The sequence below is a fragment of the Aythya fuligula genome, chromosome Z (genome assembly GCF_009819795.1).
Source record: "Aythya fuligula isolate bAytFul2 chromosome Z, bAytFul2.pri, whole genome shotgun sequence".
Classification (NCBI taxonomy): Eukaryota; Metazoa; Chordata; class Aves; order Anseriformes; family Anatidae; genus Aythya; species Aythya fuligula.
In genome coordinates, this window is record NC_045593.1 from 85,115,144 (window position 1) to 85,246,264 (window position 131,121).

At 46.4% G+C, this 131,121-nt stretch overlaps 7 protein-coding genes across 10 annotated transcripts; 4 read left to right on the forward strand and 3 right to left on the reverse strand.

The window, feature by feature from the left end:
- The first annotated feature begins 4,852 nt into the window (after positions 1 to 4,852).
- On the forward strand, positions 4,853 to 12,221 carry GRHPR (glyoxylate and hydroxypyruvate reductase). The gene is made up of 9 exons (XM_032206720.1): positions 4,853 to 4,929; positions 5,022 to 5,152; positions 5,225 to 5,297; positions 5,673 to 5,789; positions 6,369 to 6,457; positions 7,121 to 7,225; positions 8,408 to 8,543; positions 8,891 to 9,021; positions 11,923 to 12,221. The coding sequence occupies exons 1-9, from the start codon at positions 4,853 to 4,855 to the stop codon at positions 12,042 to 12,044; spliced, it is 981 nt and encodes a 326-aa protein (XP_032062611.1). The 3' UTR covers positions 12,045 to 12,221.
- A 9,952-nt stretch (positions 12,222 to 22,173) lies between these two features.
- Positions 22,174 to 32,012, reverse strand: ZBTB5 (zinc finger and BTB domain containing 5). The gene is made up of 2 exons (XM_032205816.1): positions 31,961 to 32,012; positions 22,174 to 24,642 (listed from the first exon to the last, which is right to left on the reverse strand). Exon 2 carries the CDS (start codon positions 24,636 to 24,638, stop codon positions 22,614 to 22,616), a length of 2,025 nt encoding a protein of 674 aa, XP_032061707.1. The 5' UTR covers positions 24,639 to 24,642; positions 31,961 to 32,012; the 3' UTR covers positions 22,174 to 22,613.
- Positions 32,013 to 32,248: 236 nt separating this feature from the next.
- On the forward strand, positions 32,249 to 52,769 carry POLR1E (RNA polymerase I subunit E). Its single transcript, XM_032205817.1, has 12 exons — positions 32,249 to 32,316; positions 32,418 to 32,521; positions 32,602 to 32,678; positions 39,242 to 39,327; positions 40,068 to 40,123; positions 40,514 to 40,658; positions 41,898 to 42,005; positions 45,150 to 45,246; positions 46,054 to 46,187; positions 47,370 to 47,451; positions 49,022 to 49,153; positions 52,414 to 52,769. The coding sequence occupies exons 1-12, from the start codon at positions 32,256 to 32,258 to the stop codon at positions 52,571 to 52,573; spliced, it is 1,242 nt and encodes a 413-aa protein (XP_032061708.1). The 5' UTR covers positions 32,249 to 32,255; the 3' UTR covers positions 52,574 to 52,769.
- Positions 52,770 to 53,828: 1,059 nt separating this feature from the next.
- SLC25A51 (solute carrier family 25 member 51) lies at positions 53,829 to 59,701 on the forward strand. The gene is made up of 3 exons (XM_032206350.1): positions 53,829 to 53,952; positions 55,265 to 55,449; positions 57,990 to 59,701. Exons 1-3 carry the CDS (start codon positions 53,829 to 53,831, stop codon positions 58,902 to 58,904), a joined length of 1,224 nt encoding a protein of 407 aa, XP_032062241.1. The 3' UTR covers positions 58,905 to 59,701.
- A 5,806-nt stretch (positions 59,702 to 65,507) lies between these two features.
- Positions 65,508 to 85,271, reverse strand: DCAF10 (DDB1 and CUL4 associated factor 10). 3 transcript variants are annotated; one of them, XM_032205912.1, is made up of 8 exons: positions 85,212 to 85,271; positions 81,193 to 81,323; positions 78,095 to 78,208; positions 72,779 to 72,976; positions 72,194 to 72,396; positions 71,379 to 71,489; positions 70,154 to 70,299; positions 65,508 to 67,825 (listed from the first exon to the last, which is right to left on the reverse strand). In XM_032205912.1, the coding sequence occupies exons 2-8, from the start codon at positions 81,240 to 81,242 to the stop codon at positions 67,457 to 67,459; spliced, it is 1,191 nt and encodes a 396-aa protein (XP_032061803.1). In that variant the 5' UTR covers positions 81,243 to 81,323; positions 85,212 to 85,271; the 3' UTR covers positions 65,508 to 67,456. The 3 variants fall into 3 exon arrangements, with proteins under 3 accessions (XP_032061803.1, XP_032061804.1, XP_032061802.1); XM_032205913.1 differs by lacking the exons at positions 81,193 to 81,323; positions 85,212 to 85,271 and adding an exon at positions 80,371 to 80,527; XM_032205911.1 differs by lacking the exons at positions 81,193 to 81,323; positions 85,212 to 85,271 and adding an exon at positions 80,371 to 80,512 and having other exon boundaries at positions 65,508 to 67,801.
- Positions 85,272 to 87,956: 2,685 nt separating this feature from the next.
- Positions 87,957 to 92,315, forward strand: TRMT10B (tRNA methyltransferase 10B). The gene is made up of 8 exons (XM_032206352.1): positions 87,957 to 88,085; positions 88,163 to 88,271; positions 88,359 to 88,471; positions 88,882 to 89,034; positions 89,605 to 89,683; positions 90,508 to 90,575; positions 90,880 to 91,003; positions 91,572 to 92,315. The coding sequence occupies exons 1-8, from the start codon at positions 87,957 to 87,959 to the stop codon at positions 91,676 to 91,678; spliced, it is 882 nt and encodes a 293-aa protein (XP_032062243.1). The 3' UTR covers positions 91,679 to 92,315.
- A 2,618-nt stretch (positions 92,316 to 94,933) lies between these two features.
- FRMPD1 (FERM and PDZ domain containing 1) lies at positions 94,934 to 121,534 on the reverse strand. Of its 2 annotated transcripts, none has more exons than XM_032206386.1 (16): positions 121,397 to 121,534; positions 116,557 to 116,661; positions 115,619 to 115,776; positions 113,928 to 114,030; positions 113,748 to 113,793; positions 110,864 to 110,971; positions 107,245 to 107,340; positions 104,712 to 104,837; positions 103,479 to 103,598; positions 103,026 to 103,162; positions 101,846 to 101,972; positions 101,343 to 101,438; positions 100,068 to 100,250; positions 99,482 to 99,629; positions 97,986 to 98,801; positions 94,934 to 96,713 (listed from the first exon to the last, which is right to left on the reverse strand). In XM_032206386.1, the coding sequence occupies exons 2-16, from the start codon at positions 116,655 to 116,657 to the stop codon at positions 95,032 to 95,034; spliced, it is 4,047 nt and encodes a 1,348-aa protein (XP_032062277.1). In that variant the 5' UTR covers positions 116,658 to 116,661; positions 121,397 to 121,534; the 3' UTR covers positions 94,934 to 95,031. The 2 variants fall into 2 exon arrangements, with proteins under 2 accessions (XP_032062277.1, XP_032062276.1); XM_032206385.1 differs by having other exon boundaries at positions 94,934 to 96,716.
- Between the last annotated feature and the right edge of the window lie 9,587 nt (positions 121,535 to 131,121).

The window sequence follows — 131,121 nt, forward strand, 5'->3', positions numbered from 1 at the left end:
TATCCCTGGTTTATATCAAGATTAAACCCAAGCTATGGGTGCAAATGACCTCCACCACCACCGTCTGACTTGCAGTGGCAGGACCCAGTCTGAGAGTGGTCAGCAGTCAGCAGCATCTCAGTGCAACATGGCTATGCTTCCCTTGTGCAGCCACAGAAGAGTTGGAGAAAGCACAGAGCCATGGCCACAGGCCCGAAGGTCACCTTGCGAAGGTTACCTCTCCACCAAGCCAGCCCTTCCCAGCACCACAGCCTCAGTAAGCCGGGCTCAGCAGTGTGCACCCCAGCAGCTCCACACAGCTTGCACAGCTCACCCCCAGCCCCTCTCCTGTGGAGCTGACCTCCACACCTCCATGTGCCCAGACCCCATTGCTCCTGGGGACAGTTTTTTGTTGTTGTTGTTGTTACTGCCATTGTTTTTTGCTGTTGTTCATTTCTTTGTTTTTGTTTTCCATTTTTTGTCCCTGGTAACATACAGCATGTCCTGAAAAAGCAATGCAGCCAAGCCCCACAGATCAGTTGTTAATTAGCCCGCCAGGCCCAAATAAATAATGTCTGCTTTTGGAACTGACTGATGTCTGGTTTGGTCCCAGCAGCAGTCCTCTGGGAGGTGCTTTTCTAGTTTGGGTTCATGTAAAACCCCAAGAAATCATTTCTCACTCCAGGCACCTCCTGGAGAGCCACAGCTTCTCCCTCAAGCCCCCAGCTTGTTGCTGGGCCAGGACAGTGACCCAGCCATTCTGCTGACATCTTGCAAGGAGCTGTCAGATCTCTGCATGCCTGTATTCTCTGGAGAGATGTAAGCTCTGTCAGGGGTGACCTGTATCTCGAAGGACATCACCTTTCCATCCTGAAAGCCTGTGATTGTTTTTGCCCTGCACTGACATGCCCTCCTAAGACCCCATCAATCTCCTGGTGTACTCAGGTGGATGACATTTCCACCTCTTTAGGTGGACCAACAAACTGCAGAGGTAGAGGCAGAAAAGTACAAACAGTGCTCTGAGAAGGTATTGCAGTGGCAGGGTTTCTACTGATGAGGTAGGATAGATGTGCTAGCTGCTGAGGCAAATCCCTGTGTGCCTGCACAGGAGGAAAGGAAAGCTGGCCCCAGAGCTGGCTGGGAGGTACTGGTGCCCTGGCTGCCCCAGCAGCAGCCCTGCCATCCACCAGCAAAGCAGAGGAGGATGTGGCTGTGCTCTCTCTCATTTCAACTCTCAGAAAGGTTTTGCAGAGCTCTTCAGAGCTTCCCTGAGGTACATTCTTCTGCAGGTCTGGCTGACACAGAGCAGATGGTAAAAACAGGATTTACAGATCAGGTGCTCAGGTAACAGGAAAGACGCCAGGTCAGGCATGTGTATTTTTATACACACACACACACACACACAGATGTGATATGTCTATGAAAAACAGAAACTGGGAATTTCTGTCCAGTTTGTCTGATGGGATAAGAAGAAGAAGAAAATCTTAGGTTGAATGGAATCCCATGTAAAACTGAGGAGGGGAGCCTCTGCCTACGGCTGTGGCTCATCCTTGGGCCAGGCAACAATAGGATCTCAAGGATTGCTGAGCTGCGTGGTATGGCCTGAGGGTCAGCACTGGTAAATAAGTGGCTTTGGGATTCACAGTGGGGCTGCAACAGCCCATGGGGAGTTGTTTCTCCTACAGGTCTGTATACAGAACTGCCCAAAATTTCTGCACTGTGAGACCTGGATCAGCCATACCAAGAGGACATAGATATTTCAGTAGAACCAAGGCTGGTCCAAAACCTATGATTTTTGGAATTAAGACAGGCAAAATGCCATTTTCAAAACTCTTCAACTCTAACACCTTTATATTTTTGTACATATATATATATATGTATGTATCTTTTTCATTCTCTGTGTATTTGTTCATTGATATATATTCATGCCACTTCTGGTTAAAAAAGATCTGGCCAAAATGTTCTTATTTTCAGATTTCAGTGTTATCCTGAGTTCCTCCAGGAAAAAAAAAAAAAAAAATGCCCTTGTGACACAAAAGGATTTTGTCACCAAATTGTGCAATGACTTTATCCAAAGGAGCACAGATCAATCTGCAAGTGAAATACATCCTGCTGAAGCTGACCTGCAAGCAGGGAAGCACATGCTGCCTTGTTCTTGCCTGGAGCTTGTCACCACAAGCTTCTGGCATCAAGCAGTGAGCTTCTGAGACATCCTATACTGTGTCCTGGGAGCATTTGATGGCCAAGTCCCACAAGCCATTCTACCTGTGGTGGAACTGGTGGCCCAGGATGGTGGTGTCAATCCAGGGCACTTCAGAAAAGTGTTTTTGCCACCCTAGAACAATTCCAAGCCACACAGGCAAGCAACTGGTTTATACTCACTCTGTGGATTTTAGTGTAACAAGGAACACACCTTTGTTCCAGCATTATTATTATTATTATTTTTAATAAGTCCTTTCAGGGAGTGTCTTGCTCATGAGGCTGCCACTGGAGGCACTGCAGGCATTCAGATGTCTCCACTGTGCACTGAGAAGTGACTCTGGCAAGACTTGGCACCCGCACCTTTCAAAGAAACCACTCCGCTGCATCCAACTGCATGAGCAGGAAAGGACAGAAGGGATCGTAAAGGTAAAAAAAAACCTTGCCACCACTGCACCGCATGATTAGAACAGAGATGTCATGCTGGAGAGCATATAGTCCTGACACAAATCCTTAGGCAATGAGAAAGGGAGATAAGATGTCAGCACTAATGATAACCCAGCTCAATATAAAAAAATGAAATTTCAAGCAATTATGAAAAAAATAAAATGGCCTCTGCTGGCATAATCTGACAGCATCCTGATGGTGGGAGAAGACGTGCATCATGATAAAGGAAAATCCCACAGGTAGAGTACAGTCTTATTAGATAAGCTGATACCTCATACAACACAGATGATTTGTGCCAGAGAAAAGTACTGTAAGTCCTTGCCCTCTGAGTTTACTATAAAACTCCCATTAAGATCAGGTGGTTACACACTATGGCTTTCTTTAGGCCTCTTGTTAAAGCTTTCATCAGCACATATCTCCTAGGGCAGTGATGTAGGGGAGAAGCCCAGAGGCTGATAGATCCTTTGTTTTCCTGTCATGGGCGATGCAGTGAAGCACAGTGACCAAGTCCAGGCTTTGCCCAGTGGTCAGACCACAGCTGTCAGTCAGGATGTCCCAGTGCCTCAACCTCTGCATGTAGATTATCATCCCTTTAAACTTAAAAACTGTGGTGAGTGCATGCTGCAAATCATTCACATTTGCTAGTACACACCTGCGGAGCACCTACTGTGTAGCTGCAGAAAGCAACCCAGTTACACATTCTGGGATGTTAATCCCACTTGCCCTCTGTCCATTGATGCGTTATCTTCACTGTTTTGACACCATGTTCATTCCCAAAGGTAGTACACCTGTATTACTCGACCTTTTTATACAAGAAAGTGTCTTATTTTCTTTCCCTACCCCCTGCCCTGCACAAACCTGCTGTTTACATACCTGTGTTCATTTTATTGTCATCAAGCAGATTCAGATCAGATCTCCAACAAATTTAAATCCCACAAGATAAGGGTCTGGCTACTGCAGTTTAAAGAGCAAAGTCTGTCTTTAGCACTGGGAGAGGACTTAGTACCAATCTCTAGACGTTGGAGACCTCCCAAAGTAGTCACTGGAGACTCTGAGGTTGAAACTCCTATCCTAAACCACTACCCAATTTATCTAGCACCAAGTCTCTGCTAGTTGTGGCAATACTTTTCAATCAGTGAAACTTGGGCAGCCATCTCAGCCTATACTGTTGCTGTGTGGGTGATGTGTCAGAACTGGGGTGCTCTACAGCGGTTCTTTAAGCAAGTTAGCAGAAGCACTTACAGGGGATAAATGCTGTTCCTAGAGCTGCAAGCAGCACTGTTTGTTCCCCTCAGCCCTGTTTTGAGTTAGATGCACTCTGCTTAGACATACAGACTGGGACCCAGCTGGATCTATCACCACGGTCCTACATGCCTCCAGGGCCAGCAGAGAAAGAAGTGATGTCTGACAAGCTACATGTGAAAGAGCATAGCTTGGAAGACAGTTTTGATCAGGGAGCTTGTTGGGTGACCACAGCAAAACATAATGTGGGAGGATCCGGCACACTGTAAGCAAGAACAGAAGTCCACCAACATCTCCCATGAAAAGCATCATCACCCTAAAACGAATGGCACTGGCATAAAGCCGTGCCTCAAATCCATGCTGGGTGATGCAGTTTCCACCCCAACTTACTTCCTTAGTTTACCAGGCCCTTGGCTGATGGGTGCCAGTATTATATAGCAACACACATTATGTAACATGATGAAGACATGAAATTGTCAACATCATCACTAAATGGTGGACAGAGTTTGATGTTGTAGCTTGCTGGCCGTGGCCTCTCTCAGTGGTGCTCTGCGCTTGCAGTGCGTTGGATCCGCGTGCCCACAAGAGCATGGGGGCACAGCTCCGGCTCGGTGCCTGCCACCCGGCAACAGCATGCAGCCAGCCACCCTTCCAGGAGTGACCTTTCTTAAGGCGTTCTTGCTCTGGCGGGGGGGGGGCAGAGGGCTCATTAAAAATTATCTCTATTCTTCCTCGCGGGCTACACAATCAGGAGCAGGGATCTCCCCTGGATTTGCATCCGTACAATGCGCGCCGCACAGCAACACAGCCTCTGACATTTCCACCACCCCGGCAGCTCTTCCAGCGCCCGCTTCTCTTCAGAAAATCCCGCCCGCGCTCCTCTCAGCACCGCGCCCCCCCCGGCACGGCTCTGCGGGGGCCGGGCCCGAACCGCGGGCAGGGTCCGGGCCGCCGGGGGGCGCTGCGGGCGGCCATGAGCCGGGCCATGAGCCGGGCCATGGCGGTGTTCGTCACGCGGCGGATCCCGGCCGAGGGGCTGCGGGTGCTGGCGGAGGCCGGCGGGTGAGGGCGGCGGGCAGGGCCGGGCAGGGCAGCCCCATGGCGGGCAGCCCCATGCCCGTGGGCTCGGCGGCTGACGGCCGTGTCCCCCGCAGGTGCCGCGTCCAGCAGTGGGACTCGGAGGAGCCCGTCCCGCGGGCGCAGCTGCTGGCGGGGGTGTCGGGCAAGCAGGGGCTGCTCTGCCTGCTCTCCGACCGCATCGACCGCGAGGTGCTGGACGCCGCGGGTGGGTGCGGGGACGGGGGGCGAGGGGCAGCGAGGGGGGGCGAGGGGCGGCTCTGACCCTGGTGTCCCGCAGGGCCCAGCCTGAAAGTCATCAGCACCATGTCCGTGGGCTTCGACCACCTCGCCTTGGACGAGATTAAGAAGCGGTAACCTGCGCCCCGCTGCTAACGGGGGGGGGTCAATGGGTGGCTGCGAAGGGTGGCGTGGAAGGGGGGAGCGAGGCAGGGAAGGGCCTCGGGGCTCAGCCCCCACCCGGAGTGGCGATCTGCATGGTACCTCGGCCTCGGGGGCGGGTTTTTGCAGGGGTCGGTGCTGGAGGGGGTTTGTGGAGCACGCTGCCCCTGTACCAGGGAAGGGCCCGGTCGGAGGGGTCTGCAGTGAAGGGGTGAGGAGTCCAAAGGGACGTCCGTCCCTGCATGGAGCCATAAATACCTGGGCAGGAGTTACTTCAGCAGCTGTCCCAGCAATTTGTAGGTAGCACTGCTGCTCCTGGAGACCTGAGTCCTGTGCTTTCCTTTCAGAGGGATCCGCGTTGGATACACCCCTGATGTCCTGACTGATGCCACCGCAGAGCTCTCCGTGGCTTTGCTTCTGGCTACGTGCCGCCGGCTGCCGGAGGCCATAGAGCAGGTGAAGAAGTGAGTATTTGCAGCCCTGTGCTGGAGCAAGGGCTGGCTTTTGCAGGAGCTGGATCAAAGTGGAAAAAAAATCCCAGCACTGGACAAATGAAATGGGGCTGAAGCCAGAGCGTCACCAAGCTAGTGGAAAATCTCGCTGGCTAGTGTGGAGTCCACTGCAGTCCTGTGATTTTTTGCAGGCATGTTATTCAAGGGCTGCAAAAGGGACACAAGTCTCTTCTGAACACCCTTATGCATGCTGTAGATAGAGGAACAGGGGTGAGAACCACTGAATCAGCTCTGAACCCCATGAGATCTGGACAGATTTCACTGCCTGGCACTTGGTCCAAGGCTCTGCTTGGTAGCATGCTAAGTTCAACCAGTTCTGAGGCATCTGCTGCATACCCAAGGCTTGAGCAGATTCGTGCAGGAGACCCCAGAGCGAGCTTGAAGCAGGAACCTCTGGCTATAAGATCATCCAGAGGGGCTAGCCTGCTGCAGTGCTTATGGTTTGTGGTGTACTTGCCACAGTGCTGGGCCAGGCTGTGTAGGCTCTCTGCTGCTGTTTTCTTAACGTTTCCACCTGACTCTCTCTGCTAGTGGTGGCTGGACAACATGGAAGCCTTTGTGGATGTGTGGCTATGGTCTGTCTAATAGTACGGTGGGCATCATAGGTCTGGGAAGAATAGGTAAGTGCATGTCATGTGCAAGATTTGTGTGCCTCTGCTGGTGGGAGGGTGCTTTTGGTTTTGTCCCGTGCTCAGTTATTTAAAATCTATTAGAACAACCAAGAGGGCCCAGTAGAGCTTCTCTGAGCAGTGATCTTGACCCATCAGGCTTAGACCTTAAAGTTTTAATTATTCACATGCATCCACTGTACCTGAATGCCACAGCAAACTGGACATTGTCCTCCTGGTTTTCACTTAAACAAATACCCTTGACAAAGTCCAGGACAATGTGCTTTTCATCTGATCAGTTGTTGACTTTGTCAGCTGCTGGCTATTTCTTTCCTCGCTTTTTGGTTTGCTCTCTAGGGTAGCTTCAGGTTTATTATCCCGTGGCTAAGAGTTCATTCCTGCTCCCTTGAGGAGCAGCAGAAGACATCTGCCACTCACCCTGCTGGGAAATGAGCCTCACAGGAGCAATCCCAACCAGGAATGTCACAGCAGCCCTTTAGCAAGACATATATTCTTTCCTTCCAGCTAAACCACATGCATGCTTGCTAACAGGTGCATAGGATGGAGCAGCAGCGAGGCTTGTGTGACCCCTGTAGCTAGGTGCTAGTCACCGTGCTGTGTGCCCCTCTGCAGGAATCAGCACAGCAGGTAAAAGATTTTCTCTCTCATTTTTAGGACAGGCGGTTGCCCGCCGTCTAAAGCCATTTGGGGTCAAGAACTTTTTGTACACTGGAAGTCGCCCAAAACCAGAGAGTGCTGCAGAGTTTCAAGCCGAGTTTGGTAAGAAATACAAATGAGATGAGAGAAACAGTGAGTCTTCAGTTGTGGGGTAGAAAGCAGCAAAGCTGGGCTGGCCTTGGGAGATGCCACCTGGAGTGGGTGAGTCATTAGGGAGCAGAGGTGTTGAGTAGGGTATTCAGTACAGCTGGGCTGAACAGGTACGAAGGCAGCAAAAGGAGCTGGCGCTGAATGTTTCTTGCATGGTAGCAATGGATGAAAGAGAGGGGAAAAAAAAGGAAGGAGTCTTCCTTTGACCCAGATGGTTTCAGATAGTAGGTTCGCTTGACGCATTTAGGCTTTAACTGACAAACCAAGATAATAGTGGGCTATGGGTTTTTTTCATTGTTTTGTCTTTATATCTGTCTGCTTATAATTGCCAGTTGGTTTCACTCTTAAAATCAAGTGAAAGGTAGCGGTGCCATGGAAGGGTACAGTGGCAGCTGATCCTGTCAGGAGCAGTGGGAAGGGTCTTGTTAACCCAGTGAGATACCTTAAAGTCCCACAATGGGGCAGAAGCGGAGGGGAGGGGAGGGGACTGACTGGAGATTATTGCTGATAGTAGATGTTGGGTGCCGGAAACAAACATGGGCTTTAACCTTCTGCTTTAAAATGAATGTCATAGTCCAACAAAGCCTAGTAGTATTTCTTAGTTAGTAAACAGGACTTCTCTGCAGGCCTGTTGGAGTCCTGAGTCTTGCATCCAGTGCTAATTTTTCAGTCCAAAGACAATACATTTCCAGTTCGTGCTTTTTCTTGCAGTCACTGCTAGTCCCTTGCATTTTTCTCTACTCAGGTCCAGGAAACTGCATGAGTTACATCTGTAGGTAATGTAGGGAGAGATTTAATGTTGATATAAACAGTCACTGCAGTATTTTGCTATCTAAACATGAAATACATTGTAGAGCCTCTTTTTGGCCAGATAACCAAAACATTGCTAGATTTCCCTGTGGATTGATTATAATGTAAAAGTGAAGCCAAACACTACGATAGTATCTGTAGGAATATATCTCTGTGTAGTTTGTTTGATGTTTGCCCATCCTTGTGTCTCTCCTGTGGAGAAAGGTTGACAACGTTTTTCCAAAGATAAACTTGCTTGCTGGTGATTCTTGTGAATTAGGAGGGTGGCTGAGAGAGCCTGGTGAAGCCTCTGACAGGAGCTGTGACCTTTGTTTCTCCACTCAGTCCCACTCACAAGGCTAGCTGAAGAGTCAGACTTTGTTGTTGTGACATGCGCGTTGACTCCTGACACCCAGGGAATGTGCAACAAGGATTTCTTCAGCAGAATGAAGAAGACCTCTGTGTTCATCAACACAAGCAGGTAATGGTATCGCAGTCTCTGGCACAGGCAGCGTGACCCTGGCACCCTGCTGATAGCTCCGGCTGCAGAGGGATCCCGTCAGTGGTGAGATGTGCTTTGTCTGGGAGTCCATGCAGGATGTGAAATCATCATGACTGCAGCCACAGGAGTGGTTTGTCCACACTGTGGCCTGCTCCCTCCATCTCAAGGTTTCTTGGTTTCATCCAGAGTCAGGATAAGTTGCTTAGGGGGCTGCAGCCTCTCTCTCCTGACTGGGGCCCTGTGTCCAGCCCCAGAGGGGTGGATGACCCCAAGTTCTTGGTTGACCACTTGGGAGCGGTGTGAGCCCATCTCTCTGCTTTTCCCAGGGGGGCTGTGGTGAACCAGGAGGACCTGTATGATGCATTAGTCAGTGGCCAGATCGCAGCTGCAGGCCTGGATGTCACAACGCCAGAGCCGCTGCCCACTGACCACCCTCTGCTCTCCCTCAAGAACTGCGGTAAGTTGCTGTGTCTGCAGCAGGGGCTTCCCCTGTCACTCTCCTGGCCACCTGCTGCTTGGTGTGCCACCTCTGCTTAAGGCAAGGGACCTGCTAGTTGACTTCAGAAGGATTTTCCGTCTGTGCAAGCTTGAAAATGGTGAATGAGAACTGAAATGTCTTTCACAGGCAGGAAAATCATGTGTTTAATCAAATTGTAGGTAACCATTCTGTAGTGTGGGGAGCTGTTAAAGACCTTATTAATGTGATATAAAACAAGCATAAGTGGTATTTTAATACTCCAGAAAGCAGTTGAGATTGTCTTGTCTTACAATATCTTCCTGATAGATCTGCATTCAAAGAACTGAGGCGTGAGGTGAAATTCAGGAAGGGGGTTGATATGGGCAGGTGCTGGAATGTGAAACCTCTGACCATGCCCTGCGAAGTTCTGGTATTCTGTCAGCTCCTGGGCACAGAACTCTGTAAGAAAGGCTTCCTGTGCAGCTAAAAAGCTGGGTGCTGTGTCTGCCTAGAGGAGTCTGAGCCTTGGGAATGCTCCAGCAGGGCTGACCGTCTAGCCCATCTACTGTGAGTCTGGACAGAAAGGTGTTGGCTCAGCATTGTGCACAGGAGCACAGTTAATTAAGTGCCAGGTTGTTTGATGTATGTCAGGAAACCAGAGAGTCCCCAGCTGAAGAAGCCAGTAAGAGCTTGTGCTGTGGGGTGAGCAGAGGTTTCTTTGCAGGAACACCTGAAACCAGGGACAATCATTTATCACTTTTAACTTTACCAGTGCTTTCCTGAGAGCTGCCGTGCTGGGCAGGGTGATGTTTTAGTGCAGCAGCCCCCGGGCTACAGGATGTTAGTGGCCCTCAGCATTTTCCTAGGGTATCCTTGTCAGAGAAGGAGCTGACTATGCTGGGGGCTGTTTCCTGTGTCCTTTAAGCTCTTCCATGCAGCTCTGCCCCTGCAGGCACCACAGGCTAGCCAGTAGCCTGAGAGAAGTTACTGACAGCCCTTGGCATGGTCACTGGCTTCCCTTGTGCGGCCTTCAGTGGTTGCTCAGCCCTTCCCCTGTGCTTTCCTTTGGTAGCTTTCTTCTGTTTCTTCAGACAGGGAAGCACATGGATCAGATTGGTTACTGAGAGGGACTGCTCTCAGGTACAAGCAAGTTAGACTCGCTTGAAAACCAAGAGGCAGAGTTGGAACATAGAGGAAATGTTGGTTTCTGGTAACTATGGTTGTCCACAGCTTCATTGCTGTTAACTTGTCAGGGTTGTTCCTACCTGGCTGCCTCTGCTTCACCTGGGCAATTTGCCCTGCTCTGGAGCCAGCGGGCAACTCTGGAGCCAAGGTCCTCTGGCATACCTGAGTGCTTTGTTTGATCACGTTGCAACCCAAGGGTGAAACCCAGTGCCCTGCCCTCATCTGAAGGGGCAAAATCCAGTGTGATGGTGTGGGAGGCAGCAGAGTGTCCTCTGCCAAGGAGGGATGTTTTTTGGGTAAGGAAAAATCTGTTCTGTGGAGAGGAAAAAAAAAAAAAAAAGTAGGAAGGTCAGGGTGAAAATGTAGTCTTGCCCACAGAAACAGAATTTCATAGCTGTTGCTTTGACTGTCATTTTATTAAACACCATTTTTGCTGTGTTTTGTTTAGATCCCATAGTAGGTAATGTGAGAAATGATAAAAGCAGAGAAATATTTCTGGAAATATTTTTGGTACTTCAGAGACCTTAGAATCTTGGAATAACACCAACCAAGACAAAAATAAATACCTTTTGTTCTGTTTTGTTTTTTAAGTGGAAATGAGGCTTTGATTTTGAAACTATTGACAGATTTCACCCAAAACTGCCAAATAATTTCAGCAGTTGGAAAAACACAGGATGAGGAGAGGAGGAAGTGTTGGCCTTGTTTCCACAGCAAACAGAGAACTCACGTGTGGTTCTTGATTGTGAACCAAAGGACTTACATGTCCCCACAGTTTGCATTACAACCTTCTCCCCCACCCCCCACCCCACCGTCTCCCTCTGAAGTCAGCTCCATGTCAAGTATTTGGGCTTCTGCACTTCCCATAGGTGTTGTGTGTTATAAAGCCAACAGAGACTGCAGTGCAGGTGTTTCCCCATACCTTGAGCAAGTACTCATACATTACTGATGTAATGGTATACTGTTAAAGCAGCATTGGCTTATTTCTTTACATTGCATAAACGGAGTGGGTTGCACTTTGTGGGTGACGGAGCGGAGAAACAGGCTGCCCAGAGAGGCTGTGAGGTCTCCTTCTTGGAGATCTCCAAAAGCTGTGTGGATGTGGTGCTGGGCACCCTGCTCCGCGTGGCCCTGATAGAGCATGGTTTGGGCCAGATGGACTCGGGTCCCTGCCAACCTCAGCTACTCTGGGATTCTGTGAACTTGGTCACACAGGTGGATAAAAATCTCTGCCATAAGGCACTGGAACTCTGCAGATTCTGTAGGAGCTGTTTGTCTGCACTGAGGAGTCTGTAAAACAAATTTTTTTCTGAACAATATTTTTGGCTTTTGCTTCAGTATGCATTGGTGGTGAGTGGAACTTCATACGGGTGTGTGGTAATGAGACCACAGTGAGGGAATTTCACTGCGTATTTCTGTGTCAAAGGAATGTTTGTTTCACATCTACCACTGACTCTGTCCATGCAGGAAGTACCAAGCCTGAATGTAGAAAGGAGGACTCACTCTTGACTGCCTGTCTTCACAAATAGCTTAGTTAGTTAGTTATCAGATGTGCTTGGCAGCCGTGTGTTTTGTGTCAGCTCCTTGCAGAGAGGCAGCTGAGGGAGGACCGTGCTTGCCCACCCCACGGGAAGATCCCTGGGAGGGCTGGGCCAAAGGAAAGCAGTATGAGGCCAGTGAGCATAAGAAATCACTAAGTAACCCTTTCTGTCCATGCAGTGATTCTGCCACACGTTGGGAGTGCCACCTATGCCACGCGGACCACCATGTCGGTGCTGGCAGCTGACAACCTGCTGGCCGGTCTGCGGGGGGAGCGCATGCCCCATGAGCTGCTGCTGTGACAGTCCGCAGCCAGCCACCTCTGTGGGGTCACCGTGCAGGATGCCGCATCGCCCTCCAGCCTGGAGAAGCCTGAAAGATGGGTCTGGTGCCTCTGCTCTGCAGCTACCGTGCCAATGATGTCCACAGTGAGAGAATTGTACCCTAGCTATTAAAGAGAAGCAGTGACTGTGGTGTGTCTTTTTTACTCGGGAAGCAGATTCCTCCACACATGTTGTTGTCACGTTTGTAAAGTGGAGAAGACAACATTCTGGGTCTTTGGGTCAGTTTGAGAGGGCCAGGCAGCTCTGTGCTTGAGCTCCAAGCTCTCATCCAGAAACAGCAAAGAGAGGTTATTAGGCAATAGGCAGGGGACCACAGCTGCCATCAAGGGAGCTGCTTCCAGCTCACTGCCAAGCATGCATTAAAAGACCTAGCTAAATGAGTGCCAGTGCATGACTTTTCTGTTTTTCAGGTGTGTAAAGATGAACAAAGAAAGTCTTATATGGCTCCACTGGCACCTCCAGCTTTGCCTTTTGTATCCATCGTTAATTCTGGGCATAGCTGCAGTTCCTGATCTTTGAAGTGGGTTGTGAACCACCTTCAGCTGTCCTCCCCATTTTTTCTATTTTATTTTTTTTCAGACATGCAGTGATGCATGCTAATGCAAAGGAAAAAAGTCCAAAGTCTCAGGAAAGGCTTTGATGAGCACATTTCAGGGATTTGGATGGGGTTTGCTTTCTCCTGTAGTCTGTCCCGCTCACAGATGGGGAGTGGAATGCATCTCTACCGCTCTTCATCCTGGTAACTCTGCTCAAGCTGATGAAACAATCAGTGAGACATGCCACTTATCATGCCCTCTCTGAGGAGGGCATATCAAGATGACACTGTTCCCAAGAGAAAAAAGAAAGGTGGCTATGTCACTGTGTGACCATGGAAGGAGGAGTTTAACTTGTATTTAAACATTTTTCAAAAATGCCACTTCAAGCACGTGTGCATATTGGGTATTCACAGGGGTGTTTGTTCCTTCATTGCCAGCTGCCACCCTGGTACAGTGCCCGATCTTTGGGCAGGAATGGGATGCAGCATGGTGCATGTAGTGTTAGGCTGCTTAGTGCAGTGCATGCTTGCCAGGGGATGGATGTTGAGCTGCTCTGCAGAGCCTCTGGAGGCACAAGCAGGTGTGTTTGTGTGACCAGTCTGGGAAAACTGCTGCTGGCCTCCTCAAAATGAGTGGCTGAGCAGATCTGCAGACCATTGGTACGAGTACAGTTCCACAAAATCATTAAAGGAGTTCAGTTTGTTAATTAATGTGCTTGCTATGCAGCCTTAGTAGTCCTCAGGGATGCTTGCAGTTGCACAGCAAAATGTAAATAAAGCCAAGTTATTCTTAGCATTTTTTGAAGTCCCTAATTCTATGGAAATGTGAGCAGAGTCAATGTTACTTTAAATGCCAGTGTGACAAACTGAATTTCTAACAGAGCTAGGTACTAGTAAAATAATGTAAAGGAGCTGCTGTGAAAGAGCATGTGTTCTGGCTTCCTGACCTGCCCTGTGCAGCTTTGAATAAAGGGACCTTTGTCCCAGGGGGATTTTTTTGGTACTGAATTACGTACATCTTAATTTTCAGGTCATTGGGATAAGGGAGAGCCTGAACAGTATTAGGCTGTATCAAGTTCCCGCTGGCTGTTTTGGGAAGAGAGCCCCAAGGGGCTTGCACCTCAAGGAGGACACAGCGCTGTGGGCTCCCGCAGCATGAAGTGCACTGGCCCGTGACCTGCCAGACTGTCTGGGGGCCATCGTCACAGCTTGTCACACAGCACGTGACTGCCAACATCCAACCTTTCATGAGCACTTTGGGCCAGTGGAGTTTCCCCACCCTCCTGCACAGCCAGCACTTACGGAGTACTTCTGAAAAGGTCACTGCACAGCAAAGGACAAAAACGCTTCTAGCATTTTTAGAATAAATGGTGAGCATTGAATGTATAGAGATGCTGCATTTTGAAGCTGCCAGCAAAGAGTGTTAAACGAGCAGAGCAGCGTCAGCTACAAAGTACAAGGTCTCCAGGTTTCTGCTGGAGCCCTACCAAGGATTTACCCCATCCCTAGTCTTGCAGTGACAGCACTGGTCACATCTGTGAATTACAAATTTGTCTTCCCCATCTATGAATACCTGCGTGGTGATGAAGGCAGCTCCATTTAAATTATTTTCTGGCAATACCTTTACACACACACGTATATACATGTATGTATGTAAATGTCAGGGGATGGTGAAGCCTCTGCAAGTACAGCCTGTGCTGGGGCTGAGAGGAGCGATCAGGCTTGCCTTGCCCTGCCTGGCAGCAGCGTGGCTGTTTGAGGAGCACAGGCTGGCCCTGTGGTGGCCCCATCCCCTCCTGCTCTCCTGGCACCTGCGACCACCTGGTGATAGCCCTGCCAGCAGTGGTTTCCTCAGCACCAGCACCTAGGCTGCTCTGCAGTCATCTCCATTCTGCATTTCGTCAAAAGCTGAGATGGGAGCAGCTCTGTTGGCCTTTCTGGCACAGGAAACCCCCACTTGCTCCATGGTACTACCAGTAAGTGTAACCCAGGAGCTCATGGCACTGGATGGGCCATCTTCAGCCCACAGTAAGCATGGTAAGAACTGGTGGCTTGCAGCTTGAGACAAGGTTGAGAAACTGTCCTCATCCCAAGGTGAAGCACACAGGTGCCTGAGCAGTGTGTGGGGATGTGTGCATGTGCACACCCTGTTTCCAGCCATGCAGGCTCCCCAGGCCAGTTCGTGTTGGACTCCAATACTCTGACCAGGTTCTTTTAGATGACCTAAACAGTGAACCCTCCTTGTATAATGTGGATTTTATATATTTATTTCTTTATTTTTAGGTCTTTGGTGTTTTGGGTGGGGTCACAACACACACGCAACACCCATCCAGTCTCTGGATGCTTACCATCACCATACTGGGCCTCCCCAGCCACCAGGAGGGTTGGCATCAGCTCAGGCCTGTTGCTGTCATCAAAAGCTCTGTTTTCTCGTTGTTTGGTGTTCACACACTGCAACAGGCTGAGCCAGGTGTGTGTCCCCTCGTGCTGGCCAGGGTTGCTCAAGAGGAGGTCTGAGCTCCTTTGCTGTGGTCCAGGGTGAACAGTGACACAAACAGTTAATCTGCTCTGTGTTTCTGCAAGGGCTCCCCTGTCCCCTGGTGTGGAGATCAGCTCACTATCTCTGCAAACCACCATGGTCCATCAGCACGTTGCCCTTGCCCATCACCTTCGAGCCTTTGTCTTTGCAGGGGTGTGTTGGTGGGCCCCAGCACTGGCAGCAGGAGGTGGCATGGCCTGTGCATGGGCTAAGTGTGGGCCCTGGCTTGTGCCCCCATGCTCACCACTCACACAGTACTGTAGCCTGGTAAATGACCTTGGGCTCAGTGATAGAAAGGCCCTCTTCTTCTTCAGGGAGTCTTGTTTTATATAGTCCCACCTAATGCAACTCTTCAGCAACACAGCTGTGTGAAAACCCTTCCGTTCCAACCCTGCTGCTGGTCCCTGGCCCTGTGTTGTCCTCCAGCTGGATCAGCATTTGTCCCGTGTGCCTCATGGGCATCCTCTGGCCAGCTCTGTCCCTGCCTGCACCTCAGCTGTGCCGGTACAAAACCCTGCTCCCACACTGCCCACCACCTCTCCTGCTGTGGCATTGCATGGCTGCACAGAGCTGCCAGCAAGTGCCTCGCACCAGAGGAGGAAACAGCCTTCCTCCTACTGCCCAAAGGCACCAGCCATGCTGCAGGACCAGACAAGAGGAACTCCTGTCTGCAAGAAACATGCTGAAAAAGACTGTACATGTAGCAGAAAGCCTTGACTGCCAGAAGGAGGTGTTGCAAGTGCTTTTCTGAAATCACACGCCAGGGAGAGGGAGAAGGGGTGGCAATGTGGAAGAGGAACGCTGCATGCTTGCAGCTCAAGCACGCGTTTGCAAGGCTCCTGGATAGTGCTGCCAACAGCTGAGGTACAGTTTGGTGCTCCCAGTGCCTGCCAGTCTCAGGAGGGGGAAGAGCTGCATGCACCCCTGACAGGCGGTTGCCATCACAGCCCTGCCAGAGCCCCTTGCGCACTGTGATGAGCTGCCAGCTCCACTGCATGGGCTTTTCCCCAGGGCAAGAGAGGAGGGTAAAACATGAGGGGTGCAGCGAGGACATGCTGTAGGCACCAGCAAGAGCCTGGAGCCATGCTGGAACGGTGGTGCTCTGTCCAGTGGCGCTCTGTCTGGGTGTATAATGAGGCTTGGAGGAAAAGTCCAGGATGGGAACAAACCGTAATGTGCCCCAACTGCTCAATTTACTTTTTGTTATTGTTCAGCCCTGGAAGGATTCTGGCAAGGGTGAATAAAAGTTCTCAAGTCTGTATCTCTGAAAGCAGCAGTGTGCTGTTTTCTCCTACTTTCATCCTGTATAAAAGCAGAGCAGGGTGCTGTATAATAATGCAGAACATTTCTTGAGAATGAGAAAGGAGGTGAGAAAGGCAGCTGGCAGTGTGCTAAGCCTGTCTGTTGTGAGGTGCAAGCTAAAACAAAACAAAACAAAACAGAACAAAACAAAACCAAAAAAAAAAAAAAAAAAAAACCCACACACGAGAAAGAAAAGCCTGTGCTTGGAAATTCTTTTAAGTTCACCTCGTGTGTCCTGTACTGCTTGTTCTGTCCTACGGAAAGCATTCTCCATGCTGAATTCTGTGCTTAATTTTCCCTTGATGCTTAATGAACCATACTCTGATAGCAATAAAAGCTATAGGAAGGTATTCATTAATTAGTTATCAATGCTGGCTAAAGAAAGACCTGTACTTCATGCCTCAGAGGGTATCTGACATATTCATCAATACAGTTTGATTCACAAGCCTTATGTATTACTACATACCTGCCCACCTTAACCAGAAAGTATTTGGGAAGCTTCTAACAAGACCTCTGCTGTCCAAGGAAAGGTTTGTAGCTGTGGGGGTAAATAGAAGGGAAATGGGCTTCTAAGCATTTTAATTGGCTGGAAAGTTTCCAAATGACATAGCAGAAATCAACAGGATTTACTTTGGTGCTGAAAACCTCTGATTTATTAAACAGTCAAAAGTCAGATTAGTTTGTTGGTCTGTACGATTTCTGAGACCTTTATAAATATTCTGATATTGGTGCAGTTATTGTAACACTGAAGGATGCTGACTCAGAAGGTTATTGTGACCCCTCTAATGATATGAGAAATACTTAAGTGTAAAGTGAACTGCTATCCAAGCACTTCCATTAGATTCCCCATATGTATTCAGAAATACACATGAACTTGCAAATAAGACTACCTGAGTGATAGAAGCACATTTCAGGTCCCATGTCTTGGAATTTCTTCAAGAGTAGCACCTTCTGCAGTTGTGGATCAGTTTGTTGTGCCAGCCTTTGAAATTGTCAGTTTCTTGTTACATACATGCCTCATTCTTCCTGACTCCCTGTGATATCAGAAAGAAGACAGTGTTCCTTCGGAGAAATTCATTTTATGCAAGACTAACTGGTTTAGCAAACATCTTGTTCAAAAACAAGCTTGAAAGTGTTTTCACCAATCACTCCAACTGTGTTAAAAACCAAAACCCTTAAAGGTCATAACACTGCTTTAAAAAACAAACAAACAAGTAAGATTTACCTGAGTTTTTCTGAAGGGAAGTAGCACTTTCCAGGAAATGCTACTGCAGGTGTGCTGCCAGCATCTGTTTTTTTCTTTGATGGTATTATTGTTGTTTCAATAGCAACCATAATTACAAGCTATAATGAACAATATATTCTACCAGAAACAATTTTTAAAAAATAATTGTACAGGCTTTTACAATTATTTTTTTGCTAAGAAAAAGTATTTCTTGTTAAAGACTGGCATAAAGAATAGGCAATCACTTGAGATGCCTTTTAAGTGGCCTGTTTTGGTGGTTATTTGGCTGATGGTACTGATGTGAAACAAAGAGACTCCCACTAGCTCTGCTGAAGAGGAAACGGGATTTCACACTAGCAGTGATTTCCACATCCATCAGCCACGAGTCTGGAGGAACAGAGCCTGGACCACTGGAGCACAGCAAGGAACAGGCAGAGAAAAGCAGTCACCCTGGACAAGCAACTGGTGGCTGTGAAGCTGAGTGTCACACTTGTTATTTTCAGCAGTCTGCAAGGGTCAGGTGCAACCACCTAACACAAAAGCAGTGAAGGTGGTAAAACTGAGCACGTAACTGAGAGTAACTGCTGTACTAGAGAACCTCTGAAGTACATACTGATGTTTAAATGACCACTGCCAGGGACAGACCCTCGTCTTGTACTGCTTGAATTCGTTCTTTGGCATGACAATGATTTACAGGGTTGAAGTATGAGCAGGAGATACTGGCGGACAAATTCAGTGTGATCGAGGAACTCTGTGGAAGTCTTCTAGGTAAGACCCAGCCAATTGAGTGTGTGTCCTGCAGTGGCCACTGACAGAGACTAGCATACCATAGGAAGCTCCAGACTGAACTTATTTGCATGTATTATGAAGAAAAATTAAGAGAACCATATAGTATTTAAAGACTGCTTTTATGGTTTATTTAAATGCTTACACAACTGCCTATTCGAGACATGAATTGTGCTATTATACATAGTTTAGTCTCCTCAGCATTAATACATTTTTTGAAGCAAGCTACCAAACCAGCCTTCATTCCCTTACATTCAGATACCTTAGCTGTCTTCTGCTGTAAAATCGGGAAGGTTAAAGATGGGCATTCAAATGTTTTTATAAAAATTAATCCTGACATTACCCAGACACTTACTCATGGTCCCTTGCCAAGAGGGGATTCCAAGAGGGAGCTCATCCAGCTGAAAAATGTGAATAATCTCTGTACAAAAGCAGGAATGCTTCCAGAATCCAAAGGCCTTCCAGACATCCTTTGGCCAGCCTCCATTTGGGGAGGGAGATCCAGGCAATGGACCATTTCCCAGCAATGCTGTGGCAGAAGCAAGAATCCCTGCAAGTGGTTCAGCCAGCAGTAGGGCACTGAAAACGATTTGCAGGGGACATCCTAAAGTTTACCTCTGGAGCACACAGGTAGCCAGAAGGCAACGCACCAGGTAGCTACAGTGGCTCCATGCTCGACCACCCACAGTGTGATCAAAGCTTCTATGCTGAAGTGCAGTCACACTCTGCCAGCTCAGAATAGTTCAAAGTGTTGATCATAGATTCATAAAATTATTCAGGTTGGAAAAGACTGGTAGAATCATCATGTACAACTGTTTACCACGTCTACGTATCTTCTGACTACCTTCAGGGATGGTGACCCAACCACTTACTTGGGCAGCCTGTGGACCACATCTGACCCCAAAATAGGACAAAATCCTTCAAGGCTTTATTGGCTCAAATACTGCCCTGCTTGTTGTTGATTAGATGCTGTATGGCCTCTCAAAAGTGGTAAAACCCCAGCATAATGGAGGCCTGCCACGAGCAGTGCTATGCACTTTGCCTCACCTGACAGACATGCCTGTGTGCCCACATTTCCATTTTGCACTGCAAAGTGCAACACAGAGCTCAAACTGCAAACACATAAAAATTACCTGCTTAGTCAATTAATTATATTGCTGGCAAATACACCACAATAAAAAGTAAATCAAGTCAAACACCGCAGCACAAAAAATTATTTTCAGATGTTTCAAAACTCTAATTCACTGACATCTTCACATGAGATCTCACTGTAGGGTCTGTAGAGTTTAGTTTTGAACACAAGTCGGGGTGATAAAGCTCTTTGGCAATTTTATCAGGTTTTGAGATGAACTACTTCTTATTTTACAGTAAGGGACAGCTACGTGGACCTGTCGTTCTAAGATACTGTGTCATACTGGAAGACTAGGAAGGCAACAAGTCAGCCACAAGTTCCTGGATTTGCAGCTTGCTCCTCCAAAAACACTAGATATCAATGAAAATAGAAAATCAAAGTTTCTTCTTACAAGGACGCTGCTATTTTTTTTTTTTCTTTAAGAAAGGAGAGGAGTCCTCCCACACAAGGTCTGCTATTTCACAACAACATGAAAATTTATTATAAAAGAACAGATTAGAAAAAGTACAGTTTAATACGTTTACCTGATCACATTAGTTTTTAATTAATCTCTGTACTCACATAGCTGCTTTATTCCTACATGCTGTAGGATTTTCAGATGTGTTGTAGGAAACACACAGAAAATGTACATTAAAAAAAAAATCTAGTTTTTAACAGAGTGGTAGAAATGCAAGAAAGATGAAACAATCAGCCAGAATGCTACCGATAAGGCAAAACACCAACAAGAATATAATGAAGTACAAAATATTGTATTTTATTCATGTTTTAGTGAGATTATTTAGTATCCCTCAATGCCTTCAATCCCCCAATATCAAAATGGTTATTAAAAAAAAAAGTGGCATGTCCTAAAGCTTTTTAAAAATGTCATACTGTTTTAATTCTTCAAAAATCAAGAGCTACAAATATGACCATTAAATAAAGAACTTTTAACTTGTTAAAGGAATCAATCCAATGACTCATGTTTCCATGTTCCTGTTTACCTTGGATGCTCAAGTTGCAAGTGACACATTGACAGACATTTGGCAATTTTCTTTTCAGCACAGAGAGGTGTAACTAGACATTTCTTCATCAGCTGAGTACTGTTTCACATAAAGCCAGGTGCAGAAAGCTTTTTATGTTTCCTTTGGTCTGACAATGAATGTTTGGTTTGTAATCTTCAACCGTGTTCACAGTTCATCTTGATAAATGACCTATGGGACTGTGTATTAGGATTTTGTTTTCTGTTTAGCAAAACACAAGACTAAGATGTTTAAGAGTAACAACTAGGTACACAAACTCCTTAAAACTGCTGAGTATCATCACACAGGGTATCTTGGTTATACAGAACAAAACAAAACAAAAAACAAACAAACAAACAAAAAAACTTTGCAAATTGTTTTTGCATTAACAGAAAGCAGTTGCTCTGTGACTTAAATGCCAGGAAACATCAATCATCTGTCTCTCCAGAGTAGTATGGATGTGCTGAAGCCCTGACCCAGCTTCGATATGGTAGAACAACATTTATCAGCAGAAGTGCTCCAAAATGTAGAAACCCAGTGTTCTGAAAGCTGGTAGTTCACATGCATCTTTAACAAAGAAAACAAAAGACGCTGCAAATACTGTTAGTTAACAAATGGCATCAGAGAGGAAGAAATTAAACAAGATGTACGCTGTTCTCTCAAAGAACAAAGATCACTGAATTTCTGCTTTACAAAGTGTGCAGTGCTATTTTTTAATTAAATTTATGCTATTTTTTTTTTTTACTTTATGCAGAAAGGTACATTTATGACACTACTTTAAACAAAAGGATTGGATTTGTTTACTACACTTTACATACAAATGTAAATAAATATGGCAAACAAGGATCATTCCTGACTCCTCTGATGTAAGAAAAAATCCGTAATTGCAAGGGAAAGTAAGTGTACAGAGTAGAAAGTTAAAGCCTGAAGAGAAGAGTACCAGAAAAGAGCAACATGCTTATGCAGTAAAATGGATCAGACTGACTATTGGCATGTCTGGGAACAGCAAGAGACTACCTTAAACACTAAAAAAAAGCCATCACAAATTATCTCTCTCTCTCATTCAAAATAACAAAACAGACAAAGACAAGCTCTTTTCAGACTTTTGTGTATATGGAATTTTAAGATAGGAAATACAAATTGCTTAAGATACTGCTAAGAATAGCACAAACAAGAAACAGTACTTCACTTATCACTTAATACAAGTTTCTTCTACAGAAAAAAAAAATAAATCAGTGAAACACCCAGATCTTGCTGTATTCCAAGTATATATACAACTGGTAGTCCAAAAGTTAATTGCCTTGGATTTAATTTAAGCACCTTCATTACACAGTGTTCTTTACTACAAAACAGGCAAACATACATTCAGAACCCTAAAACTATTTTATAATTAGCATATTTTAAAGCATTTTATGTCAGACAGGTGCATCCAAAGTTGTTTTTCTTCTAAAGATATGCAATCTGCAGTAAACAGCTCTTTGCATTACTGTTCACACATAACGAGCAACTTAATTTTTGCAGGTTATTTAAATGCTTTCACTTTTACAAAATACTTCAGAGAAAAAAAAAAAAAAAAAAAAGGAAATTTGCACTTCAGTTTTTCAATCTTGAAACGTGTTAATTCATGAGATCACTCTCACTCAATCCTGACACCTCTGCCATGCAAAGGAACGTAGTTTTAGGGGCTGTATCCCCATAGGCCCCAGGCTTGCATGTACGTAACAGTAATGTTTCACACATCTACGGACTGTGTAGTGCAGACTTCTGCAGACCACAAAGTTTTTCACTAACACTTGTTTAAGCCTCACAACACCCCTGTGAGGTAGGTATGGTATTATCCCCAATTTAAAGAACCAAGACTTTTGCGTGCGGCACAACCACACACAAGTGTTCACGGATCTACGAGAGCAGCTTCTTTGCTTGAGCAAAATAGTGTTAATGTTCCTGCAGTGCTTCAGAGAGTTAAGAGTTTGTACTGGCACTCTCATTCAGGCGGGAGGGTGGAAACGGTTAAAGCAAAGTGCTAGGTAGGTTGCTGCTCTGCCACCTCAGGCAGGTTGTTTTGGAATGTTTGTACAGGTGGCTGGACTGGCTGAATCGTTTGCCACACTTCAGACAGGCGTAAGGCTTTTCTCCTGTGTGCACACGGATGTGTTTCTTACAGTCTGTTAAGGTCAAAAAAGTCTTGCAGCAGATCTTGCATGCATATTTGCGTGCACCTTCTACAACCAAGACATTGTGCTCGGATAAGGCTTTCTTACATTTTGAAAGAACATCTGCAGATGCCCTTGTCAGCTGCGGTGGACCAGGTTGTGACGGATGCCCATTATCGAAAGAAGTGGTCCCATTTATGATCAGCTGGGAACTGGATGAGTTATCCTGCAGCTGGGAGCTCCTGACAGAGGTCACAACAGGCATTTTGGGGGCTATGCGGCGGTAGCCAGGAAAGCTGCTGGCTCCCCCTCTTGCAGAGCCTATCATTGCTCTTGAAAGGGAATGGAGGCCCAAGCCCAACCGTGGAAAGTCCATGCCAAACTGCTCTGCAGCCCGATACCCCGAAGTCTGCACACAGGGAAGACCCATCACATCCTGCATTGGTCTAACAAAATGAGAGTCTGCAGGCTCACTGAAAGGATTTTCAACATGAGAGACCGTGGCAGATGAATGACCACTAGCAGGCCCTGATTCTGGACTCATCAGGTAAGAGGCTTCGCTGTCCATTCTGCAGTCACTTGTTGTATTTGGAATGTTGTCATCATTACTTTGACTAGCACCATAGCTGCCACCTCTGCTTTTATTCAGGAAATTTGAGATACTGAAAGATGACTTGTGTTCCAGGTTATTTGACACCTCCATGATATGGATATCTCCCACCCTATCAGTACTGGACTGAGGATCAGAAAAGCTACGGTCACTGCTCTCAGGACTTAGCTCTATCTTCTCTGCGCTGACAACTCCTCCTTCCACTTCAACAGACTCGCTGCCTTCTGCTTGGGACGTGACATCGCTCACTTCATCCTGAGGCTCTGGGGAGCTCAAGGGCTCAGATTTAACCACCACCCGCATGTGCTCCTTCTCGTTTAAAGTGACCTCTGGATTGTCACATGGGAAGTTGTTCTTCTCAGATGCAGCCTCCTGGTCGAAGCTGGTTTCCACTTGTGTTGCCTGGGATGCCATGGACATCTGTGGAATGTTTCCTCCACTGTTGTCAGACTGGCTGGGCACTTGAGTATCTTCCTGAGCACTGAAAGACTGATCAAACATAATAGTACTATCCTCCTGGTTATCAGTGATGGCATCAGCCTTTGAGTTGTCCACAATCTTCAGTGAATCTGCTGAGAAGAAATCCTCCCGTGGATGCACGACTAACTGCCCGCTCTCCGGAGTCACGTCAGAAACAGACTCATCTATGGCAGGCCTCATTCGCTGCCTGGCCCGATCTTCTGAAGACTGCTTACGCTTGTGGAGACGGCGAATCGGAAAACTAGTGCGCTGCTCCATGTTACTTCTCATCGTGGAGCTCATTGTGTTCGGTTGCTCCTCCGAGTTCTGACTGGAATTTAAGGCAGAGCTCACAATACTCAGCCCAAGCTGCTGAAGCATGAAAGACCTCTGCATACGCGCATTCTGCTCTTGAACTCTATCAGTCGGTGGAGACATTGGCAGTGTCCTGGTAGTAAGGTAGTGTTTGCATGCTTTAACAACGGAGTTCAAATGTAAGTGAGATGCAGCCAGCAAGACATCCATAACATTGCTCTCCCCAAGCATTAGTGTGGAAGTGTACATCATGTCTAGGAGAGCAGCAAAAGCTTCTGCTGTCACCACTTCACTATCCAGCTGAATCATATTCATGGTTTGATCTCCTTCTGCTACAGTAAAGAGAGCTCGGAAGTGCGTGCTACACGCTGCCAAAACAGAGCGATGGGCTTTGAAATGCCTGTTTCCCACCACAATGACACAGTCGCAAAGTTGGCCATGAAGCCTCTGGTAGTTGAGCTGCTGAAAGATTTGCTCAAAGTGTCCTGGAAAATCCATGATCCTATAAAACAAAGCAGAAGAAACTATAATATTAAAAATGGATGAGGTTCTACTTAGACCACAGTGAGACTGGGTTTAAAAAGGAAGGATGATGGCTAAAATACAGATGAACAATAACTTGATCTTAACTCACCAGTGCTGTACTTTTACTTTTACTGTATCAGAACTAGCAATCTTGCAAAGAGCACAAGGGAAAAAAAAAAAAAAAAAGAAAAGAAAAAAAAAAAAAAAACTGATTCTGTCACGGAGGTGGCCTAGTGCAACAGCTACCTAAGCATCAGACTTGTCACTGGCAGCTCCACTGCAAACTGAATAATGCAGGTCATTTTACCTCTGTTAATTTCTGTCTGAACTAAAACATACTCCATAGTAAAACATCAGATCCTAGTTACATTACAAAAATAAAAACAGAAACAACAAAAACTAATTGTGAAGAATCCACTGGAAGCTTTGTTAAATTGTCTATGGTATTAGATAAACTCCCACTGAAGTCTTAACTGTAATGCCAGTCTCATTTAATCCAGCTCTTGCCTTCTGCAAGGGACTTTCTGCAGTTTCTCAGCTAGTGCGCTGAACCCTCAATCACGTACCCGCTTTTAACACGGACACTTGGAAGAGGCAAGACACTCCTGCACTGGAACAAGTGGTCAGTTCCTATCTCAAACTGCAACCTTTATCTATCAGAGTTGTAATGCAATTTTCATATCCACTATAACACATAAACTGGGATGCACTCCTTTGTTCTTTCTAGGAAATACATGAAATGGTACTAAGATAGAAAAGTTTAGCAGACATTAAGAGCTGTCTCTATACTCGCTATTTCTTATGAACCTTCTTGGTCCACAAGGAAATTAGAGAGCTTTGTATAAAATGATGCACTACGCAAGACAACTAGACAAACCCAGGGGTGTTTTTTCAGAAATTTCCAGCAACCAAACATAAATAAAATCCTAGTACTCACCGTAAGACTAATAAGGTGTCACCTCTACTTTTTCTCATAAGAAATCAACAAAGTGCAGAATCTGGGGAAAGGAAAGGTTGCTTGGAGGGAAGGGATGTATGTCCATCTACATACAATACTTGTGCTAACATTTGTTTTTCAAAATCAATACCAAAGTGTCATGTGGCACAACTGTAAAGCAGATACAATAAAAGATCACACAGAATTATTCTTTTGAAAAAGGGTCACATATGAGTCTACTAGTACAGAAATCTTGTCCTCAAATTTACATGTTTACTTCACCTATCACACAAGTCGTGAACAAACCATGTGCTGCATTTGCATATGAGCAGTCATGAATAATGTGAATACTGTGCATAAACAGTTTCTGATAGACACAATTCTATCAGTAAAGAAAAGTAAAGTCTGCCTAGAAATAATGTCTGTATTTGAAACATCTCCACAGGTGGTTCACTTAACACAATGACTTTGCTCAGAAGCTATGTGGAGGCTGGAGACAGTACCTGTGAAATGCACACACTCATTCAGAGGAAAACTGGTAGCGTTTGGTAACATGGATGTTAATTACTTTGCAATTTTGTTCACCTGGATATATATTAACCATTTACCTCCGAATCAGCGCATTGTGCAGCATTCTACATTATATAGTGTACTGCATACCAGTAGCTTGGAAGGATCAGCAGAAAAAGCAGCATCTCAGAAACATGAAGCCCATCTCCAGGGATCCTAGGCATGAAGCAGCAGCACATGATCACAAAGGCTGTCTGAGGATGGAGAAGCACGTGGGCCCGGAGCAGCTTGAAGCTCTGTGTTCTCCTCTGCTGCTACGCAAAAATCAATGCAAGGCAGGGCAGACAGGGGACTACTACTCTTGAGACGCATACTACTGTAAAAAAAATGTTGGCAAAGGTCAAGAAGGTGTGCAAGATGCAAAAGGTCACAACCGATGGGCTTACATTTGTGTAACCAGGCAGCTACAGAATGAGAAAGACCTGCGGACTTCCTACAGCAGCTCAGATGCAACTTTGATGCAGATACTCTCCATCGTCAGTCAGCCTGTCAGGAGGCTTCTACAGATGTTAGCATGTGACAGCACGCATCATTTTCTGATTCAGATTTATGAAATCCCTTAGAGGCAATCCGGATAAAGAAAGGGCCTGCTCAAGTGTGCAGATTTTGCTGCACACAGGCTGGCACTGGGCTCTATCAAATGAGGGGAATCAGTGATGGAGTAGGCCAAGAGATCCAAATCCAAGGCAGAAGAGATGGCAAACTAATATAAAAGAACGAAGACTAAAACCATTGGCTGACACAAAATCTGACTACAAGCCCGCTGCCCAGCCTGGCAGCTGGGGAAGAGCAGCAAGAGGCAGCTCCCAAGGCAAGGTGCACAATGCACACTTTGCAGGCCGTAGCTTAAGAAACGTTTCACCATACAGTGCACTGGGCTCAGACCCCTCTCCTGGTCAAAAGCACCAAAAAAAACCAAAAACCAAAAAACACCAAAACAACAAAAAACACCAAAAAAAAACCAAAACCTCTGCTGACAAGAATCAGAGGCAGCTGAGAAGCATTTGCCTCAGCCTTTAATTGGGTCCTGTGTATTTTGAAAGTAGTAACAAATTGTACTCTTTGCCTTCCAGAAATGCTGAGGGTCCAGTTTTTAGCGCATCAAGAATCCTCTAATTTGGCAACACACAACCTATCATGCATGAATGCATGAAACATGCACTGTAATAAGATTCAATTAAGTAATGTTTCACAGTTCCAATCATCTCTACAGATGGAGATATAACAGAAAGGTATGAAATTAAACTTGTTTGTAAGGAACAGAAATACAGGTAATAGGTGATTTCATTTACCTTCCACTACAAATGCATGTTTGGGAGTAAAACTGGACATTTTTGGGTGAACAAAAAATAAATAAATAAATAAGGACAGGCGATCTTTGGAACTGCGCAGTTTTTATTTCTGCACACTTCCTCTAAGAGAAGTGTAACACAAAGGAGAGTGAAGAAATCCTTCCCGGTGGTTACAGAACGACCTGGAGCAATAGGACCAGCAGACCCTGAATCTCAGCAACCTCAGGCTGCAGGACAAAAGGATCCCAAGGAGACTGAAGAGCCACAAGTCCCAGCAGGAAGTATTTGTAATTTGGTAGAGATCCGAGCTGCTCTGTGACCAGTGCTGCTACACAGCTGCCTGCCTTTCCAGGTTTTGCATGTCTAGTTAAACAAATGCTTTCCTCTGTTTCACCAACCACAGCACATTTCCTCCTCTGTAAGGACAACTCCCCTCCAACCAGGCTTCTCTGGAAAGCTGAAAAGGCTCTGAGAAACAATTTCTCGTTTGTCTTTATTTGCTCGGCCCAGATGAGCCAGGTGTTATCTCCGGCATAACACTGTCCTTGGCTTTACAGGACTAAAAAATACGATTTAGGGAGAGGAGGAAAAGCAGACAGGGAGGCCTGGGAGTTGCCACAAGCAGCAAAGAAACTCTTTCCTTCTCTACCTTTGGACTACCATCACTGCAGTATGTTCACCCATGAGGGACCTTTACGCGGGCCAGCTTTGCTCTCAACTCACTCCCCACTCAAGAGCAGCAGCTTTAAGGCTATGAAGTTTCACAGACCAGGCTGATCTGCACTGTGAACAGTGCTGCAGTCTGCAGGCAGAGACACTGAGAACACCAGGCATCTACTGAAGGAGGACAAAGAAGGGATCTCTTTTTCCTGCAGCCTGAACAGTGGTATTAATCACAAGTATTTAAAAAAATACAGCAGTGCTGAACCGTAACTACCACCACCTACAGATGCAGCCAAGGCAGGAGAGCTTCACTGTGCCACATCTGCAACTGAGAACAGAGTCGTTCCACCTGCACACCTGGTCCAGAGGCACACAAAGTGCAAGGCCCAGCCAGCATCAGCTGCAAAGGAGCATCAGGAGCAAAGCCATACCAAGACAGCTCAGCACTGCCCATTCTCCGCACACTGCCTCAGGTCATTTTACAGTGCTTCAGGCACTATAAAGCAGATCCAATACTGAGAGCTTGTGTGTTGCCCAAAAGAAAGCAGCTCCAGGAGGTAGCATCCTTCAGCAGATTACGCAGTAAGGCAGTGTAACCCATGCAGTGTAGACAGGTTAGAAAAACAAACGCAGGACAGGAATCCACATCAGTAGAGAGATGGAGCTGGACGCCAGAAAGGAACATGTTCCCTTCTGCCCAGGCAGCAACATGTACTTGAGCACGAGGTAATAGGCAAGATCTTCTGGTTTTGATCAGTGGTCAAAAACTGGATTTCTAAACTCAGAAAGGGTTCTGGCTTAAAGGCACCAAGAAACGCCTGAAGCCTGCGTGTATCTGGGACAGGACAACCACCAGTTTTGCTTCACGTAATGCTAATTTGGCTCAGTATTTAACATTTACTGCACTGTAAAGACTTAAGTCCTCAAACCAAAATCAAGAAACAGAGCAGCTGATATCTTCTACGTGACTTGCTTGAAAACCAGGAAACTAGATTTGAGTTGTATACTAAACACAATCCACATATGTATTAGGTGAGATAGCAGTTACTTCAGGTCACTAAATACATGCAAAGCATCTAAGTCAATATCAAGAAAATTCCGAATGGCCTCTATCTAGACACAACCCCTCAGTCTTTCCTTTCCTGGCTCAGCGACAGCTCAACTTTCAGGAATAGCTGGCCAAAAAGACTCCCCTGAAAAAGTCCTGTGCTCATCTCTTCCTTTAGAACAAGCCGAAGTGTCAAAGACTCTACATGTCTCTATAACCGAGTCATGCACACCACCAAATGCTGTGCAAATGCCTGCTAGAAGGAAGAACACAGCTGCTTCCAGCTGTGTGGGGTGGGCACTGCCAGGAATGGGGCATCCAAAGCTTTTCTGGGCAACCTGTTCCTGTGCCTCACCCTCCTCTCAGTTAAAAACTTCCTCCTAGTCTCTAATCTAAATCTCCCCACTTTTAGTTTACACCTGTTCCCCCTTGTCTGCCCAAGCAGAAGTTGCTACCTATTTTATAAGGCCCCTTTAGATACTGAAAGGCTGCAAGAAGGTCACCCCAGAGCCTTCTCGTCTCCAGGCTGAACACCCCCAACCCCCTCAGCCTGTCTTTGTAGGAGAGATGCTCCAAATCAACCCTGTGGCCCTCCTCTGCACTTGTTCTTACACTTCCCTGTCCTCCCTGTGGAGGGGCCCCAGAGCTGAGTGCAGGGCTCCAGGTGGGGCCTCACGAGAGCAGAGCAGAGGGGGACAATCCCCTTCCCCGCCCTGCTGCCCACGCTGCTGTGGTGCAGCCCAGGGTACAGGTGGCTTTCTGGGCTGCCAGCACACATTGCTGGCTCCTGGTGAGCTCCTCATCAACCACCACCCCCAGGTCCTTCGCCTCAGGGCTGCTGTCTATCTACTCATTGCCCAGCCTGTGTTTGTGCTTGGGATTGCCCCTACGCAGATGAAGGACCTTGATATACATAGTTGAAAGATGCTACTGAAAGGTGCCCAGAAACTTGGGTTTTCCTCATAACATAAATAAATAAGCACCAAGACTGCAGCAATCTCTGGAAAACAGCAAACGCTTGAAAGTGGTATTATAGTATTAATACTGAATTAATTAATTTTAATAAGTATTATTAAGAAATATGGTATTAATAACTCTTGACCAATGAGCCACAATTATGTTTCACAAAACACTACAATAAACTCATACTGCATTTAACCATTGTACTAGAAATAATACACTTCTTAAAAAGCTTCCCTGAATGCTGAAATACACATTTTATAATATCCTTTCTACCATTTTTTTAAATATGCTATCTAGATGGGAGTAGGGTAGAGGCAGGCAGAAAGGAAGTCTTGACGTTCTTTCACATTTTGAGCAGGTTTTATGACTTTGCAAAATGCACCCTAACAACGTTTTCTGACTGAGTAAAAGTTGGATTTTTAGTTAACAGTAGCTTAAATGATTTCTGGTTGCCCCACACAAGTGAAACAGTAGCGCTAGACTGCCTTTACATACACTTCCATACGGTGAATGCCAGCCATGAAAGGTATTCTTCACGCGTCCATGAAACGTCACAGAAAACATCAGCAATGGGCAGCTCTGACAGACACTTGAGCTTAGAGCACCACATCTCAGGTGACTGCTTTGCCAGGTTTTACACGTAGTTCGACTCAGAGCATTTATCTCCCTGTTGTCAGGGAATGTGTCTTACAGCTTGCCTGTGAATTGGAAAGGATAAACTGCGCTGCAAAACCTGCTGCTGGCTGCAGCAGCCCTCCAGAGAAGAGTAAGAGGTTATCATATAACTCAGTACTCTTCCATCTTCTGAAAGGCACTGGAAATAGGTATTCCAAGCCATGGCAACACCAGCTCATTAATAAAGAGTAACAGCACAGTCTGTCCATGGCTAAGAGCATGTTTAGGAGGACCAACTGGAAGCTTCCTAAGAATGGATAAATATTTCTTGGACGCTCCTGGTTATCTGAAGAAACTATTGTCACCTCGATGGCAGCGCACGTGGCTATTCACCTGCTTCCTCAGGATTTTGCTCCCCACATGTCTGCCCCATGGTGCATCTCTTGGTCTCTAGATCCTGCAGCACAGTATCATACCTCACAGCGAGACACACAGTGAGAACCCAGAACGCAGCACTCCTGCTGGGCCATCTCACCCAGTCACCAGGTTGTTTTCCAGGAATCAATCAAGACCAGGAGAATAAGATTGTGGACTCTATTTGTCGTCTTAGGAAGCCAGAAAACCATCTAGGTATGAGACAACAACCATTGCCAAGAACACAAATCTTTTTTTGAGGCACGACAGTGACACAACTGAACAAATCTCTTTCAGTGACACCACTACTTGATTTAACCAGAAACAGAGCAGCAGGGAAGGCTGCTACACAGAACTGGCAATCAAGCCGTTTAAAGGCAGGGAAGGATAAACTGCATTCATTCAACAAGAACGCATCTAACCTTACGGCGAGGGTTCCCACATCCAGCTCCTCAGCCTCGCTACGCGCTGGGGGATCAGGTGCTTTACACCCACCCTGTCCCAGCACCTTCCTCAGCGAGCCAGAAGCTGCCTTTGTCTGAGGCTGTAAATAAACACTTGTAAGAAATCAGCGTCAATTGTCGGAAAAAAAAAACACTTTCTGAGCGGAAAGTTCGCATCAGACCGACCAACACTGGACAAACGCCCCCACAGCAGCCGCGCTGCTGAGACGGGCCTGGGCCTGCCCCCGCCCCCAGCCCCCCGCCCGCCATGGCCGCGCGCCGCGTGACGTCACCGCCCCGCTCCCGGCCTCGGCCCCCCCCCCACTCCCCCCCCCCCGCGGGCCGCTCACCTGCGGGCCCCGCCCCCAGCCGCGGGCCCCGGCGGAGAGAGGAGGAGGAGGAGGAGGAGGAGGAGGCGGCGGCGGCGGCCGGGCCAGGGGCAGCGCGGCTGCGGTGTCGGCCGCTCCTCGGCCCCGCGGCTCGGCTCGGCTCCGCCCCGCCTGCCCTACGCTGCGGCGGCCGCGCGGCCGGGCGGAAGTGACGCCTCGCCCCGCCTCACCTCCGCCTGGCCCAGCGGCCAATCGGCGGCGCCCTTACTCGGCAGCAAGGCGCGCGGCGGTTGGCGGGCGGCGGGCGGCGAGCGGCATGGCGGCCGCCACCTGGAGCTACCGCGGCGACCCCGAGGCGGAGCAGCCCGCGCTGCTGGGTGAGGGGCGGGGGAGGGAGGGGAGGGGGAGCGGGAGGGGGAGGGGGGGCGGGGGGGGGGGCGCCCGCCGCGCCCTGACGGCCTCTCCCCGCCGCCCGCAGTGACCTTCGCCAACGGGCAGCTGCGGCGCCCCGCCGCCCTCCGCTTCCGCCTCTACCGCAGCAGCGCCGCCGCCAGCCCACGCGGGAGGCGCCGCCGCATCGTGGTAAGCCCCGCCCCGCCCCGCCCCGCCCCGCCCCTTGGCGCTCAGCCCCGTGCTCGGGTAACGCTGCCTCCGCGCTTCAGGTCTCGCAGACGGAGCGGCTGGCGTACGTGGGAAGCAACTTCGGCAGCGGCGCTGCGAGGGGAAGCTCGCTGTGCAGGTACGGCTTACCCGGCGGGGCTGCGGCAGGTGGAAGGGGAGGAACGGCGCGGATGCTGCGTCTCTGGTCGCTTTCCTGAACCCTGTGTCAGAATTTCCCATTGAGGCCGCAGTGTGCACAGAGAGAATTTCGGCAGCTGGCTGGGCTGCACCGCACGGGGCTATAGGGAGCATTGGTGAAGTCACAGAGTCACAGACTTTCTAGGTTGGAAGAGACCTCAAGGTCATCGAGTCCAACCTCTGACCTAACGCTAACAGTCCCCACTAAACCATATCCCTAAGCTCTACATCTAAACGTCTTTTGAAGACTTCCAGGGATGGTGACTCCACCACTTCCCTGGGCAGCCTGTTCCAGTGCCTCACAACCCTTTCAGTAAAGAAGTTCTTCCTAACATCTAACCTAAAACTCCCCTGGCTCAACTTTAGCCCATTCCCCCTCGTCCTGTCACCAGGCACGTGGGAGAATAGACCAACCCCCACCTCACTACAGCCTCCTTTAAGGTATCTGTAAAGAGCAATAAAGTCACCCCTGAGCCTCCTCTTCTCCAGGCTGAACAAGCCCAGCTCCCTCAGCCGCTCCTCGTAGGACTTGTTCTCCAGGCCCCTCACCAGCTTCGTCGCCCTTCTCTGCACCCGCTCAAGCACCTCGATGTCCTTCTTGTAGCGAGGGGCCCAAAACTGAACACAGTGCTCGAGGTGCGGCCTCACCAGAGCTGAGTACAGGGGGACGATCACCTCCCTAGCCCTGCTGGCCACACTGTTCCTGATACAAGCCAGGATGCCGTTGGCCTTCTTGGCCACCTGAGCACACTGCTGGCTCATATTCAGCCAACTATCCACCATCACTCCCAGGTCCTTCACCAGCCTTTACATGTCCTGGCTTAGGAAGGTGACCTTTGTAGCCTTGAGACAGATCCCACTGGCCTCCTAAGAAGTATTTTGTGTATGAGACCTTTCTTATACTCTGCACAAAGATCCTCTTCAATGTGCAGAGTGACAAAATAATTCTGCCTTGTTATACCCAAAGGTATTTCTTTTTTCCTTTGATGCGTATTACTGCCCTACTAGCCTACAGAAGTCTGAAATGTACTTGATGTGTGTGTCAGGCTCTTGGTGCGATGCGCTCTGCTCTTTGAATGTGCTCGACTCGTCCTGCACTGGATGCTCTGTTAGCTTCAGGAGTCTCACTACTCTGACTCCTTAAATTATGGGTAGAGTGCGGCAGTGAAGAGCAGAGTTGTAAAAAACAGTAGGAAGAGGAGGTGCTTCCAGACATTAGTGTTCCAGTGCTCATGGTTTCTGAATAATTTCTTTACAATGAACTACTTGCATCCCTGGCAGACAGTACTTCAGAAGATGCTAAGCTTAGTCTATTCTGTCTGAGAACTGAAACTAGACTAGAGAGCTGGCCCTTCGAGTTCAGCAGTCTTAAGATGGCATAGCTGAAACAAGGCTTCAAGGAGCTTTTTCTTCTTGAGTTTGGAGAGAGGAGTTTACTGAATACAGATAATGCTCTATATGTTTTGTGACATGTGCACCAATGTAGCAGTATTTCTATACAGATTTGGCACTCCTACTTCTCAACACTTCACATCACTTGATAGTATTCAGAGAGAGTTTTAACTGTTTAAGTGGTACCTGCCTGTACCGCTGAAAATCCTGAGCTATGGAAACTAACAAGGCAAGCTAACTGAGATTATCTGTTGGTCATTAGGTTTGCATATGCCTCAGGATCACCAGACATGCAGGCAACAACTAATTACATTGTTTCTTGATTTCCCTTCTAATTTTTCCACCTTATCCGTATAACCTAGTTTGTTTCCTCCCACATCTGCCTCACCTGCATTCATGACAATTTCCTGCAGTGTACCCATTCTCATAGATCTCAGCAGCTGTCAGCCTAAGACTGAATTCACAGCTGCAGATGTTGGTGTGAAAGCAGGAACCACAGCTGAGCAAACAGTCTGATTTACTCTGAGTGGGAAAAATCAATGACTGCTGCCAGATCCTCAGCCAGCACTTGTTTCACCCATTTTCTAGAGCAGAAGGCACTGCTTATCACAGATTCATAGAATATCCTGAGTTAGAAGGGACCCACAAGGATCATCAAGTCCAACTCCTGGCACCACACAGGTCTACCCAAAAAGTCAGACCACGTGACTAAGTGCACAGTCCAATTGCTTCTTCAACTCCGACAGGCTTGGTGCAGTGACTACTTCCCTGGGGAAGTAGTGACTACTTACCTGCTCCAGTGTACAACCACCCTCTCAGTGACAAATTTCTTTGTGATGTCTAGGCTAAGCCTCTCCTGCCTCAGCTTGACACCATTCTCTAGGGTCCTGTCACTGGTGACTAAGGAGAATAGCTCAGTGCCTGCTTCTCCACTCCCCCTTGCGAGGAAGTTATAGGCTGCGATGAGGTCCCCCCTCAGCCTCCTCTTCTCCAGGCTGAACAGGCCCAGTGCCCTCAGCCGCTCCTCATACGTCTTCCCCTCTAGGCCCTTCACCATCTTCGTCTCCCTCCTCTGGACACTCTCCAACAGTTTAATGTCCTTCTTGTACTGCGGTGGCCAGAACTGCACACAGTACTCCAGGTGAGGCTGCACCAGCGCAGAGCAGGACAATCACCTCCCTCAACGGACTAGCGATGCCGTGCTTGATGCACCCCAGGATACGGTTGGCCTTCCTGGCTGCCAGGGCACACTTCTGGCTCATACTCAACTTGCTGTCAGCCACAACCCCCAGATCCCTCTGTGGGCCTGCTCTGTTAGCAGACAGCCTGCTAGCAGACTTGTAACCAATCCAATGATGACACAGCCAGTACCAAGAAATATCACAGTTCCTGTAGTGGCTCAACCTGTATCCAGGCCAGTGAGTACTGTAACAACACGGCCTGTAATAATCAAGATTCCATTATGGATAAAACATCTGGTATACTGTTTGGTGTGAGACAGAGCTCGGGAGTTCCACAGTACCACACTGGGCCACCGGTCCAGCATACATAAAAAAAAAATCATGTGAAGTATTGTTGTCCAGATACGGTAAATAATTTCTTTCTGCGAGTGGCCAAAACAGAATGTTTGAGTACAACACGCAAGATCAATGAATCTGAGAAAGGAAAATTGATCATGTTAGTTAACAACTTCTATTATGGGAAACGTGAAGGTGATACCCAGCAGGCACAACAGGAGCAGAAGATTCGTAAAACATTTAAGTGCTTCAACTGTCTGAAAGTTCTTAAAAATAACATAAGGTTTATGAACCATGTGAAGCATCACTTCGAGCCTGAGAAGCAGAGCTGTGAAATCTGGGAAAGCCACACCACCAGCCAGCACTGCTACCATCAGTTTCCCACCCCATTCCAGCTGCAGTGCCACACTGAAAGTACACACACACCTTACGAAACATCTAATATTTGTAAAAGCCGTGGATTATCCTTTGAAACAGAGCAAGTTCTTTTGCAACATGAAGGACAATCATAAGCCAGGTGAAATGCTGTATGTTTGCCAGGTATACAGCTACAGATCCTCAGATACATTTTCTGATGTAGAAACACATTTCAGGACAGTTCATGAGAATACAAAACGTTTGCTGTGCCCATTTTGCCTCAAAGTAATAAAAATCGGAGCACCATACATGCATCATTATATGAGGCATCAGAAAAAAGGAATATACTGTTGCACTAGTGCAGACTGCAGTTTTTGGCTTGCAAAGAAAAAATGGATCACAAGACTCAGCATCACCAAACATTTAGAAAACCTAAACAGTTAGGATTGCCTCCTGGAACAATGGTTACTATTCGAGCATCTGTTGGATCTCTTCAGTCAGGACCTTCTGTTAGTATAAGTGCATCCACATTTCAGCTATCACCTAAAGCTAAAAATACAACCACTAGAAATCATAACATTTAATACAAATAAAAGCAAAATGAAAACCGACAACTACATCGAAGAAGCAAAATGCATGGACCAACAGCAGCAGCAAAAAAAAAGTTATGAATACAGCACTGCACAATCTAAGGTATTGTTTGGGAGCTCACAAGTGCATTGAGCGTTACTCAGAAATAAAAGGTTTTGCAAGCCACTTTCCTACATATGTCCGTTGTAATTTATGCAGATATGATACTAGCTATAGCAAAGCCTGTGCGAATCACATGATGATTTTTCTCAGTGCCTGTCCAAGTAAAAGATTTCGGTTCTACAAGAAGCATTCAGGAGAGCTATGAGGTGTGACTGTACCATGTCTTAACTGTGATTTTCTGACTGATGGTTCTGGCTTAGATAGCATGGCCACACATGTGAGTGAAAGCCATACTCACACTTGTCAAGTTATTATAGAGGACGTTTCTGTAGATTTGCCAACTGCTGAACAAGTATCCGAGGGAGTTGAAAGTGAGCAGGTGTTCTGTACTGCCTTGGCTCACTAATATATCATTGTGGAGCTGCAAATTGAACCCAGTCTAGTTTGGGATTATTTTGCAAACAAGAGCATAAGTCTTCAGAGGAAACAAAAGAATGCAATAGAAATCAAACTAAAAAAGTTGCATCAGTTGAAAAGATTTAAGAAAACTCATCCTTCTCAGGTACAAAAAATGTTCCCAGTTTGGAACTCCGTGATTACATCTCCAAGATTTCTTTGCAAGAGAAAGGAGCACGTTGTGATTCAGATAGTAACACACAGTTAGTAGACAAAGAACAAAAATATATTCATGCTGAAAGTGAGTTGAAAACTTGCCAAAGTTCAGATGATGGTGTCTCGACTCACCAGACTAAAGTACAAAACTTGGGTGAAACTACAGTTTCAGCAATCAGTGCAAAGGAATTAAAACTAACATTGGATGAAGATGTTAGTTTTGAGCAGTTCCAGAGAAAAAGAAATGAACCTGAATCCGTTAGTTCAGACATTAGTGAACAAAGCAGTATTCATTTGGAGCCTTTGGTTCTATCAGAGGTGCTAGAGCATGAAGCGATTGAAACTCTTCAGAAAGGTAATGTTGCACCTTCATCAAAGAAAGCTGAACGACCCCTCTGGGCGAACAGACGAGGCTTCTAAAGAAAGTGGAATGGCAAAAAGCAGAATGGAAACAACTGTAAACAAGACAGATGAAAATGAAACAAGCTGAAATTGTGTTCATTTTATTGTTTATTATAAATAATGGTAGGAACACCATGGACCATTCCTGACAAGTGTGCTCATAGTTGCTCATAGGGCTTTTTGAGAGAGATAAAGAGGCACAGCAGGGAAACTTGGCATATGAAGGTAGCATGCACATGTATATACAACTGAATTAACTAAGTTTATGAAAGGTACCACATTTCAATTTGTCTGCCTGTCTCTTCTCTGTGGTATTTCTTAATAAACCAACATTTGAAAGGAGGAATAAATCCTATTTTTTAAATACCAAATAAAGTGATTTGCTAGTCAGGAACATTTTTAAGAATCCTTAAGTGAAACGGTGGAATTTAGTATGATTTCAGTTCTGATGCTGAAGTGGAGCATACTTTTAGCAATGGTTGTAGGTCTATTGATAAATTGGGTAAACAAACTTCTGAATTTGATGTCACATTCCTGTCTGCAAAAGCACGTAAACAAAATTACATAAATCCGTGAATCTCTGTACAGGTGTAATCCTGCCAGACAGTAAGCTTACCTTAATAAACTTTCAGTGAAAGCAGAAATACTATGACAACTTTGTGGGGTTTCCAACATACAGGCTGTGCAGAAATACTGAGCATAATTGTATAAAGTAGGACATACTGCTGAAAGTACTGTAGCTGTTAGGCTTTTATGATTGTTTTACATATTCTTAGTAGTAGACCCATAGGAATGGTCTGATAGTCAAACCAAAGTATGATTTAATGTAAAAATTGTTTTAAGCAGAAGGAAGGAAAACTCTGAACTGGAAATACCAGCTGGCATACATTCTGCCATTTTGCAGCTGCTACTTGCTAACTGCTACAAAAAGGATTGGACAGCATAGGAATGTACAGTTCAGTTTCAGGACTGTTGTAAATTGTTACTTTTTGAGTAAATACTTGCAACAAAATTTTGTCTTTGTGAATACTTTATTGCTTATTGCTCAGTTCTGAGCTATGAGGACTTAGGCTCACAGTGACTTGCAGTAAGCAGAGGAGCATACACAGGGAACACAAGTTTTACAAGCAATGTGAAACCAATACTAGAAATACTACAAACCTACCATACTAGAAAAGACAGGAGAAAGTAGTAACTAGCACTCAGGCACGTACAATTGATCTGTGCATTGTGAAGCTAAGTCAGTTGATTTAAGATGTATACATTTACCTAGAGCAACAAGTCTTTTATATATATATATATATACACCTCTGTGCATGTATAGAAAACATGTATGTCTATAAATGTATTACCTCAAGGTAACTTTTTTGTTTTTTTGACTGAAACTCTGAATTTTCTTAGAAAATTGGTATTTGCAATGCAAAAGAACTGGCAGGAGATGTGTAATACATGTAACTCTGCCCCATGTCATGTTAAAACATCACTTGCACTGGGCTGTCTCTTGCTAATAATTTGCCCCTGTTCTCCCCAGGTATTTTGTTGGTGTGTTAAACAAGGACTCGGGGCAAATGGAAGTCTACAATGCTGAAATATTCAACATGCAGCCCTTGCTGTCAGGTAGGAAGATACTGTATTTAACCCTAGCACCATAGTCACAGTGACCTAGAAACAGGTATACATTCAGCTATCGATTGCTTTGTTACTGACAGCATTGAATTCTGTTTTCTCCTCAGCTACCCTTTCTTACTTGTTTCTGCCATATCCCCTCAGCATGGAGGAAGGAGGATACATTACACACTCCCTCTAAGGCACAGCATGGCATGATAAACAGAGGGAGAAGGAAGGTCATAGCTGAAATTTAGGACGGGGCTTAAGCAGGGAGCAGTAGGGATGGGAGGGATGGACTGCCAGAGCTGGGAGCCAAGTTATCACTGCTCAGAACAAATGCAGCCTTGTCTATGTAGGCCCTGCTGAGAGAAGCCTGGAAATGGCCAGGTCAAGGGACTGAATCACTGAAAAAGAAAACAGCTTTTCTTCAGCAGAACACATTTTTATTACTGAAGCCAGGAGGATAACCTGGCCGAAGAATATGGTCTTCAGGGATCTATTTTCTGTGCAACAGGACATGACTCTTGCTTCCATCTATGCATCATGCTCATAGACTTTGTAGCAAAAATTGGGCTGCCTTTCCCTCTTTGATCCAGGTCCATACTCATTCACTGTGTTCTTTAATTGACAAAGTCCCATAGAATTCTTAGGCTAGTCTTTTATTGATGGCTTAGAGCTTAAGGAGTGCCAAACACGCGTGCTTTCCCAGCTGCTGCAAGCCAAGCCTACTAATTTTTGTTCTTTTATAGATAATGTAATACCTGATGACACAAAGGATTACCAGAATAAATCCTTCAGGGAGAAGGTAAGGTTGAAACCCCATACCACATTCTGCTACAGTTATCCAGCTGACAGTGACAGATACTTGTCTGAGACTGAGATGCTTCGTTTACTGCAGTGTAAATGTGCGGGTTCAGCCCTCTTTCTCTGCACTCAAGGTCTGAGACAGCACATTACTAGTGCCTAGCGTTAGCAGCATTTTGATAATTATTTCAGTCTTGATTACAGTTCCAGGTACTTCCTACCCTCCTCTCCTCTGTTGCAGTGCTTGTTACGTGGTTGGGTTGTTCCAGTGATATGTTTGAAATTTTCTTGAAAAATGTAGGATAAACGGTGGTTAGCTGGGTTTTCCTCTTGGATGCAAAGCGTCCTGAGTTCAGCAGTGTGTAGTCCTTTGTGTCTTTCTCATGCACAGGTGGATTTGTGCATTGAGGCCTTTGGCACCAGCAAGCAGAAGCGAGCGCTGAATTCTCGACGAATGAACGCAGTGGGCAATGATGTTCTTAACACAGCTGTGACAAAAGCAGCAGCAAATGTTATAGATGCAAAAGGAGTAACAGGTAAGAATGTTGTGTGAGGTGTCACTGAAGAAAATTAGATGTGCTTTTCTGTCTGTTTGTTGCCAAGTATGGCAGGAAGAAGAAAGGGTTTTTCTTGTAGTAAGCAATGAAGCTGTTGGTTTAACATCTGAAATTGGCACGTGCTGAGGAAATCACAGGTCATTCTGGTGGAAAAGGAACTGCTTCGTTCTGATCCTGCTAGGCTTAGTGTGGGAGTTGCCTGGGTAAGGGAAGGTCCATGTGTCATCAGTGTCCATTTCTGCCCATATTTTGTCAGTGTTCTGGAAGTCCACTTAGAGGCATAAAGGCAGTAAAATCACCTGGCTTGAAAAGAGATGCTTGATGTTCATTAAGGTGAGCTGTACTCTGGCTTCACAGTGGCGTGTGTGTGGAAAATGGTCTATGCCTTATTCTGGGTCCCAGCACCATCATGTGCTATCCCAAGTGCTGTCTTGAGTCAGTCTGATAGACTTGGTCCTCTGCTATGGAGAAGCTGGCAGGAAAAAGTACCTGCCATGGTCTTAGTTATTGCCACTACTGTAGGAAAAATTCTCCCAAGTATCACACTGAGCTCATGTTTCAAGGACAGCTGATACCCCCTTCTATTGGTGCTGGTGAGGCTGCATCTCTGTCGCCTTGTGCAGCCTGTGCCAGAGAGACTACTAAAACTGGTCAGCTCTCATTGACATGAAAGCTCTCAGTTCTTGTGTTATATGCACTGTACTCTGTGTGTTGTGCTGGGCCAGATGGTGTCCAATGGAACCCAGGGTGTCAAAACAATGTTCTCCTGCTCATGCTAGACGCCAGAGGTGTAGCAGCAGCAGCCAGTTTTGCCTAGTCCGGAGCAGCATTTCTGAATCTAAAGTAGCAGAGTAGAAAGTTCTTACAGAAGTGATGACACCAGGCTAAAAGGCAGCATGCTGAGTACATTACAGGCAAATTAGAAACTCTCAGCCTCTCTGAGCCTCCTAGAATGCCTTCTGTACCCACACATGGCACTAACCAAACAAAATGAGAAAGAGCTGTGACCCTTCCTTGTCACTGTTCCCAGTGAGATAAGTCTTTAAAACTCCATTTCAGCTTCTGTTTCCCACTTAAACTAAACTTGTGTTGACCCAACCCTCCCCTCCTCCCCCCAAATTGACTTGAATTTCAATAAAGTATTTGGGTGTGGTCATATTCGTTCAGTTTTTGTCTGCATGGTCTAAATGCCATTTTGTTTCCTACTTCTCTCCTAAGCTTTGATCCAAGATGTGGCCCAAGACGATGTACAGAACATGTCCGTATTTTTGCCTCCCTGTCATGAAGATGCCGACAAACCGGAACATGTTTACAAGTTTGAAGACAGTATCTTTTTCAGTAGCAGAGTGTGGTTTCTGATTTCTGTATGCTTGATGCCAGTACTCTGGCATGTGGGAGAGAGTGCAGTCAGGCACGTGGCAGCACTGAGCTGAACCTTCATAGAATTGTAGAATGCTTTGGGTTGGAAGGGACCTTAAAGACCATCTAATTCCACCTCCCCTGCTATGGGCAGGGACACCTTCCCCTAGACCAGGTTGGCCAAGGCCCCATCCAACCTGGCCTTGAGCACTTCCAGGGATGGGGCATCTAAACTTCTCTGGGAAACCTGTTCCAGTGTGTCGCCCCCCTCAGAGTAGAGAAGTCCTTCCTTATATCTAACCTAAATCTACTGTCTTTGAGTTCAAAGCCGTTATTCTCCCTGAGAAAGAGTCCCTCCCCAGCCTTCCTGTAGGCCCCCTTTAGGTATTGGAAAGTTGTTAAAAGGTCTCCCTGGAGCCTTCTCTTCTCCAGGCTGAACAATCCCAACTCCCTCAGCCTGTCTTCATAGGAGAGGTGCAAGCACACTTTGCTGGCTCATGGTGAGCTTCTCATCCACCAGCACCCCCAGGTCCTTCTCCGCAGAGCTGCTCTCAATCCATTCTCTGCCCAGCTTGTATTTATGCTTGGGATTGTCCCAGCTCAGATGCAGGACCTTGCACATGGCCTTGTTGAACCTCATGAGGTTTGCACAGGCCCACCTCTCAGGCCTGTCCAGGTCCGTCTGGATGGAATCCCTTTCCTCCAACGTGTTGGCCACACCTCACAGCTTGTAGTCATCAGCAGACCTGGTGAGGATGCATTCAGTCCCTCTGTCCATGTCGCCAGCAAAGGTGTTAGATTGTGCCGGTCCCAATACTGATCTCTGACAAACACCACTTATTGCTGATCTCTGCCTGGACATTGAGCTGTAGACTGCAACTCTTTGAGTGCGACCATCCAGCCAATTCCTTACCTGCTGAGTGGGCCATCTGTCAAATCCGTGTCTCTCCAATTTAGAGACAAGGATGTTGTGCAGGACAGTGTCAAATGCTTCGAATAAGTCCAGGTAGATTATGTCAGTTGCTCTTCCCCTGCCCACCAATGCTTTAATCCTGTTGTAGAAGGCCACCAGATTTGTCAGGCATGTTCTGCCCTTAGTGAGGCCATGTCGGATGTCACCAATCACCTCCTTATTTTCCGTATTCCTTAGAATAGTTTCCAGGAGGATCTCCTCCATGATCTTGCTTGGTCCAGAGGTGAGTCTGACTGGCCTGTAGTTCCATGGGTCTTCCTTTTTCCCTTTTTACAAATGGGGGTTATGCTTCCCCTCTTCCAGTTGGTGAGAACTTCGCCGGATTGCCACGACTTCTCAAATACGAGGGACAGTGCCTTAGCAACTGCATCCACCAGTTCCCTGAGGACCCGCAGATGCGTCTCCTCAGGTCCCGTGGACTTGTGCACCTTCAGGTTTCTTAGCTGGTCTCAGACCTGATCTTCTCCTACAGTGGGCAGTTCTTCATTCTCCCAGTCCCTGACTTAGCCTTCTGAGACATGAACTGTGTGGCTGGAGCTCTTGCCACTGAAGACTGAGGCAAAAAAGTCATTGCGTACCTCAACTTTCTTCATATACCAGATAATCAGGTCTCTCGTTTCCTCCTGGAGAGGGCCCACGATTTCCACAGTCCTAGTTTCATCACTGACATACCTATAGAAGCCTTTCCTGTTGCCCTTGATGTCCATGGCCAAATTCAATTCTAACAGGGCTTTGGCTTTTCCCACCTTATCCCTGTCTGCTCGCACAGTGTGTCTGTATCCTTCCCAGGCTACTGGCCTTGCTTCCACCCACTGTAGGTCTCCTTTTTCTGCTTGAGTTTGGCCAGGAGCTACTTGTTCATCCATGCAGGCCTCCTGGTGTTTCTGCCCAACTTCCTCTTTGTTGGGATTCATCGCTACTGACTTTGGAGGAGGTGGATATCCTTGAATATCAAACATCTTTCTAGGGCCTTGTCCCACGTTACTCTACCAGGCAGATCCCAGAAGAGGGCAGAGTCTGCTCTCCCAGCGTCCAGGATAGCGAGCTTGCTGTGCTCCGAACTTGCTGCCCTCCGAATGCACAACCACACCATTTCATGGTCACAGTGGTCAAGGCTGCCCTTGCGCTTCACGTTTCCCACCAGCCCTTCTTGTTGGTAAGAATGAGGTCTGGCATAGCGCCTCTCCACATTGGCTCCTCTATCACATGGAGAAGGAAGTTGTCATCAGTGCATTCCAGGAACCTCCTGGATTGCCTCTGCCCTGTTCTGCTGTCCCTCCAACAGTTACCAGGGTGGTTGAAGTCCCCCATGAGGACCAGGGCTTGTAAACGTGAGTCTGTTTCTGTCTGTCTATAGAGAGCCTCATTCTGCTTGGTCTTCCTGATTAGGTGGTCTGTAGCAGACCCCTGTTATAATGTTCCCTGTCCCTGACATCTCTGTGATGCTGACCCAGCTCCAGGCACTCCAGCTGCTCACTGACATAGAGGGCGATGGCCCCTCCCGTACCTGTCCTTCCTTCCTAACGCTCCAGTCATGGGAGGCATCCCACCACGTCTTCATAATGCCGGTGCCAAAGCCCTGCAGCTGTGCATACATCTCTAACTCTTGTTTATTCCACATGCTACCTGTGTTAGCATAGAGACATTTGGTTTGGGCCCCCAGTGAAGCTGACTTACAGGCTGCGGTGGGTGCACTTCCTTTGCGCTGCTCTTCGGGTGCTCTCTTGCTGACCTGTGACCCTTCTCCAGGCTGTGGGCATCAAACAAAAAGCTGAGAGAGCAGGGGCATACTGCATTGACACTTAGGGCCTGCAAGTTTACTATCTTTCCTCCTTCCTACAAATAGAAGGATGCCATGCCCCTCCCTGCTGGAAGTACTTCAGCTAAGAGTAGTAATGAGGTTAGAAACGTAGGAGAAATGATTTGTGGTTGAGCCACAGCCCTTTAGAGACTTATTGGTCAACTTCCAAGTCTTGCTATTACATCCTGCTTATTTATAATTTCATTCCCCACTTTCCTTCCCCACATATTCCTATGGCAAGAGTGAAGAGAGTACATCTTATTATGGGCTGCTCTTACCAGAAAGGAGAGAAGGTATTCATGTTCTTTACTTTAGAATTTCTTTAAAATCCTTCCAGTTCTATCCCCAGCAGAGTTTGAAGCGTTGAAGGGTCCAGCAGCAGCCTTTATTAACATCACTCCAGAAGAAGTCACCAAGAAAACAGAAGAGAAAAGGTAATACTGCTGCAAGCAGCCTTTTAATAGTTAGGGATGGCCTTGAGAAACTGCAGTTCTGAGGTGCAGGATGGCAGCTGCTACCACCTTCCCAGTATGGGACCAGCTCCCCCATATGGGTATTGATTGGCTGATCTTTCCAGTCCAGAGGGAAGACATTTGACCCAAACAAGCAGCTCCATGCCTTTGTGGAGTATGGAGGGAGCTGTACGGGAGAGGAGGTGGTGTGCACTACAGTGTGACTGCCCTTTTGGGAACTGATTACAGAAGAAGAGAGGGGATAAATCCAAAGTGGGAACCGGAGGCAAGTTTGTACAAAAAGGACCATGGAGCTGTGCAGAGAATGGTATACCTGTGGCCAGACACTGTCCCCAGCAAGTCATTACTGTCTTGGTGTGGAAGTTGCTGTGGCTTGGCAAATTGACACAGAAGTACACTTTGTGTGTTAGGTCCTGTTACTGGGCAACAAACAAAGTAAGCAAACAAACTCCCTATGCTTCCCATCTGCCCATGCCTAAGTAGAAGTGTCTGTGCCCCATAGTGAGCCTGCAGATCCTACAATACAGGGGCCTGCACAGTGGCTGCACACTGAAAAGGCCTGGCTGAATGTTGTGGGCACAGAAAATGTACTCAAAGAGCAGCCTTGTGAACTTCTGGTTGTCCGTGTTCTGGGAAACCTGTTCCAGTGAGTCACCTAAAAACCTAAAACAGCTGTGCATTGCAGTCAAGGGTTTGCTGTGTCCTGTTCGGGTAAGTAAGATAGTCCCTGGTTCTTTGGTCCTCATGCTCTCTCTCTTTCCTCTTCAGCCATTGCTCCTTTGTCTTAGAGGAGCTGAAGTTCCTCCCTGTTGATGAGAAGAGCAGGGATCACAAAGCCCGATGCCTGTGGTTCCTGGACATCCTTATTAAGTTCAGCTTCCTGAAAGTCATCAAGAAGAAGCGTAAGACAGTTTTCAGCTCTTCACCTTTTCAGCTACATGCTGGAACCTGGTTTGCAATGAGTGCAATAGAAAACAATACAGCTGCCCAGAGTTAGCTGTTCTATAAGCAGCCACTTGCAGCAGTTCTAGTTCAACGTATGTCATGGTGAGGTTGAGGATCTGCATGTTGTTGTCGGGTATTAGGTCTGCATCTGCTGGAAGATGGATGTCTAATCCTTTTCAGTCCCTTTCTAACAGTCACACATCAGAGTGGCACCATGAGATCCTCTTTGTAGGAGATAAGGTTTCTTAGAGTGGAATTTGAGATTTGTTTTTGTTTATTGATACATTATGGTTTCTGTAGTTCAGACATGTTTTATGTTTTCAAGCTTTACTTTGGGAGTAGGGAAGTTGGAAACTGTCAGCTCTCTCATCTAGCTTCTACATTCCAGATGCAAGAGGTGTACAGTACACAATACATACTTTATATATCTCTCTGTTCTCTTCAGTATCAGGGTTTTCATTATCCCTTACTTCACAGCTCACTGTGTGAATCCCAGTAAAATGGCAGGAACTGCTTTTTTCAAAAACACCATACAAAATATTTTGGTTGAGATTTTCAGGTCTTGGTATATTTCACAGAACTCTAGTATGTGATTCTCATTCTCAGTCCTGAAAACTCCAATGGTAGCATTTTTTAGGTAGGGCAATGATGTGTGAGGAAAGGGTAAGCCTGTCTGTGGAGATCTTCCTGCATAGCTGGAGACAAAGGAGTCATCCTGTAGGAGTTAGTTGAGGAGGCTTGAAATGGATGTTGAAAATGACTAGTTTGGTGCTAATAGGACTTTGTTAATGTGGTTTTAGTTTTAATCATCTATCTGACAGGACTATCTGTAAAGAGACAGGAATCTATTAAAAGAAAGGTTTGTGTAGTTGCACGTGTACATGTTTATTTTAATCTGTCTCGTATTGAGGTGGGACATCCCATTTGCAGTAAACAACAAAAGTTGTTAGGAGCCCCTCTCTTACCTGAAAATTGATTAGACCCAGAAATCAAGCGTGCAGGTTCTTTTTAGTTTGTCTGCATTCCTGGGTAGAGGTCATGAATGCTGTAGTCAGGAACATACTATTATGATGGTTGATGGACATTATGAGGAAGAGTACGTGCCTCTTATTTCACTGCAAAAGCTCTTTCTATCCTAGATCCGATGGGTCCTGAATGTCCACACATTATTAGCAGGAAACTCATGAAGAACTTCACCTCACTGACCTACAACAATGGCAGGTAAGGAACTTTGTTTGCTTTGATATTCTAGAGGTTGAGATATAGCAGAATTGAGCTTGGAGGGCCATGGTGTCATTATTGGGAAATATACCAAAATGGAAGACAGCAGAAGCTTCTTGAGTAGCACCCTGGACTGTGTATTCACTGTTTTATGACTGACAGTCTGTGGACAGTGCAAGTCTAAAATGTGACTGGGAGAGGCAGAGTCATGTGTGCAAAAGCCTGTGCCTGTGAATTTAGCTAGCCTGGCCAAATGGCACGCCTGTCTGTTTCTGGAGTTTGCTCCCTGATTGCAGGATAGGAGAACATATGCTCACTCAGCTGCATGGAGGAAATGGGTAGCTGTCTACACATACATTTTTTACTGTAAACCAAGGCAGCTGACAGGTAGCTGTGCCAGCTCTTCCACCACCTCAGAGTAGGGTTGGGACAGAGGCAGAGCAGTAAATAATGGTGCTTCTTTTACCCTCGCATAGCTTAAATAACATAAAAGGGATGCTTTTGCATGAAGTAGACCCAACTTACTTGAATTCTCCAGACCTACGCAGACCAAACCACATACAGATTTGTGCTGCTTAACCCCTGGGCTGAGACCAGTGCGGGTTGATGTACAGAAACTCATGCCATTGCACATGTATGCTTACAGGACGAAGAGTTCTGCTTAAGTTTTGCCCAAGCATTACCCAGCCAGCAGTGGCAAAGCTGGTTGCAGTAAGATGGGTTCTCGCTCTGCCATGGAGGTCAGACAAGTCATCACCTCGTGACAGGAGTAGACTAGGGGCTGGGAAGCTCATCCTTTCCAGCAGTATCAGAGACACTTGCTCAGGCAGCTGTTGGAGGATGCCTTTGACCAGATGGCCATTGGTTGCTACCTTATGATGGATGCCTTTTATAACTAAGCAGTGATAAATCTGGATAAATGTTTTGAGTCGTCCTGTTGAGAGGAAGCACCAAAATACTGGCAAGGGTGAATAGTATTCTAATTCTTGCCGCAGTGCCTTTCCTGCAGTTGAGGAGTCAACAGGCTCTGCATGGAAGAGGCGTAACTGCTGTTGCTCAGCCATCATGCAGCTGCACTGTTGCAGTCAGACTGAAATTAACAGAGATTCTGGGTCCGAATGGGCGAGCATTTGTCTATGAGGACTCAAACTATTGGTGAGCAATCAAAATAAATGCTTCCAAATTTGCTCTGTGTGGACTGTCTATTTAAGTAGCCATTAGTAGTTATACTGAATACCCTCAGAGCAGCTTCTCTTTGCTTTCCTCTTTCAAGGAATCAGAGTGCCAGAGAGACAGAAGTGTCATTAGTGGGTGATTTTGTCAAGGCCATAAAGCAATAAACAACTCCAGAGGCTTTTGCTTTTGAACAGAAACATAAGCAGCTAGTGAGAAGCACAAAGAAGTCTGAGGTCCCCATGAACAGGGATATTTCTTGCTTAAAGCTCTTTTTTCATGTCTAGGAAAAGTCTGCCATCGCTAACAGGCTCCAGTTCTCTCTGTACCTCATGGGGGTTGTGTTTTGGGTTCACTAACACTCCATATTTCATGTGTTCTCCCTCTTGCCCTTCAGTGTCCAGAATTTAATCTCTGCATCAATGAAGACTAAAATCGCAGCATACGTCATCGCGTTGGCTCTGCACATTAACAAATTCCAAATAGACCTCACCATCCTGCAGAATGACATGAAGCTCCATGAAAGCAAGTGAGTCATCATGTTTGTTCATACCTGCTGAGATGCCCGCGGTCCTCATACAAACAGTCCCCCAGGGAAGAGAGCTCTGGAGCCTCTCTCGCACCAAAGTGTTACACAGTGTTACCTGCTGTGAGAACCTTTTGTTATAATTGGACTCTGAGTGTGTTGAAGCTTTCTTTTCAAGCCCTACTGCTTGTAAACGAGGGTGGTTACACATCTCAAGCTTTGTGATGGTGCCTATTGCAATGCACCCTCAGGTGCATTACGAGGATATTCATCTACATTGCAGGCAGGGAAACTGAGGAGGGCAGCACCCAAACAGCCAACTGGGGCAGATTCTAGCAGAAAAGCTACCCAAATGCTTCCCAGCCCCATTTCTTCCCTGACAAGTCTCATCACTCTTCACTTTCCTGTCCCTGATACGCCTTCTTTCTGCAGAGTTCTGGCCCCTGCTAGGTACCAGTCTGAGTGCAAGCTCAGCTTTGTAGCAGACTGCAACAGGAAAACTTGAAACAGGTTTTTGTCTCACAGTCAGATAGTAAGTTGGTGGTAACATGGAGTAATCCCATGCTCCTGGGAGAATTGGGGAGAGGTTGGCCATAGTATTTGAAATAAGGATTTGCCACAGAATGACAGACTGAATGAGGTTGGCAGCGACCTTTGGAGGTCATCTGGCCCTATTTTCCTGCTCAAGCAGGGCTACCTAGAGGCAGTTGTCCAGGACCACGTCCAGACAGCTTTTGAAGATCTTTCCAACTGGAGAGACTCCGTAGCCTCTCTGAGCAACATATTTCAGTGCTGTCACCCACACAGTGAAGAAGTGCTTCCTACAGTTGAAGGGGAACTTCTTGTACTCCAGTTTGCATCCATTTCCTCTTGTCCTGGCACTGAGCACTACTGTGAAGAGCCTGGCTCCATTTTCTTTACAACCTCCCTTCAGCTGTTTACAGACATTGATGAGATCCCCCTGAGCTTCCTCTTCCCCACGCTGAACCATTCCAGCTCTCTCAGCCTTTCCTCACAAAAGTGCTCTGGTCGCTTCATCATCTTTGTGGCCCTTTGTTGGACCACATTTGTATGTCCGTGTCTCCCTTGGGGAGAGGGGACAGAACTGGACACGGTACTCCAGGTGCAGCCTCACCTGCACCGAGTAGAGGGTAAGGACAACATCTATTGACGTGCTAGCAACAGTTTGCCTAATGCAGCTCGGAATACTGTTAGCCTTTTGCAGTGACAGCACGTTCCTGACTAATGCTCAGCACGGTATCCACCAGGATTCCTAGGCCTCCAAACGCTGCAAAGCTGCTTTCCAGCTGGGTGATCCCTGGCATGTCCTGATGCCTGGGATTGTTCCCCCCCAGGTGCAGGACTTTGCACTTTCCTTGTTGAACGTCATGAGATTCTGGTCAGCCCACTTCTCCAGCTTGTCAAAGTCAGTCTAGATTGCAGCACGTCCCTCTGCTGTATCTGCCACTCCTCCCAGTGCCAAGCCAAGGGTAGAGGTTATGAGTGGGTAGAAACAAGCTTGCAGAATAAGCAACTGGGCAAACAATGCTTGCTGTGTTAGATTTTTTTTGGAAAGTTGCTCCCTAGGCTTTAATTTTCTGTAGAAACATAATTATTCCCCTGCCAAGTGGTGTATCTGCTGTTAGCTGCAAGGCATGCTTATGCCAGCAGGTGTCAGCCAGAGCCTCCTCCGGCTCCTCTGTCTCCAAGAATTCTTTCATTACAGTTTGCACTGTAGTATCTCTCTGGTCCCTGAAGAATAAATCAGGAACTGATCAGAACTAATCAGCCAGTCTGCTGAGCTTTCTGGGAAATTGCCCAACAAGCAGACATCAGCTCAACAAGCAGCTTGTTAATACTGTCTGGGAATGGGTCAGGTGGCCCTGTTAGTAGCTGTTCAGCATCTCTGTCCCACCCCATCCTGTTCTGTGAGTCATGGTGACTCTTAAGCACATTTACTGCCTAGCTCAACCGTACTGGTCTTTTCTATCAGGATTCTTTAGAGGCGATGCTGCTGTAGAGGAGCTGCAAATGGTCAAAAGCCCTTCCCTACAACAGAGAAAGTCGTTGTAGAGTATCCTGGGCCTTCTTGTTGAGGGACATAATCTCAAGATCCTAGGAAAACTGAAAGTTACCAGAGCCCTTAGCCCCATCTGGGTTTTGCAAACTGTATAGTCAGACCTGATGCAGCAACTTCTGATTTTTTCTGCAATTTTGCTCTTTGCTCTTAGATAACTAATACCTATTTTAACTGGGCTGGCTGGTGCTGGTTACCATTTTTTTTATTTTTTTTTTTTGTAATCTGTTTTAAAACAAGTTAGTTGGTTGTTTTTGTTTTTTTAATTTCAGGTTTTCCAAGGTTTTGATCTTAAACACTGTACTGGAGCTGGGAGCACAGGTTATAGGATGCTAGTGACAAAAAGGTGGGGGAGGCAATCACTTGTTGGAAAAACAGAGATGAGGCACATGTCCCTGTGACACTTCACTTAGCCACAGGATGATTCTTGCTTGGAGTGGGAGGTTTGGTTGAAGAACACCTGACATCTCTCCCCATCTGAATCTGTTTGTATTTCAAAGCCATAAAGTCATCTGGGAGGGTGCTGGGGCTTGTGTGTTCTCAGGGCACCAGCAAAGGCCAGATAACTTACTTCCTTGCTAGATTCCTCTCAGACAAACTTTGTTTGTTGACAAACCTCCAGGTATGTTCTGGCTTGTGACTTCTTGCCCAAACCCATCACACTACAGATCTCAGCCAAGACCCTTCCTTCACATGTAGGGGTGCTGAATTTCAGCAATTGAAGGGAGATGCTCTCACTGTATTAGATTCCCTCCATTGTGCTACATATGAAAGATGAGTCCATTGGGAATCTAATATGGGCTGCCTGCAGCAGCAGCTGTAACATCTCTTCACAGAAAAATGGAGAGCTGCATTATTTTTTCCGAGTCAGCTGGCCATTGGGTGCTCTCTCTCACGCTTATGCTCTCTGAGGTTGTTGTGCAGTTTGGTAGCATTTCAGCCTCCGCAGCAAAGCTCTGCCTCATAATCTTGAAATACTTCCAGCTTCTAGATAGATGATCTTTCAAGGTCCCTTCCAATTCCTAACATTCTGTGATTCTGTCCCCACGGTGGCACTGAGACGCAGAGCAGACATCCTGCTTGTGGCTTCCCTCCATGAGGTGGATGGCTGCTCGTATTTTGTATGGTGTCTGTCCCAGAAGATCTGTCTGCCCCACTGACATAGTGTTTCTCTGGTGTTTTCCAGGATAATGGACATTGCAAAGGCCATGCGGTTGAAGATCTCCAAGGCAAAAGGGCTGCCAGGACTTGAGAATGATCAGAACCACAAGCTTGGCACACTGTCTCTCCCCTTGCCTGCGCTAAAGACATCAGGGAACCAAAGGAAGCGCAAGAAGATGAACTAAAACATCTGAGTGGTCTGAGCAGGTGTGAAAAAGTTCCCCTCAGAACAGTCACCCTGCACGTACAGAGTCACGGGAATGCTTTTCTCCATTGTGTTTGTTTGTCCAGCATTACTACACTGACGTCACAGTGTTGGGCTGGAACCAGTGTTCGTTAAACTGCTGATCTCTTCTATTAAAAAAAAAAAAAAAAAAAAAAGCTCTAATAAACCCTTTGTCTTTCTTCCTGTCTTTATGAGAGAAAAGGATGTAGGATGTGCCAGAGCAAGGGGATACTGGTTGAAACTGCAAGTGCTCCACTGACTGCTTACTTCTGGCAACATAATCGTCAGCTCATGGCCAGTTTTACGTTTTTGACACAAATGCAGTGTAGAGGGCACAGAAAGAGAGGGGGAGAAAAAGCTAAGTTTTATATATTCACAATTTCAGCTCCAAGTGTTTCTCCAGAAGTTTCAGTGTAATTCTGTCTTCACAAAGTGTGAACAGACAAATACTGAACAGACATAGCATTTCTGCCACTTACACTAACCTAGCTGAAACAAGTCTTTTTTTTTTTTTTTTTTTTTTTTTAATTTCTCATTAGGGTCTGGTCTTGCGTGTATCAGAGCCAGCAGGTCTTGCTTGGACTGGGTATGAAGCACTATTCGGAGATAATTAGTTTATACTCTTTACCTCGTTCTGGCTCATTACTGCTAAGTTTCAGATGGTTGATATGTGGCATGAGAAGGGGGGCAGACATGGCTCATTGTGACAACACCATGGATTCTTGGACCGAAAATCGATTGCTTCTGAATGCTACGGTAAGCAGAGAAGTACAAAGAGATGGTTGCCTGACCAAGCAGGCAAGAGCTTTTCCACAGTTTGTAGCCACTCACAGCAGAGACGAGGATGTTAATAGCTTCTCTTGACATCACTGCTGTGTCTGCAGAGCCAGCTCTGATAGTGTCTCAGAGCAGCATCCCTGGTTTTGGGAAACTGTGTTGATTTAGTCCAAAGAGGAGAATGACTCATCCACAATCTGTCTCGCTATTAGCCGCTGCAATTTGGAAAGCAGTTGTTCTCCACAGTAGCAGAGTTCTTCACTACTGAAAGTGATGAGGTTAGTATGGCTGTTGGGGAAAGGGACAATGAGATCTTATTTTTGGGCCAGAGCAGGACAGTCCTGCCAAAGGGGCTCTGTCAGATGAGAATCACACAAAGTATAGGTAACCTAAAGGGACTTAATGACCCCAGTCAAGCACTCATCTCTCTATGCATCATGGACAGGGAAGTGTGTGTTAATAGGATTAAATCCTGTCAGAAAACGGGAGGATTAATGGAGTACTGGAAAAATGGAAGACGAATAGGAGAGGAACCCAGTAACTATGGAGAAAGATGCTCTAGTAGGAAGGAAGAGGTGTTTTCTATCTGCTCAATGTCAAGGGTCGCCTTATTTGAGAGTATACCCTAGACATTAGAGAGTGCACGGGAGCGACCAGAGAGGTTGGGAGAAAGCTTGTGCTCTTCTCTCCAGAACTACTGTGTAGGTTACCTGTGGGAGACTGCACAGCATGGCAGTGGCTGGCTGGGTGACTGACCCGTGCCAGAGCAGGCAGAACTGGCAGGCAAGAAAGCTGTGGCCCTCCTTGGAGTGCTGTAGGAGAAATGCTGTGAGCCCGTGCTGTAGGCACACCACACTTGGCCCAGCAGCCACCGCTCCATCATAGTCCTCTGAGCTTGTCTCCTCACCTGTGGTGAAGCATTCCTGTTGAAAGTCAGCATGGAAAACAGACTGGGAAGTGGTGAAGGAAGGTTCCCATAGGCCTGTGATTTCTTGGGAAGATGGGAATTGTGCCCTCAGCTAGCTGCTGCGTGGGTCATTTGGGGGCTGCTACTCTGCTTGTGACAATGAGCGATTGAATTAGGGTTGCACAAGTACAGCAGCACCCCACACTGCTTACATTGTTCTCTATAGCCTATCAGCTTAACAAAAGAACAAAAAAACATCTTATGTTTAATGGATGCATGCTGAATTCTCCCCCAAAAAAGGAGAAAATAGTAATGTCTGAGTTTATGTCTGAAAGTCCTTCCTGAACATATGGACAAATCAGGGTCACAAAGCTACTCAGCATAAAGATGAAGGATAACTTTGGAAAGCAAACCTTAGCTTTGCTTTGCTGGTGAAGATAAAGTTAGTCTGAACACTGGAATTTGGGACAGCATGTGGCTAAGGTCTGCCCTCCCTTCCCCCGTCAGAACCATGGTCGCAAAGATGCCTCAGCTGGTTACTAGCAGGGTGGCCCCAGCAAAGTGCTGCCAAAAGATCTGCCTTTCTGAGCCGATGTAAAACGTGGTCACCCCGTTTCCTGCGGAGTGTTTGAGCCATCGCCCTTTTTCCCTCAGCCTCCGACAGCAGCGTAAAGCTTCACACTTGGAGAGCTCTGCTTCCAGTTGCTCCTGTCGGGAAGTTACGGGTACGTGATCGGACGACCTCTCCCACGCCTTGTTCTGCGCGCGGTCGTTATCTGCGTGCTCAGAATCACCGCGAAGCCAGACAAACCTCGCGCGTTTCGCATTTGCGTCCCCCACGGCACGTTTTGCTGCCTTGAAGAGCAGAAACCACAGAACTAAGAGGATGCTCGCGCTGCCGCGAGGATTCCAAATCTCACATTTTTGCCGTTTTTATTTATTCTTTCTCTTTTTTTCTTTACGCAGAGCACGCCCGAGGCCCCTCCTCCCGGCCCCGCCTCCCGGCCGCGCCCCCGCGTCGCGGCGCCGCGTCAGGCGTCGCGCGCCCCGCGTCACACGGCGGCGGCGGCGCGCGCGGACGGCGGAGGCCGCGGGGCCGGGAGCGGGGCCGCGCCCCCCAGGGCCCGGCATGGCGGCGGGCACGCGCGCAGGTGGGCGGCGGGGCGGGCAGGGCCGGGCCGGGCCGGGCCGGGCCGCGCCGGCCCCGCCGGGAGCCGCCGCCGCGCCGCCGGCCTGACCTTGGGCAGGGCCCGCGCCGGCCCCGCCGCCGGGCGCCGCGGAGCTCGGGGCCCCCGCGGGGGGGGGCGCTGAGGCGGGGCCGGGGCGCGGGGCTGCGGCGGGGGCGCGGGGGGAGGGTTCGTGCCCGGGGCGCGGGGCGCGGGGCGCGGGGGGGGGGCAGGGCGGCGAGCGGCGAGGTTGGGCGCTGGGGACGCGCCAGGCCCGGCGGGTGGTCGGGCTGCGTAACCGCGTCGGTCGTTTACGCTTAAAAATCACCTCACGACGTCGCTTAGGTTGGTTTTCAATGTAAAGGGCTTCGTTGTTCTCTGAAAAAGCAGTGTCGGGTGCCCAGTGCATTTCTTCTGTACTCTTTGCCCTGCAGCTGTCTGAAGCACAGCAGGTAGGTGGGTGCGCTGAAGTCGCTCTCCAGGGGGACTCTCCAGGGCGGTGGAGTCCTGCGGCAGGGAGCGTGGTGTTGAAAAGCATTGCGTGAGCGCCCTGCAGGGTGAGGGGGACTGCCTGTGCACTAACAGGGTGTTGTAACAGAGCCATGGATTTGTACATATTGCCAATGCAGTTGATGCATACCTCCTACATCTCTTTTATTGGTTTCTTTTGAGGGGAAAAATTAATGTCTTGGGCACACACACTTGCCGTCACTGTAACCAACTAGTTGTGAAAGGACTTTTGAGTAGTACTGTTAGCATGGTGCTGGTTTCAGTGACGCTTTTCCACACTGCAGTAGTAAATCTGCATGCCCCACTGCTCCCCTTCCAGCGGAGGAGTGACAGAGACTGGGTTAGGTGCAGGTGTGGCTGCTTTAGTGCATAGAATCATTCACATTGGAAAAGACCTCTAAGGTCATCCAGCCCAGTCTTTAACGTAGTACTGACAAGTCTTCCACTGACCCACACTAGTAAGTCCTACATCTGCACATCCCTTGAAGATCACAAGGGATGGTGACTCAAAACCTTCCTGGGCAGCCTGTTCCAAAGCTGCATCACCCCTTCGGTAAAGAAATTCCTCCTAATATCTAACCTAAACCTCCGCTGGCAGAACTTGAGGTCATTTCCCCTCATCTTACTGCTTGGTGCTTGGGAGAGGAGCCTGATCCCCACCTCATTACAACCTCCTTTAAGGTAATTATAGAGTACAACATCTCCCCCGAACCTCCTTTTCTCCAAGCTAAACAACTGCAGCTCCCTCAACTGCTCCTCACAAGTCTTGTTCTCTAGAGCCTTCACCAGTTTCGTTGCCCTTCTCTGGATACTCTTCAGCACCTCAATGCCCCTCCTGTGGGGAGGGGCCCCAAACTGAATGCAGCATTCAAGGTGCAGCCTCACCAGAGCTGAGTACAGGGCGACAAACACTTCCCTAGCCCTGCTGGCCATGCCATTTCCGATACAAGCCAGGATGCTGTTGACCCTCTTGGCCACCTGGGCACACTGCTGGCTCTTTGTTAGATGTCTATCAACCGATAGCTCAGGTCCATTTCTGCCAGGCAGCTCTGCAGCCACTCTTCCCCCACCTGTACCATTGCATGGGGATGATGTGACACCACTCTGAATCACTCTTAATTTGTGATCGCTGTGCCCAAGATGGACTCCAGCCTTCACATCCCCCAAAAGTTTTATTCTGGTGACAAGCAAAAGATGCCTTCCCTAGGTGGCTCACTCCCCAGTTGTGTCACCATTTATCTTCCACGCACTCCAGAAACCTCCTAGGCTGTTTCCTCTCTGCTGTGTTGTATTTCCAGCAGAGATCTGGGAAGTTGAAGTCACCCTTGAGAACAAGGGCTAGCGATTGTGAGACTTGTCTCAGTTGTTTGTAGAATGTTTTGTCTGCTTCTTCATCCTGGGTGGGTGGTCAGTAACAGAATCCCACCATGACATCTGCTTCGCTGGCCTTCTTCCTGATTCATACCTACAATCACTCAACCCTGTTGTCACTCCTTTTGAGCTCTAGGCAATCAAAACACTCCCTATAATGTACAGGGCTACCCCCCCTCCTCTCCTTCTCAGCCTATCCTTTCTGAATATTTTCTAGCCATACACTGCGTCACTCCACACTGGGGTGTGAGCCATCCCTCCTTGTTTCAGTGATGGCACCTATGTCATAGCTTTCCCACTGCAGTGCAGGTTCCAGCTCCTCTTGTTTGTTGCCCATGCTGAGTGCATGAAGGGTTCATATCTCAGTTTGCCTCCCAATTTGTTTCTGTTTTACTTAGAAAATTTACAGGGAGAAAAAACTGCGTTTATTGAGGCCTATGAGACTTGTGTAGAAAACAGCGCAGCATCGGACAGATCTGCATTTACTGCTTTTCTCCTTCAAATTTTAAGGGCTTTTTTTTCTGGCTGTTTGAGTGTTACTGAGCTTGAGTGTCACTGAGTGTTGTTTGAGTAAACCACTAGCGTGAAAAGAAGCTGGGTCACCTGCAGCTTTGCTCATGTTTTTTCTTGTCTTTTTGATGCAGGAAAAGAGGACTGAGATATACAACAGTAAGAAAAACAGTATGATGGATTCAGAAGGTTTTGCCCCAGTAGATTCCAAGGAAGAGCTCAGCAGTGACATTGCAGATACCTCTGGTAAACATTACCTATGTGGCTACTGTGCAGCCTTCACAAATATAGCAGTTACTTTTCCCATCCAAAAGGTCCTCTTTCGACAGCAGTTGTATGGTTTGAAAACAAAGGATGCAGTACATCAGCTGCAGAAGGATGGAATGAGAAATCTCTACCGCGGCATCCTTCCTCCATTAATGCAGAAAACAACAACACTGGCTCTAATGTTTGGCTTGTATGAAGATTTCTCATCCTTGCTCCACAGCCACACAACCGCTCCTGAGCTCCTCACGCGCAGTATGGCAGCCGTGCTTGCAGGGACTACAGAAGCTGTTCTTACACCTTTCGAGCGTGTTCAGACTTTGCTTCAGGACTACAAACACCACGATAAATTTACAAACACGTACCAGGCTTTCAAGGTACTGAAAGTGTATGGGATGAGAGAATATTATCGGGGATTGGTGCCTATTCTGCTCCGAAATGGACCGAGTAATGTACTCTTCTTCGGTCTGAGAGGACCTATTAAACAATGCCTGCCTGAAGCAACTTCTTACAGCACTCATTTGGTCAATGACTTCATTTGTGGAGGGCTGTTGGGTGCCATGCTGGGATTCTTGTTTTTTCCAGTGAACGTTGTCAAAGCTCGTATGCAAGCACAAATTGGTGGTGAATTTCAGTCCTTCTCAACAGTTTTTGTGAAGATCTGGCTGGAACGTGATAGAAAATTGATCAACCTTTTTAGAGGAGCTCATCTGAATTACCATCGCTCTGTCCTGTCCTGGGGCATAATCAATGCAACTTACGAATTCTTGCTAAAGCTGTTATGAAAACCACTTAATCTTCCTTCAGTCCTGCTGTTCATTTGGGTGTTGGCATGTTTGATGTCACTTAATCCCTGGGAACAGTTCCTGCATAGCGTAAAAGGTAATTCGTCTTGGCCTTCACTATATATGGAGTAAATGGTGATGCATCTAAACCTTGGTGCAATTATGACTAGCTTTTTAAAGTATTTATTTGCCATCAGGTGAATTTACCCATAATGAAACTACTAGACAAATGCAAGATACATGTAGAAAAGCAAACCAAAACCAAACTGTGTATCCAACGGGTTATTCCATATCAACTCCCAACAGTTTTCAACACTCCGTGTCTGAATGCGCTCCACTGTGCACGTTGTAGAACATGAAAATCAAGAAGGGTCTGATGAAAACTAACTCCCTTGCTTGATAAACTTCAAAATCTTCATTTAAGAACTATGTTTTCAAATGTTTTAGGGTCCGAAGTACTCAATATTGTTCAAAGCTAAATGAACAAATGCAGATGGGGATAACTAAGTTTTTGAATTTTATGCTTAAACTAAGCCTACGCAAACTTCTCTGCCAGCTTTTGTGATGCTTGGCTTTAACAGAACATTTCATTCAGCAGCGTAAAAGTAGTTACTGAATGTTGACTCCAGTGTAAGCTGACTCGAGTTCAAAGTGGGATTTGTGTGTATGTGTGTGTGCATGTGTGCACGCCTTCATGTGGAAAGGGAAAAGTGGAAGGAATGAAACAGAAACTATACTGAAGCTTTAAAGTGTCCTTCCTTGTTAAAATTCTTCTACTTGTAAATGTGGAGCTTGTTCTGTGCTTTTTTTTTTTTTTTTTTTTTTTTCATCACTTCTTTTTCTGTTGTTTTACAGCTGTGGGGCCAGAAAGAAGACGGCTCTTTTTGTAATGCTTGTGAAATAGATAAGCTTCCCATTGTTGTAGAAGTAGGTCAGGAACAGCTTTTCTGTACTTAAGGTATCTTGTCTTTTGCAAATTAATTTTATTTTTCATTTGGGCTATGAGTTAATTGATCACAAAAAGGTTGTTTGTTTTTTTTTTTACCTGAAAATTGGAGTTCCGTCTCCTTGATACGTACACTTAACAGTTCTGTAAGACAGAATTGTACTGCAGCACTGAGAAGATAAAATTTCTGGGTCATAACCCACATTGGTGAAGTCTGTGATTATAGTACAAGAAGATAACCAGAAGACAGACAAAGTTTGTGTGAGAAGCAGCTAAGTAGGAAAGATGCAGCACTTGGAGAAGTGTCAGAAGACTTCTGTAGGCACGTGCTGTTAAAGACTTACAGAAGTGTGCAGTATTGTGTGTCTTACAGGCTTGGAAGTTGAGATGTGTAAGACTACAGTCCTTAGGGAAAAGGACAGGAGAGGGATAAGCATGGTTATCATAAAGCAGGGGACGGTTCTAATGAAAAGCATTTGAGTCTCCTGGGCACTTTTTTTCATTAAACTATATTGAAAGCCACCATCAATTTCTGGAAGAGGGAGGGCAAGAAAGCTTTCAGAAACTTTCCCAAGTTGTTCTTTTCATAAACTTTGTAGTAGCTACTGCTTTTCTTGTTTGCTAGACTGTCTTAAAATACTGGTTTTAATCAGTGTGTTATGATTGTAATCATAATATACTCCGTAGCTTCACAGTCAGAAAGAACCTGGCACATTGCTATATCTGAATGTTGTGGTTATCTGCATTGAAATAAAATGTTTATTGAATGTTTGTTAGTGGCAGAATCTGATTTTTACCAGTGTATTGTTTTTTGTAATCACTCCTTGATGGAATAAAAGAAATGTATCCTGTTTGTCCTGTGGAAGATATTGCATGCTTCTCTAATGTTGCAGAATTTGAAGAGTTGAACTGAAGAGTTTAATGTCAGTCTGCCACTAATTGGTGGTTTTCACTACTGCAGCAAAAAACAATTGCACATCTGTTGCTGTCCCTACTTATGTGGCATGGTTCAATGAACATGGTGAAAGTGCATCATAGTAGAACTATGTTCAAGTGTAATCTTTGCTTTGTTTTATAAGTACTATCAGTTTTACAACACAAAGCAATTCTGTTTAACAAATTACAGATCTTTCATGTATAAGAGGAGAGATGCTCATAAGGAGTGAAGAGAGGGGTCCAGCGAGCTTTGGCACAGTAGGTCTACGTACCAGTTAGAGTGAGATGGAATAGGATGTGTTGCCAGTGTTGAAAAAGGGCACAGAAAGAGCTATGATGGTTCAGCTGAACTGAGAACACATTGGTTCAAGCTAGTTTCAGGTTTGTTTTCAAATATTAACAAACTGATTATAACCAGGCTAACTGAGTTCCATGTCAGAATTTAAGAGTAGAGCTGACACACACATCTCCAGAGTAGTCATGAGCTGGCAGCATTTCTGTGTGTTGTGTTGTGCGTAGCCCAGGGTTATAAGCTTCACCAGTATTGTTCTTCGGGGCACTACAATGATCATTGCCAGCTGAAGGAGGGAAGGGGAATGCTACTGATGATAAATAACAGGGATGCTGCTGTGTGACAGAGTTAATAGCGAGACTTCTGGTGATAAACAGCTTGAGCACAGAACAACATTATAGGAACTCCTCTGTCCCTGAGGCATGTTTCTCTTCTGAATACCTTGTACACCTATTTAGGCAAATTAGGTCTCAGCAATTGCATGTGTCTTAGATTTGGCCAGTTCTTAGTCGTAGGTCAAGATCATATTGAGCAAAGGCAATGTGCCTCTAGCATGTGTTACAGCAAAGTGGCAGTCTGTGCCACAAGTGATGCTGAGGCAGAAATAGCAGTTTTTTTTTTCTTGAAGGTGCTGTTTTCATTGTGCTTAATGGTAAGTGACTTTGCAGAAACGGCAGCTTTCACATGACTGCTAACTGTCATGCTTCACAGGAGCTTGCAGGCCTGCTCAGGCACACCTGTCCCTCACCAAGGTGGGGGAACCATGTTTCAATTTCGTCCTGTCCAACAGGGGCATGCAGTAGCCTTTCACCACTGCAGTGCTCTTGGGGTGCTGCCTTAAAGGGTATGAAGAGAAGGCACTCTACCCAAGACGTAATGGCTCAGGCAACAGATAGCTCAGCAACACTTAGGTTTGTGATCATCAGTCTTGCTTCAATGTCTATCCTGCTTTCTAGGTATCAGGAGTGAGCTGTTTCTTCCCACAAATGTGCCCAAGCAAAGAAACTAGAAGAGGGCGATGTGTGTGCAGATTTCACTCTAAAGCACACTTTTTTCTCTCTTGGTTCAAGTTAATATGCAAGAAGCAGTGAGTGTTACAGAACAAAGCTCAGTGTAGGATAAATACATTAAAATAGATTTTAATTCACTGAATTATTAAATGTTTAATTTATTATGCAAGCAAGAGAAACTGTCCACAAGTAGTAAGTTACTGTACAGCTCTAAGTACAATATATTCAGAGCAGTTCTGATACTTTTTGTATTGTATTAAAAGGCTACACTTCATACTATGAAATCTCAGGTATTTCAAAATATTTACATGCACAATTTGTTCTAGTATTAAAAACCTTACACTTAAATGAAGATACTTAGTGCGTAAGAAAATGCACCATCAACTAAGATCTCGAAATTAAAGTTTGTTTGTTTTTTTCCTGCAGGACAAAAATATTACGGTTGTCAACCTTCTTTTATTCCTACTGAGAATCTTGTGAACTCATTTTTTTTTAAATTTTATTAAAAAAAAAAAGCCTCCATAGGGCAAGTTTATTTCTTCTTGCTAAGGGTTTGTATATCATAGAACAAGAGACCCACTACTTACGGTATCAGGACCTATTATATATTATACATCAGTGTTACCCAAATTAAAAACAACAAAACCCACAAAAAAAAAAAAAAGATCTTTACATTCTTATTCTGGTAGCGGGCAAGCTGTCTTTACTGAGTGTCAAAGAGTGCAAACAAATGCGTATGTGGGTATCAAGTGTGCTTTTCCCCCTATCCCCAATAATTCTGTGGGAGGTTATATTTTTCCCTGAACTAACCATGTCTGAATGATGCCCAGTGGCTGTATATATACTGAAATACGCACATGTACTTCATCAAAAAATTGCACATACATTAATGTCAATTTACAGTCTCATTAATAGCATCTCTCCCTCTCCCCACAAATGCATAACGGTGCTACAGTGATGTAAAGGCTGACCTCCAATGAAATACTTGGAAAATGCATTTACTCCCACGACATACAGTCACTGGACTATTACAAAAGGAGTGCTAGCTTCAAATAAGAGTTTGGTTCCTGTGAACGCTGCTAAACGTTGACATTCCCATGGAGATCTTAATTAGGCAGTTTATCTGCTTCTGCTGACCTATGTTGTGAAAGAAGGAATTACTTTACTATGGAAATCAATGAATATAAAAACATATTGCATGCTTTACAATCAAAGAGCTCCATCTTCATTAGAAAAAGTATGAAATGCATCAAGTGATTTAACACTTCAACAGTCAAAAAGTTTAAAGACACTGGTTTAAGCCACTACTGTTAGTGCAGTCTTTAATATACCATTTAAGTTTTATACAGCTTTGTCCCTAAGACATTTAAGGATGCAAGGTTAAGATTTTGTCTTTTGAAACATAACAAACTTTTTTTTGGCTACCTAGAAAGATCCAAAGCTCATTGAATTACTTCGGTAATTCAATAAGGCAAGATAAAGGTTTAGAAAGACAAAAAAAACTAAATCACTCCTTCCACCAAACTGTAACTGCAAGGCATAACAGTTATGAGTAATTGAATAGTGTCTCTGTGTTTTATGAAATTTACAGATAAAATATATTATCTTTAACTGAAAACTTCAAAGTACTGCTGAAAAGGAGTAGTCAAATAATCACAATCTAATTTTATCTACTTCTTCTAGTTCACATTTACCACAACTGTAATCAGAAGAGTTAGGTAAGATTTCTACAGCATATATGGACAGAATGCTTCTTACGAATTGTGTTCCAGAAGCATTCAAAAAGTACAAGTGTTTAAAACTAAGAGTGATGCTGTTTTGGAAAATAAGGCATATCCCCATTCATGGTTTCATCAGTGTAATTTGAGTTCAAGACAATAGTTTCAGCAACAACAGAATTGCTCTCAAGTTATATATCTGAAATTTTTCCGAAGCACAACTTAGTATCATCTGAGAAGTCTGTGGACATATACCTGCATGTAAAGTTAATTGCGCGTATTCTCCCTTCTCCAGCTGGGATGATATTCTACTTAGACACTAATGCCAAATGATTCAGTTGGAAAACCATGAGAACTGAAAATTTAGGACACTTACTAAATAACAGGAATTTTGTCAGTTTCATACACTTGACGACTTGAAGGTACTCCTTTAGCACCCAGTTGCTAGAGTTACTGAAAACCCAGGGCAGTAGTAATTGACTAGTCCTCAAACTATCAAATATCCATTACTGAAGGCTTTTTATTACTAAATAAATTCACCAAAATTTTAGAATCAGAGAATCCCAGAATGGTTTGGGTTCGAAGGGACCTTAAAGCCCCCCCAGTGCCACGCCCTGGGGGTGCCACGTCCCCTGGGGGGAGGCCTCCCCCCAGCCCAGGCTGCCCCCAGCCCCATCCAGCCTGGCCTTGGGCACTGCCAGGGACGGGGCAGCCACAGCTCCTCTGGGCACCCTGGGCCTCACCACCCTCAGAGTAGAGAAGTTCGTCCTTAGATCTTAATCTAAATCTACCTTCTTTCAGTTTAAAGCCATTATTCCTTGTCCTATTGCTATACTCCCTGAGAAAGAGTCCCTCCCCAGCCTTGCTGTAGGCCCCCTTAGGAAAGCTGTTACAAGGTCTCCCTGGAGCTTTCTCTTCTCCAGGCTAAACAACCCCAACTCCCTCAGCCTGTCTTCATAGGAGAGGTGCTCCAGGCCTTGACCATCCTCATAGCCTTCCTCTGGACCTGTTCTAACAGGCCCATAATGCACAGGAGCCTTAAGTTTCAATGACTTCACCACTACTACCCTGAGTATGCTACCTTCAGAAATTCAAAACCTGAAGAGAATCATCAGGTGTATACATTCCCAGCTGTCTTCACAGGTATCTCCTAAAGCTGAATTTTTGCAAAAAGCCTTTTTAAGAGACAATCTTTGAAAGCATGCTCAGTAGAAAGTGAATCTGAATAACAAAACGATGGCCCTTTTAGGGTAAAGTTTGCTACTGAAATCATTGTATGATTTCTCAGCAAAATCTTAGTTAAATATTCACAAAATATCTTAGAACACTTATGTGATAAACTCATGCACATAAGAAACTGAAAAGACTGCATAGGATTAGCTATATTACAGTGAAATAACCAGCATGATGGGTAAGGGAAGACCAGAGGACATTGCCTACCTGGGTTTCATTAAGCCCTTTGGCAGTGCCCCCCGTAAGAACATAGCAAAGCTGCTGATATATGGGTGAGATAGGCAACAAGGTGGTTACAAAAACAACTGAATGGTCAGGCCCAGAGGGCAGCACAAAGTCAAGTTGGAGGCCAGTGACTAGTGCTGAATGCCAGGGGTCGATACTGGGTCCAGTCCTGTGTTAATGTCGTCATTAATGATCTGGATGATGGAGCAGAGTGTACCCCCAGCAAGTTTGCAGATGACAAAACCAGGAGGAGTGGCTGATAGGCCAGAGGGTTGTGCTGCCATTCAGAGGGACCTTTACAGGCTGGAAAAATGTGCTGTTGGGTTAGGAGCCCCCCAGAGTTCAATAAGGGGAAGTGCCAAGTCCTGCCCTTTGGGAGAAACAACCACAGGCACCAGGACATGCTGGGGGCCACCCAGCTGGAAAGCAACCTGGCAGAAAATGCTCAGGGGGCCTGGTGGACGCCAAGTTCAATGAGCCAGCAATGTATTGCCAAGCAGGTCAAGGAAGGTGATCCTTCTCCCCTCTCTCCAGCACTTCAGAGGCCACACCTAGTGCACTGTGTCTAGTTCTGTGGGATGCATGGAGCTGCTGGAGAGAGTCCAGCAAAGGGCCACAAAAATGATTCAAGGCCTGGAGCATCTGTCCTACAAGGAACTAAGAGAGCTGGGACCATCTACAGAAAGCATGGCTCAGGAAGTATTTCATCAGTACCTAAAGGGACAGTGTAAAGAGTACAGAGCCAGGTTGTTTTGGGTAGTGCCCAGTGCTGGGAAAAGAAGCAATGGGCACAGATGGCAACATAAGAGGGTCCCTCAAAACATCTGAAACACTTTAGGGTGTGGGTGACTGAGTACTGGAACAGGTTGCCCAGAGAGGTTTTAGAGTTCTCCTTTGGAGATATTCAGAAGCCATCTGGGATATGGCCCTGGACAACCTGCTGCTGGATGGCCCTGCTCGAGCAGGAAGGCTGGATCAGATCACCTCCAAAAGGTCCCTGCCAACCTCTACCAGTCTGGGATTTTGTGATGAACTTGAGAGATAAAACTTGGCATTTGTAACTCCATATGTGATTTAACAGTGAACATTAACATTTTTCAGATTTTATGATTAGCCCTGTTAAATCCAAATAGATCTTACTTTAGACTGGAATGTTTCTAATCCATTCCTTTACTGACAATACATATGAAGAAATATTTATCTAGTTACACTACAGAAACTTTGTAGCTGAATTTCTCTCCTAACATTAATTTGTAGAATGATTAAAGGAAATACGAAATACAGCCTTAAAATGAGCAGAAATTCTGCAGTGTACATTTCCAAACTCAAGATGAAGGTTTCTGTAACTGATGTGGAAAGCTTCCCACAAAAGAAACCCTACTGACCGAGGAGTAAGAGACATCCACTAACCATACACGTTGTAAGAAACATTTTCTTTGATTCATTTGCAGTGGATACAGCATAAGATGTTTAGATCTGTTAAGCTCTTGTTTCACTGCCCCAGCCTTTTCCAACTAGATTTTGAGGAAAAAATGCAGATACATCTCCTTTCAGAACCTCTTCCTTCTAGCAATAATCACAAGATATGCAATTAAGGAAAAACAGCCTAGAAAGACTTTTAAGGACAACAAAACATTATGAATTTTTTTTTTTCTAGCCAATCACAAATAACCAAATGAGTAAATAAATGAAAACATTTTTGTCTTTTTGTGCCAGCTAAACTAGCATGCACAAAACCTGTTCATTATCAATCATGGTATAGCGGTTTTGGCAACAGAAAAAGTCCTTTGAAACAAAGAGGTATTGTAACAGGGAAGCCTGGGTGAGTTTTAGCTGAACTCCTACCCACACACCATCGACATTTTTTTCCAGATAGCCCACTTCAAGTCATGTTGCTGAAAATTACTTGCAAGTATTATTGTACAAACCAACCAGAACGATGACTCAATGGCACAGGATCAGCAGGAGCAGGGTTCTGCCTAGAAGGCTAAAAAGACAAAGCATGGAGCTTGACTTGCAGATATGGTATGAGAATGTATACAGTGCTGGACTGAGAACTCATGTCATTATTATGTTCTGAGACCATAGCAACTATGATCTTCTCTGGATTTATGGGATTTCGAACACACTTCAACTAAACTGAAGTAATTGAAACCACAAACATCTGAAGGTCCTGTTGATGCACAATGCGCCTAGAACTTTGGCTGATACAAAGAAACACGTCCACTAAGGCACCCCGAGGCAATCTGACAGTGAGTTGGAGAGAACTTTGTTGTCAGTACCACATCATTGTGAGAATAGAGGGAACGGATTTCTTTCAAGGGACCAGCTTCTTTGGGCAAGCAGTCAACAAGTTCGCTGCAGTATGCATCAAACCCCAACAAGCGGATCCCAAAGCCATGCGGGGATGAAATCATCCGGCCATCAGGACTGAAACAAAGTTCTTTGATGTAACCCCGGCCCACATTGGCTTCTTCAATGCAATGAGTCAATCGCAGGGAGCAACGAGGTGAGACAGGGCGCACAGGGGCTCCTTCCTGGAATTCATAGACACAAGTCCACTAAAGGGAGAGTCAGAGAAAGGAACACTGAGAGTAAAGCACTGCAAATATGCATTCACTTCTGCTGTATGTAAAGGAATGCCCAACATGTTGCTTATCTACTCCTTGATAAGCATTTACTATGAGACACTGAAAACTGGCAGGTTCCTTGGCATCTTGTCTTTGAGTGGCCTATGTACACCAGACATTTAGCATAAGGACTTTTTTTTTTTAATTAAATAGTTGCTAGATATAACCTTTGAAATCTACTTTTTAAAAGAGCAAAGCATAATTCTTTGGACTAGAGTCTGCTCTAATGTAGTGAGTGTTTAAGTGAAATCTACAATAAAGCAGAACTCAGCCTTGTCCAATATACAATTGCCCTTTGACATTTTGTGCCCTTAACTTCAAAAGGAAGAAGGTCTTGAAACAAGACAAGTAGAGGAAGGAATGCAATGAACAGCTCTATAACCAGCTTGTTACCTGTGAGATGGACAGGGACTTTAATGAGTAATCTAATCGCAAACCAAACGCAAGATCACTCCATGACAAACTAAATTTATGTCATCACGGAAGACTCAGATTTAATCACAAGACAGAAGAAATGAGTTTTGTTCTGTTCAATGTATTCTGTTAAAGTAAACACAAAGGAAACAATACTAACGAATATTAAGAGAAAACAGTAAAGCAGATACTTGGACTCTGGGAAATTATAACTAGGTCAGTCATCAGTATCAACCAACCCAATATGATATTTGCCTTTTCAAAAAATTCAGCACTGGGTACTAGTTTAATAAGCTTACAGAATCAGCACTGAAATTTCTAACCAATCTGCTATGTTTCCACTCAGTCCTCTACATATTTGTATGCTGCCATTACAAAGAGTGGTTTTATTCCAAAAGTAAATAAATTAATAGAGCAATTCACATCATTTACCAGATTAACTAAACTATTTGTTAAACACTTAAATATTCAACGAAATCAAGTATTCAAGTAATTATTTGGAATGGGTTGCCCAGAGAGGTGGTGGAGTCACCATTCTTGGGGGTGTTTAAGGAAAGGTTGGCACTCGGTGCTTAGGGATATGGTTTAGTGGGTGACATTGGTGGTAGGGGGATGGTTGGGCTAGATGAACTTGAAGGTCTTTTCCAGCCTTAATAATTCTGTGATCTGCAATTTTGAGATAAATATAAAACCTCTGTCTTAGATTAAATAGGTCTGCACAACTGTTAAAGCAATGATATTGAAGTAAGCTTAGGAGGAGAAGATGGTTACAAGTTGACTGACTGGTGTAATCTAGGTGTTCTGAGACTCTGGCTGGAATTTGAGTTATAACTGAATTTGAGTTAACGCTGCAAGTTACTCCATCAAAAGCAGATGCTCCCAAACCAAACTTGCAGGTTCTTGCTTTTTGTACACAATCCATGAAGAAGGGGTTTTTCATTATTTCTGGCTGCATAATAGACTGCTTGTTTTTCTTTTATGTCCCACTGCAACATATGCCTTTATGTGACAATTCACAAATACAATCTAGGGAACGTAATACAAAACCGGTCTCAAAGTCCACTGTAACTTATTTAAAGCAGTATTTAGGGGAGTGAAATCTGCAAATTGCATTTGAGCTGTAGCAGGTCTTGTAACTTAGTATTTCACATAAAGGCTTGAAATGGATTCTGCCATGAAGATCACTGATATCCCCTGTATTTTTAAATTGCAGAATTTTTCAGATGAGATCTCTCTGAAGTTGCGCAAGCATCACTGCAGTTAATAAGGTTCAAACCCATGATGTCGCAGTTTTAAGCGGATGCAGAAATACGCCCCCAATTTTTTTCATAGTGGTGCAGGAGCAGCCTCTGGAAAGCATCCATCAGCATAGCAGAAGCACTTCATCCTTGCAACACTGACAGATATGCACTTGAGAAATTCAGAGGAGTTTCTCTGCTTAACTTAAGATATGCTCACCACTACACAACTGTGTAATCCTCTGTCTTTTACAAGTTCCTTCTTCCTATATTTGGGTGAGTACATATTTTTAAGTCATGTATTTGGCAGACCAAATACATGACTTAAAAATATGAACTGTTTGAAAAGTTTTAACTGAGCTGTACCTATAAAATGAATTCCATGGAAGAGTTAAGCAAGAGGAATACTGAATAAAGGACACAAAGCTTTGTAAAAGAACTCTTTAAGAAAGAGAAGTACTTCATAGCCCTGGGCTAAAATTAATTATTTCTGCTTACAAATGCACTAATTTATTCAAATGTAAACTTACCCCAAATAACAGATTTTCAGTATAGTTGTATAATTGATACATCTTACTCAAAAGTTCCTAAGAAACATTTGTGTTACCTCTTGGTCATCTGTATTACTTGAGCACCGAAGAAGAGTAGCCCACCCTTTTGGATGCAGTTGTAATGACGTAATGCAGTTGCCTCGGTCTCTCTCTCCAGGAACCTCTGGTGTTAAGACCTCCAGACTATTTCTAGGTGATCCACCTAAAAGGGGAAGTAAACTTTAAGTCTAAATGAATTCCATGCATTAACTTTCACTTCTCTGTTCAGTCTACTGCTGAAATTATGTCAAGTGTATTGACACCCTCGTCTGTCTGTTAGAAAAGATTGTGACTTATGAAAGGCTAGATCAAAGAGAGGTTCTACTAACAACTGAAGTTAATACCAATGAACTCAGTCCTGATTCCAAGTAGCTTCTTATTTTGAAATTAATCCTCCAAAGCCTGTGTTAAATCATCCCATGCTGTGGTCTGAAGTTAGGGTTAATGTTCCACACAAACACATAATTAAAACAAAATATAGAATACTTTTTTTGTTTTAGTAAGAACTGCTATTTTTAAAATGTTAGTGTCCTTCTCAAATTCTTATAAGTCTGCTCAGCTGTGCGCAGGTATACTCCCTTCTCCTCCTCACTCTGAAAGAGGTTTTCAGTGGTAAAGGATACCCTAGGGTCCAGATACGCTTCCTTATGTCATAACTGTGTTTAACATCTCACAAACAGAAGTAATAAAAACTTTATCCTTAGTTTAAATCAGCATGCAAATTAAAAAGTATTTATCAATTTGCCAAGTTCATGCTGACTATTTGAAAGTGTATCCTAGATTCAGAGGAAGTCTGCTAATCATGGGATCATCGGTCTTCCTAGTTCTGTGTTTATGATTTGCATAGAGAAACAGCAGGCACATGTTCCCAACATTAAGGAAAACTAAAAGCAAAACACAGCTATGTACTGCTCTGTTCATTTTTCCCCTAACGATCATTCAAATGAGGTTTGCTGGAGGGAAAACAAAACAAAACAAACAAAAAACAGAGTAAAGGCAGCATGTCTGCATAACAAAAATAATGTACTAATATGAAATAAAGTCTCATTGCTATTTTCAGGCTTCCTGGAGAAAAAAAAAAAAAAAAGAACTCCAGATTTTGATGTGCAATGATATTTTATTGGTTTAACAGAAGTCATTGCAATGCTTTTAAAGTCCACAGAGAAAACACAGTATTTCCCTGTTATTCTCTGGTCTCTTTTGGCTACAATGAAATTAAGTTCCTGATACTTATTTTCCTACCTTCCCGCTGCGAGGACCGTGACATCTGTTTCTCAGACAGTAGACCTGAATCATTCTGGTGACATGGTGAACCAACACTTCGAGGAGCAGATGAACTTGAAGATGTTATCTCTGCAAACAGCAACACCACATGAACATAACTAAACACAGCCCATTTACTATGTCCTTCACTTAATTCTCCCTAGCAATGTTAAGTAAAGCATAAGAGGAAAGGATCTTGATAAGAAAACATCTTCAAAAGATCCATCTACAGCCTAAAAGTACTGTTTTGATGTGCCTCGTGCAAATAAAATGCCAGCACGACAAACTATTACAAATAAGGAGCATGTTGTACTCCTTCACTACTTTTCCTCTGGCCACTAACAGACATCCAAAACAGGAGGAGTTTGTCACTGTTTGGCTGTTAGTGCCACAATGTGGGAAGAAGCAATAAAATTTTAGAGAATATGATTCTACCAAGTCTGTTTTTGAGAGCAACTGCACCAGCACGTAATTGCTGGAGTGTGCACAGTCAGCCTACAAAATGTGAGTTACTTTTATTACAGGATCAAGGATGCTAGGTAAGTAACACTACTATAACAGCCTGAGGTGACAACATTCCACAGACTACGTCCTGTGATGCTCAAGTCTTGATAACAAAAATCACATTGCCTGAGTCACAATGTTATGCAACAGTATAGATGTGAGACCCATGAAGAGCCAAAGAGCTCCTCTGCAAAATCCTTGTGACTCTACCCCTGCCTTCTTTTGCTAAGAGCATCACATAGAACACCTCTATCACAGAAACTTTTAGAGATTTTTGCACAAGCATTTACCTGAACTTGATGTAGTCCTCCTAGCTCTTAAAATTGGGTAGCTGCCAACCTCTAAAGATTTGTTTAGATCAAGGTCATGCAAAATCAGAAGATATCCAGAGGATGTTGAGATCAGCATTTTGGAACAGTCTGGTGTCAACCTCATTCTCATAAGAAAACGGGTGTGAAAAAACTTCTTGTGAGGACATCCATCTTCTGTGCACCTGGACAGTGGAGGAAAAACAAAACAAAACAAAAAAAAAAAAAAAACAACAACCAGGAAATTGCCGCAATGAACTCTGACTGGGGTCCCTGATAATGTCCAGAGGAGTCCAGGACACGCTAAGCATCCTTGCCCACCCTAAACCTTTCTAACCTTTCTGCATGTTGTCTTTATTCTACTTATTTCATTACTGTTTGGTCTATCAGTACTCACATTTTCAAAACACCCTGATGGTGAAGAACTTTTCATAAAGGACAAGCTACATTTTGTAGTATTAGCAAACAGCTCTCTTCTCTTTTTAGCAACTGGACTATTACAATATAAAGCTGATGTGAAGTCTACACAAGAATAAGAAATCTAACAGCACAAACGCAGACACGTACCTGTTTGTATCCCAGATGATCACATTTCCATCAAAGCCTGACGTTACTAGTAGTCTGGTATTGGTATCATACTCGATGTTCTTAACCCAACTGGTGTGACCGTGCAAAGTGCACACTTTTGTGTTCAGCTTTCTCAGATCCCAAAGTGCTATTGTAGTGTCATCAGAACAAGTTGCAAACAGTCGATTATCTAGAAATCTGAAAATTCAAGAAAAATACTGTGGCTGCTTACTGCCTTTTCTAAATAAAATAAACTGGGATTTAAGCTAACACAGAAAAAGCAGAGCGGCTGCACAGAAAAAAAAATCGCATATAGCAATATATTTGTCAGTAAGCTTTGCAGTTCTGTTAAAAAACAGTACTGCGCTATTGTTTAATACCTCAACACCTCTAGTAACAAAACAATAAACCTGCACAAGCATAGTAGGCTACTTTTCTTCCTCTTTTTACAAGTTAATCATATAAAGATTGCACAACCACCAGTGGGATGAATGCACACACAGAACTCCTGTAGTAATTAAATCAGTTACATATCTGTACAATATTCATCTTTAATGAAGCTTAGCAAGTCTTTGGAAAGCCCAAATGCTACAGGAGTAGCCAGCACTAGTCCACTGGCAAGATGTTCAAATTGACTGCTTGTCCCTGCAACAGAAGCCAGCTAGCCTAGACTATCTGTAATTTATGCCTTTCATTTTCCCCATTATTTGCCAGGTCCCTTTGCCACTAAGATCAGCCATCACTAGAAGACACAAGTTCTATGTCCTTTTCAGACTACATGAAGTCCTATCAGCTTGTAACACATTAAACCCATCCTCCTCTTGACTCTTCAGTTCTACCCACATGTCCCTCCTTATTCTTTCCCTACTACTCTTTACATCTTTTTTTTTCCCTCCACAGATGTAAGTTCTATCTACTGAAAAAAAAAAATATATATATATATATATTTAATAAATACCACTCTTTGTTATTCCTACTGGCAATCCCCTACTGCTTTTAAACATTGCTGCTCTGTACAGTGCAAATCCCACTGACTTTGCCAAACCACTTTGTACCCACACTTCCTTTAGTTAAAGTCCTGAACTCCTCACTTTGGAAGGCTTGTCTTTGCTAGGCATGATACATTGTTACTTGGCATCTAATTCAGTCATTCACAACTGAAATACCACTCTAGATCTTGAACCCACTATAATAAACAGAACACTGGTCGTAAAGCTTGTGATAGAAGTTCATTAACAGGAACCTGCTTTCAAAAATGCCCTGCCTAATCACCTTACAGGCACCTGCACGAAGAACTGGTGACATCATCATTGCTGGAAATACTTAATGCTAAGCTTACCAGGGTGCTGGTAAACAAATCTGTAGCCCTGTTTGAATCAGAATGTTGGATCAGACAATCTCCAGACACCCTTTCCAGCTTAGGCTTTTGATTCTGAATCAAAATTTTTGATTCTGTGGTATGACTACAACTTTGTACAGGTAGCCAAGGAACTCCTCTCCTGCACTGAAGACACTGAAAAACTGGCCCCATTGTTTCACACAGGATATATAGCAGTGCTTCTCTTAGACACCTAATCAAGCTGATTAACTGGCCAATGTACTGCTTGCTTTACTAACCACATGGTTTATACTGCATACAATAGTGCTGTCTTGGAAATATTTATTAGATTAAAATCTGAACACAGCCATTGTTTGCTTATTTCCCAGTAACTTTAACTAAACTTAAATCATCCTTTGTCCATCTTTTGCTGTAGAACCCATTTGGCTTCACAAAACCCTAGGAAAACTGTTCACTGCAGCTGCAAAGCCAGGAGGAAGAGCCATGTAAACCTTCTGCATCCAGGCTTATGTAGCACCTGGAACAGTCCCAACCAGAAAAGGGCTTTTGCTCCCACATTCTGCCTTTCCTTTCTCCCCAATACAGTTTATCTGAATCTAGAGGTAGACATATGAAACTGTGTTTAGCAAAAACAATGGGTATACATATCAAAAAAAAGTGTTTACAATGAGAATTCCAGATCATCCTTTGAAACATCTGCAGAAATGGCACAAGCTGCCCAAATTTATTCAGTACGTCAATACAAATCTCCATTAGAAGAAACTGAATTGCAACATAACGTGAAATTCTGTTAAACTAGTGCAAGAACTGCATGTGTAATGCTACGTATGTCACAAGATATTTGCAGATTATTTCTGCATCAGAGAGTAGTGTAGAACTACTACAGAGAGTTGAATTGAATGGATTTGTATAACATGCGTGGTGCTTGATATGCACCACCTATGTGGTGGATATGCACTTAACAGGTCTAGAGGTCCTGCTCACCTAACAGATGGCAGGCTTGTCACAATGCAGTGGAAAGAGAAGATGGGAAAGTGAAAAAGAACATAGGTCATACTAGTGGTGTTACTACACTTAACAGATTAAGGTCTTAATATGATCAGATAGTAATTCTTTACCCTGATAATCTTGCCTTCTGACAAAATTATATATATGAAATCACTCCAAACTGAGGTAGTGTAAGTCTGCTTGGCCACCTTCTAGTCATTATATAAAGAATAACGTATGATATAAAAATGCTCTATCAGAAAGAAGAGGATAGAAGGGCTAGAATCAGGGTAGAAGAGGAATCAGGGCTGGATGGCTAGGAATTAAAGAGAATAAATTGAGTCTAAAGGTTACTGAAGACAGAACAGAACTATTTTCAAAAACACCATGTGAAGACAACGCTTCATTTTAAAATGTATTTAGACAAACAAGTTATTCTCCTCATCGAGAAAAACACTGGAAAAAATATTCAGCTTGAATTACCCAAAGCAAAGTTTATCATACTCCAATTCTGCTGTAATTTTTCAGATAAAAAAAAAAAAGTAGCTATGGGAAGACAGAGTTCCAAGAAATCACATCAGCCTAACCTGCTGTAGTTACAGTCAAGATGCTAAAGCAACAATGATCTACACAGAGATGTGGTAAGCTACCCCTAGAAACTGCATTTTATCTTTTAGTGTTAGAACCTGACGACACCTGGTAAGAACAGCAACAAGTCCAATCACACATAACCAACTACAGCGAGACAAATCTGAATGTCTAAACAATAAGTTTACGTCCTTTAAATTTTCTAAGCCCTTCTGTAAGTAGTATGGTGAAGTAGTGAGATTTTAATTGCCCTTATGCCCTAAGCTACAGCCAGTTGTTTATGCCCATTAAAATATCTTCCCACAGTGATATCACTACAGATGCCAAACATGCAGCAGCTGCATTACATGAATGTCACTGAAATAGCCCCTGCATTCAAAACACAAGTCATTAGAAAAACAAACAAACAAGAAAAACAAAAAACAAACAAACAACAAAAAAAAAACAGGCAAACAGCATGGTGTCAGTGCCTAGCTATTCAGAAAGAGGCAGACCGCTGCCAGACTGCCAGAGAACAATCCTACAATACTGAGAGCACAAGTGATAACGTGAAAAGTAAATGTCTGACGTACATAAACATAGCTCTCCTGGTAAGTTGATCACGCCTTGATTTTTACAATTATGAGCTCTAACTCACAACATGCCGTAATACTTCTGAGGCTGCACTGGCTTTATGCTGCAAGGTTTTGTTGAGGGGAGCTGCAGGGGCGCCCTCTGTGAGCATAGCCCAGCAGCTGCCCCATGGCAGCTCAGAGCCAGCTCCAGCTGGCTTCACAAGGGACCCACCACTGGCCAGAGCTAGGCCATGAACGACTTTGGTTGGGTTTCTGGGACAGTGTGGTTTTTTGCCCCCTTCTTTGGGCAAGAAAAACACTGCATTGCCGCAGTTGGGAAAGAGGAGTGAGCAACCAAGAGAGAATGAATCCTGCAGCCACCCATGTCAGTGAAGAAGGAGTGGCAGAAACAAAACATCCTGGACTGACCACAGCCTCCATTCCTTTTTCCCCCTGTGCTGCTTGCGGGGAGGAGGTAGAAGCAGGTGCATGACAGGAAGGTGGTTTTAGGATGCTTTTAGTTCTCACTGCTTGTCTGGTAGTAATTGGCAATAAATTAATCTTTCCGATGATTATTTTGTCCATGATGGTAATTGAAGAGCAACCTCCCCTTCCTTGCCTCAACCCATGAGCTTGACATCGTATTTTCTCCCCCCTGTTGTGGAGGGGGAATGAGAGAACGGCTGTGTGGTGCTTGGCTACCTGTTGGTGTTAAACCACGACAGCATCATATATAGTCACTGCTAAGTAACAATCAAGGGAAAAAATTAGAATAAATCAGATTTGCAGGAAGAGATTAGAACACACCACTTCTCCTCACTGCATAAATGCACCTTTTGCCTTGATCTTGAATGCTGCGGGCAACCCTGCTCTAGTCCACCAAACAGGTTCCAGAAGAAATGGAAAAAACACAGGGAGATACAAACAGCACAGAACAGCTTTCATTTAAGTAATGAAAATGTAAACTAGGATTCTTGCACTTGAGGAAGTCCTAATTGAAGGTACACATGATTCAGGTGTATAAAACTGAGTGCCAGGGAGAAAGTAAACAGAAGTTAATGGTTTGTTGTCTCTCTTGTTTAAATAAAATAAAAAATAGAGAACATCACATTAAGCCCACAAGTTTTAAAAACCTTCTTAAACATACCTGGAAAAACAATTTTGCTGTGGAACTCTGCCACATGAGGTGCAGTTACTGAAGCTTAAATGAGCTCAAAAACTGACCAAATCCAGGTGCAAAAGATGTCTGTCTCAGGTGATTATACCCAAATCTGTAGCAAGTGGGAGACTAATGAAAGAGGATCAGTAAATAGTTCCCTTTTCTTTCATACCTCTGAAAGCACCTGGCACAGGTTGCCTCAGTAATAATATTTGTAACATTGGAATGGACTGCCCAGGGAAGTAGAGCCCCCGTCCCTCAAGGTTATTTAGGAGATGTGTGGATGTGGCACTAAGGGACATGGTTTAGTGATGGGACTCAGTAGGCCAGGCAGATGGTTGGGCTTGATGATCTTGCAGGCCTTCTCCAGCCTAGATCATTTTATGATTATAAAATAAAATCAAATCATTAATGCCAGTTAAAACAAACACTAATGCCAAGAATTGCAGCTCCTCCATCAACAAGAACGCTTGGCAGCATTAAATACCACCATCAGTGCTTTCAGATTCCTCCTCTGCCCCTTCTCAGCCTCAAACGCAAAAGAAAAGGCAAATGGCACACGGCAAACTGCAGCCTAATGGCTACACAAAATACACTTTCCCCAAAATAAAGCAGAACACAAACTTACTACACTCTTATCAGAAAAGCACCCATGTTAAGAAAAAAAATAAATCTTCATTCTGACCAACCTGATATTATTTACACAATCTTCATGAGCTTCAGAGAGAGTTTTGATGTGCTTTGAAGATATTGGGTCAAAAAGCAGCACTTCAGTCTGTTCACAAGCAACAGTCAACACAGACCTGAAGAGAAGCAGAGCAAAACAGAAACATTTGCCTTTGGTAAAAGAACACAACACTTGTGCACGCTCAACTTATCTTCAATCCCTTCATTCATAGAAACACAGCTTTGTAATTATTTAGCTTGGCTTCCTCTTCACATTGCACAGAACCTACAACAGTGTTGTAAGTGACTGCTCTCAGACATCACATTACTAACCAAAAGAAAAGTGAGTTCTCTGACGAAAGGTGTTTTCTGAATGCGGTAGTATTGTTACCATCAACAGAAGTGATAGTCAAGGACATCAAAAGCAAGGCACTGGCACCAGTCTAACTTTGGTGTTAGCAGAGACTCGGCTGGGAGAGCAGAGAGGCTGTTATCCATGTTGTCAAATTAATCTTAAAAAAAACAGCCATTGAATCAGGCTGCAGTTACTAGAATAAGGACATTCAAAAGTCTGGAGCAAGACTTACTATCTTGTTGTATCAACTAATTCATTTTCTGGGAACAGGACAACTGTTATGAACTGCAATATGAGGGACTTACTTTACTCAGTCTAAAACAAACAAAAAAAATCCTTTTCTTCTGCATATAAGACCTCCATTTATCCATCCACAGCTTGTCATGGAGATGAAAATCAAAGACCTTTTCCACATTACGCATTATTTATGAATGAGATCAGAAAAGTTTGCAGTAAGTTCAGAGGCCCCATATAGGCATTGAAAACATCACCTGATTTCAATTTTGGCAGGTTGTCTAGTTTTCCATTAGCCTGTTCTAAGTTATCGATATTTATTTCTGTCGTATACATGGAAAGTCTGATTTTAAATACAGTAACACCACAGCAACAGTGAAGTTTGTCTTGAAAATTAATGAGCTAAATTAGTGAAGGCGACCTCCACAAAAGCTGTGATGTTCCCCCAGCTCAGCAACAACTCCGACCAGTTACAGGAAGGGGGCAGAGTACCCCAGCAGTCCTTGGCCAGCAAAGCAAGAGCCTGAACAGCAGCACCCCATGGGGAGGCCAGATCTAGCTGAAACTGCACGGCCAGTCCACAGGGTCAGATCCTTGCCCGCCTCCTGGAGTAGTATTTTGAGGAGCCAGAATCCAACAGCACGTGCAAGCAATGGGAGCACAGCACAGCTCACCACAGTTGGCTCTGCTGAGGGAGGCTAAAAAGGAATCAGAAGTCACCAAGGCACAGAGGTGTTCTGGTCAGCACAGGTCAGAGCAGGTCTGCAACGAACCGTCCGACAATTAGGCAAGCGTAAACAAGGCTTAGGCTGCTTCACCTGATATTAAGGTAACTGAGGTCCAGCGCCAGTTTATGCCCAACACCACTTGTGGCACACTGGGACAGGGAAGATGTCCCTGCGTAACCACACCCTTTTGGCTGGATTTGGCTTTGGACAAGAAAGATCTCTGCTTTAGCTACAGGACAGCCTCTCAAGCACCAGATACAGGGGGCAAGAAGAATGCAGAATTGCACCTTGTGCCAGAGTCCTGCACAAATAACCTTAAATCGTAGTGCAGTGGTACAACTACCGCAGGTGAAACTGCTGACACTGCTATAGGAAACCTCTGTGTGGGTATTTTTCATATCACATCGCCGTGGCTAAGCCAGAACTTTCTCAGCTAACTGTTTTACCCTGCAGAGAGGTGATGGTAGAACCTCGCATTGTGGGAAGTCTGCGCACAACCTGCTGAGGATCTACAGAAGACGTTGGCTTCCATCAAGACAGTCTCTCAGGACTAGTTTTGATAATTGTGGGAGCTTAACTTTACCTTCTCTGAGTAACAGAGGGGTCGATAAGGAGGCAAATTGTGGCACTACAGCGCCATCATGGCAAAACTGCCGCGAGGTCAGGTGCTCAAGGGAACTGGAACGCGGCTCCAATTAAAACTGGCTGAGCACAGAAGAAGGGACTGGCTATCGCCGGTGAGGCGGATTTCTCATAGGTGAGTCTGCACACCGAGGACGCTACCGAGGTCACCGTGTGAGGTGATCTCAGTCCCTCTCCATGCCAAGGAAACGCAGCGTGAAAGCCCCCCGCCAGGCGGGATCCCGCAGAGCTCCTGGGATGGGCCGGCTCCCCCCAGCCGGACCCCGAGGCCTTTGCCCCTTCCTGCAGCAGCTGCCCCGGCTCTGCCCCCCCGCCCCGCAGGCCCCGGCGCGGCCCCTACCCGTCGGGCGAGTACTCGAGGTTGAAGACGGCGCCGTGCGTGCGGGTGCTGAGGTACACGGAGTCTGCGGGCTGGATGGAGCCGTACAGCGCCGTCATGGCGCGGAAGCTGTCCCGCGCCGGGTCCACGGCGGCGCTGCGGCCCAGGCAGCGCCCGCGCAGCCACCCGAACAGCCCGGGGCCGGCCGCCGGCGGCTCCATGGCGCCCAGCGGCGGTGGCGGGGGGGGGGGGCCGGGCCCGGAGGGGGCCGCGGCGCTGCGGGGCGGCTCCGGCTCCGGCTCCGCGCTCATCCCGCGCCGCGCCGCGCCCGCCGCCCCCCGCCCCGCACCGCGCCTGCGCCGCGCCCCCTCCCCGCGTGACGCGCGCCCCCCAGTGACGAGGCCGGGAGGCGGGGCGGGGGCCGCGCGGCCGCGGCCCAGCGCGTGGAACTCGGCGTTGGGGCGCAGCGCCAGGCAGTGCGCCAGCCGGTTGGCCATGGCGAAGAAGGCGGCGACGGCGCCCATGTCCCATGCGTCCTCGCGGTCGAAGCCGTGCGCCGCCAGCCTGGCGAAGCGCTGCTCCGTGATGCTGTCGGCCCGGCAGACGGCGAGCGCGAACTCCAGCATCGCCCGCTCGCGGGCGCCCAGCTCGGCCAGCTCCCAGTTGACGGCCACCTGCGGGGCGCAGCGCGTCAGGCAGGCAGGCAGGCACCCGCCCCACTGCCCCTTCGCCCTGCAGGTGCTCGAGGGGACGCCTGCCACCCTGAGGATGCTGCCCCCCCCCAAAAAAAACGGAAGGGCCATGCGGAGGAGGTGCAGCACGTCCTGCTGACACCACGCTCACCTGGTCTGCCAGCTCTGGCTGCTTGGAGTATATCCGGTGAAGCGCTCCATGTGCAATCACGCAGTAGGGACACCTATTCGCAGCACTGGTAGCCACGATTATGAGCTCTTTGTCTGCCTTGCTGAGTTGCCCTAAGGGGAAAGCAAAAGATTTGGGAGGCTTTCTTATCAAAAATATCCACCACAGTACCATTGAGGCAACAGGGAGGCGAGGGCTCTGCGTGCTGGCTGCATGCAGCACAGCCCTGCAGACAGACCTCCAGAGAGCACGCAGGGAAATGCCGCAGCCAGTCCCTAGCGGCCATCCAGGCCACCAGCTAACCTCGACTGCTGCTTCTGACGCAGCTACTGAGGATGAGGGACACGACAGGGTAACAAGGATTGTACATGATACGAGAATTCAGAGAACAATGACTTTTTTTGTCAGGCAGAACGCTCAGCCAGTACTTTTCTGTACCTGTCTCTGCAGCACGTGGCTCAGGGCAGGGGGTGATCTGTTCTTTCCCTGACACATACGTTATTGCTTCTTTTACAGGAAAGGGCAGCGTTCTAGAATTTGCTAGGTAGGCTTAAACAAGTAAACAACTTTTGAAGTTAGAGAGAAGAAAGCAGACAGGAGCAATGAGATACCCTAGGACTGCGGCTTTGAGAACTTCTAGGAACCACAGCTTCGTCAGTGTCTAGCCCTGTGCCTTCTCCAAAGAAGCTCTGAAGAAGATGGCTGTACTTTGTTAGAATCAACACTAATCATTTTGACAAACAGCTTCACAACAGGACTGTGCACAGGACTGGAGTAACTTACCCGGCTATCAGCACTCTCATTCTTTGCCCTTTTTATCACATAATTAGAAACTGAGTATTTTGAAACCACACTTTACAGTGAAGGCCAAGGTCCCTCTTCCTCTCCACAAAACCTATGCTTTACTGGACCTTGCAAATACTTCCATAAAACAAGTGTCTTGCAAGAAAGAGTGTGAAAGATGCTAATAAAACCTCTTGGATGAAGAGGAATCAGAAGAGGACTTCTTGCTCTGAAATGGGGTAGTGCCAGAAGGTGGCAACTCTGTGATACTTCCAGAGAGATGCTGAAAAGAAAAGGGAATGACGCAAGATAGTACTAGCATCCTGAGCCAAACAGGATGGAAGCGTGGGAATGAGAAGGGAAAAAATATGACTCTTGTATAGTTGGCAGCATGGCTTCACTCCAGCAGCACCCCCAGAGAAGAAAGCTTCATGCATAGACTGTATGTATGACTGGGTGATCCGTAAGGTTCCACTCCTTGCTGTCCACAAAGACCCTGCCTGCAAACCCTCATCTCCTCTAAGCAAGAGTCTAACTCATGACAGCGTATTTTACACAATCCTGATCTTCCTTATGCACCTGTACAACAAAAACAATGAGAACAGGCACCTCAGTGGCCCACAGCACAGGAAACAGGAGGGGGGATGAAGCAGTCCTCAAACTCTGTTTTCTCAAGGTTTAGAAAGCTGCGCAACGTTCCCTACATGAAGCCCAGCCTGAGCTGCACTGCAGCAACCAGCCCTCCATTACCTTCTACTCCAAGGACACCCAAATCTCCCAGACTGTATGGAAGCAGCATCGGCTTCTTCCTGCTTCTACTGGATATGTTCAACAACATGGGTTTGGAAATCCACGGCAGTGTGTCAGGGCCCACAGAGTACATCCTCTCTCACACAAATTTTCTGTACGGCTGATGGCCAGTTCATTGGGAAGAACTGTTGTGAATAAAGAGCCGCAGGAAGCCTCAGCAAGGACCTTGGAATATCTCCCTTTACCTGGAAGCTGTTTTTATGCTGCGCCCTTAACTATAGCTCCCATCTGACCTACGTGGCAGCTGCAGTGTCTGGACACGTAACCGTGCTGATCTGGAACTTGACGCAGACACAGACCAGCTTTCTGCCTCGATCTTGGATCCACCTCATCTCTATGGCCATGTCTGGGGAATCTGGACTCTTGGCAGACTCTGGTCACCGCTGGCAGACCTACTCTGTTCACCTCGCTCAGGTAGTGAGACACTGTAGCACTGTCCATGTGCCTCTGCCTGTGCTCTACTCATGCTCTACTCCTGACACCTATTCCCATAGGCAGCCACCTCTCCTTTTCTGTTGAGACACAGAGCATGGTGTAGCAAAGTAGCTCAGTGTGGCTTCAGAGCTGCTTTTTAACCACAGGATTAAGTATGAAGATTTACACAACATGAGAAAGCCATAAGTACCTACACAATTCTTAACTCTGACAGTTGTTATTATGAGGTGAGACAAGGCTGGTGAGGGAATAAAACTGACAATGTCAGAAATGCTGCTTCTAGGACTTTTTACATCTATAAAGAGAAGGGCAGTTTTGAGGTGGTTGTATGGTTTACCTGTCTCCTTGTTCATAATGACATTGTAATAAGCAAAAAAAGCTCTGAACTCGTCAGGTGGGTGAGACAAGGCTTTGAAGACATTGGGCAGAAATCCAGTCTGTTCAAGGAAAAAGATAAACCAGTCAAGAACTGTAACTTAACAGAGAACAGCAGGCCACATTAAGCTTAGAGAATAATTAATTAGCACAGCAGTACTGAGCAATCTCCACAGACCCAATCTCTTTGTGCTTTGCACCCATTTATACATGACTAAAAATGTAATGACGTTGTCCTTAACTAAGTGTTGCTGCAGTTTCATAGCAGGGCTGATTGCCTTGCTCACTTCAGACACACCAGTATTGCCTTGGGGCAATATGACAAACTCCTTTTCAAAGAGAAACATTATCATCTGTTTCATCTCCCTGCTCAGAAGCGACAATGCCCCTTTGACTATCCTACAGCTCCTGGAGCTCTCCTCATTCCTTCAAGTTTACTAGACACAAGACAGAGCCAGTCCAGCCCAAACAGCACGGTGTAGGAGGTACAGGCACACTGAGTATAACATGCTGGCACAGTGACGTTCCTCTGCTTCTTTCTCCATTCTCTCCCGGGTAATTGGCAATGCACAGCACATCTCTTTGATGGCATGCCATTCACAGAGAATCACTTGCTACCTCCTACAGGCAAGAGAAGCTCTTACAGCGCCCACCTGTTCCAGCAGCCAGCATTTATCAGTATGGGATTTCAATTGCCCCTCAGTGCCTGGCTGCCAGACATGGTGAGATCCCTCTGCAGTTTTACACACTCATTTTTTTGTTGTGATTGCAGTAATCGTCTGTAGACTCTACCAGCGTATGGGCTGCTGTTCTTCAGGGTGTTTATGTAGAGCAGCTCATAGTGTAGCTCAGGTGTGCTACACTATGAGCTGCTGGTGTGCTGAATCTTTGCTACAAAGCAAAGATTCAGCAGACTCACAGGACAGGAAGGGATGGACCAGCTTTCCTGTGAGAGGAAGGTCTTGGAAAAGAGAAGTCTCAGAAGAGCTGTGGCTTGTGCAATGTTTCAGCATCAGTGAAGCATGTGCAACGTTCGCTCTCCGCAGCAGTAGGGAAGGAAACTCTCGTCCTCCATACTCTCAGCTGTGTGTTAGGCTTACTGTTCTGTTGTGCCAGTATGCCAAATGTGGTTCCCCATGTAGCGTTGGGTAAAAAAAGTCAAAGCACAGCAGCAGAAGTACCCTCTTAGCCTTTTCATGCTATCATCAAAACAGCTGCCACCACTTTTTTTTTTCTCCAATTCAAACAAATATATATATATATATAATATATATATATATATTTGTAGCAGTGTTTCAATTGAATGCAGATGCTATCCCCAGAAAACATGCCAACATTCCTGCTTCCACCCTACACAACCCAGTCTGACACACTAGCCTCAGGGAACCAGGAAGACATACAGTGTTTACCCTGCAGAATTACCAGTAAATCCCCCATCCTATAGATTGGAAAGAGCTTTGGAAGAAGTGCAGCTCACCTCAGTCTTGTAACAGGATTGTGTTACATCAAAGTGTACGGGAACTGGTCTCTTACAATGTATTACCTACTCAAAGTTTGGATGCTTTCCACTGATGTAATTTTACAATAAAACTTCTTACCTTCCTTTCTACTTCCTCCATGAGCTCCACAATATCGTATGGCATGTCCTTCTTATTTGGCACTGGGTATCGTCCAATAGGTTTGGCAGAGCTATCTTCCGTGGTGCTGTATGCATGGCACAGGGCTGCCATGCGGGGCCTTCTCTTTAGTCCCCCAGCGGCTAGGAAAGGCAGATGCTGGTGAAAAAGGAGAGAGGAAAATTTATTATTTGGATGGACATTTATCGTGTTGGGAGCCTGGGAAGGGAGGGTTTTTCCTCAGCTATGACAGGACTGAAGGGCACCTCTGTCTCTGTAAATCACTCTGTGCTGTTAGCAGGCAGCTGGCACACTGGAAAAGAGAACCCAAGCCTCACTCTTGGCTTTAGCACTACACTGCTGAGTGGACATCAGATGAACATGACATCCCCTCACCTCCTTCCTACACGTCACCTTCCTTCCTATTCGTCTCAGATGGCAGGCTAGCGCTGCTGTTCTGCATAGTCCTCACTATTCATGGATCACCCCATCTGCTCCAGTGCTGAACCTGAGGCATCTCACAAGTTAAAATGTTTTCTCCACTGCTCTTCATACAACATCACGTAAACATCCAGCAGTAGACCTAACAGATCTTCAGTAGCAGGCAGCACTATGAATAAATTGAAGACTTTGTTTTTTCTTTTCTGATCCACCTTTTTTACACCAGTCAAAGCAGCCTCACCTCCTGCAGGCCAGTAAAGTGGCACCAGATTCAGGCCTTTTCGTGGCCTTTAGTAAACAGCATTGTCATACCAAGACCATTGGAAAGAGTTTGGTACTGACAGGACTGTGTGTCACACTTTGAAATACCGCACTAATGCAGTAAGGTGTTGTGATCATGCAGTGTTTGGTAGAGAAGCTATAGGCATTTCTAGGTTATGGGTCTTGGTAGCTCTTCAGCTGTGTCTCAAAGCGCTTCACTCCAGCAGCTCTAATTTACAGCTGAGGAAAGTTGCATTCAAGAGGGGTGACTCCCGCTGGGTGAGCCTTAGGTCGGTGGTGAAGGTGTGGGAACAGCACCAAGGTGTCTTGACTCCCTGTACAGAGCGTACTGTGAGCAGTCTCCACAGCTCTTCATCACTCACCACAGCAATATCCAAACTCCCAAGGAACGCCGTGTAATTACCAGTCATTCCAACAGCATTCCCCACAAATTTGGGGTGAAAATTAAACCTGTTAGATCATGCACACTCCAAGTGTTCATTTTTGGCATGGGTGTAGCTGAGTTCCAAACTGAACTGTCAGTCCCCTCCTACAGCATGAGTGAGTCACCGTGATAACCAGGGTCATGTCTGCTTGCTGCTGTGAAGGATGACTCCAAAGCAGCTGCACCAGGATGCATCTATGCAGCACGGATGAAAATGAGCAGTACACTGCAGCAAGTAACTAGTAAAAGGAAAACCATCTCAGAATGTGACTGCTGAGGCTAAACAGAAAAATAAAAATGGAATACGACAAGCAACTTTAGGGCTGCTGAAAGCAAGGTCTCCGAGTACGTAAAGATCAGCCACCCACACTGTTCGCAACCAAAGCCAGTCAGCACGCACCGCTACAAAGGCCGGACTGCTTTTCCCTCTAATAGCGGAAGGGAAAAGTGCCCGGCTCCGAGGAAGCCGTGCGTGTGAAACGGCACAGCCTGAGGAAGGGCTGGCAGGCGGTGACCGACACATTCACCCGCAGTTTGCAACGCCGAAAGAAAAGGAAAAGCTATCAGGGGGCTCCAGCCGCGCGGCCCAAGGGCACAGGCCTCCGCCACGGGCGGCCTTCCCCTGCCGGGCGCTCCCGGCCTGCGGCTGCACGGCTGCCTCCCGGCCCCCGGGACCGCGGCCCACGGCTGCCCCGGCGCCGTGGGGCCGGGGCCGGGACCGGGACCGGGACCGGGCCGGGGCCGGGGCCGGGGCCGGGGCCCGGGCCGCTCCCCCCGCCCTGGCGCAGCGGGAGCCGGAGCCCAGGCCGCGGGCGTCGCCCCGGCCCCGGCCCCCGCCCGCCGGCCCGGTGGTGCCCCGCGGGGCCGCTCCGTGCCGGGCCGGGCCCGCTCCCCTACTCACGGGCAGGGGCAGGCAGCCGCGGCGCAGCGCCAGGCCGCGCAGCAGGAGCAGGGAGCCGCTCACGGCGCCTCGGCCCCTCAGCGGCCGCCCAGGCCCAGGCGAGGCGGAGGCGGCGGGGCCGGCCCAGGGAGGCGGGGCGGGACCGGGACCGGGACAGGGACCGGGCTCCCCCTGCCCCCTGCCCCGCTGCCCGCTGCCGGGTCCCGCGTGGCAGTTGCCTGACAGCCCCCTCCCAGCGGGTAATAAATAAATGAATAAATAAGTAAATAGATAAACAAACAAATCAGCACTCCCAGCGGGTAATAAATAAATAAATAAATGAATGAACGAAAAAAAGAAAAATAAATGAATGAATGAATGAATCAGCACGTGCCCATACGGGTAGGTGGAAACTCTCTGGCAGGGTTGTGCCTCTCTCTGCGTGACCCCATCACAGGGGCAGCCGCCCCCTACAGCTACAGCGCTGTTCAGGTGCTTTAGAAACCTCTCCAAGCGCAGCAAGGCGACCCGGGACCCCGGCCAGGCCGGGGGGGGGGCTCAGGCAAGGCTCCGCGGCCCGGAGCCTCTGCGTGAAAGCAGCTCCCGAGAGCCGGGGCCGGCCGCCCCCCGCTCCGCCCCGCTCCGCCCAGCACGGGCAGCCCCGGAGCGGAGCGGAGCGGAGCGGGTGGGAGCGGCGCCGATGGAGGGCGGCGGCGGCGGCGAGGCGGGGGAGGCGGCGGCGCTCCGCGAGGCGATGCGGCTGCTGCGCATCGAGCCGGCGGCCGCGGGGCCGAGCGCGGCGGGGGCGGGCGGAGCGGCGCCGTGCTCGGTAGGTGCCGGGGCCGGGGCCGGGGCCCGGTGGGCGCCGGTCGGCCGCGGGCGCTGAGCCGTGTGGCCGCCCCGCAGAGGAACGTCCTGCGGAAGCGGAGGCGCTGGGAGCGGGTGCTGGCGGCGCGGAGGAGGCGGCGGCGGCAGGAGAGGGAGCGGAGCCGGGCGCGGCGGGACGGGGGCCGAGGTGAGCGGCGCGGGGCCGGGGGAGGGCGGCGGGGGGGCGGCTGTGTCGCGGCGCAGCCCCTTGAGGTCTCTCGGCTCTGTCCCGCAGGGGCCGCCCGCCGGCACAGCAAGGCCCTGGCGGAGCAGCGGCTGCTGGAGGCGCGGGCGTCGGGGCCCCGGCTCTGCGTGGACCTCGGCATGGCCGACCGCATGTCGCTGAAGGTACGGGGCCGCCGCCCGCCGCCCCTCGGCACTGCGCGGCTGCGCCCGCGGGGAGGGTCCCGCGAGGAAGCGGCTCCGGGGCGGCAGCAGCGGGAGGGGGCGCGGCGGGACGGGGCGTACAGCCAGGGTGCGGACACGCCGGAGGCTCTCCTGGGCTGAGCGCCGCGGGGGACGCGGGACCCCCCTGCTGTTGGCCACGTCTCCACCTCGAGGCCTGTTGCTCTCCAGCACAGGCTGCCTGGGCGCTTGGCAGCCAGGGCTTCAGCGAGATCTGCAGGCAATGGAGCTGCGCTCCCTGCACCTTCCCTTAGCAGCCGCCCAGTGTCGTGCATGGCGAACACAGCCGTCGCGCTCCTGGCCCTGAGGTTTGTGGGTCACTCGTTAATGTGGTGCTCGTTATCTCTTGGAAGGAAACCAGCCGCCTTGCTTCTCAGATCAGGAGGCTCTACGGGGCCAACAGACAGGCCGAGAAGCCGTTCTGGCTCTACCTGACGGAGTTTGTCGTGGGCTCGTTGATCTATGAGGAATGCTTTCGCATGAATGACGGCTTCTCCAATTACTTGGTAAGGGTTTCTGTCTACGGTGCTTTTGAGGCCTAGAAGGAAAGGCTGCCCTATTCCAGTGGCTTGTGTTCCTGTCTAATGGCACCCTACAGCCATGCCCTGTGCAGGTCAGTGGTGGGCTGACCTGGCCTTCTGTACCAAGCTCAGTGGGACTTACGGATGTGACCTACACATGCAGGTTATGGTAGTGACATTGAGCTGTGTGTTGTGCAGCACACCCGGGGTCGTGTGTTGTAACAGTGAGGGGAGAAAATCACGTGAGACAGAGATTCCTGAATCTTTCAAGAATTAAAATCTCACTTGAAATGAGGAAGTTGTTTCTCTCTCTTTCTCAAACCATGTCTAGAGATTTTGATGAAAATTTAATGGATCTTGACGTACTCAATCAGTGCCCATGTAGAATTTTTTTTTTTTTCAGTTAAAAAAAGAAAAACAAAACAAAACATATTTGTAGGGGTTTAGACGCCTAAAAGCAGTGGCATCACTTTCAATATGCTTCTTTCTGTCTGGAAGCTTGTGTCAGCTGAACTTAGGACTAATGGGCTTCTCTTACTGTGTTGCATCTTCCAGATGGATACTACTCAAGAAAGTTACCTGGACCTGTTTCCTTTAGATGCAATTGTTTATCTCACTCCTGACTCTGAGAATGGTAAATATTTTATTTGCTTTAAGCACAGGTAACCAAGGCATAGGATTGATCTATTTTTTTTAAGCTTTTATTTTAGGAATATTTCATGCATCGTATTCCAAGCATTTGTTGTCTCAAGCTGCATGAGATATACTGTGTCCTTAGATCTTATGCTCAGTCTACTCCAATTTCAATCTGTTTTGGCACAGGATGAAGTTCTAAAGCAATGCCGCTGTGATTTGCAGCAAACCTAACCTAAAACTCTGTGTAGACACCTGCAGTTTGTTATACTACCGAGTAGAAAAGTGGAGATGCAGTGGCAGTTTTGGATGCGTTACAAATATCCCCTTTTTGTTTAATTTGGTGCTGAGTTCATTTTCTCCTCTCCCTCCATTTCTACCTGGCCCCATGTTCATGGAGACACAGATCCCTTTCTCGTTCTATGGAAGAAAGCAGCTCTGGTAAAGAATCTGGTTAGGGTGTGTGTGTGTGTTTGTTTGGTAGGTGACCCTGACAGTGGGAAGCTAACTGCAGAGCAGATTAGGATCACACTCACCACATCAGCCTTGTGCCAGAATAGAAGTTATGAAAAGGAGCAAAGCACTGCTTATAGAGCTGCATCCCTGGCAGTCTGTGCTTTCGGTCTACGTGTGCTCTCCCCTTTTCACGCTGCCTGCAGGTTCAGGCAGACACTTCTGTCTTAGAAGCCTTGGCTTCCTGCACAGTCTGAGGGTGAAAGGTGACTGGCCACAGCTTTCTCGTGTAAGTTGGGCCTTGCCTGGAGAATGGTGTAGCGCATGACTTTAGTGTTTTAGGTGATGAGCATGTACTTATCTTGTTTCTAGTCCTTGAAGATATTGATCCAAAAAAAGTGTACATCCTTGGAGGCCTGGTGGATGAAAGTATTCACAAGGTGGGTAGTAGCCTGTTGGAATCTGAAAGTCTTGTCTGCCCTACATTCTACTGAGCAGACATCCGAGTGGCAGCACCCAGTGCTGCTGCTGCCCTGATTTGAGACATCACTATTGTGCCACCATCCGTTTTTCTCACAGAACTTCAAGGTTCTGCCTGGATCCAGCACCAGGCAGAGACCAGAACAGTCTGAGTGAAATGAACTCCAATACAGTTTCCAGCTTCATAGCTGCTTGTCCTCAAAATGATGTTCATGCTATAGATGTTTGTGCACATTGGGTACCTTGTTCCTGTTCCCCTTGCAGAAGCTGACTCTGCGAAGGGCACAAGAGCAATCCTTGCAGACAGCCCGCCTCCCAATTCGTGAGTACATGATAAAAGCTGTAAACACCAAGAACTACCACTCGGAGACACTAGCAATTAATCAAGGTGAGGGGCTGAGCCATGTCCTGTCATGTGCCTGGGTGGGTAAAGTTTACAGGCTCTGAGAGAGCATTTAAAATGAGCGGTGAGGGAAACTGGTAGCAGACTTCTCTTTTGCTAGGCCTTGTCCCTAGTGTTTCAGTTTTAAAAGTCTCACACTTCTCTGTATCAGCCCATTCTCAGGGAGCAGGACTGCACCATTCAGCTTTGCACAATTCAATGTGAGGAGGCTGCCCTTGCTAGAAGTCACTCAAGCTCCTAGGCAAGGGAGGACAGGCCAGTGTCAGCCTGAATCAAGGCAAGTTGCTTTGGTTGTCAAAGCCTATGCTTTTCCTAGTCAGAGCTTCCCCATCATCATCAAAATAGGTACGTCGCTTGCTCTCAGATAAGCTACCTTAGACATTTGCTCGTAAGATTTGAAGTGAAAAGGAGCACAAGCCCCACAAGCCCTATGCTAATCTACTCTGGCATCATCTATTCTCAGTTCCTAATGTTTTGCAGCCAGTGGAATATGTAATATGGCTTGCCATGGATAAGCGTATCAGAGCATGGTACATGTCTCTGTTCCTAACAGTCTTTGATGTCTTGTCAACTTACTACAAGACCCGAAGTTGGCCAGATGCCTTGAAAGCTGGAGTTTCTTCTGGAAAAGGCTACGTGCTTCCAGATGCAGAGAAGTAACTGGAGATACCTCAGCATGACAATGCACAAGAAAACTCTTTTATTTTATGATGTTAAGGAGTTCTGCAGGGAAGAGCAGCAAACTTCAGATTTCAAGCAGAGCCACTAGCATGAACATGTGTAGAAAAAACAGCTCTGCTTAAATTTATTTGCATACAGACTTCGTCAAGAGTGACACATTCTGCCTCAACAGTACAATGCTGGAAATTACTTTTCATCCTGAAATGAAAAACAAAAGCCAGTTGAGCCTTGGCATCAACAAAGAACTGACAGGAATTCAGTTTAACAAGCATCTGCGAATGAAAATAGAGAATCTGTGACTCTTAAACCTGCAGCTGTTCTAAGACAGGGAGGAGAGCTTAACAGTTACTTCTTTCACCTTGATTAAATAGGAAGAATTACAGAGCACATTGTTGAATAAAAGTCCTTCCCAAAGAAAAAGGCAATGCTGTTCTAATTGGGGAACATGGGATGGGAAGAGATTCTGCAATGATTAAAGTTCACAGGTACACCATGTGCTATTTTCTTCATACCTCTTGTACTGAAGAGTTGGTGTGTTGTTGAAGCCTGTAGGTAATTCTGTGCATGCTGCTCACAACCTAAAATAAAATGTTTAAAGTCACATTGCATCCTTAAAGCTACTGCTGTGTTACAATTACCCGTCATCCTGCACTAATGTGTGACGTTTACTAACTCTGATGTTCCTCTTGAAAACGGTATCTGGGATTTGACTGCGCTCTGCGCAGAACCATGACACATTTTATGTCCTGAGCAGAGAGCATTTTTGATGCACACAAGATAAAGTTATCAAAGTAATTGTTGCTTTAAAAACAAACAAGAACACCCACTGTCAATGACTGAAGCTGTTGATAGGCAGTAGTTGTTGATCCCCATATAGGCTGAATTTGTCTTTGCAGGTGCCTGTTGCTTTATTGTAGCCTGTGGGCTCTTTCTGTTTGTAGTCACACTGCACTGCTCATCAGTTGTTAGTGCATAGTTAGGTGTCACTGCACCCTGCTAAAGCAGCAAGTCTGCACTTTGGCTTAAGTATAAGAGATTTTTGTCTTGCTTATTCATCCCCTGAGATTGTTAGGCAGCAGCACACACACTAACTAAAACAACCTGCCAGCGATAACTGTCACAAAATCCTGCTTCAGTGAATATTCAGCTATCCTCCCCCCGTGGCTGAAGGCACTTTAGCCTCTGCAGCCAGGAAAGCAGATGGCCCTCGGGCAGCTTGCCTAGCTTTCTGCCTGTAGGTGCACAGTGAGAGGCAGCACCTGCACTGGAGTCAGTGTAGGGCTGCTAAAGGCTGCCAGATTCCTATGGGTGTTTTTCAGCATCTCCATGTCATGGGAGGTCCCTTAGGACTGCTACAGCATCCATGTAGTACCCACCTGCCAGCACCCTCAGCTGCCTCCATCTCCTACACTAGGGTTCAGCTGCAAGGACTTGTCCTTTACTTCAGAATCATGGGGCAGTCCTGACCACCCTGACCACCCGCTTCCTGGGCACATGAGGAGATGGGGTGACCTTGTGTGGAACAACGCAGCTGGGAGTCTACCTGCTCCCCTTTGCTGCCTTAGGCAGGCCCCTCCATTCTGAGCACACTCATCTGCAGGGACTGTTGGAAGCACCACCCCTGCAAACAAATTCCTAAAGTCAGAAAACAGCACTCGGGGACCTTTTGCTGCCTTCTTTATCACTGGAAACCTGAGGATGTGCCTCCAGCACTGGAAGGCACACTGATTGACTACGCAACTTAGAAAACGTTTACATGCTAACAGCTCATACGTAGCTAGGGATACCTAGCACATAATGCAAGATGAGCTATTGATAAGAAAGTTGGGAAAAGGGGCTTGCCTTCTCCAAGGGAGGCCAACATCATGGCTCATCTCAATGGCTGTCAGGTTGGTACTTCAGTCTTAGGACTTCCTTTTTCGGAAGAGGGATTCTTAAACAGCTGATATATCATAGCGAGGGGGGGCAAAGGGAAGAAGATGCTGATTAGGGACTTTCTTTAGCATCAGCAAATGGGAACAGAAGATATGGCTGACCCGCAGAAACCATGTCAAAAGGAGAGGATATGGTGTATCCCCAGCCTGGGAAAACCTTCTCTACCCCCTTTGCAAAAGCAGTCAAACAGCACATATATATATATATATTTTTTTTTCCCCCCCCTGAAGTGTTTTCAATCACAAGCTCAGCCACAGAGACTGGACTAAGCCGCCTGGGTTTCTTTGTCAGACCAGGGTGGACGTTGATCTCACTCAACTTCAGAGCCTGCTTGGTCATCTCCCTGCCTGGCATGTTTGTAAGGACTGAGGAAAGGCAGACAAAAGGCTCTCTCCGCAGGTGACAGAAGAAGGCTACGACACCACCCTGAGACTAGCCATCTGCAAAGCATTCGGGAGGTAAGGGACAAACCCCAGGCTAGATACATAAGTTACTGAAGTGCTCTATGAGTTTGCATATTACACAGTGCTTGTGTACACAGAATTACACAAAGCTTGGCTTGAGCGGGGCATGCCCTTCCCCATGGCCACCCTTGAACTGGGCAGTTGCCAATGCGCATAGACATGCCCTTCCATGACTATTTGCTGAGCTGGGGGTCTAAACATCCAAGGCAGGAGAGCCTGGTATTGCATGGAGGGAACACATCTGAGCTCCTCTCCACTCACTGCATCCATCTGCCACCAACTGGCCTGTCAAAACAGTGGGGGCACCCTGAACTGCTGCATGAGGCAAAACATGGCAGCAGTGGGGGCTGTGTGCTAGCGAGTGAGGAGCTTGGTGCCCAGGTCTGGGCAGCCTTGCCTGTGAAGCTGCTGGTGAACAGCCTGCACAAACTGGTGATAGGTGCCTACCACATCCACAAGTGCGGCCCTGAGCTCCTGCTGCCTCTGCCTGCACAGCTGGCAGTGTGTCACCTGGAAGCAGGCCACTGCCAGCTGAACAAGGTGCCCAAATGTCACCCTCAAAGCATCCTGCAGCTCTTCAAGTGGCCGCTCTATTTTCAGAAGCTCCTTGCAACTGGACAGCAGGTCCTGGGAGGCTAAGCCAAGGGCACCCTTGCTCTCAGCACCCTGCTCAGCACATCGGTCTTGCAGGTGGGTTGCTTGGTTCCCTGAGAGGTTTCCCACAACCTCCTTGAGCTCTGTAGTGTAGGCCAGGAAGCAGGAGAAGTCTGCGGGGCTCATCTGTGCTTGGTCATTCAGCTGGCTGAGGGCTTGGACATGAGGGTCCCACATAGCCTTGTCCCTAGCGATGGTCACAGGGTAACTGTCCACAGAGGACCCAGGAAGACTGCGGTTGGTGGATGGTGGGGTGGTGAGGGGCTGCAGAAACAAGCTTCACATAGGAATGGTGGTTTCCTGCTCTCCTTCTTCATCAGGCCTGTGAAAGCAGCTGACATAGGATAGCTGACAGCTGCACTTGTCCATTCCAAATTGTGGTGGAGACGTCTTCATCATGGAAAATCCCCAAAATCTGGTCATGATAGGTCCAGAAAGTGCCTGCTCATCCTTCTTTTGGTTAAAGCAGAAGGAGTAATTTGAAGTCCTGTGGTCTCCTGCTCTTTTCTCCAATGAGCCCAAGGGAATTGGGCCTGAGGAGATGGAAAGCCCTTGAGAAGGAGTCAGGGGAGAGTCTTTCTCCACTTCTGTAACCTGTTCTCTGGGAGAAATCTGAACAGACCAGGTCTGTTCGTGAGCAACATTTTCTGTGTCTTTTCTGGACTCCCCTTCATCCAGCCCATGTCTGCTTCTCAGCTCTTTCTCAAAGGGTAGTGTAGCTGAGGATATCTGCATCTCCTTTCTGACAACATCAACCTCTAGGCACCTACTGGTCCTCTGAGAGTCCAAAAGCTCTAGTGGAGCATCTATTCTCTTCTGAGATGGGCTGGGTGATGTTAGGTCTGATCTCGCACCAAATGAGAGCCAGGAGAGGCGAGTTACAACCCCTGAGGTGCTGCTGCAATCTGTTAACAGCTGGGTTGCATCTGGGAAGCCCATGTGATTTTTACTGAGCACTTTCTGTAAGGCTTCCTTGTTTATTTCTTGTCTGTTTTTTGCCTGCAATGAGGCATGGTCACTCTCATAGTCAGCACAGCCATCAAGGTTAGCTTTTCCTTCCTCACAGGGAGCCAGGACAGGCTTCTCCCATGCAGCTTGCTCCCCAGCAACAGGAAGCAGATCCTGGTCCCATGTCACCCCATGGGGAATGGCCATGCTGGCAACACAGCATGAAGACGGCAGAGTACATTCATTAGCAGGGCAAGTCACCTCTTGGACCTGGAACAGAGGGACATTGCCAGCCTCATGCTTGACTTCCATCATCTCACCCTCCCCTCCCAGTGCTGCTTGGGCCAGCCAATCTCCGATGCTCACACAACTCTCAGCACTTGGCCACCCAGTATTTACCTCCATTGTGGGACTTCCCTGGACAACTCTGCTTTGTTCCCTGGGAAGGTACACGGGTTCCTCCAGGAACAAGAAAGGTGGGTATACAGCACGTGCTGGACAAAGGTCATCCACAGGTATGGCAATGCCTGCACTCTCCTCCCTGTGGTCACCCTGCAGGCGGACAGCTGAAATGGAAGAAACCACCAAATCAGTCACTGACTTTGTTTCCATGGTGTCAGGTTCCATTTCCATCATGTCAGAGGATGGGTTTGTGCTAGCCGTGTCTCTCTGGGCCTGGGTGGCAGCAGGAAGTCCTGATTCTGCATCTTTCTCAAAGTTCTCTGGGGATGGTGGATCTGGGGGCTGAGCAAGCAGTGGTGGTGTGGGTGGCCAAGTGCAGTAGCTCTGCAGGGAGTCTGGTAAAGCCAGTGGGAAAGTGACCTGTGAGGTATAATTGGTTTTCAGAAAAGATCTCCTCTTCCTCAGGCTCTTGGCATATGTCAGCTGCTTCTCCTTTCCATTCTTCTCTCTTGCTGTCTGCCTTGTCATTAGGTTTTCCCCCAGGCTGTAACACCTTGGTTTCTTTAGGATGCAGGAGTTGTCTATACCTTCCTGGGACATTATCTTGTAGGCTGCTGGCAAGGAAAGAGGATGCAAGTCAGAAAATGGCCCCAGGCAGCAGGATACAGATACACCTATGTAGCGGGCCAAAAAGCTTTTAACTCAAGTCCTACAATTGCAGACATAAGGGTTTGGCAACAGAGCCTGCTTCCTAAGTACCAAAGGAAAGCCTCTCTTATTGCACTGACTTGGACCAAGCTACATCAAGAAAAATTTATTTGGACCTATGGCTATAAAAACTGAAGTAGAGGATCAGTTATGAAAGGAGCTGGATAGATAATCTCTCCCCTCGCTTACTGAAGTCGCTTGGTCTGACTGTAAATTTGGTGATATAAGCAGTACGCTAGAGTATTATCTACAGGAGCAGATTTATTAACACTGAAGAGAAGCCTCAGAAATTCCCAGCCTGGATATTTAGACCATAAAGACACACAGAGATGACAGCTTTGTGCCTGAACATTGTATTGTCACCATGCAAGAACTCAAAAGCCAACACTATTTTAACTACATAAAATGAATTCTTAAGTTCAGTTAGTGCTAGCAGAGCTGGTTAATTCAGAAAACAAGAACCCTCTCCTTGGTGAGAAAATACAATTACAGAGAGCTGTTGCTCAGCCATAAGTCTACCCTCCCCATTTACATAGCGTGCCTCTAACCCCAGAATTTGTTTTGATCTCAGGGGTGCATGGAGCAATGAGCTGTTTTACTGCTTCCAGCTTTCCCAAAACTTGAAGAATAGCAGAGTGAAGGTAGTGCCTGACAGGAATATCTGTCATCAAGGTGTCTGCAAGTGCAAAGGCATATATCTTTCTTGCATTCTGTTTCTGGAACTCGTTACCTTTTCCATCACCAAAGACTCAGCCTATACAGAAGGATGCACAGAACTTACTCCTGCAGCATGATGGCTTCAAGATCAGCCAGAGCCATACTTTGGTATTCTGGAATTCCTCCAGAAACCTGGGGACTTCCCAGAATGCCAAACTCATTTGAAAACCAATTTTTTTTCAGATTGAGTGCTTAGATGTGATGACAAACCTCTCTGCCAAGCTGCTGTTCTGACCTCTATATGCACGTTCACTGACAGCTTTGTAAAGTATTCTTTGATAAAGAGTGGCTTGCAGAGAACGGGTGTTCAAAGGTCTTACAACAGTCTTGGGAAAACTCTGAACAGCTGAAGGATGCTCTTTCCCAGAAGACTGACATGGCAAACAGGCATCACCCTAGCTTAGGAGAAGGAAGGTGAGGACAGGAGGTGACCTGCAGTGGGGTGGGTACAGGTTTACCTGCCAGGGTGTCCAGGGGGCTGAGGCTGTCTGCAGCATCATAGAACTCTTCCTCAGAGCTGGTGTCACCAAAGCCTGGGGGTGGCTCCAAAATGAGATCACTCGCTTCTGCTACCTGCTCTGCTCCACAGCGTGCCTCTTCTTGGGCTGACACATCTTTCCAAGGCCTTCTTCCAGGGCTGTGACTGATGTTGCTCTTCTCTACACTGCCTGCAGGGGATACGCTGCAACACAGGCTGTAATAGCCCATGGCATTTCTCTCAGATAGCTTGGTCCCTAGCATAGACACACCTATGTCCACTCCTCTCTCCTCCCAGGGGCTGTGCTCACATCCATGCTCCTCTGCTTCTGGTACCTGCAAGAAACAGAAGAAGTCCCTGCCTTTTGCCCTGCTGGAGCCTTCTGCAGCACAAACAGGAAAGAAACTCTCATCTGAGTTGTTCATTTCGTGTACAGTTGGTGTGTAGAAGTGGAAGAACTCTGGCCTGGAGGAAGAGCAAGCTTCCAACTCATCTTCCTCCAGTGCATCCATTGAGTCACTTGAGCCGCTTGTCTTAAACCCTCGGCTCTCTGTTTTGGCTGAATCTGAAGCCTCAGATGTACTGTCTGTTGTGTTGCCACCTGCATCGTGTTGGTCACTTCCTCCAGCCTGGGGCTTTGTGCTGCTGTCCTTCTCTCGGCTGTGAAGCTCTCCCAGCTCCTTCTCGCACGCACGAGGGGTGCTGCCGTATGCTGTGGGCATGCCCAAGCAATGCTCTGAGGAGGAATCCAGTTCCCAGGAGTCTTCAGAATCACTGCAGGTTCGAGATTCGTATCCTGTGATTTAAACACATCTGTCAGCCTGTCCTTTGCAGTGGCAAAGAGGAACAGCCAGAAAAGGGTTTACAAACTTGGTCACAGAGTAGGGATTCAAAGCCCAGAGAACTCTGCCTTCAGGTCCTCATCAGTAAACAATGTAAAGATGCAATCTGACCTGCAGGATCATAACCCATAAGTGGAGGCTTGGTCCTTCCTGCCTGCTTTGTCTGCTTTTACTGCAGCACAGTAACACCAAAGGGAGCTGCAGAAAAGCAGCCAGGCAACACGTTGCCTAAAGCCTCTGCCTGCAAACCCTATTAGACTGAAGTTATCCTTACAGGAGACAGGACAGCATGGCAAACAGACTCTCCTTCTCCTGGTCAGCAGATGCTGGCCAGAGGGTAAATTGTTCTGGAGGCTGGTAAAAGCACAAGTGCTCAGTAACAGGTTCAATAGCAGAAACCGCCTCCACTTCTTGGAAATAGATGATAATCATTGCTTCTTTCCCCCTGCCCAACATGTCTGGGGTTCAAGGAAAAATGGCAGTGACACTAAGGCTGATGGTCTCAACATTTTGTAGATGTCACTGTTCATTCCCAGGCTACTGTTCTAGCATGACACTGTTCTTAAGAGGGAATAACACCACCAATACTGCTGGATGACCCACCCACTTTCTCCCCATTCTTTGGCAAATTAACCTTCTTCAGCTGAGACACGGTGCGGTTGCTGTCTTTTCTCTCCCCAAGTAAATATGGAGGCATTCGCATCCACGAACAGTCTGTAGTAGCCAATGATGAGGCAAACAAGATCTTTTGCACTGTTTGATTCCAGCAGCAGAGTCAGCATCTTTTTTTTTTTTTTCCAGTAAGGGAACAGAAAACAACAACGTTAGAACAGGCAAACATCACCTGTACCACAGTCTGCAGGAACATGCGGCACACTGAAAAGACATTTCTTCTCCCCCATATGGCCATAATTGTACAGCATTCTGTTTCTGTATGAAACACAGAGAAAGAAGAGAAATAATTTTTGTTGGGTTTTCTTTGATAGGTCTCGCTGATAAAGCACAGCAAGAATAGTAACTTTTCTTCACTCATTTGGTATTCTTCCTAGAATAGACTCAGAAGGAGAGCTCATAAGCCTTTTGTACTAATGATACCATCAGCTTAATGTCAGATTTAATTAAAAAAAAAAAAAAAAAAAAAAAGACAGTGTGCATGACTCCCCCCTTTTTCTCTGTCCCTGATGCAGTCACATGCTGGCTACCACAAGAGCACCACTTACCTTCAGATCCTGTAGGTAGATTTTTACCATGCTCACTTTCTCAGACTCCTCTGTAAGCTCCACCCTGCTGATGTTTGCAAACTCTGCCAGACTTGTTATGATGTTTAGCTTGCTATTGATAATCTGGCTCACCCCATACTTGGCACCCACCAGCAATGCAACGTATGATTCTCTGTCCTGTAGCTGTAGGGAGAGAGGTTGAATCTTTAGCTGAAATCTAAGCAGGAACCCATTTGCCTGTGCTGGGCAGGGACTCCTCAGCCACCCATTCTTTTGTGGTATCTTTTAACACTGGACTCCCTTTACAACTGGACTCTAGCCAGCTGCAAAGGGAGCCCCTTGTTACTTACAGGCCGTCAGGTCACCTGCTCCTGGCCGTTCTCTTCTCTGACTTGGGGACCGCAAGTTTCCCTGTGCCCCCAAGGCAGGTGGCCCCAGAGGTGCACCAGGCATCTAACAGATCCAAAGAGGTGGTCAGCAGCAGCTTGCTATCAGAAGTGTCACCTGGCTGGCTGTGCCAGATAGACCTAGTAAGACCTACTGGAGCTGGCCAGAAACTTCAAGAAGGCATTTTTTGGACCCACCTATACTACTCAGCACTCCATGAACTGTTTGTGGTCCATCATTCATTACAGATCCACATGGGGAGAGGCAATTAGCCAAGAAACCTCTTGCCTGAACAGAATTCTTTTTTACAGAAAGGTTTAAGATTGGCCAAAATATTTTCATAACAGTTGTTTTTTGAAACATGCTCAGATCTTAATCTTTGAATACCTTTTGACATTCAAAACATGGACAGATTTCATCTGATGGGCCAGTCACAAACTTCAATTAGGAAACTATGCATAATTATCAGGTAACTGTTTTGTTATTGATTTCAGTGGAGCTACGCTGAGTTACCCTTGCAGACACCCTGGCCAATATTTACCAAGAGGTCCCGAGGAGGGGAAGAGTGGTATTATACTAGAGCTCATTGAAACAGCATCAGCAGAGCCAATATTACATTTTCTACAAGCATCAAAGCAAAGACATGGAAGAAGGCTCAGCTGCTAGTCTTATGTCAACAGTGTAGAACAATATTTAAATATTCTTGCTTTAGATAGGGTTTGCTTTGGTTTAGAGCTGATCTTGTTCACCGGTGGAAAAAAAGGGTAAAACTACTCCTTGTGTCCTGGATTTCCAGTTATTGTCCAAGTATACTGCACAGAAGATGCACAGAGGAGGCACTGAGACAGCATATCAAACCCCAATTACATTGATAAATAGCACTCGTACCATCAGGGTGGCATTAAAGATCTTCCCATTGTACATCTTCAGGTCACTCAGGATTTGTAGGTAGTTCAGACGCACTTGGACTGCTGCAAGCATATGCTTCATTTTGCAAGACAAGAAACATTGTTTAGAAACATGACGGAGAATAAGATTCGTCAGCTAGCCTATTGGCTAGAAGACATTCTTTTCATACAGGACACAGTATTTGACCAACACATAAAGCTTGCTTTCCATATGCAATAAATCTGAATAGGACCATACTATATTACCACAATTACCATCTGACAACTGCACAAGCAAACTGCATCACAACACACTATATGGGGAAATTAGGGTGCATATGCTGCAGAGATTACAAAATGAAAATACAAGGGGAGAAAAAAAAAAAAACACAACAAGCAGTCACATAGAGAAGAGACCCACACAGGAAAGACATGCCCTCTTTGGCCTTGAGAAATGCTTCCAGTATTCCAGGAGGCACCTCAAACCCAGGCCACGCATACTACCTTCTGCCGAGGGTCCAGCAGGATCTGGTTCTGCTTCATATGGTAGCTGATGGCTTTCTTGATATCCTTCCCTCTCATGTTTCGAAGCAGAGTTGGTGAGATGAAGTTTTCAATTCCCCAGTCTCTCCTGACAGAAAGACAGGAAGGGGAACAAAAGAGGTCCCAACTGTGCTGTCCCACAGCAACAAGAGAACATGCTGAATGGCAGCCAGCTGATGGGGCTGGAGGAACATGTGGTCTCATGTAAAACGCCTGTTTTTCCACTGTTACGCAGGTAACAATCTAAAAGGTCAGTAAGCATATTGGTCTTGTCTGTCCTTGCTACGCGCAGGATGAAAACTGTCTTTACTTCGGTTACAAGATTACCATGTTTCAACATCTCTGGTCCCCTACACCTAAAAATTTGGCACATCTGTTTTGCTGAAAGGTTTACTCAACTGAAGAATTAAATATCCATCAACTAAGAACGGCATACTTGTCTGTACTTGCTTCTCACTCTCCACTGACTGCATGTGGTCGAGTATGTCTGGCTGTACACAGGGAATTAGTGGCACTGTATAGGGTGGTTTTGGCTCTGTGGTGCAGTTACAGCACAAATGCCAGTTACTTAATGATTGACCCACGACAATTTCTTAAAGCAGGGCTGGTCTTCAGGGAAAGTTTGATTTAACATCACTGGCAGGCAGCACAGCACACCTGCTGGTTTTTCTGTAGTTTTCCGGATCTTATTATTTCGCATAAGGACTGAAATTAGGTATTTCTGGGAAAGTTCTGGTGGGTGAATGGATGTAAAGTACTGACTGTGAAAAGTTGGTGATTATTCTCTCTCCAAATTACAGCTTGTGTATTTCAGTATACTGGCAGAAGCAGCCTTAGTAAGCACAATTAAGCAGGAGATTTGCAATTTGATGTCCCTCCTGAACCAGAATCTCTGCCTGGTTAGGGAGATGCTCAGATGTTATCATACCCATACTATTTAGGCAACTCAGCAGGTTAAAGACAGGGAGGCTCAGGAAGCTAGCTACCTTGCGTTAAAACACCAGGCAAAATGAACGGAGTGTAGTCTCCTTGGGTCAGAAACAGTCTCCTAACCGGAACTAAACACTAGGCAAACATAGAGATGATGACACTATTTTTTCCAGGCTTACTCACAACGTAACACAGAAATTTTCGAACTTACTCAATGTATTTCAAGGATACTTTCTGTGGGTGAGCACAAGCATAGATTCTCTCTTGTATGTGTAGAGCAGCCAGACGTAACGCCACACTGCATTTCATTTCCACAGCAAACCTTTCCTGAAGCACATCGCTGCAGCTCTGGAACAAACTCAGCTCAGTTAGCATGATGTCACTATTACAAAGCTCAAAAAGAAGTCAGGATAAGACCTCCTATATGACTAGTATGGGCCAAATAGAGGAAGTCACCCAGCTCATTTCATTGTCATTCTGTTAAAAAGCCAAGCTCGCAAACTGATTTAAGAATTTACTGCAAGTTCAGTACAAATGCTTTATTCTTATATGCTCTGCATTTCATATTCACGTAACTGAACTGGCTTAAAGCATGCTTCAGCATCAAGAAGAAATGAGTACTGGATGGGAAAAGATCCAGAATTATGAAATGCCTCAATTTCACCTGCAGGTAAAGATATTCGAAGGCAACTGGGTCTTCCTGCAGGAGGTCTAAGGGATCCTTTGGGACAAAGCAAATTCTGAAGAGGCACCGGTAGTCGTGGGATTCTCTTTTTTGGACCACCTGCAATGGACAAACAGCATCATGCCAGAACAACTGGTGCAGTCCCTCCATACATGCATACTGAGCACCTGGCTCATATGAACTCACAGAAATCATTCAAAGCACTGGCAAGTGGGATGGCTGCAGATCAGCCACTGTCCTTAGCAAACACAGGGAGATGCTTCTGTATTTATATCTTAGATTCTTTTTCTGGTTTTCGCTTCTTCCTGTGGTAGTGCCCAAACAGCATTTGATAGAACTTTATTAGTATCTACTGATCTCATATTTGTAGCATAAGCATGACAGAGGTTTCAAGGCCATATGAAAATTGCAAAGGGGCAGGTTTCTCTGCTTTAAAGTTTAGTCTTCAGATACAGCAGCCCAAAGCAGACACTTGGATCATCATCATAATTTCACTACAATGTAAAATCCCTGGGTTATATATTAGCATATTTAATTCTGGGCAAATCCAGTAAAAGTTAATCAACAAAATCTACACAGAAATTCTCAGACACATGCTTAAGGGATAGATGGTATTAGCTACCAAACCTCTCTGCATTACAGTGGATCACCAACCAGCAAAGCGTCATGTTCATACTGTTGACTCACAAGTAGACTCATTCTCCCACATAAGATTAGCTCAGAATTACTAACAGAGCTAGCAACATATTTGTTTCCTTGCTAGGAGCTTGATCAAAGTTGTTGTTTGGCTGGGTTAACTCTCTTTGACTATCAAGGAAACTGCAAATGGCTCAATACACAGCTATTTTAAGACAATTTCAACTGATCCTCTGTGTTGATGGGCCTGTCTGATAGGTGGCACAAAACATACTTGTTCCCTGATTGCTCTACGTAATCCAAGCCCTATCAGCCTGTGGGTATTGCTTTGCAAGTTCTCTAAAGGGAGCAAGGCACTTCTGAAAGCTCTGTTTCTCAGGGGGCTCTGGCTAATGCAGTGGTAACACATGCAAAAAGCAGAGAGAAGAGGGAAGCATCTCTCTCTGGAGATGGGGCAAAGCCCATTCTCTTGTGACACCTGCGGAGTTGGGCCTTCTCTGCACCTCACTAGCTACAACTCACTGGTATCAGTGCCCCCTAGCACGGCTGTGGGGCCACGCAAGGGGTTCTCCACACCTGCTCAATGAGCTCCTCCTCATGCAGCAAGTGGACCTTTGCTGCATTGTACTGCTCCTCCAGGGTGAGGGCGAAGTGTGCAATGCTCCGGATAGAGAGCTTCTCCTTCAAGGTGAGAACAATATCCTGGGAAGGGAAGGCACATGGATGGTCAAATAATTATAGTTGTTGATCAATACTAACACACTCAGGGTAGATGATTCCAGTCAGCCTCTGGAAGCTGTGTGGGAAAGCAATGAAAAGGCAGCGGCCAAACCCAAGAGTCTCCACAGCCAAGAACAAGCTTGCTGCAGCAACACAGCAGCAGATTTTTTAGTGGTGTTTCACAGTAAACCAGTGCCTTCCTTTCTTCACTGACAACTTCTGAACACAATGATCTAGACCACAGAGGTCTCAAGGTTAGAGAAAGCCTGTAAGTTCATCAGAAGTGGAGGTACAGATGATGACAGACTCTCTGTGATGCCACACGCAAGCTTGGTGGTTAGCTGCTGTGCTATCTCAGCAGGACAGCCAAGCAACAAAAGCGTACATCGGCCAGGCAGGACAGTGTTCAGTGCCACCCATGTCCACTGATGCTATCCAGCGGGCAATGAAGGGAGCCAAAGGAACTGCAGGGGAAGCATGGGAAGAACAGATGAAGGCAGGAAAACACATTATTTTTAGTAGGTCAGGACGTCAAGGGAGGGAAACTGCAGCTTGCTAAGAGTGCAGTAAGATGCAAATCTTCAAGATGTGGTAGACATCAAATTAATGTCCTAGAATTGCATTGCCTGGGCTGCTTCATGTCCAAAGTTTTTGCATTACAGTTTTTAAGTTTGGTGGTTTTGAACACTTTGTCACCTTCAGTTCGATTGTTTGCTGTTAACCATTCTAGCTTTCTAGAACTCTACAATACTTTTTGAAGAAAGTGAAAAGAATTGGTGAAAAACATTTTTCTCCACCAAACCCCAAGAATTTGAAACCATAATCATTAGTGAAAATCTTACCAAATTTGATGTAATATTTCAGTTATATGAAGAGTTCTGTTGGAATACTAAGCATCATGGAAATAAATGGGTTTTTGGCAAACAGAAAACATTATGAAAGGCTTGACTAAGTACAAACTGAAACAGAACTCCTTCAATGCATTCAGTTCTCATGGGGTGAGCATAAATATTTGACTTGTATCAGTTTTATGCAAGGATCTCTAACACAACAAAGGAACTTTAGAAAACAATTATTTCAGGAAGTATTTTACACATTTGAGTGTTACTGTGAGGATGCTGGTGAGGGTTTCACTCAACTCCGGTACAGAAAAGGTTGTTCCAGGTTAGAGGTGAGAAACTCAAGTCAAACATGAGGAGCTAATCCATCTTTTAGAAATAAATCCCTTGCAGGTGTACATTCAAATCCTTTTTCAACTCATGCCCCACCTCCTCACTGCCTCCTTGTTTTATTACACTTTTTTCTTTTTATTTGCTCAGCAAATGATTCTCACAAGGTTTGCAGGGACTTCACTGCATGAGTAGACCACAACAGTTTTGTGAAGTTGGGATGAAGCAGACAATAAAATTCTTCTTCAAGAAAATTTTCTTTGCATTACAAATAAATTCTCCTTGCTTTGCCCTGAATATTCTTCCAGCCCAATTATCTCTAGTCTGGTCATCACATATCTTTCCACAGTGACTGCACTGCTGCAGGATAATACTTAACACTTAAAAGAAATTACGGCCTGCTATCAATGTCAACGAGCCAAGTTCATTAACTCCAACAGAAACAGTGAGCAACACTGCAGATCAGGCCAGAAAAAAAATCAGTTTTTAGGCCTCAATCTAAATAAGACAATTATGGAAAGTGTTGTATTAATGGCTTTAGAATCTGGTGCCTTGTACTTTGAAGAGAATAATGGTTAACTCATCTGTGATGCTTCCAAGCACAACTAATCCTAGGGAGGTGGTGCTGCTTTTCATCTCAAGGGGTTCATTGGTTTTCAAGTCCCTGCAGGGAAGATGTTTTCACCAATGCAGAAATGAGGCTGCAACATGGACGTGGGCTTCAAATAACAAGGCAAAAGTGCACTTGCTGAGCTCACACAATACACACACCTGGACTCCACTCTCCACGTCCCAGACCAGGAAACTTTTTCTCCTTCTCAGGTATGCACATCATCAGTGCTGTATTAAACAACCTTCTCCTCTGCATTTGGTCATGTGGCTTCCTAGGAAAGCAAAGTTTGTGTGGACAGCTGGTGATCTGTCAGTCCTCCAAGCAAGCTGTCTTCTTGCACAACTTCAACCACACTTAACAAAGTTGTAGTGGTCTCCTAGCCAAGCTCCTGTAAGTTCTGTGAAAACCAGTTGCTGAGAAGAAAAAGAACCAAAGTAACGCTTCCCCTTCAGGAAGGACAAGGAAAATCCAGCTTGATCAGCAGCAGTTGACAATCCAATTGGCACCAGCTGGCCAGTGCAACTAAGAGGTTGCAAGTTCCACTACACGCACTGTTGCAACTGGACTGAATAGAGGTGGTGGGAATGAAGACAGATAACCAAGTTACCTTTACGGTAGTGCTTGTCTCAAACCTGAAAGCTTTTGTCTGCCCATTTTCCAAGTATACCTTGAGAATGTTTGGCATACAAAGAAGAGAATTCCCCTGCAGAACATCAACAAAAAAGAAAACAGTAATTAATCATTAGACATTATGCCTCTGGGCACCAGGCTGCTCTGCCTGACACAATACATCCTAGTATAAACCATAGAATGGTCTGGGTTGAAAGAGACCTTTATAGACCACCTAGATCCAATCCATCTGCCACAGGGAGGGGCACCTTCTGCTAGATCAGGTTGCTCAAAGCCCCATCCAAGCCGGCCCTGAACATCTCCAGGGACGGGGCTTCCACAACTTCTCTGGGTAACCTGTTTCAGTGCCTCACTGCCCTCACAGCAGAAAATTTTTTCCTTACGTCTAATCTAAATCAACCCTCTTTTAGTTTAAAACTGTTACCCCCTTGTCTTATTACTACAGGCCTTGGTAAAAAGCCTCTCTTTATCTTTCTTATAAACCCCCATTGAAAATATTGAAAGGCTGCAATAAGGTCTCCTAAGATCCTTCTCCACACTGAACAACCCTCTCAGCTTTTCTTCACACGAGAGGTGTTCCAGCCCTCTGATCATTTTTGTGACCCTCCACTGGACCTACGTTAGCAGGTCTGTGTCTTGCTTCCTGGGCTGAACACAGCACTCCAGGCAGGGTCTCATGAGACCATTGAAGAGGGTGAGAATCACCTCCCTCGATGCCATGCTTCTGTTTATGTAGGTGTGCTGGGTCTGGCTGGGATGGAGCTACCTTTCCTGCAGCAAACCACACAGTGCTGTGCTCTGCACGTGCAGTTAGAACAGCGTTGGTATCACACTAGTGTTTTTCTATTGCTGAGCAGTGCTGGCTGACTCCCTCCAAACCCCACAGAGCCACCCTGCTGGGGGTGGGCAAGAGGTGGGAAGGGACACCACCAGGGCAGCTGACCTAAACAAAAGGGATATTCCATACCATACAGTGTCACACTCAGCAATAAAAGGTAGGGAAGGGGAACGAGATGGGGGGATCTCGTTATGAAGACATCTCTCCTTGCAAACAACTGTTACGCTTATTAGGGCCCTGCATCAGTCTGTGACCGAACATCGCTTACTGATGGAAAGTAGATTTTTTTTTTCTTCTCTCTCTGCTTCCACACAGCCTTTGCTTGTTTTTTCCCCTCTTCCTTTTCCTTTTAATTAAATTATCCTTATCTCAACCTGTGACTTGTTTTTTCTTTTTCTTTCCAGCATACCTTCTTCTTGCTTTTTCTTTTTGAGTTATGGTGGATTTGGGCTGCCCAGACAGGTAAAACCACCAGAGTGGATATTAGGATATGACTAGATTTTTGCAGGCACACACTGCCAGCTCATATATAATTTTTCATCCACTAATATCCTCATATACTTCTCCATAGGGCTGCATTCATCATCCAGTCTGTTCTGATTGGTGATTGCCCCAATTCAGGTGCAGCACCTTGCACTTGGCCCTTCTGAACTTCATGAGGTTCACATGGCTCCACTCCTCAAGCCTATCAAATGAAAATCTTTCTCTACTTTTACAACTGTCTTTTATAGCACCACTTATTCTGTAAGTATGTTCCCAGGACAGAGCAAGGGAAGGAGAGCCTAACAAATACCTTTGCCAGGTATCTCCGGCTAGTTCAACAGCTGCACATGGCCCTGATATGCCCACTGTCTGGTTCCCACATAGCATAGGAAGACCTGACAGATACAGAAAAGCTGAGAGCTATCCTCCCGCCTTATCAGAGAAGGAGAAATGGCTGTCAGAAAAGACATCTTCCTGTTACTGGGCACTAACCTCCCACTCTGACACTTTCCTCCCACTGGCAGCAGCCATGCCTTCAGCTCGAGACATACTTAAATCATCCATGCTACCAAAAAAGCACCTCCCTTGAATGCTCTGTGAAAGAACTGGGAACATATTATATTCTTTCTGGAGCTGTCTAGAGTTCTTCCTTTAGTAGAGGTTATTTGCACCTTCCTTCTTGTTTTTAGCCTTGTTCTTGTTCTTCTTCCGTCCTGAGAAAGCTTACTCCTCCATCCTTGGACTTGACATTCAGCACATCTTTATGTTCTCGAAGCAGCATATTCCTCCAATTTTAAAGCAGTTCATTCTACTTCTCACGACATTCCCAAGGCTGAAAATGGCATTTTGAAGATGACCTCTCTTATGTTTCATTTGCTGTGCAACACCTTATAAATCTCACAACCTTAATTGCTTTTGATAGTGAGTCCATATGCCATGTAAGTACCACAAGTAAGAATATAAAGACACTTCTGAATTTTGTTCCTTGTTTCTCCACTGCCTGTTTTGTTGGGTTCAAACAACTTACAGTCACCACTGAGAAAAATGAGCAAACATTGCCACTGCTCCTGAGCACAAGCTCTAACTCTTTCATGCTAAGTAACATGAACACATCACATTTTTGACAGCCTTTGCTTCCTCCAACAATTTCAGAAAAGTTGTGCTGGTTTACACCTAATCCAATATTTTTCTAGTAGCTCCACATATTGTCATATGAATATCACCTTGTGCAGCCAGAACTTGAAATCTATATATAAATTCTCATCTACAATTTAAGTATCATCACTTTCCTGGTCAGATCCAATTAGCTGACTAGAATATCCAGATGGGATTTCTCTCCTTTCATGCAGGCTCTGATAGACTACTACAAATTCATTCTGAAAGCCTCACCTATTGCTTAAGCCTGTACCCCTCATGTTTTGTCTGGTACAAGCTTGATTTACTCCAGATTACAGCTAGGCCCACAGGTTCTAGTAATGCATTGACTGATGCTGACTTCATGATCCTGAGGGACCTGACTCTTGCATATCATTCAGCTGTATGGAAATACGTACTGCGCTCGTAACATAAAATGGAGGCTGGGTAGTGCTGAGGCTCATCAACAATTTATGTTTCTAAACATAATTGTTATGTTTCAGGTTTCAACTGCAAAAGGCAGCTTCTGGGTTCCTTCCAATTGCCATAGAGATAATTTAGTCATCAGCATTAATGCTCCATTAAGATCATAAGAGTGGTGTATTTACTGAAACAGGAGTCTGCAGTTTTTCAGGGTCACGATACATTTGGCCAGGGCCAGGAGGAGATAACCCAGGTACTTTGGCAGAAAAAGAACCAGCACTGACAGCAGGATTCACCTCTTATCTTTAGGGTTAGGATTTGTCATGCCCAAACTTTAGTCTAGGTTTACTACGGAGAGAATGGCAATTCAAGAGATGACTAGTACATCCCTTGGTGGCAGTGTCACAGCTGTCTAATGCTTGCATAAAGTTTACTTAAACTTTAAGTGGCAAAAGGATAGAAGTAGCACATGCAGATATTTTTCATTAGCCCTAATAAGAAAATGAAAGATAAAGCCTTCTGGAGATGCCAGCACTTCACCGAGGAGCACAGGAAACAAGATGGGACCAAATGCCTGGATGAAAATCCAAGTCAGACAAGCACAGTGAAGGTACAGCCACTCTGTGGGTCCTGGCCATGTTGACCCAGCCCAGCATGGGACCCATTTCTTCTCAGCACCAGTGCTCACAGTGCCCATGTGCAGCCATACCCCACTGACCTGTGTGTGTCCATTCACCAGCACTTCCTCTGCAAAACGTACTTTCACAGGGTTTGTTTTCAGCCTTGCCCTCTTCTCTGCAGTGAGGAACGATGACTTAGGCCCACCCTGAAAAGATAACAGCACTCAGTTGGCAGCTTGGCCTGTTGTACCCATGCACAGAAGGAGCAGCCCACAGTATAGTCATGGGTGCAATCACAGCCAATGCTGCTTCCACCACACCACCTCGCACCTACAGAAGCGGGAGACGTTAGGAGCCTCTCATCTTCCTGCACAATCCAGGCATGCTGCAGGATTTCAGACCTATCTGGGCAGTCACTGAGCCCAAACCCAGCTGCCCAATAACAAGTGGACAAACATGCAACACATACTGTGCACAACCAATTTCGCTACATATTTGTACAGTTACTGTGTTTAAGCATCTGCCCAGCTCCTGCAACGCAACCAGGATCCTGCAGAAAACCTGTTAACCCAACAGCTGGCTTGTGATGGGTATCAACACAGGATACCATAAACTGTCACACACAGAGTGCCTGAAGTCATAGACGAAAACTCTTCTATCAGCATATCACATGAACACAGCAGTGTATGTAGCACTGATGCAATTTCTAGAGCATACTGACCTATTGCAAGTGTTTTAAGGAAAACTGCAAGGCTAAAAGACAACTTGATGTCATCGTGCTGCTGTCACATAACCACAATTTCACCATGACACTTTCACAAGAGATAACATGAGCTTAGGAACCGGAACCACTAGGTTTTTGTACCAATAGGTCCCTCCTCTTGTAAACCATGATATTCCCTACAGAGATGCCAACAGGTGATCAGAGACAGCATCTCTTAGTATCCACCCAAACAGCTTCCAGGTGGAGCACTTATCACAGTCTCAGCAGATGCACAAATGCCTCCCAGCCTGCCACAGAATCATCTTATTCCAAGCGCATTTGGCAAGGACAGAGGAAGAGAGGTGGGCAGGAGTCTCTGTGCCCTGCCAGCAAGTCCTTCTAGAGACTGTCAGGGCACAGAGAGCATCATGCCCATCAGCTACTCCCAGGAAAGCCTGGACCATCCTGTCTGGCATGGCCAGAGCAGCCACGTCAGAGGGTCTGATAGCCATCAGTGGGAGTTGTTACCTCTCAGCTCTAAGCACAGCTGCCTTCAGAGTGGGGCAAGAGCCAACCCCAAACCCAAGAGATAAGCTGTGGCTGTACTTGGAGGTGTCCTTAAAGTGACCTGCAAAGGAAAAGACAAAAATGGATTTGTGTCCCATTTGCTTCTAAAGCAATGCATAAAGGCCTGTGAAGGGTTTTTCCAAATCTCATAAAGGGTTTTTCTAATCTCTTTTTCTCTGAAAAGCAGTTGCATTTCCCCTTGCTGGCTGACATTCAAGTCTTGTACATCTCTCATTTATCTTTTATCTCCAAAGCTAGACCAAGCATTGGCAAGACTTACTGATGTACTGGACATGGGAAATCAAATTAATAAAAGACAGGAAGCCACCACTCATGGGATTTGCCTAACACTTTTCTGTTACTTTGGCTTTGTGCACATCTGTTCAATGCCAACACCTAGGAGACTTTGTGCAGGAAAAAGGTATTTAGGAGGCTTTGTCTTTAGTGCATTTTCACTGAACTGTCAAGAAACCTCATTAACCTTAAGCCTGAGAGCTCCAGCAACAATTCTGAAGGAAACCAAACATTTTCTTTTTTCAAAGAACAGAGCTAAATTTAAAAGTCCAAACAATCAAACGAAAATAACTTCCCAAAATGCTTTGCTAGAGGGAAAAAAAATTATCTCCTACAGGCCACTGTCATACATCAAAAGAAGCCAAAAAGCACACAAACCCAATTTTGTCCTTGCTTTGCAGCTCAGCTTCTACCCACTTTGAAATCTATGTTGGCACACAATTTATGCTGGCAGTACACCCCTGCTGGTGATTTTTACACTGTAGGAATGGGCAACCAGCACTAAAGTTTGTACTAAAACTTGGCTTCTCTTCCCAAAGTAGGATCAACACCCAGGTCCCAGACCTTCCTAGAGATAGATCAGGGAAGCACAACCCAGCCGGCACAAGCAGGCTTGCTTGCTCAGGAGAGAGATGGAAGAGTAAAGAGCAGGGGAGGAATTTATAGGCCAGCCCTTTGCTCAGCTCAGTCACAGGGCCTGCTGAACTATCAAGGGGAAATCCTCAGGTGATTAGTACTGAATCCTCAGGTGATTCAGTACTGAATAGGCAGGCAGAGCCCAGAGAAAAAGGGATAAACATTTTCCCACAGTCAGAAGGAGTGCTAGAAAGCACCCGAGGCTTGAGAAAAACTCAAGAGCTTTAAAGGAGCACTGAGGGTGAGGGCAGGGTGGTGGTGGGGGATTCCACAGCCTCAGCATTTGCCTTACAAGTCCTGGAGTGTAGAAGGCTTCCTGACCCCTCTGGGGCCAAGACAGCTGTGGCACGTGGGTAGCACCCATGCTGCTCCTGGCAGGCTGGCACGAGACATGGCATGCTGGGTGAGATGCCTGTGGCCTTGGGGGAGGCCTCCCCATGGCCATGCCCTCCTGGCTCACAGGCGGCTGATGCAGAACCATGGCCAGGCACCTCCTGAGCCCTTCTCAGGATGCCTCTAGCTCCAAATCACTCACTGAGCCCCCCGCATGGGGCAGATTCTGTGGGGGCTCTTGCCCCCTGACCAGGGGAGCTGTGAGGCATTACCACTGATTATCCCTAGAAGCTCTTCAAAAGGCACAGGTGTGCACAGTAGTTCCTTGCAGCTCCCTCACAGCTTCGGCCAAGCCCATGCATCCTGCAAGCCACCCCATCTGCCCCACCTTCCCAGGGCTGCCCAGGATGGGAAGCACAGCTGCTGAGAGTGCTCGAGAAGCCATTTACCGACGTGCTGCGCAGGACGGTTAGGAAGAGCTCGTCACCAGCCTCCCTGTAACAGAGACAGATGCAATCAGCCAGGGTCAGCAGCTGCTCGTACCGTTGTAAACCCTGGTGAAAGTGGGTTCCCACACTTCCACTCTTTGCCCCCGTCCCCTTGTCCGGACAGGGTGAACAGGACCATACCTGATCATGTCAGCCACCCGTTCAATGGACATGTCCTCTACCATGGTGGAGTTTATCCGGAGGAGCTGGTCACCTGGCAGCAGCTTCCCATCAGCAGTGCTCCCTGTGGACAATTGGCACATTGTTAGTCATGGACTGGCAGACCTCCTTCCCGGGGGATGCACACTGAGCTCTCCTCTTCCCACCCACCACCCGCTTGCCTCAGCAACTCCCTCTGTGTGGCAAAATAAAAAGGGGCCAAGAGGCTTGGGGCCCTGATGTGAGCTGGTACACTCAGCCTGTATTCACACCACCTAGCCTGGGCTGCTCTCTGGCCACCAAACCTCTTAGCAACCCTCTTGTGCGTGCCTTGTCCATTGTCACAGTGCATTATATAGCACTCACAGGCACTGTGTGCCTTGGGCATAGTGGGGATGTTCATAGGATCTTGGGAGGCCACAGGATGACTGAGAGGGATCACCAGACTGCCTGCTACACCTCTCCCTGGGAGAGAGAGGCTACGCTCCTGGCATAATGATGGCCCTTGGCCACCCAGGAGAGCATGGAGGTCTTTTCAACCACACTGGTTGCTGGGAAGACCCACAAAGAGGTTTTCTGAAGACTAACAGCCACAGGACCCAAGAGGCTACAGAGCAGGCAGACTTCTGGTCTGAAGAACAGAATTGTGCAGGCAGCCCCTGGCTCCATTACCACAAGCCTACTGGTCAAGGTATTTTATTTCTCAACCAGACAGGTTTGCCCACATAGCACACTAGCACCCAGCACCCTGGCACACAGAAAAACACAGAACACAAAGACAAAGGGTTGGAATTAAACACAGGACTTTTAGCCATGGCCAAGACTTAAAAGGAGAAGTTTCTCTGTGTCTGTTTTATTAAAACACTGATGCTTTCAGATTAGGAAAAAAGAAGAGCCTAACAAAAACCACTCCATCTACACTTTTTACCCTTGAATATTCAGCTAATTTAGTCACAGGTTTCACATGGGGGGATGTCACAGCCTACATAGCCTGCTGGAGTCAGAGCCCAGACCACTCTTCAGCTACCTTTCCCACACCATCTACCTGTCCAGCTTGGGCAGTTTTTCCTCTGGCTGTCAGACTGTTACCAATGGGGGTACAAAGCAAGATTTTTGTGTATCTATTAGGAAAAAAAACAAACAAACAAACAAACAACAAAAAACACCTTAGAAGCAGAGTTATGTCCCTTCTTATGGGGAAGAGTTGATTTGCTCGACCTAAGCAGAACTCCAGCTAGACTGCCTGTATCTAGCAGTGATCCTCTCTCTATTACAGGGCATTAAGCCCAGACAGCATTTTCGGCAACAGGATCTCACTGCAGAGTAAGAACTGTAAGATTAGATAAAATTCTTCCTTGGCATTTCAAATTCAACTCCAAAAAGAACTTTTCTTTCAAACAGCTTTTTGTGTCTCTCAAGATCAGCTGTGTCTGAGTGCAACCAAACAATTCATGGTGAAGCTGGCACTGTTTTAGATTTCCTCTGTGCTGTGAGAAATCAGACTCAATCAGTTCAAGCACTCTGCATGTCACGGGCACACAGGCTTTCTCTCTTCAGAGATCAAGGTTCACGTGCTAACCATAGGCATCTGGCAGAAGTTTATCACAAAGGCTATTTGGGACAGCTCAGGCTTCTCACACATATGCTTGTAGGGAGAAGAAAATGGTGCTTACCTGCAGTGACAGATGCAATTGTAAGAGGAAGGTTTGGGCAAATCTCAAAGCCATAGTGATGGAGGACCAAGTCTTTGTACACCGTGACAGTGAGCCTGACATGGCTGGCAGGCTGGCCTCTGCCATCCGTGGTGGCATTTGTCACAGGCAGTCTGCCACTGTGAGACAAGAAATTGGTGATTAATTAAGATATAGTCAGAAAAAATGTTATCAAAGGGGCTTAGATTCCACAACCCCCCGATTTCAATGGGCTGCACAAATATACATAGAGGTCAGAACTCTTTTGGGTACCCATGGGAGTCTCCATGGTGGGCAGGCCAGCAGTGCTCCCCTGGGCTCCAGGGAAGTGTGAAGATAACAGGCCAGCAGTACCAGGCAGTTGCAGCCACAACTCTTTCAGCCACCTCAGTCCAGTGGTTGCACGGAAGGAGAAATCCAGGTGAGCCCCACAGCAAGCCCTGACCTCCATGGGTCCAAGCAACACCTTCACCCAGCAATGTGGTGAGAGAATTTGCAGCTCTCAGCTCCTGCCAGGATTCCATCCAGTTTAATTTTGATTCACAGACCTTAGAAAAGCAAAGCAGATACGGGCCACGATCTCTTGCAAATGCAACACTGCCTTGTCCTTAAGACCTGGGCCAATGGCAAGACACAAGAGTTCCAAGCCCATCTTCAAGAGAAGCACATTTCACATTGAACAGTATTGTGTTTCTGTAGGTATGGTTCACAAAATAGGAATGGGTGAAAGAAGGAACATTTGGCCCACTTGAAAATGAGGGAGATGCTTGAAAACACTGCTTATTTCTATGGAATGCAGTATGCATATTTTGAAGGAACTGTAACACTGAGCGAGAACTGCGACCTATGACTCTCCACGTTCACTGGAAACAAGCTTGTGCTGTCTCTGATCAAAGCTGATCAACAAATACAATGTTTACCTGGACGCACCATCCCGGGAGCGATGAAGCCATTTCGCTACCATTTGCTCTATTCGACATGCTTTACGTGTCTGGATTAAGTTAGTCTCCAAATCTTCCATTTATCTGAAAGTGACAGAAATCACAGGAAAAAAAAAATCATAAAAGATAGAAAAGTCTGAACAGTGCCTAGAAGATTTAACACCACCAACTCACAACTCCTGTTTCCCGTGCCTGCACTTTTGTTTTGTCCAGAGTGGTGGTTATACTGCATTAAATTCTCATAGCAGAGAACAACCTAGTAGTCTCTGCAGTCCTTTCTCAAGGTATCTGGATCCTGCAATTTGTTCTCTCAGAAAGGGAAAACTGAGCTTTCTTATGACTATGGGAAATGCCTGGGATCTCCAATTAATGTGGTCCTGCCCAGGACCACATCCAGATGGTTTTAAATATCTCCAAAAAGGGAGACTCTAAACCCCTCTGGGCATCCAGTGCTACTACTGCTCAGTTGAAAAGTGCTTCCTGATGTTCACTGGGAACCTCCCGTGTTTCAGATTGTGCCCACTGCCTCTTGTCCTGGCACTGGGCAGCACTGAAAAAGATTCTGGCTCCATCTTTGCACCCTCCATTCAGGTATTTATACATATTGAGATTTCCTCTCAGGCACTCTGTTTTCCAGCCTGAACAGTTTCAGCTCTCTCAGCCTTTCCTCATAAGACAGACGCTCCATTTCCTTTATTGTTTTCATGACCCTTTGCTGGATATTCTCCAGCAGCTCCATGAATGCCCTGGGGAACACAGAACTGGACACAGCGCACTAGGTGTGGCCTCTCAAGTGCTGGAGAGACGGGAAGGATCACCTTCCTCGACCTGCTTGGCAATACTTTCTTTCTCTAATGTAGCCAAGAGTACAGGTGGCCTTCTTTACAGTGAAGGCTCATTGCTGGCTCATGTTCAACTTGGCATCCACCAGGCCCCCTAAGCATTTTCTGCCAGGTTGCTTTCCAGCTGGGTGGCCCCCAGCATGTCCTGGTGCCCAGAGCTGGTTTTCTCCAGGGGCAGAACTTGGCACTTCCCCTTATTGAACTCTGGGAGGCTCCTAACCCAACAGCACATTTCTCCAGCCTGTAAAGGTCCCTCTGAATGGCAGCATGACCCTCTAGCCTATCAGCAACTCCTCCTGGTTTTGTCATCTGCAAACTTGCTGAGGGTACACTCTGCCCCATCATCCAGATCATTAATGACAACACTAAAACAGGACTGGACCCAGTATTGACCCCTAGTATACAGCGCTAGTTACTGGCTTCCAACGTGAACTTCCAACTCTGGGCCCAGCCATTCAGCCAGTTTTTGATTCACGTCACTGTCTGCCCATCTTACCTGTACATCAGCAGCTTCTCTATGAGGTTCTCATGGGGGGCAGTGTCAAAAGCCTTAAAAAGTCCAGGTAGATAATGCCCACTGCTTTCCCCTCATCCATCAGGTTGGTCATTTCATCATAGAAGCTTATCATATTAATGAAGCATGACTTCCCCAATGTGTATCCATGCTCGCTCCTGCTGATGATTTTCTTGTCCTTCAAGAATTGACCCTTGACTGCCTTCGGAAGGCAGATAACTAGTATATCACCTCATTGTGAGGGGTTTCCTGGGATTAATATAACCACAGAAATTAAACGTAGAGCAGTAAGGAAGCAGAAAACTGAGTGGCCAGTGCAAGCTTCTGCACATAGCTCACAAACTTAAATTGAGTTCATAAATGATCTCAAATGAATTTCTCTAAATGAAGTCCATAAACTTAAACCTGTCTCTGGTAAAACTGATCTAGAGTACTGATGTCTACTAATGCTAGAACTCTGAACATATGTGGTTCCAGAAATAATCAGTGAAGTGAATGGCTCATTCTGGATCTTCTAATTAAAAGTTCTAGTTAAGCAATATGAAAATGGTCACTCAGCCAACCTGTTCCTTGTGCTTATACCTCCTACTGTGAAACCTATGGGATGGGGTGTGACACAAGCAACGTGGTGAAAAAGTGCATCTACCAGGGTAGTAAGGAATGACTCCCAACCCTCCAAAATAGGTTCTGTGAAAAAGGTTAGGCAGTCAAAGACCCAAATGAAGTGCTGTTATACACAAATGCACACAGTATGTGGTAACAAACAAGAGGAGCTGATAGCCACTGCCCAGCTAGAAAACTGCAATTTGATTGCTGTCACAGAAACTTGATGGCATGAATCAAATGACTGCAGTGCAGCAAGCAATGGCTATAAACCATTCAGAAGGGATAGGCAAGGAAGGAAAGGTATGGGAAATGCCCTATGCAAAAAATGGAACTGGCTGCACAGAGAACAGCAACGCACAGATTGAGAGCTTATGGATGAAAAACAGAGACTAAGCCAACAAAGGAAAATTTGTGGTTTATATCTACTACAGGCCACTCAATCAAGGAGAGGATGCTGAGAGGAGTTCTTTCTTCAGCAACAGTAAATATCATGCTCACAGGCCCTGACCCTGCTAGGGGACTTCAACCAACCTGATATCTGCTGGAAAAGTGGCACACCAAACTGCAAGCAGTCAAGGAGACTATTGTAGTGTGTTGAGAATAACTTCTTAGTACAGATGATGGGAAGACCAACAAGAAGAGAGATGTTGCCAGACCTGTTATTCACCAATGTGGAAGAATTTACGGGACAGCTCAAGACTGCAGGTAGCCTGGCCTGTAGTGAACATGCCCTGGCAGAATTCTCAATCTTGAGCGATACAGGATAGGCAAAAAGTAGAGTTAACACCCTAAACCTCAGAAAGACAAACTTTAGGCTGTTTAGGGGACTAGTTCATGGGATCTCTTGGGAAACTGCCCTAAGAGATGAAAGGGAGAATGAGAGCTGGGAGATATTTAAAGACATTTTTCTTCGGGCACAAGAGCTCTCAATCCTGACATGCAAGAAGTCAGGCAGGGAAGACAGGAGACCAGTTTAGCTAAGTCAAAACCTCTTAGCCAAACTCAAAGCAAAAACAAAGTGCAGAGGCAGGAGATACACATGCTGGAAAGATTATAGAGAGATGGCCTGAGAACACTGGAAGTGTACCAGGAACCACAAGGCACAGATGGAGCTGAACTTGGCCAAAGATGTGAAAAAATAATCCAAAGGTTTCTTCAAGTACACAGGACAACAAAGATAGATAAAAAACTGTGCACCCCACAATGAGTGGTACAGGAGACCTGCCTACAATCAACATGGAGAACTCAACTTCTTTGCCTCAATCTTCACCAGCAAGCTACATCACCCAAGTTGCAAAATCCAAATACAGGTACTTGGAGAATGACATAATGCTGATGCGCCAGGGGAGTTTTAGGTTGGATCTTAGGAAGAACTTCTTTACTGAAAGGGTTGTTAGACATTGGAACAGGCTGCCCAGGGAAGTGGTGGAGTCACCATCCCTGGAAGTCTTGAAAAGACGTTTAGATAGACGTTTAGATAGTCTTTAATAGACGTTTAGAGCTTAGGGATATGGTTTAGTGGGAACTGTTAGTGTTAGGTCAGAGGTTGGACTCGATGATCTTGAGGTCTCTTCCAACCTAGAAATTCTGTGATTCTGTGATTCTCAACATTTTTGGAGATGACATCAAGTTGTGTAATGCAGTTGACATGCTGTACAAAGGGATAGCATCCAGAGGGACCTTGGCAAGCTTAAGAGGTGGGCCCGTGCAAACATGAGGTTCACCAAGGTCAAGTGCAAGGTCCTGTGCCTGGGTTGGGACAATCCCAAACATGAATACAGACTTGGTTACAAGTGGATCTTGCAACCCATGAAGCCAGCTACATCCTGGGCTGCATTAAAAGCAGCATGGCCAGCAGGGTGAAGAAGGTGATTCTCCCCTTCTGCTCTTCTCTCGGGAGACCCCGCCTGGAGCCCTGCATCCAGCTTTGGTGCCCCCAGCACAAGAAGGACAGAAACTTGTTAGAGCAGGTCCATAGGAGGGCCACAAGAATTATCTCTGATCGTCCAAAGGGCTGCTCTCATCCTCTAATCTTCCGATGGCTGGAACACCTCTCCTACAAAGACCGGCTGAGAGAGCTCGGGTTGCTCAGCCTAGAGAATAGAAGGCTCTGGAGAAAACTTACACAAGCCTTCCAGTACCTAAAGGGGTAAAGACAGGGAGGGACTCTTTAGCTGGTAGTGTAGTGACAATGGGCAATGGTTTTAAACTCAAAGAACGTAGATTTAGATTAGATATTAGGAATAAATTCTTTAATACGAGGGTGGTGACATATTTGAACAGGTTGCCCAGAGAAGTCGTGGATGCCCTATCCCTGGAAGTGTTTAAGGCCAGGTTGGATGGGACTTTGAACAAACTGGTCTAATGGAAGGTGTCAAGTGGAAGGTGTACTTGCTCACAGCAGGGGGACTGGAACTAGATGATCTTTAAGGTCCCTTTCAATCCAAAGCATTCTGTGATTGTTTTAGTCCTACTGAAATGAAGAACTGTGGCACTGAGATCCTCTGGCTCAGATTTATTTAACTCATTATGACTTTATTTGCACCTAAAAACGTTTAAAAAAAAAATGCTGTTTCTTTCGAAGATGTGAAGGTCAGGTCAGCTTCCAGACCCCTAACATAACCTGCCAGTCTACCTCTGCTCTACAAAGCCGGCTCATTAGTAATTTTAATATCATACCTTCCAAGTTACAGAAAGCCTGTAGCCACCATTCTCATTACTTGTTCAAATGCTGTAAAGAACTGTGGGCTGCAGGTGGACCAAATGCAAAATGAATCAGAAAATATGTTTGCATCTACAAAAAGTTATAAATAATATCAACACTTCGTATTTCAAATATTGACAAAGAAACAATCACCTTTCACACTGTCTTCCACTCAATCTGCAAGATTTGTAAGTCCTCAGCTCTTGATCTTCTGCTCAGACAGTTAACTCAGCACATCAGGGATATTCTTTGTTATGCTGAGATGACAGCAGCTGCTGATCCATGGCAGAAGCTCTGCTGCAAGAGAAACATTAGTAAGTGAATATCAGAATAACAAGATATAAAAGAGATGCTTGGAAGCTGACAGAAATGAGGCATGAGACATTTTGTCTGAACACAAGCTGGATCTCTATTCCTCTTCACATTCTCCACTCACTACATTCTTCCTAACAATGATGAAAGGATGGGACCAATATTTGTTGATTTCTCTTTTGCTTCCCCGGAAGCTGTTTTGGCCCCTTTCACTACCCAACCACATAGCAATGGACAGAAAAGAGGGTCATAAAATTCAACCCTTCATTTCTTTCATGAGCATTTTTTTGGCTGCTCTTTCTTATGCAGCACAATCAAAAAGTGATTCTAGCCACACTGCTCCTACACCTGCCTCTGAACAGCATCTTTGAGCTGAAATGAGCATCCTTGCAATCAAACAGTACTTTCTGAAGGAAGAAATAGATTATTGGATAGGAAATCTGGCCTCTTTCCAGATGGGTGACTGGGAAATAATCATAGCACAAGTACAAGCATAGCAGTTCTGCAGCCAGGAAGACATAAATCGGACATTTCAAGCCAAGGCCTAATCATTCATCATCTACACTTAACATCATTCTTTCAGTCAAAATATTTCACCTTCTCTGTCTGTAGGCAGCCCTAGACACTGTTACACGTGTGTCACAGTGTGGCCGCTCCGTCCTCTATCCCTGCCCCTTATATTTTTCTTCTTTGCAGAAAGGACAGACTTTCCCTTCCATACTTGTGCTGCCCTTCATAAAAAAATGATTTCTGGAGGAAGTCTGAGTCCACATGACAAGGACAAAAATCTTGAAGAATGAACACAAACGCTCAGAAACCCTTGATGGAATATAAAAGAAGAAAAAAAAAATCACTCTTCTTCCTGTAAAACATAACGTTTGAGATAGGCATCTTAAAAGAGAATGCTTTGGCAGTTATTTCCTTATAGCAGTGCAAAACTCAGTGCAGTAGGGTTTGTTTTCTTTCTCAGGGTATCCCCTGGGCATGCAGGCACCTACACGTGCTGTGTGTGAAAATGTTATCCATCCCTTTGCATGTACAAACCAAGCTTGTGTGACTGGCACCTCCTCTTTGCTTCAAAACATCCCCAGAAAAGCTCTCACCGGAGTCTTTTTCCCACTTGCACCTGCCATTTTGAAACGTTTTTGGATCAAGTCCTCAAACACATCATGGAACTGCTTGACTGGACCAGAATCATAATACCAAAAGATCCTTAAACTTTGTTAGAGGAAAACAAGACTTTGAGGAAAGCAAAGAACTGCACAAACAGAAACAGTTGAAATAACCTGTCGTAAAACATCTCTAGATGTGTTCCAGCCTTACTGCCACTGACCTGAATCACAGGTCTTCTAGAAACATCATTCTCAGTGATGACTACAATACAATCAAAATAGCGCACCCTTTCCTTCCCCAGTTCAATAACATATACTGACAAAGAGCTTCTTCGACCTCCCAAGAGGGAGGCTTAAAGAGCTTCTTTAAGGCTTCTTCAACCTCCCAACCTCAGGCCAGCTTCCTAGTCACTCTGCAACAATGCTTGCAGGCAGAGATTATCATGGAAGTACATAGTTCAGGCACCTAAGCTCCAGCTAATACTGTGCAGCCCTGACATGAAACCTTGCCATGCTGAGCTGAACTGTATGACCATGGAAGACACTGAAACCTTGCCTCTGGCCACCCTAGCATGCCATGGACCAAATACTAGCAGCAACCTCCACAGCAGCTGGGGTGTTGAAAATACAGGCAAATAAGATTTAATGTCAGTCACTGCCATGATCCAAAGCATAAATACAGCGCTTTGTGTTGGTTCTGTCTATTTTTCATTTAAATCAAATCTCTCTTTTTGTGCATGATCAAAACCTGAATACTAGGTTAGATCTTTAAAAAAAAGCTGTATGTTGTCCCTCAGGAGCAGCTCAAAGTTCCTAAAATAACCTCTTGTCCTCTTCCCAATTGTCCTTTATGGGGCTGTTGAGTCTCACAGAAGGTGCAAGACTGCTCCATTCATTGAAGCTAATTAGGCCTCAGCATCTTTTCATATCCTTTGAATCACAGAATCACAGAATTTCTAGGTTGGAAGAGACCTCAACATCATCGAGTCCAACCTCTGACCTAACGCTAGCAGTTCCCACTAAACCATATCCCTAAGCTCTACATCTAAACGTCTTTTCAAGACTTCCAGGGATGGTGACTCCACCACTTCCCTGGGCAGCCTGTTCCAATGCCTCACAACCCTTTCAGTAAAGAAGTTCTTCCTAACATCTAACCTAAAACTCCCCTGGCTCAACTTTAGCCCATTCCCCCTCGTCCTGTCACCAGGCACGTGGGAGAACAGGCCAACCCCCACCTCACTACAGCCTCCTTTAAGGTATCTGTAAAGAGCAATAAGGTCGCCCCTGAGCCTCCTCTTCTCCAGGCTGAACAAGCCCAGCTCCCTCAGCCGCTCCTCGTAGGACTTGTTCTCCAGGCCCCTCACCAGCTTCGTCGCCCTTCTCTGCACCCGCTCAAGCACCTCCATGTCCTTCTTGTAGCGAGGGGCCCAAAACTGAACACAGTACTCGAGGTGTGGCCTCACCAGAGCTGAGTACAGGGGGACGATCACCTCCCTAGCCCTGCTGGTCACACTGTTCCTGATACAAGCCAGGATGCCGTTGGCCTTCTTGGCCACCTGAGCACACTGCTGGCTCATATTCAGCCAACTATCCACCATCACTCCCAGGTCCTTCTCTGCCTGGCAGCTCTCCAACCATTCCTCTCCCAGCCTGTAGCTCTGCTTGGGGTTATTGCGCCCCAGGTGCAGGACCCGGCACTTGGCCTTGTTGAACTTCATGCAGTTGACCTCAGCCCATCGGTGCAGCCTATCCAGATCCTCCTGCAGAGCTTTCCTACCCTCAAGCAGATCGACACATGTGCATAGCTTGGTGTCATCTGCAAGCTTACTGAGGGTGCACTCAATGCCCTCGTCCAGATCATCGATGAAGATATTAAAGAGGACTGGCCCCAGCACCGAGCCCTTTGATGGACGGCTAACTTCCTGATCAGATCTCTTGGTCTTCAACGTAATCCTAATGATGTTGAACTTCAGTAGCTCCCCTGGAAAAGGAGCAGAGGTGTCTCTGCCTTGCATGCAGTGCTATGGGGATACTGTGCTCTACAGCAGTGAAAGCCACTAGAGAATGAGCTGTGAAAAAACATGACACGGCTGTGCACTTCAAGATGTCTTCTGCTTTTGCCTTCTCGTGGCAGAGACACAGCAATATAAACAAGTCCACAGTCCTGCTGGTATCCAAACTGCAGCTATTCCTGCTAAAAAGGCTTGTGCAGGAGAATTTTACCTCCAATGTAGCTGGCAACTGGTCCTCAGACAGTGCAGTTTGGAGACAAAGTGGAGCTGCTCCCTGCACAGGCTACCCAAACTCGTTAAGGCCTGCTATTCCCTAGAGACCAGTCACCTTCTACGTGCTGCCATCACAAGCTCTAAGCAGAAACTGCAGCAGCAGAGTGTTTTCTTGTGCAACGTGGCTGATCTTGGTTTGGAGAACAGCCCAGAAACACTCTAGCTTACACTCAGCCTCTCTGCTGTCAGGAAGTGTCAGAAAGCCCCAGTTTTTCCACCTGCTTTCAGAGATCAAAAGGACAGTGAAAAAAGGGTTCAGCTCAGGTGCTCTTTGAGGTCATCCCCAGGCAATGAACACGTCTGACTCTGGAGGAAGGCTGGGCTCCTACAGGACAGTTTGGGATCCCTCAGGCAAGGGATGGCTCTGCACTCTTGACAGTGTAAGCAGGTGTGGAACCAGGCAGATGCAGGTTCAAGAGAACAGGCAGGTTCTCACACAGCCAAACTCATGTCTCTGTGACCTGCCAGGGTCATGGAGTGGGTCCTCTATGGGGTAGAGAGGTGTCAGTGAAACTAGTCACGTCTGTCCTCGATTCTTAAACCCTTCTTCTCCTGCATGTGCCATCAGAGGGCAAGCCCATTCCTTGCTTTCCAGGCAGACAGTAGAAAACTAAGCTAATTCCTGACAAATGTAGTCATTGTGAGCCTGAACTGCATCAGAAGACACTTTTGGGAGGACTGGCTGTCTCTGCAGCAAAGCTTTTGAAGGTCAGCCAGTCCTGACAAGTCACTGGGACAAAACAGTATTTTACAGACATTCCACATAATAGCTTCTAAAGATGTTCTCTGAGATGTGGTCAGAGGAGATAGCTGGTCCAAAGGACCAGGATTAAACCTGCAAGGGCAACCTGCACTCCCATCAGAACATGAGAAAGCCCCAGCCAGGAGGATGATACTAGAGCCCCCTCCCCAGAACATTGTCTCCATAGCACCTGCCAATAAGGGCTTTCCTCTTCTTTGGAGACATTTTACCCACAGCACTGACCCTGCAGTGCTGCTGAGATGCACACACCAAGGATTCAAGCTGTGCCATGAGGCAGGACAAGCTGGATGGCACATGAACACAGAGGAAAAGCACATGCCTGCAGCTACAGCCCAGCAGCCAGCACTCACCCACTACCTCCCAGGTCCCACATCTCCTGGGACTCTCCTCAGGCTCGCTCCCATGCTAACATAGCAGATACTGACAGGGCAGGCCTCATTCCTCCTCCAGTGGACACGACTTTTACAGAAATCAAAGACTCTTACATCCCCATCACAGCTCCCTTCTTCCAACTCTGTAGTGAGGCAGGTGAAGATTTGAGGAAAAATAAACAGGAGCACACAGGCTGGGGCAAGCTATGCTGCTTTCGTTATTTGAGTGTGATTGAGCTGTTGCTAACAAGTTTTCCACAATCCCATAGTTAAGTAACATGCCTTTGGAGAAGAAAAAAAAAAAAGCATAACAGAGGGGAAAGGAGAGGGGAGAAAGTAAAGAATCACCATGGTCATCCTGTCTCATAAGTCAATTCAGTATGAGGAGTAGCTCTCCCTGAGCATATCTATAACTCTTCCCTGGCTTCCGCTGAAACAAGCTGCATTCACACAGACTTGCCCAGCTCACAGGACAGCCCAAAGAGCCCAAATGCATTGTGGTGTCTCCTGAGGGGCATGGGCCTGCCTGGGGCTCATCCCAAAGAGTCCCTCTCTATGCTCAAAGGGCAGGCAGCCACAAACATCCTTTTCTGACAGTCCCCTCACCCATGCAGCAGTGCTGATTCTACTCATGAGGAAAACACCCCCATGACACTGTTCAATATTGCCAGATGTCTCTAATGGGATTTAGACTATCCTCCACACCCTTATGTCAGCTACTTTTCCAGTCACCCTGGGGCTCTCATTATAATCGCTTTGGTACCACAGAACAGCCTGCTCTCTTACAAGGACTTTACAACTGAGCTGATGTCCCCCTGACTGTATGACTGTTCCGAGTGTTTTTCCTCAGCTTCCCCATGTCAAAAAAGCTCATCTGGGACAAAGAAATTGAAAAGCTTTGACTTGGTTAAAAGGGGAAGGAACCTACAGCATCAGTCGGTAGGTCAGCAAGCCCATGGCCTAGCACTGAGGAGCAGGTGACAGTTGCTTTTCTGCTACCAAGAAAGGGATCTAACACAGTCCACGTGACTTACAGCTTTTGTTAGCAAAATGTCCTCCAAGGTCTGTACACACACCCTTTTACCAAGCTGTTTCTAGAAGACCTTAAAAACAACTGGCATTGGGTGTTTGTGTTGGGGTTCTGGGGGAAGGCAGACAACAGTGACTACATGAATTGCTCTTGTGGTCAACCTTCCTCTGAAAGCTGGCAGATGATGCTGATGTGTGCTCTGAACAAGTACAACCCCAGCCTCACTGCTTCCCTACTCAGGGAGATAATAGGCAGAAGAACAAACATTGCAAGAAGAATAGGTCTGCTGCATCACAGGACCCTTCCTCCGACAGTGCAGAAGTGTGGACCACATCCCTCCAGGCTGGTCCTGCAGCACACCAGCAGATCCTACATAGTCTATTGTACAGCCTGTGGTTCACCTGCTACCATGGGTAGCCAAAAAGAGAACCTGTGCTGCTCCAGAAATATATGGTCTTGTTTGCTAAGCAGCACCAAGCAAGTCCAGCAACAACTAATTCCTGCTCCAATGTGAACAAGCCTTCTTCATGTGTTCCAGTAGTCACCATTTCTGATTGCAATGCTTTCAGTGGGGGCAAGCGAGCAAATTCTGGCTCATCAGGTGTTGTCACTAACCACCTTAGAAAAAAGCACCAATACAACTTAGTTTTTTTATATAGCCATCAATGTATCTTGGGCTTCAGGTTTTTGTCTTAACAGAACAAAAGTACTTTTTGCATGAGTGGTACATCACACCTCAAGGAATGAGACACCACCATCAGCCCACCCACAGAGCCAGGACCAGCGTCTGACCCTGTGGGTCAGGCCCTCACTAGCTGAACACGTTACAGTAGCCTAAGGGACTTGTCATTTCTAGTCTGCAGCTAGTAAAGTCATAGTCCTTGACTGGACTCCTCCTCCCACAACATACCATATCCTCCACTTTGAACTGAGGAAAACAAGGCAACATGGTAATGAAGCTCTGAAACATTTCAGGAGGTGCAGTCTGTGTCAGAAACACGATGTGTCCCAGTCATTGCCCTCAAAAAGTGCTTCCAAGTCATAGCATTATTTTCTTCTTGTTTTTCTTCTTGTTTAAAATGAAAAAAAAAAAAAAAACAATATTCAGCACTGTTTTTTTGTTTTGTTTTGTTGTTTTTTTTTTTTTTTTTAATATCAGGGAGAATTACCACTTGCCTTTCTGACTCTGTAAAACAAACAAACAAAAAACCAACAGCCAAAAAAAAACCAACAACACTACTGCCTTTTAATCTTAATGAAAACCCAGGTTTTCACCTAAAAACAAGTGCTGCCAGGAAAACAAACAAACAAACAAACAAACAAACAAAACGAACCAGCCAAAAACAACAACAACAAAAAAACCCTGTCCACCTTCTTGAAGTCAAAAGCCTTCACCACAGAAATACCAAGCACTTTGGCAATCCAGGAAAGACAAGAGTTTCTCCTTCAGGCCTTCTTGCTGGTGAACCCTGCCTGATGAATATGCTGCACACAGAAAAGGATTTCCAGGAACATCAGGGATATCTAAAGACACACCACTCATGTTGCCTCTACTTGGATATTCCAAATACCCCTGGAAATCCTATGGTCTTTCTATTTTCCACAGTGCTGGTCAGCAATGATCAGGTTTTCCTCAGACTCACTCTGGCTCACCCAGACCACAGCATCTTCACAGGTGCCTGTCACTTGGGACAGAGCTTCTCAGGGCCCCAGATTCACCTTTCAGTTGCTCTTCACAGGGGAACCCGCCTTGCAACATAGAATCATAGAATATCCCGAGTTGGAAGGGACCCAAAAGGATCATCAAGTCCAACTCCTGGCACCACACAGGTCTACCCAAAAACTCAGACCATATGACTAAGAGCACAGTCCAATCGCTCCTTATACTCCAACAGGCTTGGTGCAGTGATTATTTCCATGGGGAGTCTGTTCCAGTCTGTGACCACCCTCTTGGTGAAGAACCTCTTCCTGACGTCCAGCCTAAACTTCCCCTGCCTTACCTTAACACCATTCCCGCAGGTGATTACGGAGAATAGGTGAGTGCCTGCCTCTGCACTCCCCCTCGCTAGGAAGTTGTACACTGTGACGAGGTCCCCCCACAGCCTCCTCTTCTCCAGGAGGAACAGGCCAAGCGACCTCAGACACTCTTCATACATCTTCCCCTCTAGTCCCTTCACCATCTTCCTCGTCCTCCTCTGGAGGCTCTCCAACAGTTTTGCATCCTTTTTGTACTGTGGTGCCCAGAACTGCACACAGTGCTCGAGGTGAGGCGGGACTAGCACAGAGTAGAGTGGGACAATCACCTCCCTCAACCAACTAGTGATGCCGTGCTTGATACACCCCAGGATACGGTTGGCCTTCCTGGCTGCCAGGGCACACTGCTGGCTCATATTCAACTTGCTGTCAGCCACAACCCTCAGATCCCTTTCTGTGGGGCTGCTCTCCAGTGTCTCATCGCCCAGTCTGTACATATAGCCAGGGTTGCCCCATCCTGGGTGCAGGAGGACCCGGCACTTGCTTTTGTTAAGCTTCATGTGGTTGATGATCGCCCAGCCCTCCAATCTGTCCAGATCTCTCTGGACAGAGATGATTAGCAGATGTGTCCAGTGGAGCAGCATGACCTGGGGACGAGTTGACCATGGAGGAGAGGAATGTTATGAGACCGCTCAGCCTGCACACACACCGTACACTGGCAGAGGTACAGACTCAGCCCTGCTAAGGTCCTGTGCAAGGTGGCTCCATGCCCCACCCCAGAGGAGGAACTTATTGCAGCAGAACAGAGGAACGGACGCAGCAGCTATTGACAAGCTGAAAGATGAATCTGAAGGTCCAAATGAGCCATGCCCTCCACAGGAATTACCTAGAGTAGCCACTGCCCAAGAGGCCCAGAAGAACCACTGCCATTTGGAATCTTTAAGCAAAATCCAAGTAATGCTTGGCAAGATCTGAGGAGGCAGGAGCACTTCTTGCGGTTTGCCTGAGAACAGGCACAAACAGCAAGCTGACAGCGTGCTACCAGATAGTCGTTAACACAGTCCCTCTCATTAGCCTGACCACACTTACTACTGGTGCCCAGAAGCTGTTACTGAACACAAGCTGTTGGCTGCTGTGCAGCTCAGCCAACCTGCAGGGCCGTGCCAGCTGTTGGCTTTCTGTCAGCAGTCATTTGCAGTAGTTTGGACTATACCATTACACCTTCATACTACTTTGGTTTAAGAACTTTCTGCAGACCTAAGAGGATTCAAGTCCAAATTAGTTTCAAAATACAAGGTTCTAGGCATAGTATGGAAAGAGTTTAGGCACTGAATAACAACATTAGCAAAGACCTCACATTCCTGCCTTGCGCACAGATTCAGAACAGAAGAAGAGAGTAGTAAGAATAGTGCCATGGGCCACTACACACAAACCAAAGAAAATTATACATATTTTTGAGCAAGGGGAGAAAGGAGAAAAATCAATGCCTCTCTTCCTGAATAACTTTCACTTCTAGAACTAGACTTGTGTGGAAGTGTGTGAACAGTGTGACCAGCAGGGTTAACAGTGTGACCAGCAGGGCTAGGGAGGTGATCGTCCCCCTGTACTCAGCTCTGGTGAGGCCGCACCTCGAGTACTGTGTTCAGTTTTGGGCCCCTCGCTACAAGAAGGACATGGAGGTGCTTGAGCGGGTGCAGAGAAGGGCGACGAAGCTGGTGAGGGGCCTGGAGAACAAGTCCTACGAAGAGCGGCTGAGGGAGCTGGGCTTGTTCAGCCTGGAGAAGAGGAGGCTCAGGGGCGACCTTATTGCTCTTTACAGATACCTTAAAGGAGGCTGTAGTGAGGTGGGGGTTGGCCTGTTCTCCCACGTGCCTGGTGACAGGACGAGGGGGAATGGGCTAAAGTTGCACCAGGGGAGTTTTAGGTTGGATGTTAGGAAGAACTTCTTTACCGAAAGGGTTGTTAGACACTGGAACAGGCTGCCCAGAGAAGTGGTGGAGTCACCATCCCTGGAAGTCTTTAAAAGATGTT

Bases quoted from the DNA above. Each gene is read 5' to 3' on its own strand.
- GRHPR (XM_032206720.1), top strand. From the start codon at position 4,853: ATGAGCCGGGCCATGGCGGTGTTCGTCACGCGGCGGATCCCGGCCGAG. The intron at 5,298-5,672 runs GTAACCTGCGCC...CTTTCCTTTCAG, and splicing joins TTGGACGAGATTAAGAAGCG to AGGGATCCGCGTTGGATACA. The intron at 9,022-11,922 runs GTAAGTTGCTGT...CTGTCCATGCAG, and splicing joins GCTCTCCCTCAAGAACTGCG to TGATTCTGCCACACGTTGGG.
- ZBTB5 (XM_032205816.1), bottom strand. From the start codon at position 24,638: ATGGATTTTCCAGGACACTTTGAGCAAATCTTTCAGCAGCTCAACTAC.
- POLR1E (XM_032205817.1), top strand. From the start codon at position 32,256: ATGGCGGCCGCCACCTGGAGCTACCGCGGCGACCCCGAGGCGGAGCAG. The intron at 32,679-39,241 runs GTACGGCTTACC...TGTTCTCCCCAG, and splicing joins AGGGGAAGCTCGCTGTGCAG to GTATTTTGTTGGTGTGTTAA. The intron at 40,124-40,513 runs GTAAGGTTGAAA...TCTCATGCACAG, and splicing joins ATAAATCCTTCAGGGAGAAG to GTGGATTTGTGCATTGAGGC.
- SLC25A51 (XM_032206350.1), top strand. From the start codon at position 53,829: ATGGACAGGGAAGTGTGTGTTAATAGGATTAAATCCTGTCAGAAAACG. The intron at 53,953-55,264 runs GTAGGAAGGAAG...TTCTTTACGCAG, and splicing joins CTATGGAGAAAGATGCTCTA to AGCACGCCCGAGGCCCCTCC. The intron at 55,450-57,989 runs GTGGGCGGCGGG...TTTTTGATGCAG, and splicing joins GGCGGCGGGCACGCGCGCAG to GAAAAGAGGACTGAGATATA.
- DCAF10 (XM_032205913.1), bottom strand. From the start codon at position 80,468: ATGACGGCGCTGTACGGCTCCATCCAGCCCGCAGACTCCGTGTACCTC. The intron at 78,209-80,370 runs GTAGGGGCCGCG...GCTTCTCTTCAG, and splicing joins CTCGAGTACTCGCCCGACGG to GTCTGTGTTGACTGTTGCTT. The intron at 72,977-78,094 runs GTTGGTCAGAAT...TTGAATTTTCAG, and splicing joins GATTGTGTAAATAATATCAG to ATTTCTAGATAATCGACTGT.
- TRMT10B (XM_032206352.1), top strand. From the start codon at position 87,957: ATGGAGGGCGGCGGCGGCGGCGAGGCGGGGGAGGCGGCGGCGCTCCGC. The intron at 89,035-89,604 runs GTAAGGGTTTCT...TGCATCTTCCAG, and splicing joins ACGGCTTCTCCAATTACTTG to ATGGATACTACTCAAGAAAG. The intron at 90,576-90,879 runs GTGGGTAGTAGC...TTCCCCTTGCAG, and splicing joins TGGATGAAAGTATTCACAAG to AAGCTGACTCTGCGAAGGGC.
- FRMPD1 (XM_032206385.1), bottom strand. From the start codon at position 116,657: ATGGAAGATTTGGAGACTAACTTAATCCAGACACGTAAAGCATGTCGA. The intron at 113,794-113,927 runs GTATGGTCCTGT...TCTCTGTTACAG, and splicing joins CGGGTGGCTGACATGATCAG to GGAGGCTGGTGACGAGCTCT. The intron at 107,341-110,863 runs GTCAGTGGGGTA...GATGTTCTGCAG, and splicing joins TGGTGAATGGACACACACAG to GGGAATTCTCTTCTTTGTAT.